This window comes from Pseudocercospora fijiensis (genome assembly GCF_000340215.1).
Source record: "Pseudocercospora fijiensis CIRAD86 unplaced genomic scaffold MYCFIscaffold_2, whole genome shotgun sequence".
Lineage (NCBI taxonomy): Eukaryota > Fungi > Ascomycota > Dothideomycetes > Mycosphaerellales > Mycosphaerellaceae > Pseudocercospora > Pseudocercospora fijiensis.
This window is the reverse complement of record NW_006921533.1, coordinates 2375858-2509117: the sequence shown is the minus strand read 5'-3', so window position 1 is coordinate 2509117 and position 133260 is coordinate 2375858. Positions and strand designations below refer to the sequence as shown.

The 133260-nt window shown below is 49.5% G+C and overlaps 38 protein-coding genes across 38 annotated transcripts; 21 read left to right on the top strand and 17 right to left on the bottom strand.

Moving 5' to 3' along the window:
• Window positions 1-20251: 20251 nt before the first annotated feature.
• Window positions 20252-22819, top strand: MYCFIDRAFT_186276 (glycoside hydrolase family 78 protein; the record flags this gene model as incomplete). Its single annotated transcript, XM_007925103.1, has 3 exons — window positions 20252-20270; window positions 20493-22428; window positions 22558-22819. 3 exons carry the CDS (start codon window positions 20252-20254, stop codon window positions 22817-22819), a joined length of 2217 nt encoding a protein of 738 aa, XP_007923294.1.
• On the bottom strand, window positions 22778-32515 carry MYCFIDRAFT_206620 (uncharacterized protein; the record flags this gene model as incomplete). Its single annotated transcript, XM_007925102.1, has 14 exons — window positions 22778-26971; window positions 26998-27043; window positions 27071-27151; window positions 27184-27283; window positions 27325-27440; window positions 27466-27490; window positions 27519-27685; window positions 27711-27887; window positions 27952-27972; window positions 28004-28129; window positions 28164-28238; window positions 28285-28379; window positions 28432-28454; window positions 32494-32515. The coding sequence occupies 14 exons, from the start codon at window positions 32513-32515 to the stop codon at window positions 22871-22873; spliced, it is 5175 nt and encodes a 1724-aa protein (XP_007923293.1). The 3' UTR covers window positions 22778-22870.
• A 224-nt stretch (window positions 32516-32739) lies between these two features.
• Window positions 32740-34483, top strand: MYCFIDRAFT_88443 (uncharacterized protein). The gene is made up of 3 exons (XM_007925101.1): window positions 32740-33423; window positions 33477-33992; window positions 34045-34483. The coding sequence occupies exons 1-3, from the start codon at window positions 33243-33245 to the stop codon at window positions 34263-34265; spliced, it is 918 nt and encodes a 305-aa protein (XP_007923292.1). The 5' UTR covers window positions 32740-33242; the 3' UTR covers window positions 34266-34483.
• Window positions 34484-38766: 4283 nt separating this feature from the next.
• MYCFIDRAFT_131195 (uncharacterized protein) lies at window positions 38767-39433 on the top strand (the record flags this gene model as incomplete). The annotated part of the gene is made up of 3 exons (XM_007925100.1): window positions 38767-39098; window positions 39156-39337; window positions 39405-39433. 3 exons carry the CDS (start codon window positions 38767-38769, stop codon window positions 39431-39433), a joined length of 543 nt encoding a protein of 180 aa, XP_007923291.1.
• A 515-nt stretch (window positions 39434-39948) lies between these two features.
• Window positions 39949-40605, bottom strand: MYCFIDRAFT_88444 (uncharacterized protein). Its single transcript, XM_007925099.1, has 4 exons — window positions 40523-40605; window positions 40397-40468; window positions 40286-40339; window positions 39949-40235 (listed from the first exon to the last, which is right to left on the bottom strand). The coding sequence occupies exons 1-4, from the start codon at window positions 40588-40590 to the stop codon at window positions 40079-40081; spliced, it is 351 nt and encodes a 116-aa protein (XP_007923290.1). The 5' UTR covers window positions 40591-40605; the 3' UTR covers window positions 39949-40078.
• Window positions 40606-40981: 376 nt separating this feature from the next.
• On the top strand, window positions 40982-45127 carry MYCFIDRAFT_104391 (uncharacterized protein; the record flags this gene model as incomplete). Its single annotated transcript, XM_007925098.1, has 3 exons — window positions 40982-41419; window positions 41465-42637; window positions 42698-45127. Coding segments are annotated over 3 exons (4041 nt in total), but the record flags the coding sequence as incomplete, so codon positions are not given.
• A 728-nt stretch (window positions 45128-45855) lies between these two features.
• Window positions 45856-47365, top strand: MYCFIDRAFT_161434 (uncharacterized protein; the record flags this gene model as incomplete). Its single annotated transcript, XM_007925097.1, has 4 exons — window positions 45856-45883; window positions 45923-45929; window positions 45989-47209; window positions 47264-47365. Coding segments are annotated over exons 3-4 (1323 nt in total), but the record flags the coding sequence as incomplete, so codon positions are not given.
• A 1250-nt stretch (window positions 47366-48615) lies between these two features.
• On the top strand, window positions 48616-50798 carry MYCFIDRAFT_41272 (uncharacterized protein; the record flags this gene model as incomplete). Its single annotated transcript, XM_007924279.1, has 2 exons — window positions 48616-50630; window positions 50696-50798. The coding sequence occupies 2 exons, from the start codon at window positions 48616-48618 to the stop codon at window positions 50796-50798; spliced, it is 2118 nt and encodes a 705-aa protein (XP_007922470.1).
• A 1229-nt stretch (window positions 50799-52027) lies between these two features.
• Window positions 52028-52470, top strand: MYCFIDRAFT_194016 (uncharacterized protein; the record flags this gene model as incomplete). The annotated part of the gene is made up of 2 exons (XM_007925096.1): window positions 52028-52118; window positions 52175-52470. 2 exons carry the CDS (start codon window positions 52028-52030, stop codon window positions 52468-52470), a joined length of 387 nt encoding a protein of 128 aa, XP_007923287.1.
• Window positions 52471-53051: 581 nt separating this feature from the next.
• On the bottom strand, window positions 53052-56964 carry MYCFIDRAFT_202265 (uncharacterized protein). The gene is made up of 3 exons (XM_007925094.1): window positions 56816-56964; window positions 55641-56758; window positions 53052-54955 (listed from the first exon to the last, which is right to left on the bottom strand). Exons 1-3 carry the CDS (start codon window positions 56927-56929, stop codon window positions 54886-54888), a joined length of 1302 nt encoding a protein of 433 aa, XP_007923285.1. The 5' UTR covers window positions 56930-56964; the 3' UTR covers window positions 53052-54885.
• Window positions 53054-55214, top strand: MYCFIDRAFT_181778 (uncharacterized protein). Its single transcript, XM_007925095.1, has one exon. The coding sequence runs from the start codon at window positions 53270-53272 to the stop codon at window positions 54416-54418; it is 1149 nt and encodes a 382-aa protein (XP_007923286.1). The 5' UTR covers window positions 53054-53269; the 3' UTR covers window positions 54419-55214.
• A 199-nt stretch (window positions 56965-57163) lies between the features above and the next one.
• On the top strand, window positions 57164-58062 carry MYCFIDRAFT_41214 (ABC transporter domain-containing protein; the record flags this gene model as incomplete). The annotated part of the gene is made up of 2 exons (XM_007924277.1): window positions 57164-57290; window positions 57341-58062. 2 exons carry the CDS (start codon window positions 57164-57166, stop codon window positions 58060-58062), a joined length of 849 nt encoding a protein of 282 aa, XP_007922468.1.
• Window positions 58063-58800: 738 nt separating this feature from the next.
• MYCFIDRAFT_150832 (glycoside hydrolase family 1 protein) lies at window positions 58801-60979 on the bottom strand (the record flags this gene model as incomplete). Its single annotated transcript, XM_007925093.1, has 1 exon — window positions 58801-60979. Exon 1 carries the CDS (start codon window positions 60700-60702, stop codon window positions 58801-58803), a length of 1902 nt encoding a protein of 633 aa, XP_007923284.1. The 5' UTR covers window positions 60703-60979.
• Window positions 60980-65126: 4147 nt separating this feature from the next.
• Window positions 65127-66128, bottom strand: MYCFIDRAFT_210323 (uncharacterized protein). The gene has a single exon (XM_007925092.1). The coding sequence runs from the start codon at window positions 66035-66037 to the stop codon at window positions 65393-65395; it is 645 nt and encodes a 214-aa protein (XP_007923283.1). The 5' UTR covers window positions 66038-66128; the 3' UTR covers window positions 65127-65392.
• A 1565-nt stretch (window positions 66129-67693) lies between these two features.
• MYCFIDRAFT_88450 (uncharacterized protein) lies at window positions 67694-70175 on the top strand. Its single transcript, XM_007925091.1, has 4 exons — window positions 67694-68215; window positions 68521-68584; window positions 68715-68831; window positions 68888-70175. The coding sequence occupies exons 1-4, from the start codon at window positions 68132-68134 to the stop codon at window positions 69853-69855; spliced, it is 1233 nt and encodes a 410-aa protein (XP_007923282.1). The 5' UTR covers window positions 67694-68131; the 3' UTR covers window positions 69856-70175.
• MYCFIDRAFT_171666 (uncharacterized protein) lies at window positions 70167-71624 on the bottom strand (the record flags this gene model as incomplete). The annotated part of the gene is made up of 4 exons (XM_007925090.1): window positions 70167-70352; window positions 70388-70540; window positions 70595-71586; window positions 71615-71624. 4 exons carry the CDS (start codon window positions 71622-71624, stop codon window positions 70167-70169), a joined length of 1341 nt encoding a protein of 446 aa, XP_007923281.1.
• Window positions 71625-71657: 33 nt separating this feature from the next.
• On the top strand, window positions 71658-73751 carry MYCFIDRAFT_202262 (uncharacterized protein; the record flags this gene model as incomplete). The annotated part of the gene is made up of 1 exon (XM_007925089.1): window positions 71658-73751. The coding sequence occupies one exon, from the start codon at window positions 71658-71660 to the stop codon at window positions 73614-73616; it is 1959 nt and encodes a 652-aa protein (XP_007923280.1). The 3' UTR covers window positions 73617-73751.
• A 36-nt stretch (window positions 73752-73787) lies between these two features.
• On the bottom strand, window positions 73788-74957 carry MYCFIDRAFT_118885 (uncharacterized protein; the record flags this gene model as incomplete). The annotated part of the gene is made up of 3 exons (XM_007925088.1): window positions 73788-73896; window positions 73945-74492; window positions 74562-74957. Coding segments are annotated over 3 exons (1053 nt in total), but the record flags the coding sequence as incomplete, so codon positions are not given.
• A 963-nt stretch (window positions 74958-75920) lies between these two features.
• Window positions 75921-76348, top strand: MYCFIDRAFT_112751 (uncharacterized protein; the record flags this gene model as incomplete). The annotated part of the gene is made up of 2 exons (XM_007925087.1): window positions 75921-76107; window positions 76158-76348. Coding segments are annotated over 2 exons (378 nt in total), but the record flags the coding sequence as incomplete, so codon positions are not given.
• A 647-nt stretch (window positions 76349-76995) lies between these two features.
• On the bottom strand, window positions 76996-78526 carry MYCFIDRAFT_171661 (uncharacterized protein; the record flags this gene model as incomplete). Its single annotated transcript, XM_007925086.1, has 10 exons — window positions 76996-77140; window positions 77183-77224; window positions 77250-77468; window positions 77509-77656; window positions 77682-77789; window positions 77842-77910; window positions 77940-78144; window positions 78172-78215; window positions 78247-78437; window positions 78483-78526. The coding sequence occupies 10 exons, from the start codon at window positions 78524-78526 to the stop codon at window positions 76996-76998; spliced, it is 1215 nt and encodes a 404-aa protein (XP_007923277.1).
• A 60-nt stretch (window positions 78527-78586) lies between these two features.
• MYCFIDRAFT_41044 (uncharacterized protein) lies at window positions 78587-80662 on the top strand (the record flags this gene model as incomplete). The annotated part of the gene is made up of 3 exons (XM_007924266.1): window positions 78587-78940; window positions 79265-80089; window positions 80147-80662. 3 exons carry the CDS (start codon window positions 78587-78589, stop codon window positions 80660-80662), a joined length of 1695 nt encoding a protein of 564 aa, XP_007922457.1.
• Window positions 80663-81089: 427 nt separating this feature from the next.
• MYCFIDRAFT_82493 (uncharacterized protein) lies at window positions 81090-81520 on the top strand (the record flags this gene model as incomplete). The annotated part of the gene is made up of 2 exons (XM_007924656.1): window positions 81090-81119; window positions 81173-81520. The coding sequence occupies 2 exons, from the start codon at window positions 81090-81092 to the stop codon at window positions 81518-81520; spliced, it is 378 nt and encodes a 125-aa protein (XP_007922847.1).
• A 441-nt stretch (window positions 81521-81961) lies between these two features.
• Window positions 81962-82452, bottom strand: MYCFIDRAFT_171659 (uncharacterized protein; the record flags this gene model as incomplete). Its single annotated transcript, XM_007925085.1, has 4 exons — window positions 81962-81970; window positions 82009-82059; window positions 82087-82126; window positions 82178-82452. The coding sequence occupies 4 exons, from the start codon at window positions 82450-82452 to the stop codon at window positions 81962-81964; spliced, it is 375 nt and encodes a 124-aa protein (XP_007923276.1).
• A 23-nt stretch (window positions 82453-82475) lies between these two features.
• Window positions 82476-82757, top strand: MYCFIDRAFT_171658 (uncharacterized protein; the record flags this gene model as incomplete). The annotated part of the gene is made up of 4 exons (XM_007925084.1): window positions 82476-82494; window positions 82531-82545; window positions 82571-82725; window positions 82746-82757. 4 exons carry the CDS (start codon window positions 82476-82478, stop codon window positions 82755-82757), a joined length of 201 nt encoding a protein of 66 aa, XP_007923275.1.
• A 182-nt stretch (window positions 82758-82939) lies between these two features.
• SAP (SAP peptidase) lies at window positions 82940-84367 on the bottom strand (the record flags this gene model as incomplete). The annotated part of the gene is made up of 1 exon (XM_007925977.1): window positions 82940-84367. The coding sequence occupies one exon, from the start codon at window positions 84365-84367 to the stop codon at window positions 82940-82942; it is 1428 nt and encodes a 475-aa protein (XP_007924168.1).
• A 1336-nt stretch (window positions 84368-85703) lies between these two features.
• On the bottom strand, window positions 85704-87497 carry MYCFIDRAFT_40680 (glycoside hydrolase family 47 protein; the record flags this gene model as incomplete). The annotated part of the gene is made up of 1 exon (XM_007924246.1): window positions 85704-87497. One exon carries the CDS (start codon window positions 87495-87497, stop codon window positions 85704-85706), a length of 1794 nt encoding a protein of 597 aa, XP_007922437.1.
• Window positions 87498-87827: 330 nt separating this feature from the next.
• MYCFIDRAFT_41166 (uncharacterized protein) lies at window positions 87828-88948 on the top strand (the record flags this gene model as incomplete). Its single annotated transcript, XM_007924272.1, has 2 exons — window positions 87828-88663; window positions 88723-88948. The coding sequence occupies 2 exons, from the start codon at window positions 87828-87830 to the stop codon at window positions 88946-88948; spliced, it is 1062 nt and encodes a 353-aa protein (XP_007922463.1).
• An 89-nt stretch (window positions 88949-89037) lies between these two features.
• Window positions 89038-90873, bottom strand: MYCFIDRAFT_150826 (uncharacterized protein). The gene has a single exon (XM_007925083.1). The coding sequence runs from the start codon at window positions 90770-90772 to the stop codon at window positions 89327-89329; it is 1446 nt and encodes a 481-aa protein (XP_007923274.1). The 5' UTR covers window positions 90773-90873; the 3' UTR covers window positions 89038-89326.
• A 275-nt stretch (window positions 90874-91148) lies between these two features.
• Window positions 91149-91595, top strand: MYCFIDRAFT_90435 (uncharacterized protein; the record flags this gene model as incomplete). Its single annotated transcript, XM_007925082.1, has 3 exons — window positions 91149-91409; window positions 91460-91512; window positions 91565-91595. 3 exons carry the CDS (start codon window positions 91149-91151, stop codon window positions 91593-91595), a joined length of 345 nt encoding a protein of 114 aa, XP_007923273.1.
• Window positions 91596-91696: 101 nt separating this feature from the next.
• Window positions 91697-93320, bottom strand: MYCFIDRAFT_88452 (uncharacterized protein). Its single transcript, XM_007925081.1, has 2 exons — window positions 92832-93320; window positions 91697-92747 (listed from the first exon to the last, which is right to left on the bottom strand). Exons 1-2 carry the CDS (start codon window positions 92917-92919, stop codon window positions 91735-91737), a joined length of 1101 nt encoding a protein of 366 aa, XP_007923272.1. The 5' UTR covers window positions 92920-93320; the 3' UTR covers window positions 91697-91734.
• Window positions 93321-94218: 898 nt separating this feature from the next.
• MYCFIDRAFT_82500 (uncharacterized protein) lies at window positions 94219-96614 on the top strand (the record flags this gene model as incomplete). The annotated part of the gene is made up of 4 exons (XM_007924657.1): window positions 94219-94264; window positions 94397-94901; window positions 95472-96417; window positions 96498-96614. 4 exons carry the CDS (start codon window positions 94219-94221, stop codon window positions 96612-96614), a joined length of 1614 nt encoding a protein of 537 aa, XP_007922848.1.
• Window positions 96615-97565: 951 nt separating this feature from the next.
• Window positions 97566-99771, bottom strand: MYCFIDRAFT_150821 (uncharacterized protein; the record flags this gene model as incomplete). The annotated part of the gene is made up of 1 exon (XM_007925080.1): window positions 97566-99771. One exon carries the CDS (start codon window positions 99769-99771, stop codon window positions 97771-97773), a length of 2001 nt encoding a protein of 666 aa, XP_007923271.1. The 3' UTR covers window positions 97566-97770.
• A 1107-nt stretch (window positions 99772-100878) lies between these two features.
• On the top strand, window positions 100879-102035 carry MYCFIDRAFT_193997 (uncharacterized protein; the record flags this gene model as incomplete). The annotated part of the gene is made up of 3 exons (XM_007925079.1): window positions 100879-101316; window positions 101373-101852; window positions 101997-102035. 3 exons carry the CDS (start codon window positions 100879-100881, stop codon window positions 102033-102035), a joined length of 957 nt encoding a protein of 318 aa, XP_007923270.1.
• A 1826-nt stretch (window positions 102036-103861) lies between these two features.
• MYCFIDRAFT_150818 (uncharacterized protein) lies at window positions 103862-105662 on the bottom strand (the record flags this gene model as incomplete). The annotated part of the gene is made up of 1 exon (XM_007925078.1): window positions 103862-105662. The coding sequence occupies one exon, from the start codon at window positions 105660-105662 to the stop codon at window positions 104103-104105; it is 1560 nt and encodes a 519-aa protein (XP_007923269.1). The 3' UTR covers window positions 103862-104102.
• Window positions 105663-109602: 3940 nt separating this feature from the next.
• Window positions 109603-113057, top strand: MYCFIDRAFT_40745 (uncharacterized protein; the record flags this gene model as incomplete). The annotated part of the gene is made up of 2 exons (XM_007924252.1): window positions 109603-111679; window positions 111736-113057. Coding segments are annotated over 2 exons (3399 nt in total), but the record flags the coding sequence as incomplete, so codon positions are not given.
• An 809-nt stretch (window positions 113058-113866) lies between these two features.
• Window positions 113867-114181, bottom strand: MYCFIDRAFT_131639 (uncharacterized protein; the record flags this gene model as incomplete). The annotated part of the gene is made up of 1 exon (XM_007925077.1): window positions 113867-114181. The coding sequence occupies one exon, from the start codon at window positions 114179-114181 to the stop codon at window positions 113867-113869; it is 315 nt and encodes a 104-aa protein (XP_007923268.1).
• Window positions 114182-116534: 2353 nt separating this feature from the next.
• MYCFIDRAFT_213986 (uncharacterized protein) lies at window positions 116535-118455 on the bottom strand (the record flags this gene model as incomplete). The annotated part of the gene is made up of 1 exon (XM_007925076.1): window positions 116535-118455. The coding sequence occupies one exon, from the start codon at window positions 118453-118455 to the stop codon at window positions 116620-116622; it is 1836 nt and encodes a 611-aa protein (XP_007923267.1). The 3' UTR covers window positions 116535-116619.
• A 550-nt stretch (window positions 118456-119005) lies between these two features.
• On the top strand, window positions 119006-126640 carry MYCFIDRAFT_171648 (uncharacterized protein; the record flags this gene model as incomplete). The annotated part of the gene is made up of 9 exons (XM_007925075.1): window positions 119006-119067; window positions 119109-119158; window positions 119202-119257; window positions 119289-119393; window positions 119422-122201; window positions 122227-122277; window positions 122301-122308; window positions 122346-122441; window positions 126630-126640. The coding sequence occupies 9 exons, from the start codon at window positions 119006-119008 to the stop codon at window positions 126638-126640; spliced, it is 3219 nt and encodes a 1072-aa protein (XP_007923266.1).
• Between the last annotated feature and the right edge of the window lie 6620 nt (window positions 126641-133260).

Genomic DNA, 133260 nt, shown 5'->3' with positions numbered 1-133260 from the left:
ACGGCTAAGCGTGTCTTCCGTCGCTATAAGCTTAGCGAAGCCAATCCCGAGACCTTTAGGAAGTATAAAGAGGTTCTAGAGGCTATTAAGGACGACATTAACAGCTCCGCCGATACGAAGAAGTTCATTTACGGCGAGGACAGGAATAACCTAGCTTAGGTAAAGAGCGACGCCTCGGGAAGCAGAGGACCTAAGTTCCTTCCTAAGTCGCAGAGCGGTCCTAAGACTGTAACTCCTACTATTACTAAGCACTCTTAGGACGTTGCGGACCTAGCTAAGTCCCTAGCCTAGCTCAACCTTAATACGAAAGCACTATAGCGAGTTAGGGAGGTTATTAATGCTAGTATACTAAAGGATGTGCTACCGGTCTACTAGATTTCCGATCCCAACTACCCTAAGGCCCCTTTAGTTAACGTCTACGCTATACGAAAGATCTATTCTAACTTGGATAGCAAGTGCTAGATATGCGGCGGTTTTAAACATGTTTAATTAAACTGCCCTATCTAGAAAGAGCTTCTTAAGAGGAAGCTCGTTATATAAGTAAATAGTCGGTTCTACTATACCGACACTAGCGATAAGATTAACTTCGAGTAGGATCGCAGAGCTCCGAAGCTGCCTTAACTTAGGAGTCTTCTAGAGAAGAAGTATAGTAGCAAGATCGAGTTTAAGGACACTAGGAACAGTACCCTCGCCGCTATTACTAAACGAGAAACTTAGAAGGTTAGGGCAAAACAGGTTAAGGAGCGGAGTAGTAATAGTACTACTAAGCCTATTAAAGTTAACTTTGTGTCTTAGGACCCGGACGCAGTTACTAATGTTTACGCGGTTACTAAGAATAGTATAGATGTCTACGCTACTATAAGGTCCTAAACTTAGTCGTCCTAAACCTAGTCCTAGGGCAAGGGCAAGAGCCCGTAGAACCCTACCCGCCCTAGTACGGCAGCCCCTACTAGGATACTTAAGAAGCAGGCAGCTAACAAGGCTAAGAAACAGCGAGAATTAGTCGCTAAGACTAAGACACTCTAGACAGCTAAAGACCGTGCAACCTAAGCTAGTATAGCTACTCTAGAGGTACTAGAGACTCCCGATATCGATATAGAGGATATTGCTACCGACATTAGTAGTACCCTAGGCCTAGCTAACCCGCCGGCCTATAAACGAAAGTTAGCCGACCTAAAGAGCTTTCGCTTTAATAGGTATATAAAGAAGTATAGTACCGGGCCTACTAACTCTTACGATATAAAGGCAAATGCTCTCTTCTAGGCTTTATAGTTCCTAGACCTTAAGTCTAACGTGTCTATAGGAGAGCTTCTAGCATACGGTTTGCCTACTAACCTATTCTAGAGCTGGATTCCTAACGATGCTACCTTTATAAAAGACCTTATAGCCCTCTAACGCAAACAGGGGCGAGAGGACTATATCGACGTCTCTTCCCTACAGTTCCTTCCTAAATTTTTAGAGGCTTAGGAGTTAGCAGAAGGCGAATTAGTAACCTACGAGAGCTAGGAGACTATCGATAATGCTAACGAAGAGGGGATTAAGGAGATAGGCTAAGGGGATAATAATAATGCCGACTCTGCTTCGGTTTCGGTTTCTATTAAGGCTGTCCGATTTACTAGCTAACAAATCGGTCGAGTAGGACCTCCTCGACCTAAGGAACTTTACTCTATCCCTAATAATATAGACCTTTCCGTAGTTACCCGTTCCTTTACCGTCGTTCCCGCTATCTATATTTAAGTTACTATCGGAAGCTATAGTTAGTAGTTGCTAGCAATGCTTAATAATAGTTTAGAGTCACTTATTATAAGTAAGCGCTAGGCTAAACAGCTCCGACTGCTAATAAATAGAGATATTTCCCTTAGCATATAGAGAGTAAATAGGGAGGTTGCGCTAGTAGGTGCCTACTATAATATTATAGTAGACGCTTTCGGCATATACTTTTCCTTTACCTTCTAGATTGCCGCTAACCCGAACACGCTAATTATTCTAGGTCGTCTATAGTCTTATATAACCCGGGGTATCTAGCGCAACTGCGACGATAGCTCCTAGGAAGGAACTATCGCTAACTAGAAGGGCAACCGAGTCGTGTTTACTAGTTATGTCGGAAACACTAGCTATAAGTCCTACGAGGATATCCTTACTGCTTCTAAGCGCTCTTCGGGAAACGCTATAGCGCGGTTGTAAGACCGGCAATCTACGCTATAAGTTAATATAGCTTAAATAGGTTATATCTAGAGGTGCGCCGCTCCGTACGATAAGGCTAGTTTCTAGGCTCTATACTAAGGAGACGAATGCTCGAAGCGATAGCGAGTATAATAGTGCAACGACTACCTAGTATACGAATCTCGGTAATAATGCTATCGTAGGTATCGCCGCCGGAAACAGATCTACCCGAGCCCGAATCCGAACTAACTAATTAGAGCGCCGAGCTAATGCTACCCTAGGGGTGTTATTAGGAATCTAACGTTTTCGCCGGAATTATGAATTAGGATTACTAGCTACATACCTACCGACTTAAGGAGACTTCTAATAAAGTTTACGCACTATTCTATTGCGCTAATCTCCGGGCCTAACGTTAAAGAGAGAGGGCTCGGGTATTACGAGCGGTTAGCGTATATACCCTATATAAGAGGGTAGCTAATAAGATCAAGCCCGTAAAAGGCAGCGTACATATAACTAATAGGTCTAATCCTAGCGGAAATCCTAACTAGCGACAAAAGTGCCTTAACCGCGAAGCGATATTAACACCTAGGGATAGTTTATACGATTAGAGGTATATTACTAAAAAGTTCTCCGCTATTCCTAGGGGATCGAGGCTAACGCCGGAGAGACTAGCGAACATTAAACCTAGCATCGAGCTTTCGGATCTTAAACTGGATTTGCTATACGAGCTTCTATACAACCGCGAAGCCGTGTTAGTATATAACTTTACGTATCTAGGCAGGATCAACCCGGAAGTTGCCTCTCTATAGAGGATCCGAACGATCGAGTATAAGCCTTAGGCTTACCTAGGGTTTAAGCTAAACCCAAGCCTAAGAGGTATAGTTAAGGACATAATACGGCAGCGTATAAAGGCTAGCACCTTAGAGCCTTCCTATGCCTCGTATCGTAACCTATACTTCCTAGTTTAGAAGAAAACAGCTCCTAGGGAACTAAAGAAGTACCGTCTAATTAACGCTATACAAAAGTTTAACGCAGTTACAATTAGAGATGCTAACCTCCCTCTAGAGACTAATAGGTTCTCGGAAGCTTTTGCTAACTGTGTTGTAGCCTTACTAGTTAATGTTTTCTCGGGCTACGACTAGATCCCTCTCTATCCTAATAGCCGCGACCTTACTAGTTTCGAGACACCTCTTAGGCTATATAGACAAACTACCCTTCTATAAGGGGCAACTAACTCCGTAGCCTAGTTCGTTCGCATTATAAACTAAGTCCTTACGGCCTATATCTCCTATATAGCGATGCCTTTCCTTAACGATATCGGCATTAAGGGCCCTAAAACTAGGTACGATAATAAAGAAGTAGAGCCTAGCATCCGTAGGTTCTTTCTCGAATACATTTAGAACCTCGATAGTGTCCTCTGCGACCTAGAGCGAGCTAACCTAACGGTGTATAGGGAGAAGCTTTAGCTCCTATACAAACGAATAAACATTGTCGGGTTTGTAACTAATAAGAACGGCCGCTATCCTAATAATACACGGGTCCTAAAGATTGTGTCCTAGCCCGACCCTACCTATTAGAAAGATGTCCGGATCTAGCTTAGAGTAGTCTCCTACTTCCGTATCTAGGTCAAAAACTTTGCGTTAGTATATAAGCCTCTATACGCCTTACTTAAGAAAGATATAGAGTTTAAATAGACCTCCGTTTACTAAGCCGCTAAGGACAAGGTTACTAAGGCACTTGTTAGCGCGCCTACGCTTACCTCTATTAACTACTCGGAAGGCGTAGGTCTGCTAATTGTTACTATCGACTCGAGCGGGGAAGGCTACGGCGAGATACTAATATAGTGTAATCGTAAGGAGCCCTCCTTACGTTACCCTATCCGGTACGAGTCCGGTCTATAGAAGCCTATCGAGGCCCGATACGATACTAGCAAGCGAGAGTGCCTTAGTATCTATAAGGCTCTTAAGAAGTTCCGACCTTAGCTCTTTAGAGTATTCTTTCGCCTAGAAGTCGACGCTTAGACGCTAGTCTATTAACTTAACCGTATAGCCTCCGACCTGCCTAACTCTACGATAGCTTAGTAGGTTGCCTAGATCTATTTGTTTGATTTCGACGTCTTCTATGTTCCTAGCAAGAAGTATACTAGACCGGATAGCCTTTCTAGAAGGCCTACTATAGAAGAAGACATCGCCGAGATAATAGAAGAAGAAGATATCGACGCGGTTATTAACCGCACCTTCTTTACTACCTTCTATATTAACGCTATACCGGTAATTACTAGGTCTACTACCGATAACTAACCTAGTAACTAGCCTAACGAAGACCCTGCTACTAACGGCGAGGACTAGGACGATACTAGGGCGGGCGAACTAGGTAGGGGTAATATCCTTAATAGGGTCTACTCCGACGACTCCTATAATATCGCCTACTTCCTTATCTATACGAAGAGAGCTCCCGGTCTATTAAAGAGTTAATACCGTCGTATTATTCGCTATTCTCGGAGGTTCCTTATTAAGGATCGCATTCTTTAGCGACAGGCTATAGTTAATATACCGCTCTAGCGTATTATTAACGATCTAGTAGCCCGATAAGAAATCCTTTGTTCTGTTTACGATAAGCTCGGTTACCGGGCGGCGGAGGGCACCTTCGATATCCTTCGTCGTCGCTACTAGTAGGACGGCGTATAGGCTAATATCTCCCGCTACTATAAGAGCTGTCCTAAGTGCAACTTTAGGAACAGCTACCGACGACTAGGAGAGCTGCGTATCCCTACTACCTAGTTAGTTAGGGAGCGGTAGTATAGCGATAGGGTCTATCTTAGCCGTAATAATAGCCTATATATTATTCGAGAGGGTCTTTCTCGATAGCCGGAGGCCTATTATTTCTACAAAGGTTGCGGTGCTATTAATGCCCGTAATATAGCTACCTTCCTATTTAAGGATCTGTTTTGCCGCTAGGGAACACCTTACGAGGTTATCTTAGATAACGCTACGAACAATATAGCTAAGGAGGTTTAAGCGCTACTTGTTTCGTACGGGGCTAAGAACGTTCGCATCTCCCTGTACTATCCCTAGTCGAATACTATTATTAAGCGCGGCTATCGGTCGTTAATTAATGCCCTATCTAAGATAACTAATAGTAGCGATAGATTAGTTCCTATTTCTACCCGCGTCCTAGCCCTTCTCTAGGCGGACCGAACTACTATTATCGATACGACTAGACTTATACTAGCGGAGCTTATAATTAGGAGGGACGCCGTTCTTCCTATTAAGTTGTCCTATCGCACGTACGGCGTTTACGATTAGGGGTCTGTTCGTACTAGGGCAGACCTTCTTACCCTACGGGCTAAGGCTCTTAAGGATATAACTACGACTTCTTAAGAGGGTCTTACTCGACAACGTCGGCTTCGGGAAGAGGCTAAGCAGTATTTTAATAACTATAATGCTGTTAATTAGGAGCCTCTAAAGGTTAGCAATATAGTCCTTCTATACCGGTCCGAACTAGAGTATAGTTACTCCTATAAGCTAGCCTTTAAGTAGAAGGGTCCTTATAGAGTAAAGGAGGTCCTTTACTCGGGTTCCGTATACCTTCTTTAGGAGCTAGATAGTGCTACCTTAAAGCACTCTTACCCTCGGGCTAATCTAAAGAAGATCGTTAAGTTACGCGAACCTACCCGCCCTCCGCCGACCGAGGAGGAAGTTAGTGCCTCTATAGACCCTCTACCGTCCTTAGATGCCTATCGGGAGGAGGATCCTGCCGCTATTATAGATCCTGTTCTGCCTAATAACTATACCTATCCCTAGATTCGTCTTAGTAAGCTATTAGGAATAACTTAAGAACAAAGGGAGGGTTATATACGGATTAACTATATATAGAGCGTTTCCGATATTAATTCCGATTCTAATAGTAAACTGGACTTCTAGCTATCTAACTCTAACTCCGAGGAACCTAACTAGTCTAGCGATGAAGACCGCCTAGAATTGTAGCTAGACGACCCCGAGACTAAATAATTGCTTACTCTTCCTTGCCTCTATCTGCCTCTACTACGTTGCTTCCTTGCTCTTGTTAATCGTTCTCCGCGCTATTAATATAGTACCGCCCTATACCTTTAGTCCTTACCTGCTATCCGTTCCTACTAATGTTTATGCTCTCGTTTATTACTTTTAGATTATCTTATTATTGTCCTTTGCTTTGCCTTTGCTTTCGATTAATATTGCTATAACTTTATTCCTTCGCTCTTGTTTCCTTAGAAAGAACTATACGAGGCGTGTTTTCCTAATAATATCCCGGGGGTAGCATTAGGAAGATAGCCGAACCTAACCCCTCTACCCTTCTAGGACTACTTCCCTCTAGATTCCTAGACTCTAGCAACCTTCCTTAAGTAACAACGACAATAAGATACTCTGCTAGAGGATGTTCCTACCCTAATTAGCACTAGCTACGTAGGACACTAAGAAAGGGAGGATCCCTCTCCCTTCCTAGCTCTTAGATAGATATAGCAACCTAGGCCTATAGCCTCTAAGAATAGGGACCTTAGGCCGCTAAGCTTAGTGTCTAGAAGAAAGAAGAACGCACGGGCTATGTTTATATACCTGCTACTATAAAAGGTGATGCTATATCTATAACGATAGTGCTATAGGCTAATATAAGCTACGCTAGGCCTAGGCGATTTGCTCCTAGTTGCTAAGCATCTCTAAAGAAGAGCTAATGCTACCCCGGGGGTATTATTAGTCCCGCTAGCCTTACTACTATAGATTACTACTAGGTACTCGAACTAACTAGTTACATTTCGAGTGCGCGGGAATCTACTAAAGCTAGAGGTTAATAAAGGCGCGTAGTCGCTACTAGCAATTAGCTAGATCGATTGTCAAACTTTAGCCTGCCCTACTAATAAAGGAGTCTCGCATATAGCTTCACTTTTTTAGGGTCTATATATAATCGTTATCCGTTTGCTTTACCGGAATACACGGACTACGCTACCTTCGTACCCTATTTAAGGCGAGCCTTCTAAGTTCTTTCTTCTACTCGAACACTAACTAACTTACTACCGCCTACCCCTCCCCCTCTTCTATCTAAACCCTTTAATTATTATTAACAAGCTACGAACGTTTTTGCAAGCTCGTTACTAACTCCTTTCTACTCCGGTCGACTAAGATGTCTTCTAGTGCCCTAAATCCGCTAGGCGCTAGTAGTAGCAGCAACCTACTAGCCCTAAACCTAGGCGTACTAGTCCCGATCGAAGCCCTATTTGATAGCGCCTTAGCTACTACAACTAGCCTCGAGTACTGCTTCTAGATCGTTACCGCCCTTAAAGACCCTTAAGAGAAGATCTAGAACGCTCGCACCCTGCTACGCGTTATTAATAGGAACATTAAGAAGGCTACTATCTTAGTTGTATACGGCATAAATAACTTGCGTTAGTCTATCGGTAAGCGTATCTTCAAGCGCGAGGTTCTTAACGATATAGATATTAAACAAGCCTTTCCTATCGTCTATAGCCTCGAGACTGCCGGCACCTAGATTCGTTTGCGCTTTAAGACCCTCGACTAGGCCTTCGAACATTAGGGAGGACTAAGCAGTCTTCCTAAGAGCCTTATTAACTTCGCCTACGGTAGATAAGAGCGTACTAAGCAGGTCTCTTCGTTCGTTAACAAGTACAAGGTCCGTCGTTAAGGCGCCAAGTACCTTTCCTATACTATAATCTATCGTATATCTACCGCTAGCAAGAAGGTAGGCAAGTAGTTACTTAACTTGTCCTTTACGCTTAACGACTTTACGATAGCCTACTAGAAGAAGTACTACGATACGATTGTCTAGGTCGATCTTAACGTATAGACAACTAAGGATCTACTAAAAGAGAAGGGCTATTGCATTAATAGTATAGGTTTCATTATTAAAGATTAAGAGGCTCCTATCGATAATGTCCTTAAACGTAAGGCTCTTCGCCTAGAAATAGAGGCCGATACGGCTACTAGTCTCGCGCTCGCTGCGGAGATGTAGGCTTAAGACCGTCGCTCGACCCGTAACCGTAAGGTCTCTTAGAAAGTTAAGGACAAGCGCGCTAAGGCCGAAGCAGCGCGCAAGAAGGCATTGTATACTCGCTAGGCCCTCCGCAAGGCTACTAAGAAGTATAGCGCCCCTTCTAGTACTAACTATAGTAACTCGGATATTAATATACTAGATATACTACTAGAAGATATCTCCTCCGAAGGCTCCTTTAGCGAGCGTAGAGATAGAGGGCTCTCGCCGATCCTATTAACTAAGAATATCTATAGTTCTTATAAGGGCGACTCTATTACGCACCTTATTACTAAGATCGATATAGTTCCTAAAGCCGCAATAGGCAAAGCTCCTACCGCCCTCTCTATCTATTAATAGCTCGACGACCTTAGTAAGCTAGGAGAAGAGCCGTTCTCTATATATACTAACTATATTAAGAAGGCCGCTAAGGTCTATAGTCTCTATGCTAGTGCTAAGGCAAGTGTCCTCGTCGGTCGCCTATTAAAGATTAGTCGCAAGGTTCCTAATTAAGACGCCTTCGCTGCCCTTAAGGCTAATTAGGCCTATGCTAACTAGTTTCCTAGACGCCCTATTGCCGCCCCGACATCTCTAGGACTCTACGCGTTTAACCCTACTAGTACTATTACTCGCGCCCTTACGCTAACGGATCGCTAGAGCAAGTTCGTTACCGGTATCCTTAGCTAAGGCACTTCCTTCGACCGCTTTCGCTAGACTAGCAATGCTATCTTCCCTTAAGTCTTTAGCTAGTTATAAGAGCCTCGTAGAGTATATCTTCCTTTCCTTATCGACCTAATATAGGAGGAGTTTGAAATATACCTTTAGTATATACGTGCGATGCCTAAGTCTAAGTAGGAAGGCCGCAATGCCCTTTAAACTTATAGTATAAGCAACTAAATCGTCCGCTAGCACCCTACCCTATAGCTCTTAGCTATCGCCCTTCGACCTAATTATATATACGAGCTTATCTCCGTCCCTAAGCCTACTAAGTTCTTTAAGGTTAGCAGTACTTACGAAAACTGTCCTTCTAAGGAGTCTGCTCGTCTCGGACAAGATATAGTTAAGCTCGTAGCTAGCGAGGGTGCTAGTTATCTACGTATTAAGGTCTGCCTTATATCTAAGGATAAGACTAGCTACTCTACTATTATCGAAGGTATATATTAGCCCGAGGTCTTTACGAACTAGGTTGAGAAGCTTAAGGCTCGTAGCCTAGTCCTACTAAGCAAGATTAGTAAGCTTACTAATAAGCACCTTACCGACGACGACCTCGACTATATGTTCGATAGTTAGCCTAATAGTAAGGGGCGCAAAGCGGAGTAGATCCTTAACCCTCTAAAGGAGTGCGAGGTCTCTATTTAGATACTATACCTACTATATAGTAATCTAAAGACTAAGAGCAACCGTATATTAATTAACCTAGGCTACTCTCGCGTTATTAACGGCACTAAGGTTAAGGGCTACGAGAACTTAATAGTCTCTTAGGTTACTAAAGCGCACCGCAATCTAACCGCCCTCCTAGCCTCTAACTCCTTCGTACTATTCGCTTTCCCTATAGCTATCTTAGTCGAAGGCCTCGGCTACATCTCCGACGCTCTAGTTAGTAGAATTCCTTAGTTAAGTTACGTTGTTTAGAACGAAGTTAAACAGATCCTCTAGCTTAATAACGAAGGACTTAAGGAATATCTATACGATTAGGAGAAAGCTACGACGGAAAAGGCTACTAACCTCCTCGTTAATTAAGCTTTCTACGAGGGACAGTACTTCGGTACTAATAGCTTTAACGCATGCGGAGGAGATTTCGAGAACCGACTAGCAGATAAGGTTATTGCTAGTAAGGATTACGGCGCGTTGAAGCAATAGTAAGTCTATATAGTATTGCTTAGGAAGTTGTTTTTATATAATTATAGCATCTAGGGTTAATGCTACCCCGGGGGTGTTATTACGGAGTTCTAAGAATAGCCTTAGCTGAGAGCGCTAAGGATACATATATGTTTGTTTTAAGCGCGCATAATGTAAAACGTGTCTAGTTAGATACGAAGAAAGGGAGGGATATTAGCTAGTAACCGGCCCTATACCTATAGGCTAGTTTTAAGCCTATATAAGAGGCCTCCTTCTATAGAGTAGACAGATTATCAACCTCGTATAGCACATTGTTTATATCACACTTCTACAATGCCTATATTATAGGGCTCTAGTTATTAGCCTAAGCGACAGTCTCGTTATCCTATCTTGCTAAACATAGCTGCCTATATTGCTATAGGTTATATTACCCTCGGTAGCCTATACTATTGCTACGAGTAGTAGTAGTAGTATTAGTTTCCGTCCTTTAATAGAGTATAGCTCTACTACTATTCGGTAGCCTTCTCTACCCGAGTCCTTTCGTTATATTATATTAAACTATTCGCGTCGTACTATATTCTTACTATAGCAGTTCCGTACTATATAGCCTTCCTTACTATACGTATAGCAAGTTAATCTTTCTGCTTTCTTAGGCGAACTCTTGCCTTTTCTTCCTTTAATTGCTCGACCCTTCTAGGTAGCGTCTAGCTCTATTAGTTGCGCACCGTAGTAGTTGTTCCCCTTTAGTTTATCGTAGGTACTATAGTTTCGTCTATTATCGTATCTAGGAGTATAACTAGCTTTTCTAGAAGTCTTAGAATCGTAACGTCGTTCTAAAGCTCGTTCGTAGAGCCTATCGTCGAGATCGATCGTAACCTTAACTAATATTCCTATATTATCTATTTTTCTACTATCGCGTATAAGCTTATCTTTAACGTTATCCTTAAGACCTCGCCGATACATTGTTATAAGAGCTTCGTCGTCCTAATCCGTAAGTTAGGCGTATTCCTAAAATTTAGCGGCGTAATCGGCATATAACCCCTTCTAAGTTAAATGTTAGATAACCCTAACTGCGGTAGCAACTTCGTTAGAAGATCTAAAGACCTTCTTTATCGCACGCTTAAGATTTTCGTAGCTTGCGAAGATTCTATCCGAATTATCGGTCCCGTTACTATCTAGATAGGTCCTAAGAAATAGTTTAACCTAATGCTAAGCCCTGCCTCGTATAAACGTCGTTACGAAGACTAGCTTTAAGTTATTTTAAACCTAGTTAAACATAAAATACATATCTATCTAGCTAACCTAGGTATCGAACTTGTCTCGGTCGCTATAATAAAAGTCTAGCTTTCCGATCTTAAGAGAATCGTTTCCGGCATAGGTTCCTAGTACATTGCTAGCACTAGAGGTAGTACGTCGAGTACTGCCTGTCTCGCTAGGGGCGGGAGTTCCCCTTCCGACTTGTAATAAGGCACTTATCCTAAGGGCGTTCAAAGTGTTACAGTTACTCGCGATAGATCGTTAAGTGACTTCTTATTACGTGTAAGCCGAGGCTTCTTTAGAGAGGCTAACACAAGCGGGAGGCAGAGATAGAATAATTAGTATAAAGGTAATTCTAATTAGTAAGTAGGTAATATAAGTTAAACGCCTCGAGCTATAAGGATATTCCGGCGTTCCTAAATACAAAGGAGATATCTTGTCTGTAGTCGTAAGCGACGTAAGCGACGCTATCGCTCTCGACCGCTCCTATCGCTCCTAGTAAGATAGAGCGACAGCTTAGCCTACTAGTCTTAGCGTCGCTCTAAGATTATATAAGGACTCTAACTAATTAGATCTGTAACACTTTTTCTAACTGCGAAACCGATATTACTAGATAGATACGCATTAATAGCGGCAACTCGAGATAGTAGGCTAGTCGTCCGACCTTCTCGAGAACTATAAAAGGCTCTTTAAAATAGTAGCTAAACTTATACGACTAACCTAGCACTTCGTAACTATAGTATAGGCGAAGTATAATACAGTCGCCTAGCTTAAGGAACAAGGGCTTATACTTGCTATTATACCGTTTTTTTATTTTTACGTTCGCCTAAGCAATTGCATCCTAGACTTCCTTCTAGATACGACTACGCGCTACCGCCCTATTATATAGATAGTTATATAGTATATCGAGCGAGTCGAGATTCGTCCTTACGCCTATAGCAACCTCGTTCGGCGACTAACCGGTAGTCGCATTGCGGGAGTTATTAAGCGTAGCCTATAGCTATAGAATAAACGTCGTCTAATCCTCGCTAGGATAATCCGCTAACTAGTAACGAATTGCCGTCTCGACCGTTTAGTTAGTCCGCTCGGATTAACTATCGGTTTAAGGGTAGTAGGCCGTAGACGTAGCTAGCTTCGTACGTAGGCGCGAGAAAACGCCCTTAAAGAAGTCGCTTAGCTAGCGAGGATTACGATTAGCGATAAGCACTACCGGTATACTTATATCTATTAAGCAAAGCCTATCGATTAGAGCGATGCCCTAGTCGTAGGCCTTCTAGTCCTCTTTACCTAGGACGACTGCTACCCGCTTAGACGTCTTATAAGTAATCGTATATAGTGCATTAAAACTATCGGTTGTAACCGGTAAGGCGGTTACGAGATCTATCGTTATAGTATAGTATAGGCTCTCTGTATTCTAGATCGGGTAAAGTTCGCCGTAAGGAGCGTATTAGGGGGTACGTAAAAGGAGATACTAGTAATAATAATCTAAATAAAGGCGAAGGTAGCGAGCGAGTCGATATATAAAGAAGGAAGCCTAAATGCGGTCGAAGACGCGCTAAAAGCCTTAGTAGTAACGGTCGTCGTAAGCCTACTCGAAGATCTCGCCTATTAAGGCCTAAGGGATATAGAGTCGCTCGCGCCCTAAAGATTAGTTACGGAAATATAAGAGGCCGTCTCTCTCGAAGAATCGAATGCCTAGTAGACTATTAAACTTATTACCTACGAATAGGTCCGGATTTTTGCTACCCTTATACTAAACTAGCGTTTTCGTTATCGAAGGTATATTAGCTCCCTCCGAATAGAGACGCTCTAAAGCATTCCGCGCCTACGCTTATCGAACTAGTCGCAAAACCCTAGACTAATGTTCGTCGTTATCGTATGCTCGGTTTAACCGACGTCGAAAATCCGGATCTAGCTCTACTAATATCGTATAGAAGTAGGCTACTTCCTTTAGATCGGCCGAAGAGGGTATAACGTCGGTATAGCAAGAGAGCGGATCTAAGTTCTCCTCGTCCGGTATTAACTTAGGCGACTCCGTATCCCCTAGAAGTCGACTAAGGGCGTCTAGAACTAGGTATATCCGCCCTAGACGGTAAACTATATTAACTCGATATTAGGAAAGGAACATCGATACTCTTACTAATTTTAGGTTCTACTTGCCTATATCGGTAGTCGTAGTTATCGATACCGAGTTAGTAAGACCGACTACGGTATAGTAGTCTATAAAGATAGTTGTCGGCCTCGATAAAGTATATATTAAATAGCCTACCTTCTTTACTATCTATACGATTCCCGAGTATTCGAGCTCTATTAGCTAATATCGTATCTCTGCCTAAGTTAGGCCTCGGCTTAAGAACAAAATAGGCTAAACCTTATAGTAAGGAAACAACTGCGCCTTTCCCTTAGACAGAATAGGGTCTAGGTCCCTATCGATATAGTAGAGTACCGCGCTATAGCCAAACTCTTTTAAGAAATCTATATTAGCGTATAAGCGACGGTTAGGGTCGAAATAGTATAGGAAGGAGGGCTCGTAGAATATCGATTACAATAAGCGAAACGCTTTTACTAGCTCGTTACGGTACTAATTGTTCTTACCTAGCGTCGTAACGGCGACGTACCGGCAACGACTATTGCCGGTAACTAGCGCCTCTTTTAATAAGCGTGTCTTTTCCGCCTATAGAGGCGCCGCTATCTGCGCGTAGTATAGGATGTGTTACCGTAACTAATTAGTTAGACCGAGATAATGCTCTAGCTTCTATACGTTCTCTAGGAACTAAAGTAAGGTAATCGCTGCGATTTTCTTTTTACTCGTAGCTAGACTAAGGCCGCTAACGTACTAACCTAAAAGGGTCGTAGAGGGGAAGCCTAAGAAAGTCTTCTTCGGACTAATGCTAATCCTTACGGCGTCTAATCTCTAGAAGACCGCTTCTAGATAATCGAGATGCTTAGGTAACATCTTCGAAAACACTACGATATCGTCGATATAAGCTCGCGCAAAGCTACGACAGTCGCGAAGGATCTAATCTAGCTTCCGCTATACGAATTAGATACTATTCGAATATCCTATAATAGCGACCTTATACTATTCCTAGCTACGATAAGTATTAATCGTTAATTTGTAACGATCCTCCGGCTTTACGCCCTATTAGTAGAAGAAGGTTAGACAGTCTATAGTACTAATATACTAGCACTCTACTAACTATATAAAGAGGTCCGCCTAGAGCGGTATCTAATAGCTATCGGGGATCGTTACCTTATTTAAGGCGCGTATATCGACTACCGCCCGCGGCTTATTAATTATGCTACCTTTACCGTTAGTAACGCGCTTCTATACGACAAATACTAGAAAGCCGAAGGGCGTAGGCTCGGTTATATACTACATCTTCCCCTAGCGGTATAGGTCGTTATATATCTTGTCTACTACTTTACGATCCCTCTTATCTAGGTTAATTATACGAGGGGGTAGTAACAGATCTAGGTAATTTAGTACGGTTAGGATAGGTATGTAATCGTGCTTAGGAATATTAACGACTGTCTAGCGATTAGTAAAGAGCTCTAGGTACCGCTCGACTGCTATAGTAATTTAGTCTACTTAGTTATCGTTACCGTAGATCGTTACGCCTAACGCGTACTAGTATTCCCGCTATATATTTAGTATATCCCGCGTAGCCGTAAAAGCGTTAGGACTTAATCCTGCTAGTCTATAGTCGGCTACGTCGATATAGTAGGCCCTAGCAATAGTCCTATTACCTAACGAACCGAGCAGCTATCTAGCTCGAATCGTTACTAGAGTAGTCGCATCGTTACGAATATATATATAAGAAAAATTAGCGTCTACGACCTAATTATACGCCGTTACTAAAGGCGGAGCTTGTAACGACAATCCCTATATATTACTAGTTAGCTAGACTAAGAAACCGGCGTCTAGAATAAAATCCCGGCCCTTAGGGAGGTTACCGCTATACTTAACTAGCGCGAGGGCGACCGTACGCGGCGCTAATGTTACGTCCTTCGCTAGCCTTACGAGGCGCTAAACCGACTTCCCTTTCTTACGCTTAACGGCTACTTTAAAGCGGGCGTTGTCCTAACTAGCTATAGTAACCGTCCGTATAGGAATATCGATCTTTATTCCCTCTAGAGCAATCGTATCTATATCGACTAGGATTTTTGCCTTTAGTTTAGGAACTAGGTAAACCTTACAAGTTATTCGTACTAGGGAGACTGCACCGTCCGTCTTCGCTACTAGGACAAACATGTCTAATACGACGTATTCCCCGGAGCGATATACGCCGGCGATGCCGCCGATTTCGATCGGTTCGCGTAGCTTACGTACCTCTACGTCCGGGCAATAGCTTAAAACGAAGTCTTTTTCCGTAATAGTAAGCGTATAGCTAGTATCTAGGCAGACCTAGACAGATATACCGGATAGTAATAACCGAAGGGGGAAAGTTATATATTGCTAATTCTAGAATACGTAACCTTACTAAGCTAACGGAGGCGCCTTCGACTAAATTACTTCCGGGTTTGCCGATATGCGTTCGATAATAGTAGAAGGCGTCGTCGCCTCTATATACTTATTACAAACATACTAGTATAGAAGGTTACCTAACTTAAATCGCCGCCTCTAGACCTTATAAGCGTGCTTCGTAGAGGCAAATAGTTAGATCGCCGCTAGTAGGGACGCTTTAGCCTATAGTACCGAGTTTAACGCTAATAGCGAGCGATTGCCTACGCTTATAAAGTAAGCTCCTAAGCCCGGATCGGAGTCGTAAGAGTCGGTAAAGTAGTCGGCGTCTTCTCTAGCGTTACTAAAATAGCTATAATTATCTGCGTCGGTTCTCCTATTATTCTCCTAACTATCCTCCTAATAGCCGTCGTCGGCTTAGTTAGTATTATTTATAGTATCGCCTACTCTCTTACTATTATCGGCAAAGTTAGCCTACTTACGAGCTCGATCGTTGCGCTTTCTATCCTATCGATTAAATAGGCGCGAATCGACTCGCTTTAGGTCTTTTAGGAGGAAGGTAGGGCTACTATCCTTCGACAGTTCTTTACTATTTCCTACTAGTAGTAGGCGATTCTACTAAGGGGCGTTAGGTAGGCGATTCTGCTAATAGGCGTTAGTAAGGCGTAGTAGGTTTAGTCGGTCGATATCGCGGTTCTAGTAGTTAGAGGACGCTCTTACTAGAGCGAAGCTCGCTAGGGTATAAGAGGCGTTCCCTTCGTATCGGTTCTACTAGGTAGCCTTACTAGCGCGGCTATTGTTCCTAGTCGTAGCGTCTAGGCGACGATTAGACGAGGACGAAAGTATATACTCCTAGATTAATACCTGCTTCTCGTAGTATATAACCTACTTATCGACCTTTATACGACGATTTAGCTTGTCTATGTTTAATTAGAGGCGCGGATCTATTCGACGATAAGCTTCTAAGAGCCGGTTCGATTTCTATATACTAGTATCCTTAGCGAGTCATACCGTCTTAATAATAAAATCCGTTACTAAACGCCCTAAAGCGATATCCTACTAGTCGTAGCGTTACTTATTAAGGAGATCTATCGCCTTTATCGGAGGGACCTTCTATTTCTTACTAAGACAACGTTCCTAGCGCTTTAGACCGTATCCGCTACGGAGCTTTACTCGGTTATAGCTAGAAAGGTAACTATAATACTAACTAAGCGCTACCTTTTAAAAGCAAAGAGAGAGGTTAAGACGAACTGTCTCTCGCCCTACGATATAAGTATAATCCTTAGCCGCTTCGATAAAAGCGTATACCGAACGGTATATTATCTTGTTCCCGACTAAGGCGTAGTCTCCCTCGCTATAATCCGTAACGCTAAGTAGAGGATCGAAGAACCTAAGATACGCCGGATCGAACTATAGTTACTAGAGGCAGGCGTAATACCCCTAGATATAACTCGCTTTAGAAACAGGCGATTCCGCGACGTAGTCCTAATAATACTAACGGTATCTACGACGGCGGACGTGTCTATAATAACTAGCGTCTAAGGAGCTATCGTTATCCGACGAGGATTAATCGGAGTCGTCCGAATCCTTACTATCTAATAAGGATCTATCCTTACTCGGATTATCTCTATACTAACGGTACTTCTAGCGTTACTTCTTACCTTCCCGTAGCAGACTCTATAAGTCTAATAGCGGAAAAGGCAAAGGCTAATCCTACGCCGGCTCGCAAGAGGGATCGCCCGGATCGAAGTTACTAGCTAGTAGTAGTAGTAAATAGGCCGACGAATTGCTAGGAGGGTTACCGGTAGGGTTGCTAGGAGGATTACTAGGTAGATTACTAGGCGGATCGCCTAGCGTAAAGCCGCCCCGACGTAAGCAGCTATGCCTATAGGCATTTATATATACGTCTACTCTCTACTAGTAATCGTATTAGCCTAGGTTCGGCTAGGGCGGACTTAGCTTACGCGTAGCTAATAGCGGTAAAATCGCCTATTCTATTAGAAAGTCTAATACGACTTCGTTAAGATAGACTCCTCTCCGTCTAGCTAATTCGCGAAGATAATTACGACGCTAACGGTTTTATTATATAGCGATATTCGCCCTATCGATCTCCTCAGTTATCTATAAGGCATCTACTAGGGTACGATATTAGAAACGACTACGCGGCTCGTTAGCCTATAGGTCGGCGAGGCCGTCGTTTATTAGAGGCAATTAGCTGCGACCGATGTCCTAAAACAGCGACGTCGATAGATCGGAAGGCCTAGTTAACGGTTCCTTAGAGGAAGTCTTAGGTAGAGGCCCTCTTAGCTTCTAAGAATTCTCGTCCGCTAGGTATCGTAGCTTAAGTAGCCTCTATAGGAAAACCGATTTAAGCGAGCTATTAGGCGAACCGGGACGCTATTCCGGCGGTACGGTTGTTTCTACCGTAGTAATAGGCGAAATCGTAGGCTACGGTAGAACTTAAGCTAGTCGGGCTAGTAGGCGCTACTCTACTACAGGTAGTAGATAGATATCCGAATAGGATTAACGGTAATAGCGTAAATCGCGCACTATTAGGAGCGCGGCTTTAAGCTCCTTAACCGATTTAGTTAGAATTCCTTTATCTACTACCTACTACTCTAAGAAGTTGTAACCGTTAAGGGCGTTTAGGTAGAGTTCCTCGATTTTAGCTTATAGAGGCGGCGGATTTCTTACGAGCGGGTAATAGTGCAGAACGTATAAGGCAAGCAAGTCGATTCGGCCGTGCTTTGCCCTAAGCTAGGTCGCGAAGTTCTCGCTATAATCGACGTAGTTCTAAATATAGGAACAGATACGTAGGATATAGGGCTCTATATCTAGCAATCCGAGATTATAGTACTAGGGCAGCGGTTGAACCGCTAGCTTAGCTAATTTCGAGGCTTCTACCGGAGTTAGAAGCGAGTCCGAAGGAGCTACGGTAAGCGGGTAAACTATTAGTAAGAGGGTAGAGGCGAGATAGTCTCCTAATAGAGGACAATAACGGAGAACCGACTAAAGGCGGAGGAGCGTAGCTTATCGGGGTAGGTCCTCCTAGGGAAAGCGGCTACCCCTAGGCCTAGGTATAATAGGCAATTGCTACTAAAGGTAGAAACTACTACTACTATCTCCTCGGAGTACTAATAGGATCGCCGATAAAGCGCTCGCGCGTCGGTAGAGTATAGTACGGAAGGGTAGTAAATCGAATAGGTACCGTCGTAATAGGTAGGAGTTAAATCGTAGTAATCGGCAGAAGATCGGTAGGACTTGTAGCTAATCGCGTCGATTCTCGTCGTAGCTATAACGACTAGGGTCGATTCGGGTAGAGGACTAGTAGTTAGTATAGAAGCTAACTAAGTATTAAGCGAAGCTACTAAGTTACTAGGCATACGGTTATAGTACGAAGGTATTATAACGGTTATACGGTATAAAAGTTAATATATTCTCTAAGGTACTACGAGGCAAGCTATCTATATAATAGTCCTACTATTAGTAGTAATAGCGACTATAGCGGTCGATAGTAACCGCTACCTACTATCGTATATATAATAGTGTTATATCGTAATAAAAGAACTCGAAAGAAAGGGACTAAATAAAGAGTTTTTATAGTACGCTAAGCCTTACGAATCGGATATAGGGCGCTATTAAGAAGGTTACGAATTAGCTACGAATTAGGGTTCCCTAATAGTATCCCCCCTCCCCTAGTATTATAGAGATAGGTATAGGTATAGGCTTAGCCTCTTAGGCTCCTACTATAGCTATAATACTAAATATACGACGTTATTCTTACTCGAAGTAACGTAATAGATAACCTCGCTAAGTATAGGAATTTACTCGTCGCCTAATATACTATTATCTAGTATAACTAATCTAAATATATTAAAGCCTTAAAAGCAATTAGAAATAAATAGTAATAGAATAGAAAAGAGACTTACTAGTTGTTTCGTATTCTTACTTATAGTATATAGTAGAACCGAGTTTAAATAGACTAGGATTAGATTCTAAATAGGCTAACGTTAGTAGAAGCTACTATAGTAGGGGAAGGGGATAGGGGTTGCTTTCGGGAAGTCGAGCTTGTTTAAGCCTAAGCGCGCGCACTAACCTCCGCACGGACCACCACGGCTCTATCCGATTGGTCAGATCGGTAGTCAGGCCGGTTATTTCGGTGGTTGGGATTGCTGTATCCCTGCGTGGCCGCACTGAGGCCTCGGGACATCTTGGGCCGAACGGCTACTGTGCTGCACGTACAGCGTCTTACCACTTTCACTCCGATGTTTTAGATGCCGGATGAGAACAGCCCTGGACGGCTTGTCGCTGCATATGATGCACTGGTCTGCGGAGTGCAGTCGTCGTGCCCACATCTAAAGACCACGGGATGATGCACGGTGCCTTACATGTGTAGCGTGGCGATGTCCGGGATTATTGAGGTTCGGCATTGTAGAATAGTTCGAGCACAGCAAGAGGATTCCAGTCTGACTACATACAAAGTAACACCACCGAAGAATTTTGCACATTATGGCCGGCATCATACTGAGTCTGCTAATACCTGCACTTGCTTCTGGGTATGCCATCTCCAGTTCACGCTCACCACTGCCTCATGCTGATAGAAAGCTTAGATTCGTCGATTACGGCGATGTGCTTCCAGCATCTTACAGCTTGGGCGCTGCCTATAGCCTCGACACCCCTTTGCAATATGGCCGGCACCCAATAACGCTCAACAACTCGTCCCCAACCCTGACGATCGACTACGGTTCAGAAGTGGCTGGCTTTCCGTTCTTTGACGTCGAGGACATCTCAGCATCGACGCAAATCGAGGTGAAGTATGCCGAGGACTTCACAGCGTTCGACAATGCGTATAGCGACGGTCCATGGACGTTCAGCAATGGCCTATCGAGCTCGTTCCGTACCGAGACATTCAATCTTACTGAGCCAGGTCGCTTTGAGTGGCCTCTGATCCAAGGAGGCCAAAGATGGCAGACTGTCGAGCTTCTAACGAACACCACAATTACCTTCCGAACGCTTGGCCTTAAGTTGACTTCTGAGAACATTCCTCCTGCTCATGTGGCCGGACAGCTGCAGACCTCAAACTCAATATACAACAAGATATGGGATCTCGGAGCCAGAGTCGTACAGGCTGCTTGTGTCGATGCCGGAAATGCGCCCTCGACTTGGCAGATTACAACCGATGGTGCCTACGTGCTCGGTCAACAAACAGCCCAGTCGGGCAAAGGCACTACTTTCGGAAACTACACGCTATCGTTCTCAACCAAGATCGTCAGAGGTGGCACAGGGTGGCGAGTAGCCAGCAGCATAGCGCCATATGGCTCGCTATTTTATCTCACATCGAATTACCCAGACGATGCTGTCTTCATAAACACGGACAGCACGCTGCTCCCGCCCAACACGTTGGTCTACAACTACGGATATTCGATCGTCAATCAGTCTACACTCGAGACCGGAGGGAATCATTACTTCCCGATCAGTACCACCATGGTTGAAGATACATGGTACAACATCAGCACTACCATAACGTCTGATGGCTTTTCGGTGGCGATTGATGGCGTATCTGTGGCATTTGTGGCAAACTCTGAAGCAAAGATACTGAGTGCCTCATCTCTCCTCGCGCCTACTCGAGTCACTGATGGCACTTGGGGTTTCGGGCCATGGAATGGACAAGCTGCATACTTCAAAGATGTGATCGTCACTGCTGAAAATGGTACGAATCTATACAACAACCCAATGACTGACGAGTCTGTTCTCGCGGAGTATGGTGTGGCCGCGCTAGACTCCTCAGTGTGTCTTGACGGAGCAAAGCGAGACCGCCTCGTCTGGGCTGGTGACTTTTACCACACGACTCGCGTCCTTGGCTCATCAACTGCAAGATGGGACTACGTCTTGGGTAGCATCGATTTTGTGATGAGCTTTCAGCGTAAAGAATCTCCCTACAAAGGCTTCGTGCCAATAAGTGCCGGCATGGGCTCACGACCAGAGTACTCAAACGCATTCATCTACCAGTACGCAGGCCTAATCGACTACCAAGACCTTTTCCTTGCTGCAATCGGACACTACTTCTGGAGCACAGGTGACAGCCAAGGCCTTTCAAAGCATTGGAACGGTATCAAAGACCTATTCAACGCTCGACTCGCATACATCGATCCATACTCCGGCCTCATGGCCGGTGAGAACGCCTACTACTTCCTAGGTCCAGTCAACGGCAGCGCAGTAACAGGTCTCGCAGCCTATGCATACAAATCTCTAATCCCTCTCGCTGAAGCCTACAACGACACATCAGCTGCGCTCCTCTTATCCCAAGTCTCCAAAAATTTAACCCAAGCCCTCAATTCACACCTGTGGAACCCAGATCTCGAAGTCTACTCCCTCGACATCTCATCACCAACAAACTTCTCCCAAGCCGGAATCGCCTGGTCCATCCTTTCCGGCGCAGCGAACGACACCCAAGCTACATCTTCCCTTTCGCATCTCTCTTCTTTACGTCTAGACTGCGGCTATAAGTCCTCCTCTTCCGATGCAGATTCGCCTACCACCCAGCTCTCACCAAACATAGGAGGATTCACACTCGAAGCCCTTCTCAAAACCAAGTCCTCAAATCACACCATCGCAAAATCTTTCTTAGACGACTTCTGGTCTAAAATGGTCACACAGCCCGAATACAACTCGGGAGCGAGCTGGGAGTATCTATTTCCTGATGGAAAACCTGGCATCAACCTCACCACTTCTCTGGCACATCCTTGGGGCGCGGGACCGACGTATGTGTTGCCAGAATATGTTCTCGGTGTGCAGGCTATGAGTCCTGGATTCAGGACGTGGAAATTCGAACCGATGTTGGGTGTGCTGGGGTTGACGGAGGTGAATGGGACTGTTGTGACGCCGTATGGGAAGATAGAAGCGAAGTGGGAGATTGATGGGGAGTGTGCGATTGTGTCAGTTTCTGTGCCGAAAAATGGGACGTATGGGGTTTTGGTATTACCAGATGGGGCTTATGTAGAGCATGATGGGAAGAGTGGGAAGATTGAGCTACATGATCGTGAAACACAACTCAGAATACGTGGCTGGCGCACGTAGGCGCAGAGTACCTTCTGTACAGCTTTCTGATGCAGGTGATCTAATAGTGATTTACGCCTTCCCGGCTTCAATCTCCTTCTTTCTGTCCTCTGCTTCTTTCTCAGCCTGTCGTCGCTTCTCCTCTCGCTCAAGCTGATCTGGTCTTCGAACGGCGATGTCCTTGGCCTTGATGTCACTAAACAACGCTTTGAGGACTTTCTCCACAGTCCAGCATCCAATGTAGTCAACAATCATGACAGATACCATTTGCACCTTGAATTCCAGGGTGAAAGGTGTCAGCTTCAGCTTCTCGTTGATCTCAGGTACGAATTCTGTCGCGCAGGAGAACGCGACAGCAGAAACAAGGACGATGCCCCAGTACATGCCCTTGTTCTCCTTGATCGACTCTCGGAACGGACGGCCTTGGTAGTTGATGGCGAATGTGGAGATCTGTTGGATGAGCTGAAGGAGGTAGATGGCAGAGTTGAGGAGAGACGGTTCGAAGTCGCCCTCGAGATCGACCTGACTGCGATCCTTCTTCGGCTCGAAGCGGTGCACGACGTTAGAGATGTAGACCAGCGTCACAATGTGTACTGCGAACTGCGCGAGCACGGATGGAATGATGTACCAGTTCCAGATGTTGCTCTGCGGTCGCTCTTTTGAAAGCTGCTCGACAGACTTGGCGCGTGAGATGCTCAAGAAGCACACGCTCATGAGCATACCACTGATGGTGACTTGACCATCTCCGAACTTAATGCCGTCGAGATAGAGCACGGACAAGCTGTAAGCACTGATCAAACAGTTCAGGGCCAAGATCTTGTACATCTGGATAGTCGCCACGAGTGTGCAGCGGCCTTGTCGGATGATATTGGGAATAGCAACGACATTGGCGAGTTTGCTGGTGAATGGCGCGGCGACGGAGGCGTCACCGAGCTTGATGGTAGGTGGCTCGTCGGCGTTCAGCTCGTCCTCAAGCATCGACATAGACAACTTCTCTGCCATCTGGCTGGCAGCATTCTGTGCGCGCTCCTTCTTCTGTTCTTGCGGTGATTTTGGTCCGTTAGATCGTGCAATTTCTTGCACGGCTTGTGGAGGTGGAGTGTACTTGCCGACATCGCCATTGGCAGACCCGTCTTCAGCTGCTGCCTTTTGAGCTTCAAGCTGCGCCTTTGCAGAATTCTCGCGTTCCATTGCCTTCTCATAGTGAGGATTCTTTGGTCCGGGAGGATAGAGATGAGCAATGGCTGGCGGCACAGGTGGGTCGGGCTGGTTGAAGCGATTCATCATGGCTTTCTGCTTCTCATATAGCTCCTTCATCTTAGTCTCGCGGAAGTTCTTGGCGATTTTGTCCATGTCCTCCTTGCTGCCGTTCAGAAGAGCCACACCAACGTGCGCTTGCTTGAGAGCACCAACATCATTCGTGCCATCTCCTGCCATGAGCGTGGTGTAACCTTGGTCCTTGAGTCCCAAAAGAATCTCTTCCTTCTGCTTCGGCGAGACACGAGCATACACCCATGTATAACGAAGCAGTGAAGGTAGAGCTGCAGAGTCCTTGAACTTGGACAGGCCGTAGCCGGTCACGCAAAGATCCTTGTTCTTGATGATCTCTGGGTCGAGAGGCTTGCTCGTATCGACAGGAATGTTAACTTTATCATCAACGCTCCTCCACACAAGCTTCTCCCCACTGTCGTCGTTCTCAGGAGCGTCCAAAATCAAGACATCGCGGTCGACGATTTCCACCTGGCGTGCAACGTGTACAGCAGTCAGAGGATTATCTCCAGTGATCATGACCACGCGATGACTGCTCTCATTGAGCATGCGCACAGCTTTGATTGCATCTTCCTTGAGCGGGCACTGAAGCACCAAAAAGCCTGAGAAATGCAACTCGCTTTCCACCTCTTCTCGCTTCAGGTCGTTGACTCTCTTTTGCGGAATCTCGTCAGTCGTGGAAATCCACTTGTAGCCGAGAGCGAGAACACGTGCGCCATTTCTACTGAAGTACTTGAAAGTCTCCTCGTACTTGGGCGGCACATCAACAAGCATTTTACGAATTGTTTCTGGGGCGCCTTTGACACCAACGAATGTGCCTTTCTTCTTTTGACCGGTCTGGCGATCGGTCGTGATAGCAGTGGCGACGGTGCTCTGCCTCTTCAAAGCAGACGAGAATTGGAATCGGCGACGGATTTGAACAATGTCTGATGCAGAAGCACCTCTCTTGTGTGTGCCAACTTTTGCAGCGAGAGTATCGTTCTTGCCAAGAGTCCAGCCAAGAGACTGGAGTGTGGCCTTCTCCATGGGTTCTCCTACAACATCGCCCTCTTCCAGCTTCACAAGCGCATGAGCGGTGGCCAATGTCAAGGTAGTCTCCAAAGCCGTGTCAGTGATCTTCGTGAGCTGGCTGTGCGCACCATCTGCTTCTGTCTTAACCCTGGCATCTTTCTCTCGAAGAAAGAGGCCGGCGATACCCTCGACAACCAAGTCCTCGCCTGTAAGAGTGCCCGTCTTGTCAAAACAAGCTACGTCCACGCGGCCAGCAAAAGGTATCCGGAATGGTTCGGTGCAAAAGATGGCGTACTTGCTCAATGCTGCCAGACTAGTGTTTACAGCCAGACTCAGCTCCATGGGCAGCTCCGGAGGGACGACAGACGTGATGATGAGTACACAATCCAGGAGGAGTTTTGATCTCTTGCGATCTTGCTTGACACCTTCTTCCCAGACATACCACGATGCGACAATGGCGAAGACAGTCAAGAATAAGATGAATAGTAGGGCCTCGACATTATTGGCGCTGACACGCTCAGTGGAGTATATCATGGTACGGACGAGGGCACCTTGGTTGGTCTCGAATCCAGTCTTGATAACGATGGCCAACGCGCCTTTGTCTGGAGCTGGAGGTATTCCAGAAAGAACCTGGGGCACGGTCTCTAGTGCATCTGATGAAGCGGTGCCGTGTTGGACTTGCAGAACCTTTGTACCACCCCAAAGGAAGGCATTCTTGTCCAGGCCTTCAGGTTCTAATCTGGCATCCGAAGGCCGGAGCTGAATTGAGTCCTTCAAAACAGGTGTACTCTCGCCCGAAAGCATGGCTTCGTTGACAATCGCGCTGCCCTCGACGAGGAGCATATCGCAAGCAACACCGCTGTCCTCTTTTGTCCGGCTTACAGACACCAGGTCACCCGGGAGCAATTCGTCGCTCTTGGCTTCAATCCATTTCTTTTGCCTGTACACCCAAACATCGTATGGCTTAATGCTCATGCCACGAAATTCGGTCAAAGTCCGCTGCCGTTGCCAGACCACAGTGCTTTCGAAGACCACCAGCATGAAAAGCGTGAACAAGCTGTAGTACCAGTACTCGTCCAGCATCCACAACCCCACACAGAATATCTGGAAGACGAAGAAGGGCGCAACGGCATGCTCTTTGAAGAGTTCGGTGAATGTTGGCACTGGGATATCGAAGACGTTCTTGCCGTAGTACTGTTGCAATCTTTCGATTTCGTCGGCCTTCTCGAGGCCTTTTGATTGCTGATATGTGCCGATCGTTGGCTTCGGGTCTTGATCGATACCATATGACAGCGGCGCGAAAGTTCCCTTCTGTTCATCGTATAGGAATCGTCTCTTCTGGAACAAAAAGCTGATATTCTCCCTGCCTGAGACTCGCTCCTTCTCAATCGTACAAATCTCACTGGCACCAGCATTTTCCTCGGGTATGACCTTGATCAAGCCAGCGTCTCGCACGCTCTTTGCAGAAGTCGCAGTGAACCAGGCGCGAATGTTGACGTTCCAGAATGTCATCAACCATATCAGCGACTGCAGGCAGAAAATACTACCCGAGAAGACGAATGTCCATTCTTGACCCTGAATATACTGATCGTAGCTCTCTTGAGAGAGATAGAAGCTGAAGAAAATGGGCCAGAGGATGGCGAAAGGCCAGATGTAAGCGTGGAAGAAGAAGGGTATGGGATTATGTAGTGACGCCGATTTGATCGTCGGGTTATCGACGAGCGCTTTCGCCCTGCGTGCCATAGTCAGCGCTATATTTCTGCAGTTACCGAGTCGCGCTGGCAGCATACATGATGGCGGTCGAGAAGCGGAAGAGGAAGGAGGAAGGCGAATCCAAAAAGTCCCACGTATCTTCAGCGCTACATCACCGCGCGGCGAACGTCTACGCCGACCCTGCCAAGCCATGTCAATCACATCACGTGTGTCTTCTCTTCCTCCTCTCGACTCTCACTTCCAAATTCCATACTCATCGCTCGCTGCGGTCAGGCACACTGATGCTCCGTACTGATTTGGACTCGATGCCGTCGAAGCCACAGCACATACCGCGACCACGCCAAAACCCTGTATTGCATGCTCGAGCGCAAAGATGACAGCATTGCTCTCACGAGTTTGTCACCACAAGATGGAAGACAAGGCGAGGCGAGTGACAACACAGGTCCTGATACCGGGCGCACTGTACCAGCACTTCATGGATACGATTCCCCTCTTCAAGGCAGTAGTCCGACTCGGTCTAGTCTCCCCTGCACTGTAGACTCTTCGCGCACCCAGAATCGATGGCTCAGAACGTGTCTCGATGATTCCCGCGAGCGGGAGAACATCCTTCTCCAGGCCTGAACACCTGTTCCTCTCGAACGCTGAAGGCCTGGACAACGATGGCCATCAATCACTCCACCTTTCGTACACGAATTGCAGCTTCAACATCGCATTGGCTGCATACCACTTGCCGACTGCTTCAGCCTGCTGCGAATTCTGGACACTCGGCTACCGAGTAGTGATGGCCTGGCCAGAGACGTCCCAAGTCGCGAGATGCAGGAGCTATATGACGAAAATCTATCATATGATGCTCTGGCCCATGGCGGATGAGCGACCAAGGGATTCTGGACCACCCTCAAGATCATTGTTTGTTCTGCACTTCGTGATGCGAACCCTCTGTAGACTTCTTACATGTATGAAGCCACTGCTTACACTTCCCACATACGTTAGCGCCGATAAGAAGGGCTTTCTGCGGGACCGTTCGACTCTGTGACGATCAGGGTTCCACCGAGTCAGGACAGCTATCACCATCATATTTCCTGCAAATTGGCTTCTTCTGTCAAAATCACAAAACAGATTGCGTTATCGATCGACCAAGTCAGTCTATAGCCCGAATTGACAATCGACGTGGCACTGACATTCTTTGGTCATGCAAGGCGGCTCTAATGCCACTCGAAAATCATACGCACCTGGCTTCCGAGGATGCCCAGAGATGTCGGGTGAACGATGTCGCTGTGCCCACATTTCAGGAACTCTGTGCCTGGCGTTCCGTCTGAGCATGAGGTGACGGTCCGGGATCTTGTCACAAGATTTGTGTGGTCGGGCTCGGCACGCATTATTTAGACTCGACTCAACCATGGGTATGCCAGGCCTCTCTCTCTCTCCGTGCAGCCACCAAAATATCGTCCTTGATGATGGCCAGATGATCCGTATACCGACCGCGTCGTCGTCACATCATCACTTGAACAATGAATGGCAGCAGAATGCAGCCTCCAGGGTAGGTAGCAGCAGAATCTTTCCCGTTCGATGCAGCTTGCCGCCCTTGCTTCTAGTAGGCACCTTGCGCAGTAGGTTTAGAAGGGCAGTTGCGCTCCGTGCACGCGGCAGTGGCACCCCTTAGCGCCTCAACATGTGAATAAGCTCCGTGCAGTTATCCGTACGTAAAGGATTAAGTGAATAAAAGCACGGGTAACTGCACGAGCTCGTATAGTCAACCGTATACCCTTATATAAAGGAAAATACGCTAATTAGACCCTGCGCTAGGCCGTTAGTAGTTAAGTAAAGGAGTGTGCTAAATCCTTAGCTAAATAGCTTAAACCCTGTCTCCGCCTTCTATTAAATTTAGTTTTCTAGTATAGTAGCTATTACCTACTAGCTACTATATACTCCTTATATATATATATAAAGACGGTAAGTCTAGTAAGAGGTAGATAAAGGTCGCTAGGCGGCTGCTAAGGGTTATATAGGTCTAGTAGCCTATATACAATTACTCTAAGAGCTGTTATAGGAACAGCTACGGAGACCTCGGTAGAGAGTAATTATAATTAGAACTAGTCCGTACCTCGAGAGAGGTATATATTAGGCTTCTAAGAGCACTATAGATGCCTAGACTACCGTGTTTGTTAGCAAACTAGCCCTTCTAAGCATTATAGCGGCTCTAGTAACCCTAACACACACCCTGCCTAGTATTACTACCCTCCTTAATCTAGGTTTCGACTTCTCGCGGAGCGATCTATACCCTCGCTTAGGTCTATATATACTACTTGCTACCTTCCGTAACTATTATAGTTAACTAGTACTATACAGTCTAACCTATTACTTAGCAGCTAGTCTAGTTAATAGGCCTATTTCTATACTAATTAAGTCTGTTTCTACGCTATCTTAAGGGCCTGTTTTAACGCTAATCTAGCTAGTTTCTACGCTAATCTAGCTAGTTTCTACGCTAGTTACGGCGTCTGTTTCTACGCTAATTCTAGCGCTAGTTACTATACTAATTAGCGCTCTATCCGACAGTCAAACTAATAGCTAAACCTTAGTTAACTCTAGACCTTCTTAAGACGAGATTATTGCTACTTCTGTCGCTAAGGAGTATAGCAATATCCGAGTTAATAGCAATAGCTATGTCTCTTCGGACGGCGAGCTTACCCTTACTAAGGTTAGTGCTATAACAGCCTATAAACGAGTAACTAGCAAGGTGCGTAAGTAGAATAATAGCTTTAAGGCTATTATTCTTGCTAGTTAGCCGACAAGTAAGCTAACACTCGGTAATCTAGTAAGGGCTTATCGGGCTATAATTAAGCGCCGAGTTGTTGCTAGAAGACCGTTAGAAGCGGCTTCCGGTATAGTTGTTGCAGAGACTCTTTAAGACTAGCTTCTTAACTAGGCTATAGAGACACTATTTCGACTAGATAAGATATAGCGTAAGAAGGTATTAAATACTAAGGAATTAAGGGCATTTAACTACCCTACTAAGAATATACGTAACGCTATGCTATCGACGCTGTCTTAGCGCAATAACTAGACTCTAGCAGCGGCTCTAGCGGCGGCTCTAGCAGCGGCTCTAGCGGTAGCTCTAATAACGCCTATCTAGAGAGTAGAAGTTATCGACTTATCTACGCTAAGTACGGCCGATAGTAATACTGCTTAGCTTACTAAGCGTCGTCGCTTAGACTTCGAGTCTAAACAGCTTTAGAGAGGGTCGTAGGCTTAAGGAGCTATACTTAAAGAGGTACTATCGCCTATGTTTAATATACTAAGGATACTAGCTAAAGGCTGTAGCTTAAGACGTAGAATTAGATCGCTATTCGAGTCTTTAAGTGTCTCTATTATTAGCGCCGCTAGCGAGGCGCCGAATATACTAAGTCCTACTAGATTTGTAAGCGCCGGAGGCGACTTAAGCGCCGTAATAGGCGCGGCGGTAAAAGAGGTTAAATTAAAGATAGTATATTAACTTAATACTATCTAATCTAGTATTTAAGCCCTATAGGCGACGATAACTGCTTCGTTGCTATTAAGGCCGTTTCTATTGTCTTAAATAGAGCTTCCTTCTAATAATATTATTATAGGCAGTTAAACGGACTCGATAGATAACGACGATAATAGCGACGGCTTCGTAGACCTTAATACCCTCGACGATAAGGTATTCTCGTAGATAATTTAATATATTAGGTTAGTATTAGTATTAGGGTAAAGCAACTACAGTCTATCTTGTTATCGTATGTTGTAATTACTTAGTTAGTATCCTTCTTTTATAGCTACCTCTTCGAAATCGCAGTCTCGTTTAGTACGAGAGTGCTAAGACTGTTGTTTTCTATACAAATCGCAGGGTTTAAACTCGGTCGTAGAACGCGCTTTCGATCGCTAAGAGGGTAGCGTGAAATATAGTATATATCGTAGTATATAGCTCGAAGTGAGGCGGAAAGCCGACCTTTACTCGCTTAGTAAGCGGGCTTTAATCTTCTACGATTTACTACGCGACAACGTATAGGTCGTTTTCGTTCTTTTTTGGATTATTTAACGCACCGCATACTAAAGATTATAGGGCTAGTAATAGGTTAGAAAAATAGTAATGTTATTATTATATTTAAGGTCGTAAAGCATTATTTGCGGTATACTACGCGCTAGTACGGGTATACCCGTTTTCAACAGTTCTACTATCTTCTATTATTATTTAATCTATATCTATTATATTAACAACCTTAATCTTATTAGTCTTATGCTCTAGTACGACCGTACGACTATATCTAAACGAAACACCGCTATCGAGCGCCTCTTTACCTATATAGAAACCCGCTCTAAAATCCCTACTATAGCGTAGAAGGTTACCGTCGGCTAGTTAAGCTACTAGAGGTAGTAGTAGCGGCGGTAGATTAGCGAGGTACTTATACACACTCGGCGGCCTAGTTTTATATAGGCGGCTAATCTTGTTTCTACGATAACAAGTTAGGCAATTAGTAAGCAGTATTACGACTAAATATATAGCTCCGACCGGCATTAACTCGACTCGTAGGCTATAGAAGTACTTTATTAACTCGAAGTTATTAACTACCTTAGCAAACCCCTATTCTACCGACTGCTATATAGCACTTATTTCCTTAGCCGCCGTAGCCTCGCTAGTATTACGAAACTCGCTATTTACGGTCTTCTAGCTTCCTATAACGCTATCGACTACATTATATACCTAGTTACTATATAAGAATACCTGTTCTTCGAAGGGTCGTTATAGCTGTCTAGGTACCTCGAAATACGACTTCTATACCTCGTTAAATTTGCTCTCTATTATTAACGTTATATTACCGTAGGAGCTAGGTACTAGACTATATAGCAATATTATGCTATCTAGAAGAACAATGCCTTAATATTTAAGGCTATAGAAGTGCTTGTGTCTATTATAGAACGGCCGCTAGTTATAAGTCGGCCTATAGCACTTCCGTAAGGTGCTATCGATATAACTAAAGACACCCTTTATATTAATTAGTCTAGCTACCGCAACGGCTATCCGCTATAAGTATTCTTTACTTAGCCGGTTAAAGTCCTATACTAATCGCTCCTTCTATCTCCTTACTATTTAAGTATAGGCGGCATTAAATACACGACTAATCCAACCCTTACTACGACTAAAGGTCTAGCTTAGGTTCCTTTAATAACCCGGATTGCTAAGCCTTCTATATATAATATATAGTATTATTATAGGGTCGCAACGTATACGGTAAGGCAATATAATAGACCTAATATCTAGCAAATCGGCCAATTCTAATACCTATTGCTTAGTAAAGCGGAAGTTACCTTAGAAGTTAGCTTTAGGGTATGTTTCTAGTAACTATTCCTTGTCCTTTAGATATTCTCGTAGCGCTTTATATAGCCTATTGTTACGAGCCTGTCTATGCTAGTATTTACGCTTAGTCTTACCGTCTCGGCGTACCGCTAGATCTAGTAGATTATAGTCTACTTCGGAGGCTAATATAGCCGCAGTTGTTACTAGTATTCTACTATAGATAGCGACAATATCCTTGTTAGTTAAGAAGCCGTCCGAGTCGTATTCTTCTATAGTATAGCGTAGTAATTAACATCTAACCTATAGCACTAATTATAGTAAGGTCTACGACCCTAGCTGCCTCTTAGCACCGAGGTTGCTTACTAAGTAGTCTACTATAAAACGCTACCAAATTGCCTGCGTAACCTCATATAGACCGTTATCTATATTATTCACTTTCCGGCGCTAAAACGGCGCTATTCGCGGCTTCTTACATATGCTAAACGGCCGGAAACCTACTGCGCAAGGTGCCTAGTGCCGCGATTGGCTGCAGGTTGCGTTTCATATTTCACGCCCAATGTCCCTGCCACCTGCCAGCCAGCGCTCCAGTTGAAGTATCGACGTTTGACAGCCGCACAATTCGCTGCTGATTCGAGTGTCGATTCCTCCATCTTTCGCCCAAGTGCACAAACGGCCTTGAATGCTCCCTCGTCCACACTGCAAGGCATATAACCTCAGCGTACCTGGCAACTACCTGCTATAGCTTGCCGCAGCGCAGTGGGGTCAAATTTAGAACAACGCACGTTCTGCCGCACGCCCCAGTCGCTATTCTAATCCTCTGTTGATCTTGGGCAAACCGGTTTCAATCCACGACGCAGGACACTTCATCGACTTTGCTCGACCTTCCGTCGTTCCTGCCTGCAAATCTTGGGCAGCAGCAGCGTGTACATGCACCGCTTCTGCATTGCGAATTCGTCGCCAATCTTCGATACTAAAATAGCCTCGGAGGAGAGCAAGCACGACCCACGTCGCGACCAGCCTCGAGCCCGCCTTTCACGCAGCCTTTCGACTGTCGACATATCACCACACAGCCCACACCAGCGCGCGCTGTAGCGCCTTCTCCGCCGATTGAGCTGCGATCACGTAGCAGCCGGCTCGATGGGTGACTACGGGAAATGGCACAACTTTTGTCGCGACAGCGGTAGCGGGTATGCGACAATTCCAGTATGCAATCTGTTTCTGGAGTCGCGAGCAAGAGGAGGACAACCGCCGTACTTCGATGGATGTCAGCTCACCGGCATTAGCTTGAGCGGAGACGACAGACACCTTGCGAATTTGGGTAAGAGGAGACGTCACAACGTGCAATGGCACGGAGGATTAACATATGCCTAGGCTCGATACTGCTCTGCTTTATTGCGATACTGGCTTCGCTATTCCTGCTATGGCGGTCCGAACGGAAGAAGGCGGCGGTCGGCAGAAGAGAAATGCAATTCTTCCTCATGGGCTTCATCATAATCGAGATCTGCGAAATATTCACCGTCGGAGGATTTCCGCTTAATGGCGCAACACGAAGAGGCTTTTCCGCTGTCCACATCGCAGCGGTTGTGGCTACGACCTGGATTCTCTTGATGAATGGTGCAGTCGGATATCAGGTCATAGATGATGGAACTCCACTCTCACTGGCGCTCATTTTTGGATCTGCTGCTGCACTATTCATTGGCACTGGCTACATTGCACTCGATACAGGCTTCAGTTGGACGGGCTACTTTGACGACACACTGCGCGACCCGAACCAAGCCTACGCATTGTACACACTGTATCAACTGGTGCCGCTGGTGTTCCTGGTCGTATTCTTCGTGCTCGAAGCAGTTCTGGTTCTGAAGGTTTTGGGCGAGATCAGGCCTATGTGTAAGTCACAGACACTGTGTAGCATTCCCGAGCTTCCGCTGACTTGGACCAGACTTCCTTATTGGAGCTGCTCTGCTTTTCGCGATCGGCCAGATCTTCCAGTACGTGATCAGCGTGCATATATGCAACGGTACAGATGGCAAAATCAATGGTGGCTTGTTTGAGACACTCTTCACATTGCTTGCTGTCGTGACGATATGGGTCTTCTGGTCAAGTATAACGGAAGACGACTGGCCAATGCCTGCGACCGGAGCCGGCAGTACATATAACTAGGCGCCTTTTGGGTAATACGGGATAATGCTTCGTGTTTTAGCAAAGTCAGATCAGGCAGCTGGCAGTCCACAGCGCCGCTGTCATGCGTAGCTCATGGTCTTGATGACTGTTCGAGCGAGTTGAGCGTGCTTGTTGGACTCGCTGACGAGTCTACGAATCATGTTGTGCATAGCGTGTATGAGATACCTCCGAACGTTCCTATAATCTTTTCGACCGAATAATTTCGTTCCGTAAGATTCGATACATCCTCCACTGTTCTCGAACCAGCCAGCGTTTCCTGAGGCTCTGCTCTTGTGATCAAGCCCGCTGTTGATCTTGGCCCCGCTTTTCGTGACTTCAGGTTCGCTTCAACCTCGAATTCGACTTCTTTCCACTCGCATCGACATTCGTTCAGCGACCCTGCAGCAAAACAAGTGTTTCGGCAATCAATTCGCAGTCGGAGCTGATATCAAACATAGGAGCGTTCATATAGCGCTCTGATGAACTAGAACGTGGCGGCAAACGCGAGCCGGCGCGTTGTAGCTGCCGTCGAGATCACAGCATGGGGGCACTTTTCGAAGGCGAGTCAGACACTGACTCTGTCAACACCACTTCTACAGCCCTTAGTGAGGAGCATGATGTGTACGAGGTTGAGCACGTTCTTGCCGAAGAGCGCTCCATCGATGATGGTGAGACTCTCAGCCTGATGGAGTATGTACACTTCGACATGCTAACATACAAACTAGGCGTAATGAGATATCTGATTAAATGGGCTGGCTACCCGCTCTCGCAGGCAACATGGGAACCCATTGACCATATTCAAGGCGAAGAAATTATGGAAGAGTGGACTCAGCGTAAACAATTAGTGAGGGAAGGCAAAGCCAAGCCTTTCAATGTAGATGACTATGTTGCTGCTGTCGAAGAGGACATGGCTATAAAAGATGAGAAGAGCAGACGTCGCAAAGCTAAAAAGCGGAAGAAAGGCATCCAAGTCTCTTCCGACGACGAAGATGAGGGAGATGTCGGCGTTACTGGGCAATCCACGCCACTGCAAGAAAGACCCGCCAAGCGCTTGAAGGCCTCGTCACCTATCAGACGGAAAGGCGTCGCTCAAAAATTGGAAAGGAGTCGTGCTCAGCGATGGCATTCAGTATCTTCGAGCGAGGAGAGTTGTGACGAGGCCGAAAGCTCGGGAGGCGACTCGTTAGCTGAAGAGCTGGCATCCAGATCCGAAAACAGTCGCATGAAGCAGAGATCTCCAATAAAAGGTTCAGCATCGGCGACAGCATCTGTGCCAATTCCGGCTCGAACGATCAAGAGGCCAGCATCTGTTGCAAACCCGACACCAGCACCACAAGCCACGATGCCGATTTCGAGACCAGCAGAGAATACGAAGACGATACCAACAACGGCTAGGAAGAGCGCACCAAGCACTGTCGCCACACAGCAGTCTTTGGGAACAGCAAAGAGGACTTCTAAAAAGAACATAATGTCTAATTGGGATGCAGACGCAAAGCAGAGAAAGAGGCGAGCTGGAGGTGAGGGAGCACCGAGCGCATTCAGGAATCTAAAACACCAAAACAACTCCTTGAAATTTCGTGCAACAGAACCCGCGCCGGACATTCAGAACCTTGTCGTACTGGATCCGAAGACTGGAAAGGCCGTGGCCCCCAAACTTGCAATATCTGAAACGACTTCGCGATCAGCATCGCCGACAAAGTTGGTGACGCCGGTCGATCCGTCTGGAAATATCCAGGCGGTATATGGTCGCAGAACACCCCCTCCTGCAGCAAGACAGAGGACTGTGACACCTCCTTCTCCAGATCCAATAACCTCGACAGCGCCGCCAAACGATACTGCTGGAAGGCGCGCTTCGGCAGCTGCAGTCACCTACGGTCCGAAAACAACTTCAACTCGGCCACAGCTGCAAATTTCCCAATCCGCTTCTTCTGTGCACAATTCAAACTTGGCAGGTCCAACTGTACCACCGGCCTCTTCGACGTCCAGTGAGTTTCCCAGCGCATACTTCAGACGATCACCGGCACCAGTGTCGCAACAGCGCCCTCCTTCGTCACCTCCAGAACCAACCTTGGCACGCCCGGGGGACGACAAATGGCAGATCGAGACTTGCAGATACTGGTTGGCAGGGAACTGTCTATACGATGAAAGAAGCTGCAGATTCGCTCATTGGCACATTGCCGAGAAGCCGGTAGATTTCAGACATCTGGCCAACAAACAGAAGACTTGCTACTTCTGGAAGAGAGGCGGCTGCAACAAGCCGGAAGAACAGTGCAGCTATGCCCACCGCGATACAGGTATAGATGCTTTGCCACCGGGTCAAATGGAGTTTGCTGCGAAAGACCTTCGGCCTCATCACGACCCTGGCGAATCTAGTGAGCAATCACCTGCAAAGGTTGTGACCTGCTACTACTGGAAGTATGAGACTTGCAAGAAGCTAGACTGGGAGTGCAAATTCGCGCATCGCGACACCGGCGTTGTTGCTCCGCCGCCTGGAGGTTATAAGAATGGCACCAGGCAGAACGATGGCTTCAACGCTAATGAGATTCCTTTGGGTGTCCGCCCTACAGACGCTTTCGCGAGCGTGACGCCATATGGAAAAGCGCCGCTGCATATACCCGTTACAGACGCTGTTTCGGTTGCACAAGAACCTTCGACCGACCCAAGGCTGCGTCAGGCGAGAGTCTCAACGGACGTGCCACCATCACATCTATCGGACGCCTCACCTATGCAATACACTTTGTCACCTGTTCATATTGGTAATGACCAAGACCATGACCGTTCTCTGTCAAAAGAAAGCTCTATACGAGTCGACTCTATCCAACGTCGACCAAGGCTGCCTACAGTGACTGTAAAAGCTATGCTATCTCTTCTATTTGCACCGAACAACCATCCAATCTCTGATTACGTCAAGCTAGAGACATCAGATCCAGAGGGGTTGGCAAGGGTGGCTGGCACTGAACCGACTTTACGGGTCGAGAGCGTGGTCATGGCTGCTGATGTCGAGTACCTTCTCTGGGAAGAGAAGATACGCCCGCTTCAGCACACTTCTGGTGGCATAGCGCCTTACACATTTGGAGATGTCGATGCTCTTACGGATCTGTGCAGACTACACGCGTGTGGCTTGATTGCACGGCCTGACGGCTACAGTTCAACGATGCTCATCTATCCAAGCAACGCTGAGGACTGGAAGTTTGTTGACTACGACAGCCCCTCTGTTTCAGCCGAGTGTGTTCTTCGCTTTCGCATTTTCCAGCAGCTTTCTGCGCTCGACTTCACCTCGATCGCATCGCTGCCCGGTCTGGACTCGGAAAAGCCAAAATATGCAGCACGTGTCGGAGAAGATCTTGCAATGCTCGATCGAGAAGTCTTCCTTCACGGCGATATCAGGACGGTGTTCTTGATGATCCCACCGGGCGACGAACTTGAGGTGTACAGAGCGTTCTTTCATGATCTGGAGTGTAAAGTATATCATTCTGGAACTCAGGGCGCGTGGGAATACTTCAAAAAGAAGAACCAGAAGCTGGCGGTGTTTCTGCATGCAAGCGTGCCAGTGTGGCGAGTGCCCGATCTCCACCACTTTCTAGCGTCCAACAGCGCTACAATTTTCTCGGTTGGGCATGATCAAATTATGCCTCGCGCCGAACTGGACTCCCTCGATCGCAGCTGGACTCGGTTGTTCCCGCTCGGCAGTGTTCTGTTCATCACAGACGACATTCTCGTATGTCATCCAGAAAAGGCAACGGAGATCATCGACGCTTACAACAATGCGCATAGGCGCAAGCCGGAAGGCGGCGAGTTCTCGAAAATCGCTGCTAGACCGGGACTCAAATCCTTTTTGAGGGCTATCGCGTGGCAGACGTCAGATGCCCGCTACAATGAGCTCTACAAAGCAGTCTGTACTCTGTGTCCTCCTTCGGCCGAAGACCAAGCTGGCTCGGGCAATCCGTCATCAGAATCCAACCTGATTTCCGTCAACCCGGATCTGCTTCCGAGTTTTCAGGGCATATGGGAGAAGGATCCAAGGACAGCGACTAATTTCATGGTGGATTGGTTTGCTGGGTGGTCAGCATTGAATGCGACGAGATACAGGAAGTTTACGGTCTGCTATGAGCCGAAAGTTGGCACTGAGGAAGGCGAAGTTGTTGAGCATTCAAGCGTAGACACGGCTGGCTGGACCTCCAAGTATCAGCATCTTGGAGTCGTGACTATTCAACAGGCTATTGCGCAGTTTTCTAAGGCTCGTGATAAGAAGCGGTAGGCTCGGGAAGGATTAGCTATAGATATAGCATTGAGGTTACATCAAATAAGCAGCATTTCAGCGCCGAAAGACGAGCCGATCCGACCCTCCCAACCTCCTTCCACATGCCGTACTGGAAAGCCGTTGGTTGCCGACGTCACATCATTGAACCGGATTCTCAAAGAATTGAAGTATGTATCAATGGCACAGTCTTTCAGCACCCACAACCGATATTCCCCTTGCTCTACAGCAAAACATCTCATCATGGACCAGCAAAAATTGAAAGCATCTTTCCCACCCACCACCGCAGCATCAAGCCTTGACCTCCCCATCCCCAACTTAAATCTCGACTTTCGAATGTCTGTATCTTTGAACCCCAAAATCTCATTAGGAGACTCCGGCCCCTGGGGTGCAAGGAACTGGATCTCGTTTCATGGTGGTACTTGGTCCGCATCATGGGGTTCAGGAAGCGTGGAAGCTGGAGGTCAAGATTCTCAGATCGTGAATCCGGAAAGTCTGTACACCTACGTAGAGACGAATTATTTGCTCAAGACGAATGATGAGATTCCGGCGTATATTGCTGTGAAAACGACGGGGTAAGGAAGGAGTACTACCCCGATGGATGAGATATCATTACTTATCTTTGATGTTAGGTGGAGGACGGGGCCGAAGGGTGTGTTGGAGAGGTTGTTTGATCCGGAATTGGCGGATGCGGTTGATGCGAAGGAGTATAGTTTTAGACTTCATGTGAGGTTGGAGACTGGGGATAGTAGGTATGCGGAGAAGTTGAATACGGGGATGTGGATTGCTTCTGGGGCGAGGAGGGGGAAGGAAGGTGAGTAGTCAGTCAGGTCTGGGGGTTTGTTTCGAGGTCTCCGGGCTGATTTGAAACCTTCTGCCAGTGATATATGATGCCTATCGGGTCGTGTGAGACCAGTGCGGGAGTTTTGCATGCTGCCTCGGTCTTTGGTTGAGGACGCTTGACTGGAGCGATGGCCAGGCTTCGTGAGAAATGACGATGGCTATCGGAATTCTGGGAGCCGCTGCAGAATTGCCGGTTTGGTGACATGTACAGAGTCGTTGAACTTCGCTGAGGATGAAATGTCCGTTGCTGCTTAGAATGGCTGATGTTCGCTGAGAGTTGCCGAAAGGTCCTCAGAGATACTAAAAGACACCTAGAGTCACTCAACATGGATTCGGAGTGCGTGTCTCCAGCAGATCGTTCAATAGAAGCACGTTTATATCCCCATTTTGCGTCGAAGGGTTTGAGCGTCGATCTATACGCCGTTTAGCAGTGTCCCGGCTTTAAATGCGAACACTCGCACAAGGTAAGTCTTATGTCTTTCGCTTTACATGTTCCCTGGCACAATCTGTATGCGCATCGTCGCTTGGGCACGAGGATGGTACCCGGTACGACATCCGCGTGACGGTGTTCTTGCAAGCATGTCGGTGCACAAAAGAAAACTCTCCTGTGTGTGGATATCTTTGCTTTTTAGAGTGCAGGTACCTCGCTCTTATCTACAATTCGTGCCCATCCCATCTATGATCGCTTGAAACCCACACATCGTACTCGCATCTAGAATGGGTTGTCCTCGGGTGGAATCTCGGTCACGAAGTAGCCGCCGATGAAAGGGAGTTTGGAGAGGATGTCGTGCTTGACCTTTGGCACGGAATCGAGGAAGAAAATGGCGCCAACGCCTGCAGCAAGGCCGAGAGCACCAGCGACAGAGCCGCTGAGAAAGCATTAGAATGTGTCGGCAGTGTGGAGGCATTGGGAACGTACAGATACATGGCCTTCCTGGCATCTACGCCGTAGATGTGTTTCGCGATCTTGTACCTGCGCAAAGCGTTAATACAAAACGTACACTCTCCGGATCAGTGTTGGCAATCTTACTGAGGTCCATATTGCGACTTGAAGGTGTCGTACTTGACGGGTTTACGCCACGGGTGGGTTCCTGGGGCGCCGCTACGACACCGTCAGCATTTGCCTGCTGCCTGCGCGGCGAGTGTGCGCGCATACCTCCTCCAAAGACCAGCACCGCCCTCAAGGGAGGGGATAGTGTTTCTTAATCTCCAAGTGGCCCTCATGGTGTGCGATGCGTGGTGTCAATGGCAAAAGTGCAGAGGATCGGAAGTCGATGGAGGTGACGGAGAAGGGCAATATCCAGCCAATCACAACGCCAACGTTGTTTGCAAGGGTATTCTATCGCCTAGAGGCTAGAGCCTCGCGTGAAGCCGTGGCTGCGATTGCGCATGCTTCTTACACATAATTAAGCCTCGCTGAAAAAGCCATCCTAGCCTGCTCGCGACATACGAGATGGTTCCGGACAGGTGCTGGCGGCGAGGACATGGAACATACGTCCAACAGCTCCTCGAAAGTCACCGGTACGTGCATATGATATGCGGCCTATGCCAGGCTCCCAGCTCCCAGCATGCGAATGGGAAGCTGTACCACAAAGCGCAAAACTGAGCATCGCACACAGTCGAGTATCATGACCCTTCTGGAGTATTCCCCCTTGTCTCGCGCGATATCACGGCGCGTTTGCCTCTGCGCAACTTGAACTGGCAGTCACCGCCCCGACCGTTGCGCCAAATCAGATCGCTGCATGTAGACTTTGTGCCCGACAAGTACACGCAGAATCACCTTCGCCCGCCTGTGTCGCGCACCGATTCCGAAGATCCTCAGACCAGCCTCGATATCGTTCGAAGCGGTGCCACAAATGCAGCCAGGAAGCGCAGACACCAGATTCCTGGCTTCAGAACGACTCCCTTCTTGAAAGTTTATGTTCTACGATGCGATGATAAAGAGGCCTACAAAGACAGCGATCGCAAGAAGATCCGGGAATGGATTCGAGAAAATGCCCAGCCAGAGGGCAAGCAGAACCACGATGCATGCGAGTGGTTGATTCTCCATGTGGTCATTCCAGATACTATCGCCGCCAGCGAGCCAAGGTGGCGTGAGAGCAGCAAAGATCCTGACGATCTAAAAGAACGTAAAGGTGGCAACAAGCTCATTGGAAAGAGTACGCGCACAGTCTTCGACAGACTGCGTGCAGACTTCAACGAGTCTTCGAAATCCAGCTTCGATCGAGTAGCACAGCTTCGAATACCAAAGAAAGAGGCACCGGGAGACCTGCTACCTACGCCTGCCGTCGCGCAGACCCTTGAAGAAACGCCCCAGGAACGGGAGAACGCATGGAGTGACCTGATCTCCAAGCTGAAAGCGCTTCTCCTTGGGTCGTTCGATAAACGAGTGCGCCAATATGAAGCCGACATTGCAGAGCAAGAATCCCGGAGATCATTGCCTGGCTGGAACTTTTGTACTTTCTTCGTCCACAAAGAAGGCCTGGCCAAAGCGCTGGAGAGCATTGGCTTGGTCGAAGATGCTCTGGCTATATATGACGAGCTTGCACTCGGCTTAGAGACTATCCTTAGAGACATGGCAGCGGGACAAGCAGAAGGGACAGCAACCAGTTTTGCAGCATACACTGATGATATCAAGCAACGGATACGAGGCCCATCACACACAACTACAAATGGAAATCACAACGTCGCGAGTGACGAATCTGCTTCTGCAGCAGTGCTATTCGATAAAGATTATCGCGAGGAGATTGTGAGGAGTAACATCTCAGTATTCGACTTCTTGTGCTATATCTTTGTGCGACAAAAGACATTGATCCTGCGATTAGCGAATGCCCAGTCCGCTCGCGCGGCTCTAGGTGCACCACGCGAAGGCGGCGAAGATTTGGTTCTTACTTCTGAGCTGTGCTGGCGGGCTTCAAGCTTTCTCCATAATGCCGCGAGAACACTTCGAGAGGACCTGATTCAGGGCCTGCGGGACGAAGATGGTGAAGCCAAAACACTCGAGATCGAGAGCCTTGTAGGCTCATGGACATGGACTGTCGCCAGTCAGATACTTGCTGACACGGCAGTACCTGCGCTGATGGATCTGACGAAGTCCGGAATCCAGAGTCCATCTCAATTACCAAATGGGAACCTCAAGCGTCCTGCGCTCAGCATGGGACTGGGTGCTAACACCCACCCTCAGCGGACTTCCAGTCTCCCAGACTCGAAAGCAGCCGCAGCACTGATGCGTCCGCCGACTAGAAGTCTTGCCCTTGACGATACCGCTTCTGTGAGCAGTGACGGACATAGTGACTCCGCCAGGGTCGGCGGTCTGCCAGGCCAAGCTGAGCTTGCGACTTATCGTGCTGAACTGATTTTGATGCGGCGCAAAGTACTAGAGCAGCTAGCTTGCAGACGGGGTTGGTATGCAGGATGGGCTTTTGCCAAACACGCCAAGCAGGACACGACGAAGGAGGTTGGCCTCGATGACACCGTTCAAGAAAATCCAGATCTCGAGAAGCAGGCGCGCACAAACCAGGCCTTAGGCCCGACATTGATCAAGCCGCTGGAGTCCAAAACCACTTTCGAAGCCGAATATGAGGGCTTGACCGAATTAGCTATCAAGCACTATTTCACAGCAACGCAGGGTAATTCCGCGAGGGTGCTACTTGGAGACCTCGCTGTGCTCAAATGCCAACAGGATGACTATCTTACTGCGGCCACGTACTTTGAAAGCATACTATCGCCCTATACTGAGGAGAGCTGGAATTCGATGGAGCTTGTAACTCTGAGCACATATTCGTACTGCTTGAAGCGACTTCTTCGCAAAGACGAATTTGTTCAAACGGTGCTCGCCTTGCTAGCGAAAGTCTGCGCTAAATGCAAAGAGCACCGGTTGCCACGAAAGCACCCACGCGCGATCAGCACTTCTAGAGATGAAGGGATAGAGACTGCTGGGATGTTCGTTGAAGCTGTTGATACTTCCGAAGAGCTCCAAGAAGATGTGACGCAGCCACTGAAGAAATTCTTCAGCGACGTCAAGCTGGATCGTGAAATCAAGCATTCCGAGAGCTGTGACGCATTCAGTCTCTTCCTGGATCTGCGACAGCTCCTCGACGATGGCATGGAATTCGATGAAGCAAAAGTGCGTCTGGTCAGCGTAAGCGACTCAGCGCAAGAAGTGTGGCTCTCGAATTCTGCACCCGTTATGCTAACGCCTGGAATGAACCAACTTGAGCTTCGGGGGAGCACGGTTTCGTATGGTGCCTACCTCATCGACACGATCGTGCTTCGAGCCAAAAAAATACGTTTCGTCGAAGAAGTGCGAGCGAAGCCTGACCCTACTCCACTTGGCATCACTGTCATCGCGCCCACGACTACCATAAGGGACTCGTCTAAGGCACCGCCTTTCGTGTTTCTCTATCCAAGAGAACATGCATTTGATGCGCAGATGAGAAGATCCAGCGATATCCACATCGAAAAAGCGCGCCACTTTGAGGTTGTACTAAGCGCAGGACAGAACGAGATTAACAGCATCTCGATTCGACTCAAGCCTGCCTCTGCGGGGCTTCGCTTACATCTTGCTGACGCAAAAGCCGACGGAATTGCCATTCAAGCAGGAGAGAACAAGCCTGGGATGATTGGGCTTGCGGCATTGCCTGCTGGTCAGCAAGGGACGATCACCGTACCTTATACGACTGAGCATCCTGTCAAGGATATCATGGTACGGCTTGAGGTTGAATACACAACGAGTGATGGGACCTTCACCTTCCTGCAATCCGGGAAACTGCCCAATGAGCTACCTCTCGATGTTGATGTCAACGACATCTTCCAGCTGGACACGCTGTTCTCGAGTTTCACTGTCCGTACAACTGGTCAAACGCCATTCATTGTGCTGGACGCCCAACTAGATGCGTCTCCATTATACGCGGTCGAAGCGCCACCAGCGCTCCCTTTGCCACTTCCAGTGTTTCAGTCGCAACCGATGGATCTAGTTTACAAGATCACGCGCGCTACATCCGAGGACAAAGAGGTTCTGAAGCGAGACGCTGCGCTAGCACTTGGCGTACGTTATCTTCCGCTCGACGAGCTATGCCTGAGTTGCTTGCGGCAGTCATTCGTGAAAGATCTTCAGCAAAGTCAGTTCTCGGGCACACATCGCCTTTTGGTGCCACTCTTGCTCGAGCGTGCGCGACGATGCGTCCACGCTGCGGATCTTGAGATGGCTGCACTCATGGGAGAAGCAAAGATACCTGATTTTGACGCAATCGGCTGGAACGAGGTCATTGCAACGTTGTCTACCAAGGTTCGGCAACCTTTGGAGGATTGGTTGAGGCAATGGCATGCGAACCATACAATACTCTCCCTTGCTGATGCCGATGGCACCGTGGCACAGCGGATCACCATCTCAGTTGACGTGCCGAACGTCGACATGGTGTTTAGCACCGCACTCGACCTTGCAGAGCCTCCTCTGTCACGCGTCCACGATCCGCGTATCTTGACGCTTGGAAGTGCGGTCAAGGCATGTGTGAGAGTGAAGCAAACCGGCGATTGGAGTGCCAAAAGCGTCTTTCCGAGTGTGCCCACCTTCAAGATGGAAGGAGAAGTCGAATGTCCGTCGGGTTTTGTCATCGATGTCGGGACGGAGGCGGACACTTGGTTGGTTGGAGGGCAGCGCCGTTGTCACTTGGTTCCAGGAGATGGTTCGGACTACACATTCGACGTGCTACTGGTGCCACTGAGGCCGGGACTTCAGCCGCTGCCAATAATTGAAGTACAGCAGGAGTCGACAGACTTGGAGTTTGCTGGGCATACGGCCGAGTGTGCAGGACCATCTTGCGAGAGTCACTGCGAGACTGCTGGAAAAGTTGTTCGGGTGGTTCGCGATGCCAGGAGTGCAAGAGTGCATATCATGGAGTCATGGTCAGCAGGGAGCCAGTTGCCGTCGTCAAGGCCAGGCACGGCAACGTCGAAGGGCGCGCAGTGAGCAGTGAAGACGATACAAACGGGTATGATTCCAGAAAGGAAGTGACCGATGGATGATTCAGCGAGCATTGACAGGACAGGTGGGCGGAGTCAGGTCTCCGAGCTTAGTAAGAGATAGCCCAATGCATGCCGTTCCTCGTACAGCTCAAGGCAAGGACGTGCGTCTCAATGCGTTCGCTCGGTCTCGCGAGCGCAAAAAGAAAGTCGAAGTCGTCAGAACAGGGCGGCCTGACGGAATGCGTCGGGCACAGCGTCAATTGGGGAGAGAGTCGGTCGTCGTGCGCTGTCTGCCTTTGTCTTCTGCGAAGGATAGCAATGGCGTGCTTAGGACTAGCCAGGCTCACAGGCTTGGATTGGCTGACGCGTGAAGCCGTTCGAGCTTGCACTTTTCAATTCGCGTCCGAGGCGGGGTCGATCACGAAATATTGTAGCCATTAAACTGTTTCCACCATACAGCAGTCCACCGTCTGGCAACCTCAATTCCGCAACTGCTGCTATCCATACGCTGCGGGAAAAGAAGTTGAAGCAGCCCAACCCTTTGACAGCACATGCGAGCAAAATCTCGTCTGCAACAGCTCTCAGAACACATTGGCAAAGTGAGCAGCCTGCACAGTAGTGACCATGACCCGGTGAGCTTGCTAACATTCGCGCGTAGATGGCAGGCCAGGACCTCGCACCGAAATTCGAGACTCTCCAGCTCCATGCTGGCCAAGATCCAGATCCAACCACGAAATCACGAGCCGTACCAATCTATGCAACCACTTCATACACCTTCAATGACTCGGCACACGGAGCCAGGCTTTTCGGCCTGAAAGAGTTTGGCAACATCTACTCGCGCATCATGAATCCAACGGTCGATGTTTTCGAAAAGCGCATTGCTGCTCTCGAAGGCGGCGTGGCTGCTCTTGCTGCATCTTCTGGCCAAGCCGCTCAGTTCATGACTATTGCCGCCCTTGCACACGCCGGAGACAACATCATCTCCACCTCCAACCTCTACGGAGGCACCTATAACCAGTTCAAGGTCTTCATGCCAAGGCTCGGGATTCACACCAAGTTCGTCAACGGAGACGATCCAGCTGGCTTCAAAGAGCTCATCGATGACAAGACGAAGGCCATCTATGTGGAATCCATTGGCAACCCAAAATACAACATCCCAGACTTGGAAGAAATTGTCAAGGTCGCACATGACGCAGGCATTCCCGTCGTAGTAGACAACACATTTGGTGCTGGTGGCTACTTCATTCGTCCAATCGACCATGGTGCAGACATTGTTGTTCACAGCGCGACCAAGTGGATTGGCGGCCACGGAACCACAATTGGTGGCGTGGTGGTTGACGCAGGCAAGTTTGATTGGGGTACTCCACAGGCACGAAAGCGCTTCCCACAGATGAGCGAGCCTTCTGATGGATACCACGGACTCAGGTTCTGGGATACATTTGGTCCAATCACTTTCATCATCCGCCTTCGAGTCGAGATTCTCCGTGATCTTGGCTCGTCATTGAATCCATTCGCTGCTCAGCAACTCCTCCTTGGTATCGAGACTCTCAGCTTGCGTGCAGAGAGGCATGCGGAGAATGCGCTCAAGCTTGCCAAATGGCTGGAGAGCAACGAGAACGTTGCGTGGGTCAGCTATCCAGGGCTCGAGAGCCACAAGAGCCATCAGCTTGCTAAGAAGTATCTTCCAAGAGGCTTCGGCGGTGTTCTGTCTTTCGGCGTCAAGGGCGGTGGCGTTGCTGGTAGCCAAGTCGTCGATGGCTTCAAGCTGATCTCCAATCTGGCAAACGTTGGAGACTCCAAGACTCTTGCCATTCACCCATGGACTACGACCCACGAGCAGCTCAGTGACGACGAGAAGATTAGCAGCGGTGTGACTGAGGTCAGGTTGTTCGATATTATTCAGGTCAGGGTTCAGCGCTAACATGCACTGCAGGATCTCATCCGTATCTCAGTCGGAACCGAGCACATCGACGACATCATTGCCGACTTCACGCAGTCCTTCGCGAATGCCGCGACAAAGCCAGAAGAGAAGGGCGGAGACGCAGCAGTGACGGGTGATGCGAATGCCCCCACGAAGATCGTCGTCTAGTAGTTATTAATGACTGCCATCAGGTCAAGGTCAGCAACGTTGATACCCCAAAATTAGAACGAATTGCATGCATTGAGAGCACATTCTTCTGCCGTTCTTTCATCGACCATCCTCTCCGCTCGGAGCCGAAGATGAAGCTTTTGAGTGCGCAGGGCTGATTCCCTGTGAGACAATCGGTGTGGCTAAAGAAGGTGCAAGTGCAACATTCGATCAGATCTTGCACCAACAACACGAAGTCGCAATGCCGACAAGATGGTGCCTGCCCGTCGCAAGACACTACTGTCGATGCAAAGGACCATCGATCTGCCGTTCTGTAGTAGCAGCAGTGAAAAAGAATGATTTGCCTACGCTCTCCACATGATGGAACTAGCCAGGGTTCTCGACCCTAGAATACAAAGCGGCAGGACGCCGTGACTTTTCTCGTTCATGCACTCCTTTCGCACTCAATAAAGCAGTCTTTGAACGTTTAATGAGACTTGTAGAATGGGAGTGCACACAGAGGAGGAGAGGAGAGACAAAAAAGAATGCTCCTCAGTCGTCGTAAAGACAGGGGCCGTGGTTGGCCACCCAGCCACTGTTCTACTAACACGTGCGATCGAATATGGGAATAATGATTAGGTGCGCGGGTCGGTGGGACTACTGCTTTGGGTGAGGACCGTGAGGCTTTCGCAAGGTACCGAGGCGAAATGCATCGTGAGAAGCAACCAAAGCCAAGCCAAGAGCAGGAGCGAGGAGGTATCGTCACCGTCACAAGAGATCAAGTGATGCTCTTTCCCACATCTCTCCTCTTCCCTCCCTATTCTTCCTATCAAACTTCCGTTGCACTCCTGTTCTTCCTATCAAACTTCTGTTGCACTCCTGTTGGCAAGTGCTTTGAGCCGCAGGCATCCTAGAACGACAACATATTTCTCCACAATAATGTACGTACGTCCGCTCCTCCAACAAGCATCGTCGGTGACGCCGATGCTAGCTATCTTGGCTATGGCTGACACTCTCTCTTCTCCGCAGAGAAGCACCATACTCTGCATACGGGCCATCTGCGCAATTGTTCATTGAAGTGCGACTTCTCACAACAGCTCCTACGAAAGCTGGAATCTTGACCATTCCCGTGGCACGGCACCGCACTCGGCATCGGCATCCTCGTTGCCTGCAGCTGTCCGCCCGGAGCTAGACACCACAGTCCCGCCGCAGCAAACATGGCTCCAAGCTTGCTGGCGCTCGACAATGCTGCCAAACAAATCCCTCCTCCTCCGCCAGGAGCTCCATACTCGGTTTCAGTGCCAGGCAGCAAGCAAGACGGCCGCAGCGCCGTATACAGACATTGGAGACAAAAAGATGGCATCATGTACTCCCTCGACCCGTCCATCACGACCGCGCATGAAATGTTTGAACAGTCTGCAAAACGCGTCCCAACAAACAAGTGTTTAGGACATCGACCTTACGATCCTGCCACCAAGACTTGGGGCAATTATGTGTGGGAGAACTATGCGCAGATTCAAGAGCGGAGAAAGAACTTTGGTGTGGGTTTAGTTGCTTTGCATGAGCAGGTGGGCAAGCAAGGGAGACAATATGGTGTGGGTTTGTGGTGCCAAAATAGACCTGAGTGGCAGATCACGGATCTTGCGTGCATGTCCCAGAGCCTTTTCAGTGTTTCGCTATACGACACGCTGGGCCCGGATGCTTGCGAATACATCATCAACCATGCCGGTCTGACTGCTGTATGCTCGTCTGTGAGCCATATTCCAACTCTGATCAAGCTTGCTCCGAGATGTCCGTCTCTCAAGCTGATCATCTCCCTGGACCCGCTTTCTATCGAGGGAGAGCTTCCAGGTACATCGAAGAAGGATCTTTTGAATACCATGGCAGCGCAGCATGGCATTCAGATCCATGAGATTAAAGAGGTGGAAGCAATTGGTGTCAAGTCTCCACGACCATACCACCCACCTCGACCAGAGGACACTGTCACGATCAACTACACTTCCGGTACGACGGGAAATCCCAAAGGTGTCATTCTGACCCACGCGAACGCTGTATCTGCAGCATCAGCATCCCTTTGCATTTGCAAGCAACAAACCAACGACTCCATCTGCTCTTATCTCCCGTTAGCGCATATTTTCCAGCGAGTTACCGAGCACTCATCACTTTGGGCGGGTGTCGCCATTGGCTATTTCCATGGAAACATTCTGGAGCTTGTGGACGACTTCAAGCTTGTTCGACCAACTGCATTCACCTCTGTACCACGTTTGTACAACCGATTTGGAGGGGCGATCAAGACCCAGACTATCGAAGCTCCTGGAATTCGAGGTGCCATGTCCAGACATATCGTCAACACCAAGCTTGCGAATCTGACGGAAGCGGCCCCAGGCAAGGCCACAAACCAGCATTTCCTTTACGACCGCATTTGGGCGAGAAAGGTCTCGGCTGCTCTTGGTCTTGATCGCGCGAGGACGATGGTCTCTGGTTCAGCTCCCATCGATCCATCTCTGCACCAATTCTTACGTGTGGTTTTCGCAAACAACTTTTACCAAGGTTATGGTCTGACTGAGACGTACGCCATCGCTCTCGCGCAGCTGGAAGGTGACTTCAGTGCCGGCAATTGCGGTGCTGTCACACCAACGACCGAGCTCTGCCTCCTGGATGTTCCCGACATGGATTACTTATCGACCGATAAACCAAATCCTCGTGGTGAGCTGCTCGTGCGTGGACCAACCGTCTTCAAAGAATATTTCAAGAACCCAGAAGAGACCCAGAAGGCCTTCACTGAAGATGGTTGGTTCAAGACGGGCGATATCTGTGAAGTCGACGAAATGGGCCGCTTCAGGATCATTGATCGGAGAAAGAACGTCCTGAAGCTTGCGCAGGGAGAATACATCTCCCCCGAGCGCATCGAGAACGTATACCTCGGCAACCTCCCATATCTGGCACAAGGCTACGTTCACGGCGACAGCTCACAAGCGAACCTCGTTGCGATCTTCGGTGTTCAGCCGGACATCTTCGCTCCATGGGTTGGTAAGGTCATCGGCAAGAATGTCGATGCGACGGATCTCAAGGCCGTTGAGGCTGCGGCCGCGGACAAGAAGGTCCGAAAGGCTGTGCTGAAAGAGCTTCAACGCGTGGGTAAAAAAGCTAAATTCAACAGCTATGAGCACGTCAGAGCTGTGAGATTGATGCTCGAGCCGTTCACGATTGACAATGAGCTTTTGACTCCAACGTAAGTTGTTCTTATCCTGCACGTTCGAAGCACACGTTTGTTTGCTGACATTTTTTCCCGCGCAGTCTGAAACTCAAACGTCCTCAAACAGCGAAGCTGTATCGTTCGACCATCGACGAAATGTATTCTGAGATCGAAGCTGAGAGCAAACCCAAGGCACGACTATAAATTCTCTGGGTGCCTGTCGATCTTCGACCGATTTTTGTTCCATGTATAGTAGTGGTGTTGTTGAAAAGTGCGAAGTATGGATTGAACAGAGTCAAATTTGTATGAAAGAATGCGCCGTACAGATAGGCAAAGGCAAAGATAGATGTATATATACTTGGAGATTTATTACTTGTGAGACAGTACCTAGAGAGGAGGAGGAGGAGTACATCGCGTTCTCCTCTGGCCGCATTATACGAGCATGCAAGTCCACTTACTTGCTGGCCAACATGCTGGCTGCCTAAGATGGTAGCCAATCTTTGCCCGAAGAATTGCTCGTCGAAGGCATGCATAGCAATTGTATGGTCTCGGGCGTGGGACTCCGTGAACGATGTGACCAAGACCAAGTCACCAAGACCAAGCAAGTCGTGGCGCTCCACGGATGCCAAAGCCGAGCATGTAGGCCGCGTCGCTTTGCATGGCTGAGATCATGTTCGCAGGAAATCTTGTCGAGAACATGTTCTTGCGCCAGCGAGGGTGGCACGCACAACGCAACGCGTGGCGTGGGGTCGTTCAGCTATACAGGGTGTGGTGTGGTGCTGCGCAGTGTACTGTACATGTCAAGGATGACGGCATGGCGCTTTTGAAGAGGAGTTCTTTGTGCGATGGTTGTTGTTGCGCCAGTCGGATGGGAAATGCTATGGCGGATGTCAAGGTATTCATCAGAAAAAGTCTTCTTCACGACTCGTCTGAAGAGTTGAAATGTCCGTCTAAACGATTCGCAGAGGATCAATAATGGCAGGAGAACTCCAAGCGTTTGATGATGAAACACACGATCTCCACCTCCACCTCAGTTTTCACAGGCGGCTGCGGCCAAGGTGCAGACGTCAGCGCCACAACCGGTTTTGTCCTTTCATTGTTCCGCGTACTGCAAGAGACATGAATGGGACGGGACGACATGATGGTCACGCACGCGTCATGTCTCGACCAGGTGCGAAGATGATATGTGATATGTAGTATACGTGAATCGTTCCTTGTTTTGATGCGTCGTGTCTCATTATTCACGCTTCTGTGTTTAGCACATTCCTGAGTGTGCCTCTTTCTTCATACCATACCATACATACCTTCCCACGCCACGCGCACATTCATCACGAGTGCGTGCTTGTAGATACCTTATATTAGACACTTGAACGCATACCTGCGACGCTCGCTCGAACATAACCGATCTGCTACTTCCCCCGCAACCATACACGATGCGCGATTTCGATTCAAGACTCGTAGTCCTCGGGCTCCGCGTAGCACAAGCAGTGTTTGCGATCATCGTGCTCGGACTCACAGCATACGGTAGGTTCATTGTTACTCTCACTTCCACCCGCTCCTTACTGATCTGATGTTCACAGTCGCAAACTGGTGGTCCGGCTACTGGCATTCCTCCTCGCCCTCACAAATCAACTACCTCGTCTTCTGCTCCGTATGGACAATCCTCGCCCTCTTATACCTCATCGTCGTCCCATGGCGCTTCTCAGAAACAGGCGCGCATCACAAATTCGCGATTCTGGCGGTTGAGAGTGTGACGATGATATTTTGGTTTGCCGGGTTCATTGCCTTGGCGGTGTTTTTGAGTGATCGAGTGTGTTTCGGACATGTGTGTTCGGCGGCTAAGGCAGCTTGTGTCTTTGCGGCTTTTGCTTGGTGAGTTATAATGCGCGCTTGGGATGGGATGTGGGTGGTGAGGAGCTAATGGGTGTGAGCAGGGCTACGTTTGCTGCGACGACTGCCATGGCTGTTCTTCATGTGTTTAAGACGAGGAATCGGAGCGATCGAGGCAAAGCTGATTCGAATCTGAACATGCGTGAGGGTGTTTAGGATGGATTTGAATAATGTGGGGATTGAAAGATGATGAACGGGTTTGTCGGAAGCAAGGATGGAGGATAAGACGTGGTTGGTTGTGATACGTTTGAGATACCATTTCGCGATGTCTATGATGTCTATGCTGGCGTTTGCTTGCTTCGAGGAGCTGGTATAGTTGAGCAAAAATTGAGGAACTTCACTCGCTTCTCGTCAATGCTTTCTGAACTCCGATAGAATATATAGCCTCGGCGTGTATAAAGCAGGTTTGTCAATCACGATAGCCGTGGTGACACTCGCACGGAAGGGAAGGAAAGTTTAATAATCAGGCCGCGAGGCCACTGACCACTGACGTCGGTTTGTAATCAACGGCGTTTCAGTGACCACGGAGGCGCCTTCCGATCTAGAATCCTCTCTCTCTCTCTCTCACGGCAATTGTCATTATTATCAAAGCTATTCTTTGCGAATTCGCCATGCACATACATATGTATCTTCTAGTAGTCTAACAGACAGGTATAAAGCCTCTTCTTACCATTCGCCACATCGCTCGATCGACTTGCCCCCGTCTATCAACGACGTCAACATTCACTACACCACCCAAACACAAACGCATGCGCTGCCCGGAGGCCAGAAAGTGTTTAAGGACCATGTCGAGCGACGACATCCGGCCCTGCACTTTTCCCACAGAGTCGCAAAAGGATGTGGACGATACAGCGTCTTCGTCGACGAGTGCGAGTGCGTCGCATTTGAGCGAATGTCAGAATGCTTCGGAGATCGAGGACGAGGTGACACCTGAGCCGCTATACAGCCTCACCGTACAGCTACATGGCAAGCCGGCCTCTATCCCCGTCTATGCCGACGATGCGACAATACAAGATCTTTCAGACCAGATTGCCGAAGACCTAAGCATACCACCAGCTCATCAGAAGCTCCTCATCACACCCAAGACAGGACTGCTCAAGCCGCCTTTCAAGGATCCCGGTCTCCTCATTTCTTCCATCAAGAACAAGAAGATCGTGCTGATGGGCGCGACTACGGCAGAGGTGCAAGAGCTGGAAAGCGATATCGCAGAGCGCAAGGCGAGGATGGGCCGAAGAAAAGCAGCACTACAAGCCGCTCGCAAAGTCAAGGCCAACAGGAGTCGTGATTGGAAGAAGGTCCAGGATGATGCGCGATATACTTTTCACATGATCAAGCCTCTTGACTACCTTCCGAATCCTGAGAAGAGTCAGCGGTTTCTGGAGCGATTGGCAGACGATGCTGGCATAAAGGCAGCTATGCGCAATCACGGCTTCTCGGTCGGACTATTGACGGAGATGAATCCTGCTGAACACACCACTCATGAATCGCGAACCCTCGGTCTCAATCGCAATCGTGGCGAGGTTATCGAATTACGACTGCGAACGGATGCCTACGATGGCTATCGCGACTACAAGGTCATTCGAAAGACACTCTGCCACGAACTGACACACAATGTCTGGGGCGACCACGATCAACGCTTTTGGAAGCTCTGTCGTGAAATCGAAGCCGAAGTCGAAAAGAACGATTGGCGACGCGGTGGACATTCAATCGGTGGCGAAGAGTTCTTTAACCCCGAAGATGACGGTGAAGACGAAGAAGCAGATCATGGTGGCTGGGAAGGTGGCGAGTATGTTCTCGGGGCATCGGCTTCGAGCAGTACTGCGGGCCCTTCTGCCGAGCCTCTCAGCAGAAGAGAGATCATCGCACGAGCAGCAGAAGAGAGGATGAAGAGACAGCGAGAAGCAAAAGATGCGAAAGATGCTTCGGCGAAGTGATGAGGCTGATGACCGCGGAGCGAGCGAGCGAGTGATTTTACATATTTCGACCATTGCCGAAGTTTTGCATATGAGATACCCAGACGTTCCTCTTTGGAAAAAGAAATGAAGGGACACGAGAGAGCATGGGAAGGAGTCAAATCGACACTTTGTACATAAAAGAGCATGAGTGCATCAACTATACTAAAATTCGAAACTGATGGTTATTTCCAAAAGAAAATTCACCCACATCTCGCTATTTTTTGACCAAAAAGAAACTCTTGCACAAATGCGAAGATAGAGTGAACTCCACCAACAAGTACAGGCACTTCTTGATACCTTATGGTTTTAGAAGTCTGTATTTTTTCCTGCAATTTCTCACTCGATTTCTCATCCATTGTAATCACGTCGTGAGGTCTAGAAGCCTTTGTTTTATTGAATGCATCCATTGAGCTAGCTAGCTAGCTAGACAGAGCTGAGAATGGTGTTCATGCGTTCTTGCTCTTTCCGGCGGGCATCCATGGGCAATGGAGCATATTGGCGGCATAAGAAGAGCGACTGAAGGCCGTTATAGCAAGGCACCTTGAAGACCTGACAGCGCAATACATCGAGGCCACGAACAAGTGTGACAAGGACCATATCATCTAGGGTATGATAGCCAGAGCCATGAGAACAACCACCGAACAACGCGGCCTCCAGAGTCGTATCGTTGGACCAGAAACACACTTGGAAATCGTCAACCAATTTTTCGACGATGACTCAACCACTGAGATTTCTCCGGTCACTATCCGTGCCACGGTACATGGTCCGGCTGTTGCGCCAGACTGCATCGGGCGATGCAGGGCGAGCAGAGCCAACTTTCGCTGAAGTCTGGCTTCTGCTCAGAGCCTCTGGTGTCCATCCTGGCATCAGCAGAGAGCACGTCACAGCGCAATAAACTGGAGCAGGGCCAGAAACAATCCGAGAAGTCCGGTAAGCAACCTATTGCAGTCCACTCCTGCTCTTGTCCAGGCCTTCGCTGACAGGTATTGGTGCTGGTGGTTGATGACAGGCTACGATGCGTTGCATGGCAGAGCTGCCTGCTCATGAGGCTAGTCTGCAGAGCCGGCAAATTCATGGGCTGCTCGACTTGGTCTGATTGCGCTGTCGCTGCTTGCTGGCACGCTTTTTATGACCATTGCTGGTAACATGTTGCTGCCACTGAGTCGGAGTGACACTTGTCACATCGCATATCGAGCAATACTGCTTTGCCCATTCCTCAGGCTTCGATGCCAGATCGTCGCGTTTCGGCTGAAGCTGTTCGGCAGCAACAGCAGACAGCAAGGCAGGCGCAGGCATGTCCTCGGCGCGCAAAAATTGACCTGTGAGACCCAAGGCCGGCTGGACCACAGTGTCTTCAAACCTGCTCACGTCTGAGCCATCTAGGAGATACAGATTCTCGATCGCGTGAACATCCGCAAGCGCGTTCACCAATTTGATCCTGATCCATCGAACTTGACGTTTCGAGTACTGCCGCGTAGCTGCTTTCGTTTGCTCAAGACACGCGGCATGTAGCTTGAGCAAATCATGCGCATCCGCTTCTGCGTTGCGTCGTGCGTGCACGTAGTCGATGAATTCCTTGTAGCCGATGCTGACCCATATGCCCTTGGTTTTGTCGATAGACATGCCTTTGACCCTCTCTCCCTTGGCGACAGTATCGAGGGTCTCCACTTCATCAAGGAGACCCTGGGCCAGCATTTTGTCGACTCGTGCATCGAGGCGAGTTCGAAGAATCTGCTGTTCAGCATGCACCCAGTACAGCAAAGTGGGAAACCGCATCTCCGATCGTTCCATAGCCTGCTCGGATCGCTGTTCAGCGTAAATGTCCGAAGCTCTCTGCCCAGTCTGCATGTAGATTTCGAGACTTCGCTGAATCTTCCGCCTATCATTTGGATGCCACCTGTCGGCCATGATAGGATCGATTTTCTTCAGCTTCTCCAGCAAGACTTCCGTTGACTCCTTCAACATTGGCCACTTATCCGACGTGTCCGCGACGAACTCGCGCTCCTCTTGCGCTTTATCGCTTTCAGCCAAACGGTCTTTGAAGAGCAAGCTCTGGGTATAGTAATGTGTCCCTCCAACTAGAATAGGTAGTCTCCCTCGCGACCTGATCTCCGCGATAACTTCGAGGGCCTTGCGCACGAAGGTGCCCACGACCCACGTCTGCTCTTGCAATCCTATGCATCCCAGCAAGTGGTGTGGTATTCCTTCTTGTTCTTGAAGCGTGATCTTGTTCGTGATTATGGGGAGACCCTCATAGAGTTGCATCGCATCGCCATTGATGATTTCGCCATTGTAGCGCTTTGCAATCTCAACTGCCAACTGCCTGCGGTGATCAGATTCGTACTGTGAAATCACCTACCTTGAGCCACGACCTACTTGCGATTTTCCTGTGCCCGTTGCGCCGATAATGGCGATTAGCGGATTACGCGGCGGTATTCGCGTCATTTTCGACCTCGTGCTCAGGAGTCTGCCCAGCCGAAAAATGAGCATCGCATATTCGGTGTTGTCGCGAACGCGAAGCTGTTGCTTGGAGGGAAGCTAGGAAGCTAGAATTGTAGTTCTAAGGTGCGGTGAAAAGTCGGCTTCGGACGGCGCTAACACATCGAGTGGCCGTCATGCACTCGATGTTTTATTTCGAACACCACCCAACCTCACGACTAGAAATACATCTCTCACGATTCGTTGCAGAGTGAAAGCCTTGAGCCTATACTAGAAGAACTGAAAATGCCAGACCAAAAGCCCCCAAGCATCAAGACCAGCAACCTTTCCTACGCCTTCCCAGATGGCAGCGAAGGTCTCCAAAATGTCAACCTAGACCTGCCAGCAGGTGCCCGATGCCTGCTAATTGGCGGTAAGCTACCTTCTCGTCAAATCCTTACCGCGAGTGCTAAATCCTCAGAGCAAATGGTGCGGGCAAGACCACACTGCTCCGCCTTCTCTCCGGGAAACGCATGGCCCCAGCAGGAACCGTGAGCGTAGCAGAAATCGACCCATTTGCTACAGGCCTGGAAGGCGTGACCTATCTCGGACTGGAATGGGTGTTGAACCCGATCGTGAGAAGCGATATAGCTGTTCCGGAACTGCTCAAGTCGGTGGGCGGAGACCATTATCCCCAGCGTCGCGACGAACTCGTCAAGATTCTGGATGTAGATCTCTCGTGGCATCTTCATGCCGTATCAGATGGCGAGAGAAGACGAGTGCAGCTCTGTATGGGACTTCTGAGACCATGGACGGTCTTGCTACTCGATGAGATCACTGTGGATCTGGATCTTCTGTCTCGACACAACTTCTTGCAGTTTCTGAAGAAGGAAACTGAGACGAGGAGTTGCACGATCGTGTACGCTACCCACATTCTCGATAATTTGGCAGAGTGGCCTACTCATCTAGTGCATATGGCATTGGGCAAGGTCAAGAAATGGGGACCTTTGGATTCATTTGAGATTCCCAAGACCGATGGTGGAGCGGAGGGGAATAGCCGCCTGGGCCAACTGGTGATGGTGTGGTTGAAGGAGGATCTGGAGGAGCGTGGTCCGCGGAATGCACGTGGTGCTGAGGGGCTTTCCTACATCAACCATACGGTAAACAAAGGAGGGTATGGACAGGAGAAGAGGCCCGAGAAGTGAGGCAGACGGTTTTGTAAGTAAGGCTGAACTGCGTTCCACCGCAGTCTAGACCTTTGACGGGGAGCTCGCGATCTCCACGGCGGTATTAGCGCGGCGTTCAACATGAGGCGGTAGAACGAGTTATGCAGAAAGGTATACACCCTCTTTCAAGAACCGAGGGAACACAGGGTTCCTAAAGTTTAAACTGATCAATCGAGTGATAGATTGTGAGTCGTTACAAGCATTCGACAGGCCGACTAACCAACGACACTGCTCGTTTCTGGTGACTCGGTGGTGACTCGGGCGCAAGACAAGCTCGAAAAGCTAGAAAAGCGTTCCCAGAAAGCCTGCAAGAGGGTGTGTGTATTGTGATGGATTTAATTGGTCGCTTGATCACAATGTCCTAATCTGGTATTTGCATATGCGTGCATTCGAGATGTGTATCTCTCTCGTAACTCGTTCATCGGCGAGATCATCGCCAGGTACGATCAATAAGATTGATTTCGTGATGAGGCTTGCACGGACATGCATTCTCCTCAAGGGTGAACCATGATTGACGCATGTGCCTGCAGCGGATGGCATGGACATGGGAGCAAGTCTTTCGTGGCTTGGTTGGAGGAGGCGGCCACGAGATGCGACGGAATCACATCCCGTATGATCCTGAGAGCTGAGGGGAAAAGAAAGTGGTCGTAGCGCTTCTAGGGCTGCGTCTTGAATTCATTCATGCCTAGCAGACTTAGCCCACGATGGGTGTGGGGGCTATGCGGCCTGTCTACGGCTTTCCACGAAGTCGACAAAGTCAAAGAAGCTCTTCTTGTACCTCCTCACCTGTGTTGTACGGTTGACAGTCTGGATGCCGAAGTGTGCATCGTAGTCACCGAACTCCCAGTTGTCAGCAAAGCTCCAAGCAAATGCACCTATCCATTCGACGCCATCCTCCCATATTGCCTTCAAGCCCTCATTGAGGTACGATACATAGTACCAGCTTCTTGGACTATCAAATTCCTGATGGTCTTGACTCAAGTTTGCCTCGCCGGCTACTGGAAAGCCAAACTCTGTCACAGCGACAGGATGTCGGAATGTGTTCCAGAGGTAATTGAGATATGTACGAAAGTACGTGGGCGTGATGTAGACGTATGATTGTGAGCCATAGCCAATGTTCCATCCCGTCGTCGTATTCGTATACTGTTTGACGCAGTATGGGCGAAGTGGATGGCTAATGTTTGCAGCACAGGCAGCAATCGTGTCATCTGGAGGCGATACCACCGTTGCTGTGTATGGCTGGATGGAGAAGAAATCTGCAGTACCGTTGATATACGCCAAGTCTTCCTCAGTCAAGGGAACATAGTCAGCGACACTGGAAGTGTACGAAGAAGGGTAATCTTTGCCAAGAAAAATGGGATTTGCAAAGGTCGCCAGCTGAAATGAGTTGAAGTGATTCGCAGCATCAACGTCGGCAGCGTCTTGAGGATTCCGCGGCACCCCAAAATTGTCGTTAAAGGTCAAAGATACCTTGCCAGTGCCTTTGATCTCCTCGTGATAGTAGTGATAAAGACGAGCATGCGCTTTGATGACGGCATTAATGGACTTGCCGTTTCGTGCACCAAGTAAAGGCTCATTGAAAGTCCACCAGATAGGCACCCGGTCTGCGAAGTGTGCCATCACAATCTTGCCATAGTTGACGAAGGCATCCTCAAAGGAGATATTGTGGTAAGACCTCTGGTATCCTGAGTCGGTGTAGCCGATGCCCCCAGTCCCTGGAAGGATTGAGACCTCGGATATATTTGAGTAGAACTGGAAAGGAGTGTCCGTATGGTGCAACACGATAGCAGGGTGCATTCCTTTCTCAAGTACGAAGTCGATGAGATCCTCGTAATGAGCGATTCCTTGCTGGTTGACTGGAGTGTCAGGCAGAACGAAAGGCAATATTCTTGCCCATGGAATGGAAAATCTATAGTATTTTATTCCCATAGAAGCTATGCGCTCGATGTCCTGCTTGTACAGGTAGTAATTCTCGTTTGCGATGTAATCGTCCGCAGCTCCAGGTGTCAGCACAGGAACTGCGTCAATGTGAACCGGAACCCGGCCTTCATCTGCAACTGCTCCTTCGATCTGAACAGCAGACGCCGCCACTCCTAACAGGAAATCGGCTGGGAATCGATAGCATTCCTGTGGTCCAAATGGCTCAGGCGGCGGAAGGACGAGTTCTGAAGAAGGAACTGGGGTAGGCTCTATTGTCGTGGAGTAGATTCCGCGTGAGAAATTCGCAGTGGGGAAGGTGTTCCAGAAGGCACTCCACGAAGCATTGCCATATGGACTACCAAGATCTGTTGCGCTGGCGTTTGAATCTGGATCCCAATTGCCCCATCGAGTAGTACTGAGCCCTGGCACTAGGCTGCTGAGAGACGCGTAAGGAGGGGCAAATGTGGTGGTCGTTATTGGTGCCGGGACGGAAGTCGCTGTTCGAACCGTCTCGGTCTGCGTGAAGCTGAACTCGTGGAATGTATACGAAGGCAGTGCCGTGGCATACGAGTCGTTCACGGAGCATGGAAGCTTGGAGGGCCCCTGGACTGGAACATAGACCTGCTGAGCGAGTGCCTCGCTGAGACCAGCTATCAGTACGCATCGCTTCATTGTCACGATCCTGCTATGATCAGCCATTCTCTGGTGGGATTGATTTGACCTTTACATCCCCATTCCGCTGCTTTAGCACCGGTCTTCTTGGCCGTTGTCACACTGCATTACGCTCCATCAAAAGGCCCGAAGATGCTGCGATCCTCCACCGTACGAAGTCGGTACGTGCTCTCGTCGTTACCGTAGAAACTGGTGAAGAAGCCCAGGGCGGCAACGTAGCCCACCCCTGCAGATAGGCCCACCTAATAATTTGGTGTGTATGTATCCGAGGTCTTGGGTAGTCAAGAAGCCCACCTAATAATAGCATATTCGAGGCCGTAGAAAGCGTGGTTTTTATGGAAACGGCTCTCTCCGGAGGCTATTTCTGTGTTCAAACTAGGGTCGTTCTTAGCCTTGTTCTATCTCTTATATAGTCGACTAATCGATATAGTATAGCGGATAATACGGCGCGAATAGACGTAGGTAAAGGCTCGGTAAGGTGTCGGAAGCCTACTAATACTATTAGTTTGAATATACGCCTTCTAAGCCGTCTAAAGGCATCAAAATCGAGCTATTGTCGTCGCTACCGGCCGGCTCGGAAACCTCGAGTTTAAAGACTCCGTAGAGGCCGTTTACTTAGTAAATGTAGCTAGAGGTAGACCAAATAGAGGCTCGTAAGGAATACTAGCGTAGATTAGTAAGGGAGGGTCTAGAAGTGCCGTTCTACGCCTATCGCGACACTCTATTACCGCCGTCGCTTTAGCGCGATAGAAATGCGTAAATATAGGCGGAATTAACCTAGATTAAGGAGGAATTAGCGTCGCTAAAGGCCGCCGTACGCGATATGCTTACTATGTATTAGCATATAATAAAGATTAAGGCATAGAGGTTATTGTTAGTGGTTTAGTTGTCTTAGAAGTAATGGAATATATAATAGGGGGCTTTGTTAGTACCTAAGGTATACGGGGTCTTAGCGGCTTTCTAAAATCTTAGATTCTACACTAATACCTAGTATTACTACGTAATTACTCGCTCGATCTGTTATATTTTTCTTTATTATACGCGCTTTTATATAAAAAAAGAACGAAGTAAATCGGTTAAGTAATAGTTAAGAAACCGGCGGTAAACTAGTAGAATCTCGGATTCTCGAAATTCTATAGAATTAGCGGGGAAGAAGCTCGGCCGACTTTAACCGAAGCTTTACTCTACGATTATTATAAACCTTTACTAATACATTCTATATGCTACAATAGTCTAAATAAGACAAACAGTAGCGGCGCCGCTTCGTATAAATGTATACTACAATCCTATCTAACATTATAAGATATAAAAGTCAAAGGGTAGTATAGTATAGAAGCTAATCGATAGAAGCTAATCTTAGCTTCAAGCTCGTAAAGAAGCCACTTTTAGTCTTTAACGTCCGACTTATGTTCTGCGTCCTTATTTAACTTAAACTAGTCCCTTATACGGCCCTCGTTATTACTGTCGGCGGTAAGGTTAACGTGTATATTATTAAGCTGTTCTTAAAGCTCTACTAGTAGCTAGAATGCTAGTATGTAGTCTAGGGGACCGAGTTCTATACCTTCCTCTTCTTTAATTAGTTAGTCGGGTATTTGAGGGTTGAATATAGTCTCGTAAGTAACCTCTAAGACTTCCGCGTCGACCGTAGCGATATTCTTACGCCTATAGTTACCAATTTTAATGTTAGGTAGATCCTTAATCTAGATCTTGTTGTCTTCTAAGCTATTAGTCGGAAGAGTGAGACCTAGGTTACTAAAGGTCTTAATAATAAGGTCCTTCTTCTTAACGTAGATCCGCCTCTAGGCTATTGCTACCTATTTAGTTATAAAAACACGCCGCTCGTATATAGGCTAGTTAATCTTCTTAGGGTAATAGAAGATATAGTCGTCGTAGGCTTCTTTAATATACAATTTAAGAAGCTTGTTAATAGATACGTCGAGTGCCTAGATATAGCCTATATAGCTACTAGGAATAAAGGAAGTAACTATATTTAGCTTACGGAAGCGGTTCAAGACTCGTTTAGTCTTCTATACCGAGTAGACGTCTAATATAAGCAAACGAGGCATATCTTTAGTCTCTCCGAGGCTAGGTATATATAAGAACTTCTATAACTTCTTAATCTACTTAAGTATTATATCCTCGTCTACCTAGGCCTTCTCTTAGAATAGCACATAAACGCTAGTATCGTAGAACTTCTTCTCGTACTTACCGTATAGTAAATCGAGATACTTTAGACTACTACGGAAAACAATAAGCGGCTTGCCTCGTTGTATACTATTACTATAGACCTCGCCTTAGAAAGTCGCTTGTCTCTTATCCTATCTAGACTTTCTAACCTTTACTCGTACCGTCTTAGCGCCTTTGTTATCGTACGTCTTATTAGCGCGGAAGTCGAAGGGTAATAGCGATTAATCTATATTACTAATCTGTCTAGGGGAATAGCGACCCTTCGTAACTAGATTAGGTGTCTTACTAGGTCGATAAATACTATTTCGACGGTTGAATTAGAGCTACGAGATTATAAACAGTACAAGCTCTTTAGGCGCCTTCTAAGCCGTCTTTGTCTTCCGCCGAAGACTAATATTCTAACGTCGCTTATAGCCGGAGAACTAGCCCTTAGAGAACTTGAAATCGACGTATTCTAGGCGACTATTAAGCTTGTAAACCTTCTCTAGATATAGCGTAGCATATATCTTCTAAGCGGCTCTTAGAATCTAGGCCTTGTTTACTCTAATGCCCTACTTACGTGCCTAGGTTATGCCCTTATAAAGGGCGGCCTCGAGTTGTAGATAGAGGGCTAATCTCTTACTATTGCTAGTCTAACGACTATCCTTCCTTAAGGCTCGAATCTTGTCCTTATTAGCACACTATTCTCGCACCTGTTTGCGGTCTATTTTAAACTTCCGAGCAGTCTTGTTAATAGATACAGGCCCGACCTTAACCTTGCCTCCTTTAAGTCGATATAGCGCCTTCTTAGACCTCCTATAACTAACAACGTATAGCTTAAATTCTCGGACGTAGGACCTCCGCCGTATACTAACCTTCGTCTCGGCTATAGTAACTCTTCTACCTTTATTAATATCGCTTCCGTTAGTAAGCTCGTTATACGCGTTAATCGGCGCCTCTAGGTTAGGCTCCTTATCTTTAGACTTATTAAGCTCGCTAGCGGCGACCTACTTTATTATTTCCTTTACTATCGAATCTTCTATTGTTACCTAGTATAGGCGACTGCCGAGCGAGTCCGTATCGCTATTAGGAGCGCGCGCCTTGTTAGTCTCTAGCACCTTTAACCTCCGGCGCTTAGCCTAAGAATACGAGTAAGCCTACGACTTCAATTTAGGTCTAGTTCTAATAGCCGCTTTGCTAGGTAAAACGACCTTCTTACTACCCTTAATATGCCTTAGAATCGCCTCTAAATCTACTACCGGCTTCTTCGAGAACGACTCGCTCGCGCCTGCTTATAATAGGTTATAACCGAAGATCTCTTACTGCTTTAATCGTAGTATAAATAGCTTCTTCGTAGCCTTAGAAGAGCTCGCTTTTAGGGTAGACCGATTAGACTAGGTAGACCTCGCTACCTTCTATAGATTACTAGGCGCTATTGAGATAATAACAACTACTATAACAACACCTTCAAGGCTGCTATACTATAGATATATCGTCGACCTATAATAGCACTAAATTCGAGGTCTATAGGCACGAGAGCGCGACGCGACAAGGTTTTCACTGGTTACTAAGCCCACCTTGGCAGGTAGGCCCACCTAATAATATCGGTGGTCTAATACAATACAGTAATAAGCCCATGGGCGCAATAACCAGTTTCTACGGTATCCGAGGAATAATGCGGGGGCGCAAGGCAGAAGGACGAAGTGCTGGACATTGACAGTGGACATCATGGAGATTCATTCTGGCTGACCTCATTGGGCTTCGTGTCCATCGTGTAGATATGCATTTCAGTTGGTGATGGTTCTCATGCCGAGGCCGGTGCAAAGCCAGTGACAATGCATTGCCACCAGACTCTTGTAGGCACACGGCTCTTGTTGTGCTGGGTGTCGTGAAGTTTGCCTGGTAGCCGCTGTCGGCACAATGCAGTCCGAATCGAAGAACCGAGTCCGAGTGGTTCTCGCATCGGGACGCATCATTACGCACGAACCCAATTGCCTGTTGACTCTCATCTACCGCCGTCGGCCGATCAGCATATGAACCATGACTCGAACCCTTGAGGGCTTGACTCCTTGAAAGCATGGTGATTGTGACGTGCATCGATGGATACATACACGGGTACGAGCAATTATTATCGAGGATTGGATCGAATGGGACGTGCAGATAAGCAGCTATTCTACCCTAGGGCAGTTCAATCAAATCGAGGTCTTGCCAATGCTTTAATTGCTGCGACGTCAGCAGAGAGTTTGGAAAGATGATGCTGGAGAAGTATGCGGCAGTAGGCATGTGAAGTGTATCTCAAGAATACATGCGATTATGCTGGAGAAGTATATCAATTTGTCATTCTCTGGTCCGATTCTTCTCTGCTAATTGCTAGGTAGTGTCGTGTTTCATTTTAACGATCTCAGACCCCCCGAACGCCTCGCATAGAAGAAACAATGCTTTGATGAAACCCGTCTAATGAACAGCCCCAAGATGTGGCCTGAGGGAAAGGCCATAGTTTATGTCCAGCGAGTAATTTGCGCTGCCTTGAACCTACGGAGAATGGAGACGCTCAGTATCGGTTGTGTGGCTTGTTGTGGCTCTCCTTCCACTTGTCCTCGCCCTTGCTGCCGAGAAAGGCGCCAGCGAGAGCACCAAGGATTCCATGTCCGGCTTTGTGGCCTAGGAACCCACCACCAAGTCCCCCTGCAACAGCTCCCATGAAGCCTCGCTCGCCTTCTTGCGGGTTATTTGGATCGGCTGGATCTCGAGTATATCCGTATGGATTCATGGGATCGCTTGGGTTCGAGGGAGGATGTTGTTGCAGATACTGCTGTTGGTTGTCGTTGAAAGCATAGCCTTGTGGAGGGGGAGCAACTCCGCCCGGTGTCTGGCCGTAGGACTGATTGTGAGGCTGCCCGTAAGACTGATTATTGTGAGACTGGCCGTTGTTGTAGCCACCATAGTGGGGCGCGCCGCTCTGTTGGCCTTGATGATATTGACCTCCAGCGTAGTCTGGAGCGGGAGGAGCGCTGTATTGTTGCTGCTGTCCTCCATATTGTTGCTGTGCGCCGTAAGGCGGGTATGAGCCTTGCTGAGGCTGGCCCTGGTAGCCGGCGCCGTTCTGTGGATAGTTCGGATCGTAGCTTTGATAAGCCTGGTTATAATTTCCTTGGCTGTAGCCGTAGCCGCCTTGATTATCGTAGGGCCCGGACATGGTTATGCTGTGATTGTGATGGAGACGGTCGATTTGTGTGGGAGGTATGGCGCTTTGCCGCTGATGAGAGGAGTGTGTGTGTGATTCAGGATCAGAATGGAGAGTGGAGAGCAAGACAGGCGCAGTGCTTGACTTATATCGAGCTCGGTCAACGCGATGAGGGGCTGAGTGATCAGTCGTCCATTCGCACAGCCCGAACGAATGACGCAGCTGCAGCTGCCGGCTGGGCAGTGGAGCACATGTAAGTGTATGCAGCGCCACAATGGAAGAGCTGAACCTGAACCTGTACAGCCAGCGTCTACTGTACCATACTCCCTTCCATTCGGCATTTGACGCCTGAGACGCGGTTCTTCACATCATGATCGGGATTGTTCTTTGCGATGAGCTGCTGTGCTGTGCTGTGAATCCGGTCCGTGTGGCTTCATCACTTGACGCCACACCGCCAAGGCTTGGCTAGCCGAGTGCCTGAGGTCGTTCTCGCTATTATCTTTTCTTCTCTTTTCTTTTCTTTCCTTTTCTTTTCCGCTGGTTGTTCATCTTCGCGCCAGCGTCAGCGCTTCAGCACCACGTGCAGTTGACGTGCAGACGACATGTGCGACGGATTCTCGTTAGTGCTCCAGAGTCGACTGTTCCTGTCGACCTGCAGAACCGCCACCAATTTTGCCTTTGCCCCAGTTCGTAGTGGCCCTGCGTCGATATCCCTGCATGGCTGGCAGAAATGGTTGGCGACAGGATGCTTCTGAACGACCACACTTGGCCCTTCAGAACTTCGGTACAGCCATCTGTTTGGGAGCATAGTCGGCGCTGTTCGAGAAACGTCCAACGAGCGAGGATACCACTACGCATACTTGATGAACTTCGTGCCAAGCGATTGTCTTTCGAAGCCTCGATACTTATCGTGCCTGACATAACTCTAATAAGCGGCCACGGCGACTCATGCTAGCTATCGGCCCGCCCTCACCCTCCTGAGCTTCCATCACCCGACATTTCTATAGCATCGGATTGGCTGGATGATCAATACGTTCGAGCACATGGAGGGAAAAGTCAGGCTACAAGAAGCGAGGCATCGTCTTTTGGACGGGGAGCTCATCGTACGCTGGTCTTCTGCTTCTACTGCATAAGATCACTGTATGTAGATCTCTCCACCCTATGAAACGTACTTGATGAGAGCCTGCTTTCACTCCCTGACGTAGCAGCTTAGATTGATCCCAATTCTCTGCAAAATGACGATGTGACAGTCGTTGGCCCTTCTTCATTGAACCGCGTCCCGAGCTCTCTCAGGCATACCTTCCGATATGACAGTCAAGTATACGGGGCTAACCGGTTTGCTGCTGGGTTCGCCCTGAACATTGGGAGCTCAGTTGTTTCAGACAGATGAAACCCCAAGGAAGGTCTAACTCCACTTTGCTGTCGGGAGTTATGTGCCGAACTATTACTTCGCTCTCTTGGTCTGTGCAGCCTGGAAGCAATTTGTGTACCTCATCCTTGCGCTACTCAGTCTGTGCTGCAAGCAGAGACCCTTGGCTGGTCCCGATCAAACCATATATTAAATGCTTGAAGCCCAGATCAGCCAGGATATGCTGGCGAACCGCAATGCAGCCAGGCTGATGATGTAGTTCGACCGCATCATCGAAAGCCTGTCTTGCTATGCGGCATCTTGTTTCGACCCTGATGAAGAAGGACGCATCACTGCAAGCTCTCAGCATGTTACAATGCCAGCACGAGCTATGTTGACTTTAAGATCGCTGGAAGGGTATTGGATCTGCTTGTCGATTCTCCCATGCAGAGCAACCGAACGCCTCTCTTCCAAACCTTCTCTCTTGGCCACCACTTTCATGATCACGCACACTTTCCCACCATACTAGAAGTGCAGCTCCCCACAACTGACTTTCTGGAGGATTTCGCTTTACGGTCAGAGGTATCTCCCTGGTCGAGGGCTTTACTATCGCGTACGCCTCCCTTCGCCATACTACTCAATGGAGCGGCGACAAAACAATCAAGACCGACAGTCCAGCGGCTCGTCCAACGGCCAAAGTAATCAGTCACAGCAATGGTCTTCGAACCAGAGAGACTCGACTAATAACAACGGTCAGAATGGTTCTCAGCAGAGTCAATCCGGTCAATCTGGTCAATCCGGTCAATCTGGTCAATCTGGCAACAATGTTGGGACCCAGCAGGGTCAGTCACAGACGAACACCGGTCAACAAGGCCAGCAGACATCGGGAACATCACAGCAGGGACAGCAGGGACAGCAGAATTCCAACAATCAGCAGAACTCGGGCTCGAATGGTCCATCGTCTTCTCTCGGGCAACAGGGCTCAAATAACAACTTTGGAGGAACGCCGACAGTTGGATCGGCCCCTACACAGACACTTGTCCTTTTAGTCCAGACTCAAAGCTCAACTAATGGCAATCAAGGCTCAAATACAGGAGGGCCGTTTGGCGGTGGTATTGCAATAGTTAGCCCTATGCCAACGGGACAGTCGAATGGGCAGCGGGGAGGAAACGATCAGAACAACCAACAAGGTGACCAAGGCTCACGGGGAGGTAACAACGACAATAACTCAAACCGGGGAAATAATGGGTCGAATAACGACTACAATGGAAATGGTAGGGGTAGGCACTCAAGCTGACCGACCACACGCGACAAAGTATCTAATACGATATTTCTTTCTAGGGAACAACGACAACAACCGTAATCAGCGATATGACAACAATAGGGATCAAAACCAACAGGGCGGAGGGGGGATATCAGATGGTACCGTCAAGGGAATCGCTATTGGAGCGAGTGTCGGTATGATGCATCAACGACTTTTTTTTTCATATGCGAGATACTGACATGAGCCACAGGAGGCGTGTTGATTCTCGCCGTTATCATTTACATCCTGTGGAGAAGACGCAAGCGCGCTTCCTCCGCGCGCTCCAAGTCGCCATCCAACAGCACGATTCTCCACCCTCCGGCAGGTAACGACAACATGGCAACTCTACCGATATACCGCAGTGACCGCTTCTCTGTACGATCAGCTGGCCACGACTCCGTAACTAACATGGCGAACCAAGCAGCCAGAGATCCTCCTCATGCTGCCCAAAGGAGCCCGCTGAGCGCACCTGAAGCTTGGAAGTCCTTACATCCCCCGAAAGTCGGGTCACCCGAAGCACTACAAGCATCCACTCAACTCTCGCCTCCTCTATCGCAGCCACCTCAGGCTCACATGGCACCTCAAGAAAGGTCAAGCGCAACCATGCTGGATCTCCCGGTCATGAAAGAATCCAACGCACACAACCCCGGCCTCGGTCTCTTCACTCGCCGCTCAACAGACTTATCCGGAGCCAGTGACAACGAATGGCCCCTCAAAGGCGAAGGAGACTCACCCGAAGAAACCCAAAACCCAGATCGTTGGAGCTGGTCAAACTCCAACGCTCCCCCCACACCACGCATAGTCCCATCCAACGCTCGAGCATCTCTTCAAAGCTACCCGGGAGGCGCAAGTCTCGCAGCGTGGTTACGTAACCAACGAGAAGATCCTGCAGAGTCTGCTGGTGGCCATAAACCTCTCCTGAAGAACCAGGCTACGACGCCTGTTCTGACCTCCGATGCTGCTGTGCCTGCGAGAAAGGCTTCGAAGCCACGTGAGGGGAAGAAAGGAAATCACGGACATGGTCATGCTCTGTCCGGCATGTTCAAACCGAATAATTCGAAACCCCAGCCGTCGAAAATGGAGACTTGGACGCCGCCGAAAGGGGCGAATTCTCTGCGGCCGAGCACGAATATCAATGGCACTGACGTCACTGCCATTGAGATGAAGGAGAAGATTTGAGAAACATTTTCTCGCCACCAACGACAACAAGATGACAACGTACATTTTGTATGATACGTGGGTCCTTAAGTGCTGGACACATCATATTCATCTCCGCGGAGATCGAGGTGGATTTTTGAGAATCCATCTTTGCTTTACGACACGATACCCTTTGAAAGCGTTATGAGACAGAAAGGAGCAAAATAACAAAACATTCTTTGAAAAGAAAGGGGGCGAGCACAGAACATCTAGAAAGACAAACAACTCGACTTCTGTATCTGATACGACCGCTATCCATGCAGCATCTTATAGTGTACGCAATATACCAACCGCTATGCAAGAGCTTGTCTTCCCTGCCGTCCATTGAGAATTTGATGCAAAAACAATGATGTGTCGTTAAGATTTCGGCTCTCTATGAACTTCAGGTATTGGAAAGCACGTCCGTTTGTGGGCGCGGAGATGGCAGAATCATATGTTTGTGCGACTGCAGGTACTCCGGTGTGGGTATTGGTGTTTCCCTTGATATCTCGTGTGGCGCTACGAAGGCAACCACGAATGAATCTTGCCCTGAGTGCTCGGATCCAAATTTCCAGTATAGAGCGCCGGTATGCCCCTCCATCAATCCTCTCGACAAGACTACCAAGTCCGGTCGGTCCAATACACGTCGCAGCTCGTCCAGGTCCGCACACCAGCCATAGGGCGACCTCTAATCAGGCTTGAAGACCCCAGGTATGGTCAGGTTGCTTACTCCTCGCGTCACTCCAGGAATATAAATATCAATCCTCTGCCAGTCGTCGGGGCCGCCACTATGCAGGGTTGAATTTCTCAGTTCCGTCAAGATATCCCTGGCTCTAATACCATGGGCTCGCTTCAAGATCAAGTTGAAAGTGGCATTCGTCTTGTGCGTTCTCCGCGAGACGTTGAACAGGATCTTGCGGTAGGACTTCCGAGTTGAGGTGTAGTACAGGGTCACATGGACGCAGTTTGTCGGAGGCTGGGTGAGATACATATCAAACCAGGACTGACAGGTTTCCAGAGATGTTCGGAATTGGTCTGGTCGCAGACGAATCACGCTGTGTATCGATGGGAAGATTGGGTTGAAGCATACCGCGAGCTTTGTTCCGGTGGCATTTTCGGTTGTGGCCAGAGAAGTACTTCCCTCGATTGCACTCGGATTCGGATGGATGGGATGCGGTAGTGATATAGGACCTTGCCATGGAGCAAAATTGCTGTAAACGTATCTCGACAGATGACCAGTTTCAGGCACGAAGCCAAGGAAGGCGAATCTCAGCAGTCGAGGTGAGGCTCGGAAGACACGCCGCCAGCGCTTACAGACTCTCTCAGCGCGCAAAAGGTCGGGTATGAGCAATTGTAGAAGGATGGCCTCCAGCAGCTCGACACAAGCAAAGACTTCTGTTGATGCGGAATTGGATTTGGCGCAGGAGTCCGACTTGGGATCCTCGATTGACATAGCTGGGTCGTAGGGGAGAGGCAGGCGTCTTGTGTCTGCCAGACTGCAGGGAGTCCGGTAATGCTGCCATCTTGACTGCTTGTGTGATGAGGTCACTGCATGCCGCAGGAAGGCGCACTCGAGTAAACAAGGATGAACCTTTGATTCGACGATTTCTGTGAAGAAGACAAACCAGTCGTTCTTACCTGGAGTGGCCCGCGCTGGGATGGGATGGTATAGCACCGCGCTATGGAGCCGGCCATTCAGGCGAGCAGGCCAAGTCAACAAACCCACAGACCCTGCTTCCACACCTTCCACACCAACGTAGACGTTTTTGCATGTACAAGTCAGTCATTCCCGAGCTCTGAGCAACATGTTCAAGAAGAAGCCAACCATCAAGCCGCTGGCTCCAGTACGAAGCTCGGATCGACGCAAGCTCGCAGACCAGATCATCAGCGAATATGGCCTTGAAAAAGTTACCGGCCCAGAAAACAGCGAACAGACTCCAGAACAGAAGGCTGAAGCTGCCGCGACGCGAACCAGCTTACGAAACTCCTTGCTACCCGACAATGCTCAATCAGCGCGATTCACTACGACTTACGGTCCTGAATTGAAACAGGCTTCGGGAACAGTCTACTTAGGCTCACAAGACGGAGAAGAGCCCAGGATATTGTGGTTCGACATTGACAAGCGTATACTGCCGTCGGTCTACACGCTATGGCGGAATCCCGACATTGTCCCATTGCTGCACACACCGGACATCGTCATAAAGAAGATGCAAGGAGGCGCAGACCTGATGACTCCCGGACTTGCTGCTGGCCCTCCATTTCCATCGCGGGCGAAGAAAGGAGCTATTGTTGCAATAGCCGGGATAGATCGACCCTCAGTGCCAATCGCTGTAGGTATTTGCGAGATCGATGTTGGTGCACTCGAGCAGGTGCGAGGAGCAAAAGGACACGCGGTCGAAAACATGCACTGGCAAGGAGACGAGCTTTGGAACTACAGCACAGCTACCAAGCCTGGACAGCAGCCGCCGCAAGAGATTGAGGGATGGTCAAAAGTGCTAGAAGAGCGAGGACTGATAGACAAAGTGCAAAATCTTGCACTTGAAGAGCAGGAAGATGGAGGTGGGGTTTCGCTAGGGAAAAATGGTGGTGGAGGAGCTGTTACGGGCGAGGTGCAAGCTGAAGCCAACAAACCAACTGAGAATATGAATGCGCTGGTAGAGACTGTTGAGGCCAAAGAGCTCACTCCGAAGGAGATCGACGATGCATTCCGAAATGCATTCCTGTATGGTGTACACCACTTCAAGACCACCAACCCCGACGCCAAGAACCACGGACTAGTATTTCCTCTACAGCAGTCATCAGTGATGGCAACTTTGGTCCAGCCATTTCTACCCGCATACTCGCCCGAACAAGCGCAGCAATTACAGATCAAGAAGACCTCGTGGAAAAACATCAAAAAGTTCGTCAAGAGTCTCGACAAGGAGAAGATCATCAAAACCAAAGATCGAGACGGAAATGAAGTTGTCGTACAAGACATTGATTTCGACGATGCTGCCATCATCAACTTCAAGCCTTACCGCCTGCCAAAGAAAGAAACAGCAGGCGGCACCTCTACAGGACGAGGCGACCTCGCCACCGAGAAGATTGACACTGGTGACGAATCAGTCGGCCAAAAGCTCCAAGTCATAACATCCTACCGACCAACCTCCAAACTCCAGCCCGTCTTCGACGCAGCAAAAGGCATCAAGACCCTTTACGCCCCACTCGAAGTCCGCGAACTCATAACAGCCTACATCGAAAGCGAAAACCTCATCTCAGAAACCAACAAACGCCTGATAAAACTCAACCCTATCCTCGCCAACTCCGTCTTCGACGGCTCCGGGCCCCTCGATAAAGAAGTCCTAGCCAAAGGCTCCGTGCCTCGAGACGCCCTAATCGACCGCATCCTCCATAGCATGTCAACATCCTATTCCATAATCCGCAACAACGCCGACCCATCCACCATAAAACCTAAATCCGGCACGCCTCCAAAGATCCACATTACCCTCGAAACCAGAAGTGGGAATAAAACGGTGACAAAAGTGTCTGGGTTGGAAAACTATTATGTTCAGCCGAAAGTTTTGGCGGATGAGTTGAAGAAAGTTTGTGCGGGAAGTACGTCTGTGGAGGCTCTTGCGGGCGCGGCGAAGAAGAATGAGAGGGAGGTTATGGAGGTTATGATCCAGGGGCCGCAGAAGGATGCGGTTGTTAAGGCTTTGGAGAAGAGAGGGGTTGATAGGAGGTGGGTTGAGGTGGTGGATAAGACGAAGGGGAAGAAGAAGTGATGATGCTGATGATCACAGTGTTTTGGGAGCATGATATTAGCCCTTTCGAGCCGGTGGTAGTTCACACCACTGGAAGTAAGCGATATCAAGAACCTGAAGCCCTTCTTCACAGTTCATGAATTCCTACTCTTCCTCATCAAGACTAACCTCAGCTCCAAGTTCCTTCGCAGTCCTAGCCCCAGCCGTAGCAAGCTCATCAGCAGCATTATTCCCCTCATCCTTCGCATGACCTTTGACCCACTCGAACCGAACACCACCCGGACCATGATCCCAATAAGATCTCTTGTCTCTCGTCGTAGGATCATCATGATCATCTTCCAGCCGATACGCATTCAAACGAAGCCGCTCGCCCAGCATATCAAGAATCTTCTGAATGAGGTCCTTATTTTCTACAGGCTTCCGCGAAGAATTGACCCAGCCGTTTCGTTGCCAGTTGGGGAACCATTCTGTCACGCAATCAATGGCGTACTTGCTGTCACTCACAATCACGATCCTCCGGTCTTTCGGGGCGACTTCGAGCGCTCGGACTATGGCGGTGAGTTCTGCGCGTTGATTGGTTTGTTTTGTTCCTTGGAGGGGTTCGCTGATGTTGCGTTGATCGGCAGGACCGAAGTAGACGCCTACGCCTCCCCAGGCATTTTTAGAGCCGTTGGCGAGGGAGCTACCGTCGGTGTAGATTCGTATTGCCGAGTCTTTGACGGGGCGTACGGCTTGGTATTTTACGCGTTCTCGTTCTTCTCGGGTTTTGTAGCGCGCTCCGTTTGTGGTCGGGTCGAGCACGATGTCTCTGTCGAAAGCGTCTTCTGCGTCTTCTGGGAGAGGTGCTTCTCCAGGTTCATATTCGCCTTGTTCGCCTGGAGGTGAACTGCCTTCTTGCTTGATTCCATTGCTCTTCTTGGATTTGCTGGTCTTCAGCTTCTTCTGGTCAGGCTCACTAGGCTCAACACTGTCCATTGGCACGTCGGCGTTCGCGAATCGCTGTTGGCCCTCTGCAACGTACTGCTCCGCCTCTGTCCTCGTCTTGAAACCCTTATGCTTGGGGCCTTTCCAGCCCGTGATTTGCTCCAGCACGTCTTGCCAATTGGTGTACACTCCAGGGTTCCGACCTGCCTGCACACCATACCACTTCGTCACCTTCTGCTCTCCCATTGATGTGCCCTCGTTGTTCACAAAAGCTTCGGCTTCGCTGAGAGATATAAAGGATTTGAACATGGCTTTGGGGAATCCTCTCACTTGATCTAGACATTCGGCCCAAGAGTGGTATATGCCAGGCTCTTTTCCCACACGTACAGCATAGAACTTCAATTGGGCTTTCGTATCTCGTTTCCTCTTGGTTCCAGCTGTTTGCGCGGGTTGTGTTGCGGTTGTTGGTGTGGGGTTGACCGCGGTGAAGCCGTTGCCATTGCCATTGCTGCCCTCGACGTGCGCCATCTTGGACGTCGCCAGCAGCAATGTCGATTTCGGTAGGTCGTGAGATATTCTAGGCGTATGATCGCCCGTGCCTACGCAATGAGTGCTTTTACTATGCCGAGTCGCGCATCGGTGCGCACGTATGTGCCGCGCGATGAAGAGCTTCCAATGTCTAGGGAAGCTGCGGACAAGGCGAGGCACCCCCACCGCGTGAAGTGTGGTCGGCAGAAATGTACAGCGGAAAAGGACGGCGCTTGGGAGAGACTGTGGTGGAGCGATGGAAGAGGCGCGGAAGGAAAGGCAGCTAGCATTCATCACGCAGGTGGAGGGAGGAGGTGAGAGGGTACAGCCAACAGCCTACAGCCTACCAGGTCGCGGGTCGCAGGTAGGGATGGTAGAGCCCCACGCAAGAAGCTGGCATGATTTACATTCCCAGCCGGCCGCAAAGCCCTCCTCCCCTTCCTCCTCCCGGCTCATGCACTGTGAAAGACGTGGGAGTAGTGCAGCTGCGCGCGAGGGTGTATCTACCACCTGTCTGCCGCGCTGCTGCTTGGCGTGAGCTGAGCTGAGCTGTGAGCTTGGGCAAGACGACGTCGCTGCACACCGCAGCGCCTCACCATTCCTCATCGTTGCAAGGCAGTCCATCGTCTGCAGCCTCCCAACAACCCACATCCTCCTTCACCAGGTCTACCGCGGACCGCATCTCCAGTCAAAGACCATGTCCCGATAGCGCACCATGTTCGAAGTAGGTGATATCGACACCCTTCACACGCACCCTCCCTTCATCAAATCTCCGCTCCCAGCCCCTTACTCAACCATGGGAATATCCTTGAAGAGGCCGCGCCTACCATTCGTCACATCGAGGCCTTTCTCTGATAGACTGCATAGACTCGCCATGCATCAGACCGCTACCGCTTGCGCCTCCATCGAGCTCGGTCGGTAATTCTCACGCCTCAAGAACTGGTCGAGATTCGAGCTGCGCAGAGGACGTTTGAGGGCGCGTATATTCGTACGAGTCTCAGTCAGTTCAGTTTTGCGCTTGTGGTCTTGAAGATCTTTACGAGTGAGTTTTATAGTATTGGTGAGTTCTTTAATGCCTCGATGGCAGATATGAGTCTAACGCCGCGGCAGGAGCGCTATTTGCTGTGTATGGTGCCGGGGTCCTGGGTGTTAGTGCTTTCAGGCGTATGCAAGGCAATCGTCAGTTCTTCAGCGAGGTCGGTGAGGATGGCTTAAGCAGAAGACGCTTCAGAACAAGTGGTAATGTGGTGGTCGTGCTGACCAGCCTGAGTGTGGCAGCATATGTCACTCTGCTTGTATTGACACTGAAGCTAGGAGGAGATTCTCCGCAATGAATACTCAACTCATTATTTACGCCTGTTGCTTCAAGCAGAAGCTGCTATCGTCTGCCCTGATTCCTCAGAGCTCAGTCACAAGTGCTATGCAATGGACACCCGTCGCGCATCGAAGCCATCCCGCTCGGTTCCTCTTGTCATGGAAAGCTGAATTTGAGCGCCTACAACCATGGGCCACTCGTAGCCTTGAGTAAAGGACCATTTTCGGCACTACCTCCATTGCAAGAGACCGTCTCGTAGCATGTCCTTGTCTGAGGTCAGAGTCCGTCCTGCTCGTGTGCCATCTGGCCTAAAGACATCACCCCCAATCCGAATGTCGATGAGGTCGAAACAAGCCCTGTGATCTTGCCGGTTGGTGCCAGTGGTGCGGTTGCCTTTGACAAAACTCTTGTGCAGGTCACGTGTTCTTGCCTCTCGTTCTCTGTAAGATGACTTGCAGCCTGCGAAATGGCGCCTCCATAGCGTAGCTAGCGAGATATGACCCTGTTCCGAGTCGTACTTGAAATGATGAAGACTTAGGTTTTAATGGACGGATCCGTGTGTGAACAACATGTTCGCAGCTGGTTAGGGCACCTGAAAGGTTTGAAGCCTTTCTTGTGCTTTGGAAACTAGTGTCAGCTCGTCTCTTCTTTCATAGCATCATTGCTTACTATGAGCGCTGCTGCGAAAGTGTTGCAGTGTAGCGATTCGTCGTATGGCCCTGTTCCCATGCTTGACAGTTGAGCCTGCTTGGAGATAGCGTTTCTGTTCGAAGCACTGCTATTGCCAGAACATGGTCGCCCCTACCGATCGATTCCCCACTGCTGTGATGAAGGTTCCGTTGACACACGCGTCCAGTGATGGCTCCCACGCACCGCAGCCTGTTCACTTGCTGCAAGCTGTTGGACTTTCCTTGGTCACCACTTCTGGCATTTCCAAACACCAGTAGGATATGTCGGACACGAGGGTATGGGACAGAGCTCTAGCAAAGGCCTCTTGATTGTAAAAGTCTTCTATGAGGTGGATCGTTGTCTCCGCAGGCTTGCTTGTGGAACTTCGGTCGCCGTTGAAGGGGGTAATGGACATGGCTTGGACGGAGTATTCTAGGCTTGGCAAAAAAACACAAAGGCAAATACTGTAGGCATCACTCGCGTCTTCTTATCCTTCCTTTCACGATGACGAGACTCCTGCTTGGCGGAGTTGGCGGAGACTTGTTCGTGGGCGTTGAGAGAGGTGCAACGGTGGTCCTGGGCGGAAGCTGTGCACCGAGATATCCTTGGCAGCGGTATGTGGCAGCTGAGCAGGCGCGTGTCTCGCTCACATCGTCCATCTCGTGCAAATTCCATTTGTTGTTGATGGGTCAGATTGGCAGTGGCGCTCAGCCTCAGGCGAAAAGGACAGCACCAGTAAGTTTCGCGGCGGACTGGCGCTCAGCGGCCCAGGAAGGGGGCCCGTATAAGACAGATACCGAAGGCTGCCACCTGCCAGGCCAGGCCAGGTCAGGGCTCGGGCTGTATGTAAGAAAAGCCAAAGCGATATATATTCTACCGCTCGGCGCGGAACCTCACCAACGCTGCACTTTGAACCACAGCGCACTGCCAGCTTTTGATCCAGTTTTCGCAGGCTCTGCAGAAGACATCCCGATTTTCTGCCCATTTTCCGAAAATCACCAGCACCAGCACCAGCTCCAGCCGACCAAGCACGTGTGCGTCATCCTGCGACGGCGCTGCGCCCGGCCAAAATCTATTCTTGCCGGCTGCACGACGTTGATTCACGTTCCTGAGCTGACATCCCGGAATGCCGCACTTCACGGCAGCAGATAAAGATGACAGCTTCCTCCATAACGCGCACAACGCTGGCGCATGCAGTTGCGTAGCAGAAGACACCTCTGACCTGGGCCGATATCGCAGGCGCCAGTCGCAGCAGTCCAAACTCGCCCAAGCTACCATGATCTCCAACGGGAACCACACCAGCCAGACTCTTGATCAGCGCCGATGGAGCAACGAAGTAGCGCCGGCCGACGACAAACAAGTGGACCAGTTGCGAAATCATCTTGACAAGACCCTCAAGCCCACCACTATTGCCTCAAATGCCATCTCTACAGTCCATTTCGATGTCTCACACGAACACCTCCAACTCCCTCACAAGCAGCCGCCATACCAGCATAGAAGCGCCTCACTTGCTGCAGCCATGAGCGCCTCCCTCCCAGACCCGCACAGCGCCACTATGGCTCTGAACGATACCCCTGCGACGACAGCGCCCAGCAGCCCGCGCTTGGCCGGCAACACATCTGCCCCGAGCAGTCATGGCAGCGACAGTCCTGGTAACACCGGTCGCATGATATTGCCTCCGCAGCGACAGAACTCGGGCACATCAACACCACGAATACGGCCTACTACGCTGGACATTCCTGGGTTGACAAAGAGTAAAGTGTCTCCAGACGGTCGAATCGCGCAAAGGGATGTCGGCTCCAAATTGGTCATCGTCATGGTTGGCCTGCCTGCGCGCGGTAAAAGCTACATCACAAAGAAGCTTGCAAGATACCTCAACTGGCTACAGCATGACACGAAAATCTTCAATGTCGGAGAAAGGCGACGGGTGGTTGCCGGAGGACCTAATGCGTTGGAGAAGACCAGAAGTCAGCAGATACGCGACGAGAGGCACGATTCGATGCGAGAGAGCATGGCTGCGATCACCACTCCAAGCATCATCGATCAGCAGGAACCGTTGGCGAGAAACCCTACCAACACCGCAGACGAACACAAGCATTCCGGTGCACAGATCATCCTTAATGGCGAGACAAAGCTGGAGGCACCAGCAACACCTGCCAAGGAGAAGCAGGACTCGATTGCGAACGTGAATGGCAACACAAACCATGATAGAGAAGAGCCACAGCGCAGGCAGAGCCTGGCCACCCTCGTGATGGCGCGCGATGCGCCGGAGATCAAAGAAGACAAGATAGAGAAAGAGAAAGAAGAAGCAAACATCGAGCAGAACTCGGCCTTCTTCGACCCACAGAACAAGAAAGCCTCTATGATCCGCGAGCAAGTCGCCAAGCAAACACTGGACGACCTCCTAGATTATATCTTGGACCAGAACGGCAGCGTGGGCATTTTGGATGCCACAAATAGCACGCTGCAGCGTCGAAAGATGATCATGGATCACATCCGAGAGAGAGCCGGACCTCAGCTGAACGTGCTCTTCCTCGAGTCGAGCTGTGTAGACCAAGATCTTTTGGAGGCAAACATGCGCCTCAAGCTCAACGGTCCGGACTACAAAGAAATGGACCCAGTGATTGCCCTCGAGGATTTCAGAAAGCGCGTGCAAGAGTACGAGAAGGCCTACGTCCCATTGGGCGAATATGAGGAGAAGCACAATATGCCATACATTCAAATGGTCGATGTCGGACGCAAGGTCATCAGTCACCAGATCAAGGGCTTTCTCATGGCACAAGCAAACTACTATCTCCTCAACTTCAACCTTGCACCCCGACAAATCTGGATCACACGACATGGTCTCAGCATGGACAACGTGTCTGGCAAGATCGGCGGTGACAGCGACCTGGCTCCTGAAGGACATCTATATGCCAAGTCTCTAGCGCGCTTTATGGATGAGAAGCGTAGAGAGTGGGATTTGAAGCAAATGGAGAACATCAAGAAGACGCACTTTCCGCCTCAGCCTGGTGATGTTACTCCACCTAACCCGTACTACCAGCCGCAGTCGCCCACTGTCAACGACAACGATTCGATCATCACTGAAGCATCTGCCCTGGGCTACGAATTGAAGCCTTTCTGCGTATGGACATCAATGTTGAAGCGCAGCATTCAGACTGCGCAGTACTTCAACGAGGAGGACTACGATACCAAGCAGATGCGCATGCTGGACGAGCTCAACGCAGGTGTCATGGAAGGGTTGACGTACAACTGCATCTCTACCCAGTTTCCCGACGAGTATCGCAGCCGCAGAGCCGACAAGCTGCATTACAGATACCCTGGCCCGGGCGGAGAAGGCTATCTCGATATCATCAATCGTCTTCGACCTGTCATTGTTGAACTCGAGAGGATGACGGACCACGTCCTGCTCGTTGGGCACCGCAGTGTTGCGCGAGTGCTTCTGGCCTATTTCAGAGGTCTGAAGCGCGAGGAGGTCGCCGATCTGGACGTCCCACTTGGCATGCTCTACTGCCTAGAGCCAAAGCCATACGGTGTCGACTTCAAGGCGTACAAATGGGATAAGAACCAAGAGTGGTTCTTCGAATGCCCAGACTTCGAACTAAAGCGCGCGGAAGACGACATGCAGTAGAATTCATGTCAACTAACGCTGAGCCCTTCCGAATTTGAGCTCTCGAAGCTACCGAAGAAGTATCGTGTACGAATGACATTCACGGAACCTCAGGACGAATGAATGATCTTACGCATTGGATGGAGAGAGGCGGCATCATCATTGCATTACTTGCCTTGTACACTTAGAGAGATGGTTTGATCTTAGCGAGGAGTTTAGAAAGGACAACAGAACTCTTGGATCCAATAGATCAGAGTCACGGCTGTATTCAAATGTAGAACTCTTTCATCAATCAGTGTGAACAATATGTCGCCTCTCTTACGGAGTTCGGGTAAAGCTCGCCACGTGATGCTCAATCCTAGCTTCAAATGGTCAGGTCATCATTGACTTGGACTTGCATTGCGACCACTTCTTTTCAACCCGCATCAACACTTTCGTCGCAACCAAGATGGGAGGCCCAAATCTCGAAGTCTTCAAAGTGCGCAGTTCCTTCACCCTCACAAAACCCTACCCTACTAATCCAGCTTCCAGTTCGGCATGTACATAATGTTCCCAATCGGCTTCATGTACTACTTCGGCATCAACCTCGACTCACGGTTTTCAGTCCCCGATTTCTGGCCCAAAAGAGGACAAACGCATGAGATACCTTTTGAAAGAGATGAGATTCGGGAGGAGATTGAAAGACTAAAGCAGAGGAGATTGGCGGCTAGGGCCAGGAGGTTGGCGATGGAGGAAAAGGAAGGAGGGCGTGCCATGAATCAAGAACATGAAAGGGAGGTTGAGGTGCAGCCGAAGGAGTATTTGAAGAATACGCATGTTGTGAGTCCGCCGAGTGAGGAGGATGCGAAGAGGACCGGGTGGTTTGGGTGGGGAAAGTGAAGAGATGGTTTTGCTCCGTGAACGGATATGATGATATGGGGCATGGGTATTGCTTGGTGTGCGAGCGCAGAACGGCGCGCGAGAGGCCAGTCAGCGCTTCTCGAGCAGAGCGTCCGCGCAAGTCTGAGCTTACGATTCTCACTTCGCCAAAACTCCTCCGGACAAGTACCTATGAGATCCTGCGAGGAATGGCAGACGCATTGTGCCTTCGCGCACACCCTAAGACACGCCCCATGCGACGGACCACAAGACTACGCCTGCAGACAAGCAAGATTGCACGAGCTACCAGCGCCCAAGCTGATCTACCAACCACGAGACATTCTCCCCAACAGCTCCACGACCTCAGCCTTACAAAAACCCTCACCACTCCACTTCCGAACCTGAGAAGGTATCGAAGATCGGCCTCGAGAAGTGCATGTAGCGAAACCGAAAGAATCGAAATCATCCATACTCTCGAACACCCGCACGCTCTTCTTCTTCTTCTTCACCTCACCATGCCTCTCCATACACTCAAAACCCCCCTCACCCTTTCCTGTAATCTCAAACAAAACCCAATGACACCTCACCGGAGGCCTCACACAAAATTCCGCCCATCCATAACACGGCCTCATCAAACAAATCGATCTTAAAGCCGTGAAAACTTCCCCGCCTACACACCCAATATCCTGCTCGATATCGATCAGAAGTTTTTCACCCCGTGCGTACCACATCGACAAAACCTCTCTCCTCAGCTTTCGACATGTCTGAGCGAGTGTGGGTTGCTTTGTCAAAGCTTGTCGCAATGGGATACATTCTCCTCCTTCCACTCCTTCTCCAAGCTTTAGACTTGCGAGGATGATTGAATCATAGATTACGTTGCGGATTTCGGCCGGGAGATTGAGAAGATGTGGTGGTGGTGGTGGTGGTGGTGGTGGTGGTTGTGGCGCCACCATGATCGGGTACAGTGGGCGGATGGATGGATGGGACGCGTATGCGTGGTGCTTGGTAACTTACGGAGTGTTCCGGGCGAGTGCTCGTTGACGTACGTGCATTATGCTGTTTGTCGTGTAGCGCGAAAATATCGCTCATCAATGTTGCTGTCTTATGGCGAAGGTCTTGTGATACATGGCAGCAAACTTGTGGCAAGAGCGATCGATCATTCGTGGTTGCCAATTCTGTCTGTGCTCAATGCTGTGAACTCAAACAGGACTGATTCTTCAATTTCTGTTGCACTGCACGTATATAGCCTGGCTTCTGACAGAATCGCAGTTCCGAAAGTCCTCTACTGCTCGAAAACAAGAAGCGCTATGCTATTTATTCATCGTCATCATGTCCGTATGCTGTGATCTCCATCCATGCTATGCCCAAACGCCCACCCTCTATGCAATGGGGGAAAAAGATTCGGGGTATCAGGTTTTTTCCTTTCCTTCTTTTCTTCGACTACAAAGCAAACATCGCACCAGCCATAGCCACACCTCCAATTGCAGCCAAATTCCAACTCGGAGCCACTGTCGGCGCAGCAGCAGCACCCAACGTTATCGTACCGCTTGTGCCACTACCAATTCTGGCACCACCCGAATGCACGGCAACACTAGTGACTGCGTTCTGGACAGGGGTAGCATCAGGAACACCCGTAGATTTCGTGATTTCCAGGATATTGTTCGAGGTGGAATTGAAGTTGGTTTGTGCGAGGGAGATTTCGTTGGCTGCCAGATCGTAGACAACGTATGCTGATCTCAAGAACGTGTCTCCAAGAACTGGTGTGCTACTTCCTGCTGGTCCAATTCCCAGAATGCAGATTTCTTGCCCTCTGTCGACGCCTGCGACGATGACGAGTTCGTTTAAAGCGACTTTGATAGTGGGCGAGGAAAAGGTGAAATCGATCGTTTCGTCCGAATCTCCTGCGCTGCAGTCGATGAATGCGATACCTTCCTGCGAGTCGTAGGATGCGCCGGTAGCTTTGTATATCGAGTGCGTGATGTTGTTTGGTAGGTACATCAATGAGCTTCCGGAATCGAGCAAAGCTGGAATGGCCTGGTTGCTGGCGATAGATCCTTGCTTGCCATTGTGGCCGACTGCGGTCAGAGCGATGATGAACTCTGCATACACGCCCTGCTCTTTGACGATTGGGACTGTTTCCAGGGATCCGGTATACTTAGCCGAGTTCACACCACCGAACAAGATCGACCCAGTCGAAGCATCGAGATCGTTGAGCCACAAACTGTAAGCATTAGTGTTGATGTAGCCGTTGTTTAACAACGACTGTGGCACGTTGGGGTACGTTTTGCCGTTATTGTACTGCACTGCAACTTCGTTGATGGGATAACCAAGGCCCAGAATTCCCTCCGCCGAACTCGATTCATATCCAATTCCGAATTGCTGGTTTTCGATAGTGGCGCTGCCGAATGATACAGTGTCGGAAGCATAGTCTCCTGAGCATCCAGAACCGTCAACGTAGGAGATGTTGAAATCGCTGTTGATGAACTGGTATGTTGACGAGTCGTTGGCGCTGTAGGTTCCAGATACTGAGCACTGATTGCTGGGATGCGAGCACAATGAGCTGTCGGCGACATTCACCCATAAATCACTGCTTCCAGTGTCAAGATGTAATCGCAATTTTTGCTGGGGAGTTCCAATAGTCGCATTCATAAAGTACAGCGTCTCCTCATTATCCAGAATGACCGAGAGCGTTCCATCACGCTTTCTCATTCGATTCCTGTCATGTTGTACTGGATTTCTGATATGCCTTCGTTGTATTGTATGCTCGACGACGCGCGGAGGGTATCCATCGTCTCGCTTAACCAAGTTGATCGCGTTTGCTCCTCCAAATATGCCAGCGGCGATGGCGTAAGTCGTAAAAGACTTCATCGTAAATGCAAACGAAAGGAAAAGCGAAAAAGCCACAGGTGGATGGAACAGGTTGTCCAGAAGAGTCAAGGATTCAAGAGCCTTTCAGGCAGGGGAAGGACTTGCGATGGCCATACGCAATCCCCGAGTATGACGCGGCCGTGATACCCACAGAGAAGGCGTAGGCGTCACGCTCACGGTGGCGGTGTTGTCAAGGATGCGGCGGCCGAGCCCGGGCAGCAGCGGCGGCAGCGACGCTCTGACAGAGACGTTATCCAAGAATGCACTCCGTCGAGCCCGGGGTCGAAGCGGATCCGTAGGTGTTGTTGTGAAGGAGAAATGTGTCTGTCCTGGAGCAATATCATCGATCGGAATACTGCTCTGACGAGGTCCGAGAGTACGCGTTGCAGATGCGGTCGCTTACGTAGTTTTGGCTTCTTCCCGCACCTGCCAATCGGCAATTAAGCTTCGCAAGACCGATTGGGATGCGCAGATCCGAAAGTCAAGTACCGCGTGGCTGTGCAGCATAGCAAGGAAGAAGAGATTTGGAAGGAATGACAAGACATCTGGCCTGCTTTTTGATTCACCGCTGTTCAAACATCCTTTGATTGCTCGTGTTCGTTTGCGCAGCAGCATTGAATCTCGTTGCAGTGCTCTTTCGGGAAGAAATTGTGAGCTGCGCTGCATCCCGCAGGCACAGTCAGTATGCATGTCAGCCCGTTGGACGACTGACACAGCGTCCTCAAAGGAGTCGGAAGGATGTACGGCTCTCCAGCTTATTTCTGGCCTGGGCAAGCCAGCAAGGCTTGTTGCAATTCCTGTGCCGTGCTGTGTTGCTGTCTCCGCCCTCGCCCTGTCTGCCTAAGCTTCACCTCTCGGCATCACAGCAGCATCCATACGCTGGTCTTGGTCCGGCTTCATGAATCGCGACGCGTTTCACAACTGTATGTCCATTGAAATCCGAGATGGGACTGCTCTTGCACTGTTTCAGCTGTGCGAATGCCGATCGGCTTGATTTTGCGCGTCCCTTGCGGCGAGGTAAAAGATACTTGGTACTTGCTGCGAACTCCTCACGTTACTGGAAGTCCCCGTGTCGCCGTAGGATCGCATTCTCCGAAGGTGCGTTGCACAGGCACGTGAAAGCTGGCTTTCCAACACGAGCATCAAGCAGCCAAGACTTGAGCCTCTGTGGAGAGCCCTTGGCTCCCCGCCTGGGCGATGTTTCGGTAGTGAATCGATGTATGTAGTACCAAGAAGATGACTGTGGACACGTTGCGATCAACACGGGTGTCTGCATTCCGAGTTGCCACTATACAGAGACCTATCAATAATCGATTTGTTTTCGTCGACGGACCAACTAGGTCGGCAAGGCCCTCTTTAATGGGTGCGCTTCAGTATTAAATACCCACTCGTCCAGATTGATCGTCGATGGCTCGGAAAAGAGCAGATAAAAGTATTTGAGCGTCTCCGCCAACCAGAAACTCTCCATGCTATCCATCTTGACAGAAGCTCCTGCTGCTGCGAGCTGTTCTGGTGGCCACGTTACGTCTGCCAATGCTGCATTGGCGATGGCTGTCTCTGTAGCATTGATAATACTCGTGAACATATCCCATCCTCGATGGAAATATGTCTCGTCTCCTGTAGCTCGATAAAGGATGAAGACGCTTTCAATTGCCTCGGGTCTCAAGATGTATCTTGTGTCGTGAATGTCGCTGAATCCTTTGGGTAATCGCTTATCTTTCATGATCTGATCAAAGTCTTGTACCTCCTCGGGTGAGTGGCGGAGAACTTCATCCTTCCACTTTTGTTCGTTCCATTGACATTCGCCTGTGCGAGATGGACACGGTATCATTTCGAATGTCTCTGGCATGACACCCATGGGAAACGCTCGATACGTCCATATGCATCCGTCAGTGAGCTTCCTGCCAATCTTGACGTGAGCTTCTTCGCTCATAAGCCTGCCGCCAAGAGCAAACATGCCACCAGCAAAGCAGACCAGATGCTGGCCCTGTGGCTCTAGTCTAGGCAGAGCACCCATTTCAGCTCTCACGTTTCCAGAGAGAAGGATGTCCGCATCTTCCGGCGTCATCGGCTTCCAGAGGTTGTACTTGATGGCGGTCTGCATACTTCTCAAGTACATCTTCTGATATATCGGTTCCGTACCTCCAAGCAATGCGTGCATCTTTGGCAAGTATTCGTACAAGGAGTCAGACATCGCAGAAAGCGTGAAGTATGTATCCTGAGTGAAGTCGGCCTCTTCTCCATTCACTACGACCGGCCACATGCCTGGCAGATGCGTATCCTCTTGCTGTTGCGCAAACAATTTCATCACTCGATCGACAGCATCATACCATCGCATGTCGCCAGTGACCATGGACAATCTTGTAAACTCCATAGTAAGAGATCCAATCTCAGCGACCAGGACTACCGGATCCGCTGTCTGTGGGATTTTGAGTGCCTCTTGCGGTTTCCATCGAGTGATTGGCATGTGGTTGGGAGTATCGAACGCTTTCAGAAGCATTTCTCCAAACTCTTTTGCCTTCTCCAGAAGTCGTTTGTCACCACTCAAATCGTAGGCAGAGAGAAGGCCTCCAAGATGGCGAATAGTGGTTTCAAAAACGTTGACGGTGTCTTGAGTCGCCTTCCCAAGGTCGATCGTCATGGTAGCTTTGACTGCTTCTTCGAAATCGTCTCTGAGCCCCATGATCCAAAGCGTGTCGAGACTGTCAACAAGAGTCGCCGCCCACCCACCAAAGCCATTACTCATTTGGCCACTGATTGGCTTCACTTCGTCCGCCATCCAGGCGAATTGTTTGTATGCATTCCAACATCGCTCGAAGGCTGCTTTCACAACAGCTTGCCTCTCCTTGCGAGTCTGGGCGTGTTCTGGGGTCTCCTTCGGAAAGTCGAACTGCACCTGAGGCAGCTTGTGGGGCTTCGCACTGGGTAGCGCGGTGAGGCTCTTTGGTGCATAGTGGACTGGCACCTGACTCCAGTCGAAGCGGCCATTGGATTGCGTCTTAGCACTTGGAAAGAAAGCCGCATAATGTATTCTTGCTTGCGACGCTATGCCATCGTGGAATCGTGTCACGGTAATAATTGCTAAAATAGCAATGACAGCATATAGAGCGTAGCGCTGAAGGCTGATCATGGTCGAAATCCTGCTATATCATGTCGTCGTTATCACAAAGTCGGACGTGTTGGGGGAAGTCCTGGATCCAATTGGGAACAGCTAGTCATACAGCATCGAATGGAAAACTACTTCAGAAGGAGGAAGAAAACATTATAACAGTGATGGCGGCAAAGCAAGGTGAGTGCACTTTTCAAGCAGGTGGAATGCAGTGACCCAGGTTATCTCGCGAAGCACGGACCCACTCCAATTTGACTTCGCGTCGCGGGAAACGCGTCTCCCAGTGGGCACATCTGCCTCTGCCATTCAGAACATCTTCACCACCTCCTCCACCTCTCCCCATCAACAACAATGGCCCGCGCAGAATCCTCCAAAGACGCCTCAACGAACGGCACAAAAGGCCACAACACCCATGGCACCTCCACCACCTACGAACTCCCCTGGGTAGAAAAATACCGCCCAGTTTTCCTCGACGACATCGTCGGCAACACCGAAACAATCGAGCGCCTGAAAATCATAGCAAAAGACGGAAACATGCCGCACGTCATCATAAGTGGAATGCCAGGAATCGGAAAAACAACCTCAGTCCTCTGTCTCGCACGGCAGCTCTTAGGCGACGCATATAAAGAAGCCGTGCTCGAACTCAACGCATCAGACGAGCGAGGAATCGACGTAGTACGAAATCGAATCAAAGGCTTTGCGCAAAAGAAAGTCACATTACCTGCTGGCCGCCAGAAAATTGTGATTCTCGACGAAGCGGATTCCATGACTTCAGGCGCCCAACAAGCCTTGCGACGAACGATGGAGATTTATTCCGGAACCACGAGATTCGCGTTCGCGTGTAACTTGAGTAACAAAATCATCGAACCTCTGCAGTCGCGTTGCGCGATCCTGAGATATTCGCGCTTGACGGATGCGCAAGTGGTCAAGAGGTTGTATCAGATTTGTGAGGCGGAAAAGGTGGAGTATAGTGATGATGGGATTGCGGCGCTGGTGTTTAGTGCGGAGGGGGATATGAGGCAGGCAATCAATAATTTGCAGAGTACGCATGCGGGATTTGGGTTTGTGAATGGGGATAATGTTTTTCGGGTTGTGGATAGTCCGCATCCGATTAAGGTGCAGGCCATGATTAAGAGTTGTCAGGAGGGGAAGATTGATGAGGCGTTGGATGATTTGAAGGAGTTGTGGTGGGTCTTTATACACGATCCGAGCTGCTGTGGGTGTTGTGCTGACTTTCTTGCGCCAGGAATTTGGGATACTCTTCTCACGATATTATCAGTACCATGTTCAAGGTGACAAAGACGATTCCCTCATTGTCGGAGCATACGAAGCTAGAATTCATTCGGGAGATTGGGTTTACACACATGCGCATCTTGGAAGGCGTGCAGACGTATCTGCAGCTCGCTGGCTGCGTCGCTAAGCTCTGCAAGCTGAACATGAAACCGCAGCTCTTCGAAGTGCCGAGAGACTAGCATGTGAATGGGACAGAAATCAACGAGCATTGTCATAATTAGCGCGGCGTTTTGGGAGTCAGCAATATGGTATGATGAGCTATGCAAGTGCACAGAACAGATCCTGTATATTCAAACCCAAGCTGTATGGTATGCTACCAGTACTCTCCAAGGTTTCAACCCGCCACCCAACCTACATGCTTGCTTGCTTACTCCACATCCTCGTAGCTCATGATATGCATCAAGCAAACTCGAGCGCACATGCCTTCAGTCTGGATTGGCGCCTTGAAACGCCGTGCATAGAGACAACCAACCACCCCCGGACGCTATGCAAATCATTGCTCAAAGCCTCCCAAAACGAAGTGAAGATCCTAGCTTTGCTTTAGATTTCGGCGTGTCCTACAGTCCCATCATCTGCATCATGCTGTTATTAGCGTACGCCATGGGCTTGATGTCTGGATGCGGCACGGCATCGAACTGGTTGTATTGCAGCTTATAGTCGCTCTCGATATTGATGTAAGCACCCTTGTTCTCTGTTGAGTCGCAGTATTTCGGCGCAGAGAACACTGTGATGCATCGTCCATCGTGCTCGACTTCGTAGCCATCCATGCGCACTTCGTGACTTCGGATGACAGCTTCGAGGCCGTTCTTTTCGCAGAAGCGCTTGGTGACATCTGGGCCGAATTGAAGACCAACGCCACGTTTTGATGGACCACGTCCAGGTGCTGGCTGTGGATCGGTCCAGAGCATTTCCATCATGAGTCCGGACTGGCCTGGCTGCCTCTGGCCGTGTCTGTTGAGCTTACGAATATCGTCGAGGCTGATGCCGTCGTCGGAGAAGAGGCCGCCATGGAGCACGAGGTATTTATTGCCAATCAGAGTTGCCAGTGGAAGAGCGGAGAATGATTCTGAGAAGAGTTTGAATACGCGTTCGTTATACTTGGCTTTGCATTCGCCCTCAAACCCATACATGCGGTTCATATCGTCGGTTTCGTGGTTTCCGCGGTTCAGGAAGAATGAGTTCGGGTGGAGCCACTTGTAAGCGTATAGAAGCAACGCAATCTCCGTCGACCAAGAACCACGATCAACAAAGTCTCCGTTGAAGAGGTAGTGATGCTTGTCGGTAGGGAACCCATTGAGCCTGAAAATCTCTAGAAGGTCGAAGTACTGGCCGTGTGTGTCTCCGCAAACCGTGAGTTTGGTACCCGCTTCCACCATAGTCTCCACCATCGTTGGCTCATTGTATACGATGTCCTTCACAGCAAGAATGATCTGGTAAACATATTTCTTGTGTATCTTTTTCCCGTTTTTGAAGCGATCAATCATGTCGTCTATGAATTCCTGCGTCATTTCGTCCTTTAATCGCACGCCATCGTACTCTTCTTCCACGATCATGTTGTCCAAGTCCAAGCCCTGCGCCGCCGACGGCGCATCTGCAATCTCGATTGCCTTGAGGAAAGCATCACGCTTCACCATCTTCTGACACGCCTCATATTGTGCTTTTGCAACCTTGTCCGTTGGATTTTTCCGTACCACCACTTTCCAATCATGGATAGCATCGCTATGCTTCAGAATTGCGGTATTGGCGACAGCTCTTCGGTAATATGCCTTTACAAAGTCTGGGTTGATCTCAAGCGCTTTTGTCGCATCTGCGATGGCGTAACCATATGCTTCGAGCTTGATGTTGGCTTGTGCTCGGTTGGTGTAGAATGAAGGCTCTTTGTCATTGGCCTCTATCGCTTTCGTGTAGTATTCGATGGCGGTCGGCCAGTCTTTTGCCTTGAAGGCCTCATTGCCCTTATTCTTCAAAGCAACAGCGTCCTGTATCGTCTCGTCTGCCGCCATGTTGGGCGAACGAAATGTGTGGTCTGTCCCGGACTATGAGGCGTGTGCAGCTCCGGAAAAGTAGCTGTAAATTTGCTCTCCGCCGAGTAACGCTGATCTGGCTATTCCTACAGAGAAAAGTGAGTCCGAGAAAATGTCGAGAAGGTTGTGGAAGAAGGTCGAGAGGGTCGATTCGATTTCTCGAGTGAGCGAATCACAGCCACAGTTCGAGGCGGAGAGAGGTCCGCGCTGGAGACAGGGATCTGAAAGGGCACGCGACGACACATGCATCTTTCGGCAACAAAGCACCTGCGCCTTTACCAAACCCATCTCCAATCCTGAACACTGCCCGAAGACCACATCTACTTCAAAATATCACCACTCGGACTCCATCACTATGGCTTCAGTACCCAGACAGCTCCGCGCCTGCTTGGTCTGCTCGTTCACGCAACAGGCCTCCAAATTCCAAAAGAGCGGCTGTCCCAACTGCGAAGGATTCCTCGAAATGCGCAATAACACCGACGCAGTAGCTGACTGTACGAGTGAGGTATTTGAAGGCCTGGTCACAGTTAACGACACCAACACCAGCTGGGTCGCGAAGTGGCTACGGATTCAAGGCTACGTCGCTGGCATCTACGCAGTGAAAGTGAACGGCTTGGTGAGTGACATGATGCCCAATCAAGAACGATCTGGACTGACGTATGCCAGCTGGCGGAGGAGTACACCGCTGCAGCAGAGAATGCTGGGATCAGATACATTCCGTGAGTGTATGCGCTTGGAAGTCTTTGCTATATATATACTGACAGCTACTAGGCGAGATGGAAGCGCTAGTCACGACGAGTAATCGTTGGATTGAGTCTACTGAGATTTTTGATGAAGCGTTCGAGCGGGAGTGGGTAGCGTTGGGCACTGGCATAGAGAGAAATTCTGGTCGCAGCCTGGAATCAAGAAAGAAATGGCGCATGGCTTGCTTTGTATTCATGCTATGGCCTCCCAAAACCTGCTAAGGCATTAGTGCTTTCAGTCATCGGCCAAAGTAGCCGGTAGAAGCCATAAACACCGCTCGGCAGCAGGATATAATATACAATTGTCCACTGTATGCCAAGGTCCTTCGCTGTCGGATTATGCAGCTCTCGACCTTTCATGCTTGCAAGACCATCATCGCGCTTCCCTTGTGCCACGTCAGGAGTCATCTCATACAGCTTATCGTCTTCGTGCTGCCCAAGTCTGCCATACACACGTGGCAAGCTCATGACGTTGCAAAAGCTGTGAGCAAGGACAACCGCGAAGAGGTTTCCAGTTCGCAAATACACAAAAGCTGTAAAGAAGCCAAACAAGCTCGTGTAAGTGAATTGGAACAAGCTTTGCAGGATGCCTCGGATCCAGACGCTCAAAGGCGGTAGAAGTCGGCCGGCAGGAGTGTGGGTCCGAAGAAGCTCGACTAGATGATGGATGTGAGCTGCTCCAAATATGAGTGGCGAGGTGAAGACAATACGGCCCGCAGGAACTTTGGCGAGGAGGTAGAGCGACACGACCAAAGATCGAAAGACCCACTCCTCAGCCAAAGGAGCGATGACGTTGTTGCGTAGTCCTGGCAACGAGTCGAAGAACCTTTCCTTGACAGCTCTCGGCCGCCACTCGCGCCAACCTCTGTCGACGATGACGGTTTCGTAGAGCGGTGCAACGAAGAGAACGGCGACAAGAGCAAGGACTCTAAGACAGTCAACAAGGTTGACGGGCCAGACGGCGAGTAAGCGGAAGACATCTCGTGCCGTCGCATGGCCATAGACGACGAGAACGTAGACGGCGACAAGGGTGGAAGCAAGGCAACTGAGAGCGACGGCTCGAATTCTTGCTTTGATTACCGTTGGAGCATCGCGTGACTGAAGACTGCTGGTCCTCAAGGTCGGCGACAGGTAGAAGGGCGCTATGAAAATCAAGGTGAATAGCAGTCCAAACAGGACGGCCGTCGTCTCTGAGATCAAGGGTGATCCTTCTGTAGAACGTTGGTGTAAGCGCTGCTGCTGCCAATGTGGTGTATGGTCGAGGCCAAGATGACGAGTTGGCGACAGCAGCTCACCTTTCTTTCCGAAATAGTAGTCTCTCAGGCGTCCGAAGAGCTGGCTACTTCCCTGCCAGACCTTATCCATTCTCCCGGGCGGCGCCATCGTTTCGAGCTTCAATCTTGATCCAATTTCTATTTTCTGCGCGTGACGGCGTGCAGGAGATCAGGCTCCGTCGACGATTATGCTACTGTTGCGCTCGCAATGTAGGAAGAGATCAACGGCTTCATCTCTCTGCAGGCCAGAACTGGGCAGTGTGGAATGGTGTTGCTGGTATGCACAACTGTCGGCGACGAGAGTGTGGTAGCGGGAGATGCAAATGGCTTGAGTTTGTGGTCGTCAGGGATGCTTGGTATTGCGGATAATTTAGGCTTCAGTGCGTGCAGTAGCGGCTCGCTCCAGACGCGTTCGTGGGTGGTGAAATTCTTGTCGAAAAGGGAGATGGCTGATAGGTGTTGACAGCCGGCTGCACTGTCAAACAATGCATGCAGGCGCGCGAGTTGTCGATGCCGTTTGCTGTTCCATGGTCGATGTGTCAGGGACCGAAGGCTACGTCGACGACATGGTATTGTTCTTTGCTGTCCGCCAGACGTCATTTCATTTCCCGCGTGCAGACACTGCACCCGGACTCGACCAGCTGTCAACTGCTGCTGAACACTGAAATGATGAGTGAGAGTGTTTCAAGGCAAAGGAGAAACGGCGTCGACCGCTCTGTCCCTCTCGGCGATGCCGTGTGCACCAAGCATTACGCCATTATCGACACGTCCAACTGTCGAAATCTGCTTGGCCCAGAATCATTGTCGAGCGCTTCGTGCGAGCTGTGCCATTGGCTGGCGGCGAATGGAGGCGCGCCGCTAGCGTGTCATTTCCGCGTCCTGCAAAGACGCAGGTGTCTGCCCATGCCTATCGATTAACGATGGCGATAGTGACCACTGACCTGCTAGGAGTACGCACTACTACGCTCGGGCGGCCGTTCAGCAGGCTCAGTACCAGCAATGCATCTCCTCAGCGACCCTCCTGCCTCCTGCCTCCTGATTCTTGTCCGTCTCCCAGCCACCACCCACGACCCACGACCTGTGCCTACACTACACTACCAGCATACGAATACCGTTTGCCCACCCATCCTACCCCAGCAAAGCCGCCTTGTACCACCCTGCAGCGTGCAGTCGCTCTGTGCGCACGACTGCATGGCCCGCGAACCCACCACCCGCCGATTCTACCGAGCGACTCCTGAAGCTGTATATACATCATCTACCGCCGAGGCCACTCTTCGCGCGACCGCGCTTCTATTGCGCAGAGAGCGTTGTGCTCTCGTGCTTGTCACTCTTTTGATATTATGCTTCACCACATGCACTGTCTTTACCAGCCTTCCATTCTACCCCTCCTAATACGAAGTCCTTCCCTATGTTTCTCGAACCCGATCCGAGACGAACCAAGAACACCGGCCAGAGTATGTCCGGATTCTTTTCATCGCAGAGGCCGATAGAATCTCCAAGAGAGCGCCAGCAGAGAAGATCGCAAGGCAGAAAGGCGCTTCATGAACGTTCGCAATCACAAAACAACCAGAGCTACCCGAAAGTAGCTTGGAACCCTACCGCAGCTCTGAGTCAACCCACCGTCCGCTTAGTCAAGCCTTCACTTTCGGATCCAACGCTTCCTGCAGACATCCGCGACGACAGCAGCGCCAGTGAGCTTGACGATGGAAAAGAGAACTGGAACAAGACGGTGAAGGATGCGGCCGCAATTCCTCCCTTACCCCAGTCCGCTAAAGCCTCAGAACCAGGATTTCCGGCCTCAAGCCGGGACTTTGGTGTTTCAGAAGCAGGTCTGCCAACGAATGAGGCGCCCAGCCTGGATCTTGCAGAGCCTCGAGCACCCAGTGCAACCTTGCTTCCGAACAGCTCGCGGGAGACGGTGACTGCGCCTTACCAGACGGTGCCCGAACTAGCATGGCTTCGAAGAAACACTTCGTCGGGCTACTACTCGCAATGTTCCACTTTGCACGCCAGCGAGATTACGCTGGCTCCGAAAGGTGCACGGAGTCAGAGGGCTAGTCAAGCAACAACTTTGCGCACGACGCCCACGCCGTACGAGCAAGAAAATCGTGCTCGAGCAGACGCCGACGAAGATATTTCCAGGTTGTTGGGCCCTGCGCATGCACTCGAGACACTGCAGGAAGCCTCTCCAGAGAGATTGGTGACAATCAGACCAGTCTCGCATTCTGATACATCCTCGCCGGACGAGCCGCGACCAGGGTCACAACCATCAGAAGGCACCTCTTCAAGACCACATAGTGCACCTGCTACTGAGTCGCCCACAGACTCGGAGCCACATCCCACGTTACGACGAAGCCCTCGAAGGGTACATTCGACAGGGTCTATTCAAACTCTGTCGAGTATACCTAATCTTCGGGAAGTCGGTTCATCTCCCATTGTAGAGACCTACGACTACGAGTCAGCCACGATCTCAAGGGCTGCTCAACTCACGTTGTCATCGCCTAATTTCATTGCATACAGCCCAAGCGCAGAATCACTGAGATCTCGTTCGCGGCTTAGGCCTCTACGTGTCGAGACCTCCTTCGACTCTATCAATTCCAGGTTACAACGGCACAGCTCAGTCACCAGGCCAGAAACTGGCCGCAGCTTAACCACTCACAGCTCTTGGGCGAGCTTAGAGCCGAACGACACCCTCCCTCCACTACTGCAGATCCCAAAGAAGCGATTGCGACACAAGCCAGCATCTGCATCACTCAACTCCCAAGCCAGTTCAAGAGTACGGGGGACTGCCGGGACTCAGACCGATGACACCATGACTTCCGAGGACATCGATACGTTACCGTATCCTCGACGCCCTTTCAGTGGCCACTTGAGCACAATCGCTAGCGAGAGTGATGGAAGAACCGAATCGCAACACTTCAGCCACTGGTCGTATGGGAGTGGTGTCCTGACTGGCGATGAGCTCAGCAGCGCACCACTTTCGCCCGTCAACGACAGCTACAGGCGGCGAGACAGCGCCCCGGTTGAGTCGATGGTGTCTAGTTTAGCACCTGAAATTCAACCAACTTCAGGAACGCAGAGGACGAGTATCGAGTCGCCTGGCGACATGACGTTAGGAATATTTCGAGAAGAGTCTGCCGTGCCTCAGCCATTATTCCGACCGCACGCTGGCCCTAGCACAGTGAACCAAAGCAAGAAGAAGTACGACGGACCTCTGCCTCCCATTCCTCCGATCCCAAAGAACCGAGACGACGACGAACGAGCCGACACAGTGTCTGAAATGACGCGACATTCTCTACATCAAAAGCGATCAGGCTATTCATTGCGATCGAAGACCTCCAACACACCAGGTCACTCGCGACAGTTGAGCGAGATCAGTTACGCTGACAGCGAAGCTCGATTCAGCACGGTCAGCAACAGCACCAGTATTTTCCCGACTTGGGCCAAACGCTTCTACAGCGGCACTGCACACTTGCCCAGCAAGCTCTCATTACATAGCAACTCGACAGATGGAAACGCACCAGTACGGCATCAAAGAGGCGAAAGCTCGTGGACAGACCACAGCATCACGAGCCGACTCGGACACACCTATAGCAATGCTGAATCGGTCAGTCCGGTCAGCAGTCACTTCCTGCCTGCCATTTTCCGGCCGAGAACGCGAAAGAAGAGCTCAGATAACAGTCGTAGGAATTCGAAATTGCGCAAGAGTCAGAAGAGCAAAAAGTCGAGCAGGTCAAGACCTTCGCAGGACACACAGCCGGATTCGATGGGCATATCCCCAGATCCTTTACCGCAACATCCTGAAGGCGATGAGATCGAGACACTTCCCTCTGGACAACCTAGATGGGGCACTTTACAAGGTGAAGACGGCCCTCCAGCAGGAAAACGACCACTTCGGAAATATAGCAAACAAGGACAGTGGGATAACATGGAATTTCCACGACCAATGACCAAAGACCGGTTAAGCGAATTTGGTGCGCATGAGCCTCGTCTACTCCCATCAAAACGATCCTCCCAACACCGCTTATCGATATGGAAAGCACCAAGCTTTGTCGAAAGTTTGGACACTTTGGTCAAATGCCGATGTAATCGTCAGATCTTACTTTTCGTCCTGGGCTTCATTATTCCTTTTTTCTGGATGCTAGGCGCTGTACTGCCTCTGCCGAAACAACCTCCTAGCAATGGCGACCTCGAAAAACAAATTGCTGGTAGCGAGGATGATGTTCAAGCTGCCATGATGGCTCACGAAGCTGGTGATGCCGAGCATCGCTGGAGAGAAGAGAGAAAATACTTGAAAGCTAGATGGTGGCGGATGCTGAATAGGATCATGAGCGTGATTGGTTTGCTCGTGATCGGTGCAGTTGTGGGTATCAATCATTCAATCTACACGACTAATGCTAATATGTACGCAGATCGCCCTCGTCGTTGTTGCCCTCACATGACATTCTCATCACCGAACACCATCGCACGAGCCGATCGGCAGGCTCTCTCATATGTCGACAATCTTTGCTGCGTCAACGCGTTTTTAGCGACTTCATTCTGGAACAGGCCATTTGCACGGCAAACACTCAATCTTATTGGATTTCTCTCTTGGATGATGATACCCATGTCAATAACATAGTGGCACGCATAATGTCGAATCGAAAATAGTTTCTAATTACAGTTACAGTTGCATACAGGGTCAGTCCATGGAAGACTTGGACCCTAGGTTTTGAATTACGGGAAGGAAATTTTTGGCATACAGACTAGAAGGATGACATGAGAACGATTCTTGATCTTCTGCGTACAACAAAGCACAGAATCGCATTACATAGCGCCTTTTTATTATTAACGACGGCGATCTTGGACGCTGTAATCTCTCCTTCATTCGTTCTTCTTCACCTTCTATCTGATCTTGCGCATAAAACATCTAGAGGATCCCATCTAAACGCCACACGGTCCTTTTTCATCATAGTCACAATCACATCAACACCAATCCCAATCCAACCATTCCCGCAACAACCAACGCCACCCCCACACTCCGCAAAGGTCCACTGGCATCATTGAAATAATACACAGCTCCCAGATAACTACAAGTCAAACCACTTGTACTCCTCTTCCCATAACTAACCTCCAACCCTCTCCCAGGATACGGACAAGCAAACTGAATACTCGCCGGACAAGATTGCATCAAACTATAACACAAATCTTCACACGGCAAGACCTCCTTGTACGGTCCCGGTCGTATGACTTCATCAATCATTTGATTCCTCGAACGATTGGTCGCGAAAGACCAATTGTAGGTTTGTTGGTAGGCAATACTGCCTTCGAGCGTTGGGGCCTTGGTCATGGGAACGTAATTTGACAGGAGGAAGTCGGAGTCGAGCATGGAGTCGTTGTTGTAGAATTTCTGGCCCACGTTTCGGGGTTGAAGGTAGGGCGCTTGGTTGGAGAAGTCTTCGCAGCGGGGAATGGAGACGGCGCAGAGCCATTCTTTGTACGCTGCTGCGCATTCTGTGCAGTTTCTTGCTAGAGAGTATTGGGCGTCTGAGGTTGTGTTGCATGCGACTTGGGCGAGGGTTCGGTTGAATGGTGCGTACCACCTGGTGGTATAGTCCTCGTAGAAGTTTTGAAGGGCCTCGAAACTTGAGACTTCCTCGTTGCTTGGGTTGGCTGGGACTGCATATGCGACTTCGTCGCAAAATGTGAGATTGAAGAGCAGCTGGCAGTTTCCGTCTGATTTGGTGGAGAAAGGGACAGGTGCCCAAACCTTGCCGCCTCCGCCAACCACGCCATCTCCAGTAGCTGTTGAATTGCCATCCATGGCGAGGAAGGCGTGGTAAGAGCTTGATGAGTTGAGAGCATTGACTAAGAACTGCTCTTTTGGCTTGTGACCGAGGCCACGAGTGATCATGCCCATCTGAACATTCGTTGTGTTGCCTCCCATATCATCTTGCTTCGCTTGTATCTGGTGGTTGTCCGAAGCGAAGGTCTGCAGGCCACAGAATGAGCTTTCCAGGCCCATCATTCCACTGAGATTGTTGTTTACTGCGAACATGATGAACGGCGCGCCCAAGTCCATCCATTCAGTGTATAAAGGATCTGAGGCGTCGGCCTGTGTCAGGTTGTCTGTGACCAGTAATGCGGAGTCGGAATCGGTGTCGACTTGGAAAAGAAATGGATCACCCATCTCCGCGGCGTAGAAGTAGTCATCGATAGATACAGCAAGCCTGTACGTCCAAGATCCTGAGAATCCGTCTGGCAGAGACGGCCCTGAAACGGCCATGTACCAGTCTCCGCTGGCATTATCGACTGAAGCATTGACGAAGCCATTGACGAATGGATAGACGCTTTGCGATTCGTTGCCAGCGTTTGGTCCAAGATCGGTATTGCCTGAACTCGTGGAAACATACAAGGTCAATTGTGGTGGTGCTTCGGTTTGTGGCTCACTTCCATTCCATACAGGTTGCGTGCAAGTATTAGCCGATATGTATATGGTCCTATCGCTGTCACTATCCTGCCTCTTGCGAAGTTCAGAATGCTTCACCTTAGTGGCACGCTTGCTTTTCTCAATGTCGCTGGGTAGGCCTTTGCCCTTCGCAGTATGGTTTCCAGTAAGGTATCGATTCGGATACATCAACAACGTCTGATTGCCTGCGCTCACGGTGTATGGGCTGGCAATATTGTTCCCTTGAATTTGCGAATCTGCCTCAGCCCTCTTACGTGGCTTCTTCTCTTGCTCTGCATGCCCATTATCCAGCGCATCAAGCTCCACGTTCAGCGCAAGAGCTTCCTCTATCCGATGCCAGTTGTGGTCTCCCCCATCTCTTACACCTCCACTGCCATCCGCAGGCAGTTCGGCCGCGTATGCAAAGTGCGGGTTCGAGAGCGACCAGAATATGAGTCCAAGGAGAGCCAGCGCTGCAGCCGATGCCAGCAGCCTGGTCTGTATTGGCGTGAGCTTAGGACATTGGAACAGCATCTTGAGCGCTGGCGCGCAAGCAGCGCATTTTGGCGCTTGTCGTCTGTCAGCGAGTGGGTCTCGCCGCTTGGCCGTGATTGTCAAGTGAATGTTCTCGAGACAATCGCGTTATCACATGCACAGATGCTCGAGCTGACGAGGCGAGGCGTTGGATCGATGGAGCTGGCTGGCCTCAAGTCGTGGCAGACCAGCCTGCTGTCACTGACTCTGCTCGCTTGCTGACTTGGCCAAGACCAATAATACACACCACGAAGAACTGCTGCGCTTCCTCAACCACCTCCTCCAAGACCTATTTTTGCTAATACCGTCTCTCGGCTGCAACAATAGTTCTCGTCCCACGCAAGCAGTCAAGACAGCAATCTCCGCCAACGACGAGCATGTCTCAGGTCTTGCTTCAAGAGAAGACAACTTGAACGTGACCAGGCCCTCCTCAAAGATCATGGCATGAGGCATCTCACGATCAGCTACGGAGTGGCATAGAGAAGCAAGCTCGGCAATGCAGAGTACTGTATGTACAGTGCTATATGCAGCTGGCCGATGGAATGCTCAGACGCCATGCTGCCAGCCTTACCCGGCTCAGCACAACACATCCACACAAAGGCCAGGCTTGGCTACTGGAGCCAGGTCGCTGCAGTCGATCCAACACCATGCTGTGCTTTCCCTTCGTCCTTGTGTGAGCGATACAGGCACACGAGCACGGCGACAGACGTGCAGGTGAACGACCATTGATTAGAGCGTATCCGGTCGTGAACATTGAACGATACAGAGAACCAACAAGCTTGTTGATCCTCGAGTGCATCTCATGCGGGTCATCAACGAGCAGGATCGTCGACTGCGCGATGTGATGTGTGCAGGAGATTGTGGCTTGAGACCTATTCCAGTCGCACGCGCTGTTACCCGCACCTCTTTCGCTCAAGTGTGCATCGGCGCAAGTAGTAGCAGGGCTTCCTGTGGGCTGGTCTGGATCTCCTTTCTGATCTGTTTGGCACTTCTCACTGTATCTCTCCCTAGTATTGTTACCCAGCGATCGATTTGCCATTCTTTCCCACTGCCGCCACATCGGATCCAAGGCTAACATTGAAAGACTGCGCAACCTCAAGTACAATGATGGCCCGCAAGGCTCTCTTCGGGCTCCTGTACGCGATCAGTCTGGCTGTCAATGCGAGTGCTCAGTGGGACAATCCAGATGGCGAAAGCGGCGCCGAGAACTCAACCACACCGACGTCGATGGAGGGGGAGATCACGATACATACTATCAATGTCGGATCCGACACCTTCTATCCCAACAGCATAATCGCGAATCCGGAAGATAAGGTCATGTTCGTATTCCACGACGGCAACCACTCTGTCATACAAAGCCTCTACGGATGGCCGTGTCAACCACAAGCAGCAGTCACTGGACAGGAAGGCTTTCATTCGGGATTCTTTCCAATCACCGATCATGATGCCGCGCTCTCGACCTGGAACCTGACTGTGACAAACAATACCGATCCTATCTTCTTCTACTGCGGAGCACCTGGGAGCTGTTATGGAAAAGGCATGCTGGTATGAGGGTACAAGGCTGGATGCAACGCCGCTTCCGAGACTAACGATCTAACTAGGGCGTCATCAATGCCAACAGCGAAACAAATGTAACCAAGCAGATCGAACTGGCCAAAGCATCTAGATATGGTCTAGAATTCGGAGACACGATGGCACCGGCAGCATCAGCTAGCATGACAGCACTTGCTGCGGAAGTCCTGGCCGACGACAAAGAACACCCACATAGCTTGTCAACAGGTGCCATCGTTGGCATTGCCGTAGGCGGAGCAGCAGGCGTTGCGCTTCTTGGAGCACTCTTGTTCTTCCTGCGACGCAATCGAAAATTGAAGAAGCAGCTCCGAGCAAGCCAAACTGTACCAGCAGCTGGGATGCCGCCACCGTCCGATACCATGCAACAGCATCACGGCCACACTTCATACCTCCCACTCGAGGATCCACGAATGATGAACAAGCACTCGAGCCCAGCGCCACCATATCAAGCATACAATCCCACGCAAGAGCAGGTCAAAGCGCCAGAAGCATCACCGTATGTCCGTTCCGTGAGTGAATTCTCATATCACACGCCGGGATGGAGTTCGTTTAGTCCACCTCCTCAACATCAGAATTCCAGGTAAAATAACAAAAACTTCAGACAATAACCCTGACAGATTAATGATGAGATCATAGACTTTCCAATACTTCAGAACTGGGAGGCTCAGAACCAGCACTGCGGCACGAACTAGCAGCAGCGCCACGATCACCAGATAGACCTCCAACAGGACTGGGCATAAACGAGCATGAACGGAGACGAATAATATGAAGAAGCGAATCTTGTAACATATCGCATCTTTACGATTTATTCATTCCACGATGATCACGATTCATGCATGACAAGTGCCACTCGTTCATCTCCCCATTCCCATCATGAAAGTTTGTTTGCTATCACCACATCTGGCCAGCAGTACAGTACGTACATATTGCGCATCCCAACCCAACCCAACCCATCCTCTCTTCCTCTCCTCATCCACGACAATGTGCAAATACCGCCACCGCATCTTCTCCTGCGGCCACCGCGAAGAATTCCTCACACGCCGATGCAGCTACGCCTCCATCGACTCCCACCATCCAATCCGAAAAGACATGTCGGCGCACGACATCCACTCTCCCGTCCCCTGTCCTCGCTGCCGCCACCATCGACATCGACACCCAGAACAAACCACCGACCCACCCCTACACCACCAAATCCTATCTCTAAGCCTCGGAATTCTAGGCCAGTGGAAATAAGGTGGTTATCTTCATCTTCTATTGACCCTGTACCATAAATCCTCACAAGAAGTTTTCAAGCGTTGGAGATGGCGCGCGCAAACTCGGTTTCGGACGTTGTCTTCCAAAATTTCGAATTTTCCGCAGCGTGAGGCGCACCAGAGGAGTTGGCGTGCGGATCGGGGGCAGCCGCAGCCTGAGTAGTGGGTCGGGGGTTGGAAGCACATGGGAGGGAGCGCTACGGCCGCGACAATGGTGGGGTGTGTCGGTGGATTGGATCGTATGATGTTGCTGGCTTGATTAAGAGGAATATTGAGCTGACTTTGGCTCCATGCGTGGTGAAGGTTGTTGTAGTAGTAGTAGTAGAAGAAGAATGTGATGTTCCAATGGCCTCGAATCTTTTGCGTGCATGCCAAAGATGTGAGGCATAAACACTGTTGCTGTTGTTTGCAAAGTCCTGGCTCTTTCCGAATCTCACTCACGTTCTCTTGCCGACTGTCGCAGCCCGCGCGGCTGTGTCAGATGATGGCAGGTACAGCTCGAGCCTGATCTGTCGGTCGCTGCCTTGCTCGAAAGGGGATGTACATATGCTGGCTGTTCGGCAGTGAAGCGCAGACGGACGAGATATTTTGAGCCTTCTACGTCAGCGTTCTGACACGTGCAAGGTGGAATGTGGTGGAAGGCTGGAAGCAAGGAGGAGGAGCTCACCATTGTCCGATAAATCTTGGGTCGCGTTGCAAGCTTCTGCATTCCTTTGTTCGGAAGTAGTACCTGCAGCGGCAGCGACACGGCAGCGACAACGGCAACGGCGAGCACAAGATCAGGAGAACGCGGGGAGGCATTGTCATGGCACATGTTCGTATTGGTAGCACTATCATACAAGCCAGGTTCAAGCCATCTTAATGCCCATTTGTGAGATTAGAATGCAAAATCGCTTCTGCAATCCAACTTGAAGAGATATCCAACCCCCTCACCCAAACTTATCTGGCTTCTTTCCGGCTATGCAAAACTTTTTCTTTTCTTCTTGGTAGTACAAGATCAATGGGTCTCGTGTCGTTATCGTGCCATGTAAGTAGTTTCTTCGTGTGAGATTTACCCTCCTTTCACCATAAGCAAAGTGTCGTAAAGCCGAGAACAAATGGAAAGTTTCAAAAAAGTCGAAATGGTGCTAAGTCAAAAAGGTGTGTCCAAAGGATACGCCGACGATGATGCAGGTGGTCGGTGGTGGTACAGGATCATCCAAGAGGTAAGAGATGTCCACGAGTCGCCGGTTTTAATGCAAGATGTCGGTGGTGAAAATGCTGTAGTCTGCAAGTACACTGGCTGCCGCGCCGGGTATGCCAGATCTGTCGAAGTAAAGTGCCACGCGTCTATTCGCGTCAAAATACAGTTCGGCCGTGTCAGGAGTGTCGTAGCTCATACTGAAGAGAGACTGAGCGCCGTGATGCTGTGAACAGTCGAAGTAACAACTGCCAAACGCCAGAGGCGAGCCGAGATACTGTTACAGCAGAGGCGAAAGTCGAATGCAGATAGACGTAGACGATTGCTCAAAAGTGACCGCCATACGCCTGAGCGCCAGGACCAGAGAAGCCAGGAGCGCCATAACCGTTGTGGTATGGTTGCTGAGCACCATTGAACATGAATGAGTTCTGGTTGCCACGCTGTGGAGATGGGGAGGTGATGCTGTCGCCGCCGTAAATGTTGCCGCCATAGCCTGGAGCATCGAAGGCGCCGGTACCAAAGCCATTACCGTTGGATGCCCACTGGGTAGGGGCGCCAACCATGCCGTGGCGGTTGGCACGAGAAGGAGTCTGAAGTGGTGGTGCAGAGAATGGCGCACCTGGTGGATTGCCGGCCGACTCCATTGGAGAGAGGATGGAGGTACCCTGAGTGACGTTGCGGTTGTCGTATTCCGCGAGCTTGCTCTGGATGCGGCGACCGTGAGGAGTGTTGCGGATGCCTGGAAGGATAGAGCGGACGTTCTCGAACATGAGAGCCTTGAGCTCGTCATCGGCGAAGTCCATAGCAGTCTGCACGACGTAGTTGGCGAAGCCGTCGCGAAGAAGCTTCTCAAGTGTCTGCGGTGGCATGATCTCGCGGACAATCTCGCGCCGAGTCTCGACGCTAGCGCATCGGATGCACTTCTCGATGACGTTGGAGCTGAACTTCTGTCGTGAAAGAGCTGGGATCTCGCCATAGAAAGCGCGGCAGAGAGGCTCGGTGAAGCATGGCTCGGACAGATCGAGAATGTACTGCACGACGTAGTTGCCAAAGGGATCCTGAACCAGAGAGTAAGCGTTGGCGATGACGTGATCAACCATCTCGCCCTTCTGCAAACCATCGGCGTGATCGATGCAGCGTTGGAGGACGCAGCAGCCGTGACGGTGAGTGCCGACGGTGATGCAGTTGTTGCCGACAGCCTCGAAGATGAAGGTGGCATCGATGGAGGAAAGGTGGTTGAGGCACTTCTGGATGACGTGGTTGCCGTTGAGGTCCTGGATCAGCAGCACGACATCGTTGCGGAGAGCCTTGATGATCTCCTGGGTCTGCTCTGGAGTAGTAATGTACTCAATCATCTTCTGGAGGGCGCGAGTGCCGTGTTGGTTGAGTGCAATCTTGTTCATGGCAGGAGCGGCGTTGACGATCAAGGCAGTGCGCTGCTCATCGTTGACGCTCTCGAGAAGCTTCTGGCAGAGATAGTTGCCGAATGGGTCGACCATGAGCTCAATCATGTGGTCCTTGACCTCCTCGAAGATAGTCTTGACAGTCTGCTCGTTGCGCTCCTCAAGCTTGCGCTGCAAAAAGCGGCAACCATGCTGGTCCTTGCACAAGCCGTAGATCTCGCCAACGAGCTGCTCAACCTTGATCGAGTTGAACTTGGCTTGAGCATCCTCGGCAGCCTGGCGACGCTGCTGTGCGCTGACACGCTGACCATCGTATCGACCAGCACCTGGTCCAGCCTGGCCATTCTGAGAGAACTGTTGATGCTGCTGCTGAAAACCACTATAGCCGGCTTGAGCGAATGGACCGCCGACCTGAGATGGCCACTGACCTTGACCATGGCCTTGAGCGTGAGCATTGAAGCCGTTGGCACCGCCGAGGTTCATGTTGTTGAAGCCGTTGGCGATCATGTTCATGCCGTAGCCGCCGTAGTAAGCAGCAGCAGCAGCAGGCTGAGCAAATGGAGTCATGTTTGGACTGCCGAATCCTTGAGCTGGACCGTTGTCGTGACCTGGACCGAACGGAGCGGCGTTGGCGTGCAGACCAGTATGAGATTGGTCGTAAGCGTCTTGAAGATCGTCTTGCTTGGTGGCAGAGTACTCCTGGCTTTGACGGTGGTTGTTGGAGGTAGAGGAAAGGCGGTGGAGGGCAGCGTTGCGGTTCTGCTCTGGAGAAGTGGTGTTGGAGAGGGCAGCGTGGTGGTTTGGAGGAGACACGAGGGAAACGCCACCTTCTTGAGCTTCGCCGTTGATGCTCTTAAGTGTTGGGATGTCGTTGGTAGAGTAGGAAGACTGAGGCATCTGAGAGCCGTTTGCAAGTGCACGAGGCGGTGAGGCCAGCGTTGGACGCTTGGTCTCGGCAGTGAACTTGACCTCCATTGAGCGACGGCTGTTTGCAGCTGATCGGTTCTCGTTTGAGTTCGCAAGAATGCTGTTTAGTGGAGCGATGTTGACTGTGCTGCTCAGAGCACTTGGTGGCAAAGAGATGCGGTGACGGTTAGCCGATGCACGTTCGGGTACGTGCTGTAGATCCGAATCTGGAGATGAGGAAGCAAGGTCAAGAGCTGCTGAGACGGCGGAGACCGACAGATCACCGTTCTCTTCGCGCCTGATGAGCTTAGGGAAGCCGTCCGCAGTGTGCTGTACCTGCAGATAGGTCTTGGTGTCGGGTGGTGACGTCTGATTAGACTTTGGTATGGTAGAGGACCTCTCGTCGTCGTCGAAGAGGAAGCCTGTGGTGTTCACGTGACCAAAGACTAGGTCGGTAGTGTTTCGTTTGCTTCTGTCGTATGAGGTGATTGGCATAGAATTTCGGTTCGGACTGATGCAGTGCTGGTTAGCTGCTGTGGGCTCTGGCCGGGGGCGGGCGAGCTTTATATACAAACTCGCGGTGCTGGCGCTATTGTTGTTGAAGCGACAATGGGGAATGAAGTTGCTATTGTTACAGAAGATATTGAGGTGGTCGGGGTTGAAGGTGTTGTCGGACAATAGGATGAAGTTTTGACAATTGCAAAGTGAGTGAAGCAGACCGCAAAGTGGCACGTGGTCTCTCTCATGCCAAGAATTATGCAAGTGAACGGTGCAGAAAGCGGTGAGTGGAACTGAAGAAATGACGAAAAGACTCACTTTGCACCTGCACGACGAAGCGCATTTTCATAACCGTAAATGAAGTCATCGTCCTCTTCCTCGTCGTCAGATTGGCGTCGCGAGCCAGGAACTGATTGAGATGGGAGGTTGGAATTGCTTGGGCCGGCGTAGGATGCTCGAGCATATGCCATGGGTGGAGAGGTAAGCTGAGTGCTAGAGCGATTTGGTCGGTTTGCGATGCCTGGCGGAGACGTGAGACTCGCAGCAGAGTATCGGTTCGGCCTCGTGAAATTGTTTGGAGCCAGGACGCTATGATACTCTGGCGGTGTGGTCGGCTCACTTTGAGCAAAGAGCTGCGTGACCGCTTGTTCGTGGCGCAAATTTTCGTCGACTTCGCGGCGTGTATCTGCGTCGACTTTTGCCAATTCTTCTTCGATCTTGCGCTGAGCTTGAAGAAGGGTTTCGTAGTGACGGGCTGCTCGTTCAGACTGAAAGATGTCAGAACGAAATTCGAAGGAAGATGCCTAACAGAAGTCTCTGCTCTCGTCAGGCTGCAATGCCAACCGGCAGCATGCATTTTGCTGAAAAAAAAATAAGGTGTATCCCAGGCAACCGAGCCGAACAGACGCAGCTTTCACGGCAGCCCAATGCTTCTAGACAGCTTTCTCAAGAATCTGCTTACCGGAGTGATTCTGTTCTGCGTATTTGTCTGCTCAGGCATCAAGTCAGCCACACTCTGCCGCACGCACGACGCCCGAGGTTCAGTAGGCAATAAGTCTACATATCTTGCTCAAGGCGGAGAAATGTGTGTCGCTATATCACGGCTTGGTCATGCATCGCGTCCTGCTGAGATGAGAGCTGGAGTCCTGCAGGCGTCATTCTGCAGACAGGCGCATTCACAAGCAACCACGACATCTCCAAGGCTCAAATATTCCATTCTTACACCAAATCGAAGACATATGCCCTCCTCTTCGTCTATTGTATGGCGGTGCGAGGTGGAGAGGACTTACGGCTTGCATGTCGCCGGCGGCTTGTAACCTCTGCTGGCCGATAGGCGACAGGGTGGGGACGGTATTGGTGGTGAACCTCCGCGTCAAGACGCCCCTAGCATCGTTGGTGGCAGCCATGCTCGCACTCCATCTGTTCGGGTTTCGCTGTGGAGGGCTCAGAGAGTTGAATTGCTCGTCTCGGGGCGACTGGGGTCCGCGGTAGTATGCCATCTTCAGAATGACAGAGTGTCAGCGTGCATCGCAAAGTCTCAGCCGTGCCAGCGGGAGGCTGATGGAGGGGAGTGGAAGCGTGCATGGGAGCAGACGTACCTTGGAAGACGGGACAAATCGCAGGCCCGGGTGGAGGGTGGTGTAGCAGCGTTGCCGTTGCGATATGCAGGCACCAAGGCCAGATGCGATGGGATGGTTCAAGGGGACAGAGTATGCGGGCGACGAATAGAGGGTAGCAGAACTATACCATAAAGACAGACAACGAAATGTGCACGCGGGAAAGGAGAAGGGTGGTAGTAGTAGTAGTAGTAGTCGTAGTAGTAGTAGTAGCAGTAGTAGTAGTCAGGTCGCGTCAGAGGTAAGCCTGGTAAGGGTCCAGAGGAGCAGTAGGGTGCTAGGTGTACGTTACTACGGAGTACTGGGTGAGAGTGGGAAGGGTGTGGAGTGGAGACGGATTCAACATGGGCCAAGCCAAGCAGCGCAGCGCAGCGCAGCATTTTAATTTTTGGGGCAGAAGAGGCTGGCTCGAGCTTTGCTTTGCTCTGATTAGTTTTGGTCTGAAACGAAGCATGCCTCCCTGCCGAGATGTCATGTCCGCACCGTTATCCTATGCTGCCTTGCAAATGCCATTATGCCTCTGCGTGCGGAGGAGCATGGCTGCTGATTAGTCAGGTTAGAATAGAATAGTGGGCGAAAATGGGTTGGGCTTCAAGGCTTCCGCTCCGCTTCGCTTCGCTTCGTCACAGGCACTCGCTGCCAAATGGCGGTCTGCTGCTTCGAGTCATCATCGGCGCAAGACTGATGAGCATTATTATTGCGCAGCCTCGCTACCGCCACCGCTACCGCCACCGCCACCGCTACCGCCACCGCCACCGCTACCGCTACCACCGTCGGCACGCCACGATAACAACAAACGCCCATGCACCACTGTCGGCCGCCCGTCTGCCCGTCTGCCCGTCTGCCCGTCTGCCCGTTGTCGACGCGGCGGACAATATTCCTCGTGGGCAGCCCTCGCCCCTCCGTTCCGTTCCTGCCAACCCGCGAGTGACGCACGGACGCCGCTGCAGGGTTCTCAAACTCTACGCACGCACACCACACATGCGGCAAAGGTGCCTGCCCTGTCCACGTCCACGACCACATTATTGCATTATTGCAGCGATTGAGCGTGCGCTGGACGTGATCGGTGCCACACCCGATAGCCTCAATGCCGCCGCGCGCGAAGAAAGCCGCTGGCCCTACAGAGGTGACGATCAGCAGCGGCAGCAGTAGCTCGTCCAAGGTATGCCGTGGCAAGGATCAGAAAATGAGGTGAGTCGCAACTGACTGTAGCCACATGATTGAAGCCTGCCGCACCCAAAGCTGCCGCGGCCAAAAGAAGAAGCACCACAACTGCCGCCAAGACGAAAGAAACGGAAGACGCTGCAGCCAAAGCCGCAGCCAAAGCTGCCTCTGCCTCTGCCGCGCGAGATGAAAATGCTGCAACGCACAAAGCAGCGGCCAAGAAGAATCGCGTGGCCGCCGATGACCTGGACGCACTTCTACGCCCGTGGTACTACTCCAAGAGCCTGACCGATCCCATCAACACTGCCGCCGATAAATGGAATCTTCTACCCGCCTTCCTGAGAGTCAAGGGCTTGATCAAGCAGCACACGGACTCCTTTGATTACTTCGTCGACATCGAGCTGAAGAAGATTCTGAAGGCCAACGAGTTCATCTTCACCGACGACAAGCGGAAGTGGATCAAATTCGTTGACATTCGAGTTGGGAAGCCGTGTCGGATCGAGGATGCCCGCGCCGGATATGTCCAGACCGAAGTCACTCCCAACGAGTGTCGTCTTCGCGACATGACCTATGCTGCTCCCATATATCTTGACTTCATCTATCCTCGACAAGCAGGCAATGTGCGAAAGACGAATGTCCTGATTGGTCGACTCCCCATGATGCTTCGCAGCTCGAAATGTGTGCTCAAGGGTCGCTCCGAGTCAGAAATGGCTTGCCTGAACGAGTGCGCCGTCGATCCAGGTGGCTACTTCATCGTCCGCGGTCAGGAAAAGGTCATTCTGGTCCAGGAGCAACTGAGCAAGAATCGTGTCATCGTGGAGTCCTTCAAAGGCGTCATCCAGGCCTCCGTCACCAGTCATACAGCAAATGTCAAGACAAAGACCTACGTTTTGCTGAAAAAGGGTCACATCTACTTGAAGCACAATTCTCTCAGCGAAGACATTCCCGTCGCCGTCATGCTGCGTGCGATGGGTGTTCAGTCAGATCATGAGATTCTGCTGCTCGCCGCTGGTAACGATGCTCAATATCAAGACGAATTTGCACCGAATCTGGAGTTGGCTGCATTGGAAGGCGTCTTCACTCAAGAGCAAGCTCTGGATTTCATTGCGACGCGCTTGAAGCCAGACCGATTTGCTAGCCGGAGACAAGAGCGCACACCGAAACAGCAAGCTCTCGAGAAGCTCGCTGGCACCATCATTCCACACGTCGAAGTGGAAGGCATGAACTTTCGACCGAAAGCCCTCTACGTAGCCTTCATGACACGAAGAGTGCTGATGGCCATGAACGACCCAAAGTTGGTCGACGATCGTGACTACGTTGGAAACAAGCGTCTCGAATTGGCAGGTCAGATGCTTTCACTCCTATTCGAAGACCTGTTCAAGGATTGCGTGAGGCAGATCAAAGGAAACATGGACAAGATACTCAAGAAGGCAAATCCTACACAGGAATTTGATCCTCTGAGACTTGTTGAGCAGATCGAGTCACGCATCACCAGCGGCATGGAGCGTGCCATCTCTACTGGTAATTGGACTTTGAAGCGTTTTCGTATGGACAGAGCAGGTGTGACGCACGTGCTGAGCAGACTGAGTTATATCAGTGCTCTCGGCATGATGACAAGAATCACCAGTCAGTTCGAAAAGACTCGCAAAGTCTCTGGACCTCGTGCTCTGCAGCCATCACAGTTTGGCATGCTTTGCACCTCAGACACTCCGGAAGGCGAAGCCTGTGGTTTGGTCAAGAACTTGGCTCTTATGACCCATATCACGACAGCAGACGACGAGGCACCGGTGCGAAAGATCATCTACATCCTTGGAGCAGAAGACGTGACGTCTGTTTCGGGGACTGAAATCTATGGCAACGGTGCTTATATCGTTTTCATCAATGGTACTCCTGCGGCGCTCACACGACAACCAAAGCAATTCTTGCTCGGATTTCGCAAGTTCAGACGAATGGGCCGGATATCGGAGTTCGTGAGCATCTTCATCAACCATCATCACAATGGTGTCCACATTGCCACCGACGAAGGACGAGTATGCCGTCCCCTCATCGTGGTCGAGAAAGGAAAATCGAAAGTGACAGCACGCTTCCTGGAATCGCTCCGAAAAGGCGCCATGGACTTCGATGACGCCCTGTCAAGAGGTCTTGTGGAGTATCTTGATGTCAATGAAGAGAACGACTCCAACATCGCCGTTTATGAGAAAGACATCAATGAGCACACAACACATCTGGAGATCGAGCCATTTACCATCCTAGGCGCTGTCGCAGGGCTGATTCCATACCCACACCACAATCAATCGCCAAGAAATACCTACCAATGTACGCAAGTTATCGTCGCCCTGAAATCTGATACTTCATATACTGACTTCATTTAGGTGCCATGGGTAAGCAAGCTATCGGCGCCATCGCCTACAATCAGTTCACTCGCATCGACACCCTCCTCTACCTTATGGTATATCCTCAGAAGCCCATGGTCACTACAAGAACAATCGAGCTTGTCAAATATGACAAGCTCCCAGCTGGCCAGAACGCTGTTGTCGCAGTCATGTCGTACTCCGGATACGACATCGAAGATGCTTTAGTCCTCAATAAGGCATCATGTGACCGTGGCTTCGGTCGCTGCCAGATCTTCAAAAAGATCAGCATGCCGTTGAAAGCATATGGCAACGGCTACACCGACCGACTCGATGACAGGGATCCAAGCAATACTCGACATCGCAAAATCGGCAAAGACGGACTCGTGGAAGTTGGCTCTGAGCTGGAAAACGGCGACATGTATATGCTCAAAGCATCGCCCATAAACCAATCTCAAGCGATCCCTCAAAAAGACCAAAAGTGGTCCCCTATGCACATGTCCTACAAACTCCCCGACCCATCCTATGCCGACAAAGTCATGATCACCGCCAACGAAGCCAACACCACGATCCTCAAAATCCAAACCCGCCAAACCCGCCGCCCAGAAATCGGCGACAAATTCTCCTCCCGTCACGGCCAAAAAGGTGTTGTCGGCCTCCTCGCCGAGCAAGCCGACATGCCCTTCTCCGACTCCGGCGTGGTCCCCGACATAATCATGAACCCACACGGTTTCCCATCCCGAATGACAGTCGGCAAAATGTTGGAACTCGTCTCGGGCAAAGCCGGCGTTTTGACCGGGAAACAAGAATACGGTACCCCATTCGGCGGTTCCAAAGTCGAAGATATGGGTTCCATACTCGTAAAACACGGCTTCTCATACTCCGGCAAAGATCACCTGACATCAGGCATCACGGGAGAATCCCTGCCTTTCTACGTTTTCTTCGGACCAATCTACTATCAAAAACTCAAACACATGGTTCAAGACAAAATGCATTCTCGAAGCACCGGTCCTCGCGCCATCTTGACCCGTCAGCCTACCGAAGGTCGCTCAAGACAAGGAGGTTTACGTCTCGGAGAAATGGAACGTGATTGTTTGATCGCGTACGGTGCGAGCCAGTTATTGCTGGAGAGATTGATGATTTCTTCTGACGCTCATGATGTGGATGTTTGTCAGGGGTGTGGCATGATGGGGTACAACGGTTGGTGTCAGAGTTGTGGAAGTTCCCGGGGGGTCACGAAGATGACTATGCCTTATGCTGCGAAACTTCTGATTCAGGAGTTGATGAGTATGAATGTTAAGGCTAGTTTGCAGTTGGCTGATGAGTTCCCTCGGGAGGAATGAGGACATGAGGGTTAGGCGGGAATGGGGATGAGAGATGGGGTGATTTGTCGCATAGCGAGTGGCGTCCGGACATCAAGGGAAGCAAATGGGTGAAATGCCTCACGGCAAAAAGATGATTGTGTATAACATTGTGAGATGAGAACTCGATCAAAAGCGTGAGTTCTGGCCTTTCATGCGTCATCATCATCATCATCATCATCATCCACCAGACAAATTCAAGGCTACGAGATCCTCGTCAGCGTCTACATCATCTCATCTCATCGAATTGTCTCTCTTGGACTTCCACGCTGAATCACATGTACCCTACAAAAGCTTTCTTTCACCATGACACTGAACAGCATATAGATATAATTCGAATGTTGCTTGCTTGCATTCGAAAGTCATTCAATGGCTCGGCTCAGCCCAGTCAGTAAGTCGTCCTACTCATGAGAACGCTTGACATGCAACTTTGACCAGCTATGGACTCGAAACGACAATAACTACGGCGTTTTCGCCAGTCCAGACGAGTGCTGGAATGCCCGTGAGCCGTGTAGGGCGGATTGTTTTGCCAGAGGAGATTTTTTTTTGTAAGAGATGAGACTATCGTGATTGCGACGGATGGTCGAATGGTTACTGTGAGGTTCTTGACGGGAGTATGATAGGTATGATTCGATAAGTAGTGCCTGCTAGCTTGACCAGACAGCAAAGGTCCTAGGTATCCAAAGCAACCCAGCAGGCTAATTACAATACGAACAACACCCATCCAGCCCCATATGTTCCGCTCCAATACCTTCCGATCACTGTGAGTACGACAATCTGACGACGTCCTACTAGAAAGCCGCCATATGCTCGGCCTCGCCATTGATCGAACGTAGAGCTTCCTCCGCCAATTCGCTCCTCAAAGCCGCAGCCTCAGTCTCACGGCTCATCCGCTCCCACTCACGCAAACTCCTTCGCTTCTTGGTCTCCTTGTCTTCAATCTGCTTCCTCAATCTTTCAGCTTCATCCTCAAGCTTGTTGAGCTTGCTGCGATCGACGACTGGTTCCATCTTCTGTCCACCTTCAACGATCTTCGGTAACTCAGCGAGCGCAGGATGCACACGAGAAGCAGAAGAATTACCAGACGGTCCAGTTGGTACGGTCATCGAGTTGATGCTGTGTTCGGTTGGACGACGACCAGCTCTTGGCCCGGTCGGCGCATCTGGCATAGCTGCAGTTGTGCCATTAGTGGGCTCGAATCGCTGTGAGCGTGGTCCGGTGGGTGCGGTACTACTGCTTGACTGGCGGGAGAAGGAAGCTGGGCCCAGAGGTGGTGACGCCTGCGAAAAGGAACTCCTAGGTCCTGAAGGCGGCTGACCACCGGGCCCGGATGGAGGGTTGAAGGTCTCGCTCACGCTTCTATTGCCTGCGAATCCAGAAGGTCCTGCTGGCGGCGCGCCTCCTCTGCCTCCGCGGAAAGAGCTGAATCCACCTCGGCCTCGAGGAGCAAAATCTGCACCAAATCCACCACGACCACGTGAAGAGAAGTCGCCTCTACCAGACATGGCACCGCGAGGCCCGCTAGGAGGACCGCCTGCTCTTGGGCCTTGAGATGTAGCTGCGGGGCCAGTAGGAGGTACCATGGACATTGCTGGTCCACGCTGACTGCTAGGGCCTGTAGGAGGAGCTCTTGCAGCCGGAACTGGCGCATCGTCTTCACGCCTCGGTTCGCGAGGAGGAGGAACTTCTCGCTCTCGGCCATTGGAGTAGCCACGATCATCGTACGCGTCCCGCTGTGACCGGCGTCTCGTACTCGCGAATCTCCCTATCTTCCTGATCTCCCGCACGGTAAGGCTCACGATCGTCGTATGGATCTCGCGGAGAAGCTCTGATAGGCATTCGCTCTTCTGCAGGAAGGTGCGACATTCTGCTAGGATGCACAGGCGGCGATGTGTGTCGGGAGGTCACCGCAGAATTGACAGCTGATTCCTCACGGCTGAGGTAGTCCTGTCTGGTATCGCGCACAGGCGATCGTGGTCTTCTCCAGTCGTCAACGTTTCTTGGATCGATTCTTTCGTTTCTAGTCAAGGGCGACCTGGAGCGCAACCTATACCCTCTAGTAGCACCTCTTGTGGTCGGTGAATATGCTTCCCGCTCTCTCGGTCGCTCTGGCGAGTAGCGCCTCCGAGGCGGGCTGACACCTCTGCTTGGAGGATAGTCATCGTATGTGCGGCGTGGTGGGCTTGCCAGTCGCTCGCGCTTGGCAGCAGGTGGTGTCCTCCGGCCTCTGCTTGAGATGGGTGATGGCTCGCGAACTCTCTTCAGTGCGACGGCACTACGATCACGATAGCGAGCAGCAGCAGACGGCGCAGGCGAGCGGGCGACAGGCGCATAGCTTCTGTCCCGATCGTCTCTGTAGTCTCTGGTATCGCGGTAGTCTCGCTCGTCTCTTACTGGCTCTCTCCTGAACAAATCATCGCGCGGAAGATCTTCTCTTCTCGGCGGGGGAGATCGCGGGCGACCTCTGTAGCTATCTCCGCCTCTTGGTATGCCTTGTCTCTCATCGCGAAATCGTGGTGCTGAAGGCGAGCGTCGGCGAAAGTCGTCACGTCGAGGTGGCAGGCGATCGTCATCGCGGCGCGGTGGGAGACGGTCGTCGTCTCTGCGGAGTGGCAGTGGCAGTGGTGCGCGATCGTCATCTCGTCTCAGCGGCAGTCGATCGTCGTCTCTGCGCGCGGGACTCCTGCTCCTGCCTCGAGGCGCGCGATATGTGTCGGCCTCCAGGTAATTCGGTCTTCGCGGTGGCGATCGGGCGCGATAGCTGTCGCCGCCCAGCCTCGGTGGTGATCGATCGCGTTCTCGGTCGCGTGGTGCATGATTGCCTGGTCGATAACTCTGTCCACGCCCACCCATATACTGATCTTCTGGCGGAAAATCGCGCTCGCGCTCGCGTCTTTGCACATACAGTCAGTTTCTCCTCTCCAGGTCATAGCGCCATCTCCCATCGTCCGTCGACCCATTTCAATGTGTCCAGTGCGTGCCCATCTATTTCGTAACATCTTCGACAGCAGTCCTCCTCAGGAGTCGCGGCCGTACCAGCTTGCAGAGACAGGGCAAATTTTGGCTTTCCCGTGAGATGTGCTGTACGATGACTTACCTGCGATCGCGGTCCATGGTTGCAGCAATACAATGCACTGCTACAGCTGCTTGTAGCAATGCGTGTGGTAGTGGTGCTGTGCGAACGTCGACTGTGGACCAAGCTTTCGAAGTAAGCTCTTCGCTCTGCCAGCTTGGGACTGGGCCGGGCCAAAATACCGCGAATCATATGCACGTGACACTTCTTCCCAAATTCCCAAATGTTCAACGGATGGTCTGTGGTCAGGATATCTCGCTCTGCCTGTCTCCTCCTGTCGAAGCCGTTTCATTCCATCATAGTATGATTATCATGCCGCCTCGCCTCGCGGTGCGCTATTCAAGCTTTCGAGTTCAGCGTCGGTCCATCGATAGGATTTCGCAATTACACGGCACGGCATACTGGGAATCTGCTCCTAGCCATCTCTATACACTGCCCTCTGCCCTTTCTCTTCTCCGCCGCTCATTCACATCACCGTCTCCCTCTCAGTGCCCGCTCTCTGTCCCTCTTTTGCCGCTTAGCACTCTCCTCTGCCACCATACCACTCAGATCCTCCTGGTCAACGCCTGATCCTTGGAAGCCCCGATTCTCTGCTGCTCTCTGCCGTTCATACACTCTCTGCAGGTCCTCTTTACTCATCTTTCCGTCTCGTACCAAAGCCTCCACGTCCATAGATACATCGACATCGCCCGCTTTCCTCTTCCTGCTACCATCTTCCTGGCCAAGCACAGGCACCTTGCTGTTACCGCTGAGATCGTATGCGCGCTCGCCGCCAAAGAATCCCTCAGCCCGGATGTTGCGCTCATTGAGCACAGTTCCTGCGCTTCGAGGCTGATTCGATGCCTCCGTTTCGGTACCGTATCGCTGCTTTCGTAAGTTGACGTCGTCAGGCATACCACGTCCTCCTGGAAAGTCGGTCGGTATTGTACTCATGATTCCTCCAGGAGTTTCGGTACCGCCGTAAGGAGTCTCTAGACCAGTCCTCCTGCCAGACTCGTCATCTTCTTCCTCGTCATCTTCTTCGTCTTCATCCTCCTCCTCCTCGTCAGACTCATCCTGTGGTGGCTGCAGCTCGCCCCACAAGCTCTTGTCTACCACCTCTACTCCTGCGTCTTTCTGATTTGAATCGTCTTTCAAGTCTGCCAGTCCGAAGACATCTCCGCCAAAGAGCGGTCGATTTTGATCGTCGACCGGTGGCTTACCATATCCACCAGGATGGAAACCCCACTGTGCTCCAGGTGGAGGCGGCGCATTGAGCCCAGGAATCTTCAGGGCGGGATAAGAAGGCGGAGGGCCGACTTTCTGCTGGTTAATGAGCCATGGAGGAGGCGCACCTGGGGGCATGTTCAAAGCTTCCTTGAGTTCCTCACTAAGTTCTCCGGGTCGAAGATGCCGCAGGTTCGTCTCGAATTCCTTTCCTTCATAGTAGACTTCGCCGTATCTCGTCAACGTCGGCTTCGTTTGTCGTCGGAAGAACGCCTCGTAGAGTTTTTGGTAGTCGATATCTAGCTTGCCAGTCTTTCCCTGCACCCTCTCACGCTGTCTCTGCTTCAAGCTTGCTTCCGCCTGCTTTTCCAAGACCGCGTCACGCATTTCTGCAATGCCTGTCTCTGCGATAAACTTAGGTAAAGCAAATCCGGGCTTCTCGATACCGCGCTTGCTGCTCAAATATTCGCGCTTCAGACTCCAGTGAGTTGGAACAGGGACCACATTTCGCGCGCTCTTAATGTTGACCAATAATCGCGGATCCTGCGCGGACGTGTCGGTCCACTCCACAATCTCCGGCTTTCGCACAATGGCTTTCAATTCTGCGATGCTGAGCTTGTTGGCAGCTTTGCGAGCCTTCTTTGACAATCGCTTCTTCGTCTCCTCTTCCTCATCTTCATCTTGAATGTTGTCATCGTCATCGTAGAATACCTCAGGCTTCTCAGGCGCCGTTAGCGCAGCTTCTTGCTTCTCCTCTTCCTGGAACTTGGCGAAGATGTCTGTGAATTGAGAGTAGAGCGGATCATCTGGTGACAGATCGTCTGGTATTGAAACGGCCGGAACATCTTGGATCGGATCGCTGGGTGCTGGCTCTGCTGGCTGCGCGACTTCTGTGGTTTCCGAGCGGCCGAGGGTTTCTGTCTCTGAAGGCGCAACAGATGTCTGCAAATCCGTCAATCCCCGATCGCGGGTTCTAGATATGGCAGCAGATACCTCGCGCTGCTTCAGCTGCTTCTTCTTGGCACGACGCTGCTCATTCTTGGTTGGCTTGCGCGCCTTCACATTTGCTGCAGGTTGGCTCTCGGCAATGACGCCGGGCATATTGAAGGTCTCCTACCTTGACGTCTCCGTTTCCGATCTGGCCCCTGCTTCAAAGTGGCCCTTTGCAGATTGCGAATATCCCGGTGTTAAGTGCAAGGGAGTGCGCACGAACAGCAGGCAGTGAGGGTGGCAGTGGCAGTGGCAGAAGCGCGGCAGACGTTTGCGACTTGAGGGGAGCGCGATGAGATGAGCTTCGAGAAGTTCTTGGCTTGGCGCGATGGCAAAACTGGTGGCACACTTTGTATTCTAGACCTCACATGCACCACAGAACGCTCTTGCTCTCGCCCTGACAACACCTCCACTCCGTAGGGCACTTGTATGCCACCTTACGAATGCGAACTGTGACCATCTGTGCTATTTACAAAGTGATGGTGTTGAGTACGGTGCGCACGAAATGCGCGACACTCTGTTGAGCCACCTCCCATAAAAGCGTAGTGAGGATCTACCAATTGAAGGAACATGTAGCGGTCCCATGGCCTCTCCATTTCCTTGTCAAGGGTCCAAGTCATTGCCTTTACTTGATTATGGACTGCTGATAGATACTAGCTACATGTGTCTGAATGCTAGGTGCCGGACACTCCAGACGCTATGGCGTTGTATGCTGGATGGCCTGTGATTCGATCCTTCACCTACCTGTTCTGATCACATGGAAGCAGGTCAGTTGCGAATGGCGTGACTTGGAAGACCTCACTCCTTGCAGAAAGTGAGGCTATTTCAGCCTACTTATTCTGCGGCATTTCTCAGAGTCGCTATCTACTTCCATCAACTGATCAACAATCTACCAACAACAGCAAGCATCTTGGTGGCTTCAAAGACACACTATGGCATCGGAGCCAGGCACAAAGCGTCGCAGCGATAGCCTCTTTGTTGGAGCCGACGAAGACTTCGATGATTATGACACTACCAGTAAGCCAGGGCCTCAATTCATGCTTGATCAAGTATCACTGACATTGCACAGGCACCAAGCGCGCTAAGGCCAATGACGGCGCTTTGACACAGCATAGCCGCACCAATGCTGAACTCATAGCCAGTGCTGGCGTTCCCACTACAAGCATCACTCGCAGAGACTTCCCCAACCTCGCGGTATACCTTCCGGCATTTGGACAAGCAGAGCAGTTGATCGCACAGATCGTGGATGGTCTTCTGGATAACATCGCCAAAGTCAAGAAAGAAGAAGGCTACGAGAACGAGGAGCTCGACAATGCTTGCGGGACAGCAGGCGATGGTCTCGAATCATGCCGAAACCCATCAGATCGATATCCATCAGTCGGTCCCACAGCCTGTGTTGGTGCAACTGGCAAGGGCAAATCTTCGACCATTAACTCCGTCACTGAGCAGAGAAAAGCAGCGTATGAGCACACGGGTGGCAAGCGGGGCACTTACATGCCTCACGAATTCGCTCCACCTTTGATCACACAGACTGCCGACTACAACCTTGAAGTTGTGTACTGTGATGAGACCACTATTGTGAACCTCGTCAAGCGCTTTGTGATATCCATTTTCGAGCATAAGGAACTCGAGGAGGAGGGAGAAGAAGATGAGGAAGACGAGAAAGATGACGACGAAAAGGAGATGATCGAGATGAAGAAGAACACTGCGGTTGAATGCTTAACGGATACGCTCTGTGGCCTTCCGAAATTTCGAACATCGCAGAAGACGGAGGACTATATCAAGAAGTGCCTGAGGCAAGGGCCCAAGGACATCATCAACGAGCTCACTGATCTGGTGAAGGATGCAATTCGTCAGGATGATCGGGCGCTCCCACAAGTCCGACGCTACAACTTGACCAGTGTGGCCTCTCTGCAGTCTACTCTGAAGCTAATCGGCCGTCCCAGCTACAAGGGTACCCAGCGGAGTGCTCCTTCCAACTGGCCGTTTTTGAGAGTCATTCGCATCCGGGCCAAGACTGATGTACTTAGAGCTGGTCTCGTTGTTGCAGACACTCCCGGCGTTGGTGACAAGAACGCTCACGTTGTGGCACAAGCAGAGTTCTACATGAAGTATGCTGGGCCCATCATGATCGTCAACGAGTACGATCGCAGTGCTGATGGCACGAACATCCAGGACCTGCTGCGGAGGATTATACGACTTGGCAAGATGCATGATGTCCTCCTTGTGGTTCCGAAAATTGACCAGCAGCCTGACTACGCGGAAGAGGACATGGAGGAGCTCGAGGAAGACCAAATTCAGCGACTTAAGCAAGCAGATGCAACCATTGAGGAAGTCTCTCGCGCAATGGCCGCTACCGATGAAGAGCTGCACAGCACCACAGATGTTCAAGATGTTCAGAGACTCCATCAAGCAGTCCGAAAGCTCCAGAAAGATCTCGATGAAGCAAAGCGTGCGCGACGTCAGGCTCATGTGCTAGTCCGATGCGAATATATCAAAGCCGAAATGGCAGGACTCATGAAGACGGTTGACAAGTCGAAGTCTATACCAGATTTGGAGGTCTTCCCAATCTCGAATCCGCATTACCAAGCTCATCTCGCCAATATGAAGGATCCGAACTCGGAGCTGCCATTTCTCGATCTAGAAGCCACCGGCATACCAGTTCTCCGTCGGCGCTTGCTCGAGCTTTCAGCAGGTGGCAAGCACAAGGCATTGCAGCATATCGGCAGAGAGCTGCTCCCTTGGACATTGAACGGCATCAATGGCATTCTCACACGCCCTGCTTTCGAGCGAAAGAAGGACCTAAGAAAAGTGATTGAGGCTTTCGTGCACAAGAACAGCTCTCTGCTCCGAGACCTGCAGACTGACCTGTTGGCGGCCTATGATGTTACGATCACGAAAGCGATCAGTGAGAATCAAGACCGTTGGGTCACTGAAGCATCCCATGTTGCCGACGACTGGGCTGCAATCGGTGGGCCCACTACGAAGGCGATTTGCAGCAAGAAGGGTGAACATAAGAAGAAGTCCAAAGGCAGCCGAGAAGTTATCAGATACAACTGGAACGAGGAGCTTCTAGAAGTTTGCAAGGAAGATCTCGACTCAGCCTATGCCAAGTTCAAAGAACATGCACAGGATGTGGTGAGAGATTTTGTCTTGCACACCACGGACGAGCTCAAGCGCTTGAGGGATGCAGTGAAGACATCTGAACACTCCAAAGGCATGAACATGCAGCAATTTGATGAATTTGTCCGCCAAACAGGACTGATCATCGCCAACGATATGGAGAACCAATCCAGTCGCATCGACGAGATTGTCACCGAGGTCCGTACTGCAGCTACTATGGTTCCTCCAGACGGCTTTGGCGACTTCTACGTCCGTGAAGCAATGAAAGACATCTACATGGCATGCAAAGTCATTTCCGCCCACTCCATCAAGGTAACAACCAACAACGCCGCCACTGGCAAGAAGAAGGATAAGACTCGGGCCGCGGGAGTCAAGACGACTGTCACTACTGCACGCATTGCCCTCATCAAGGCCAAATTGAAGGGCACCGGAGGCCAAACTGGTCTCTATCGATCTGTCGGCCGCATCGGCAGATTCAAGCTTGAGAACGGTCTCGAAGCTTGGGCCAATGGCGAGGAAATTGAGCAGGAGGACGGATCGAAGACTCGTGTCGAGGGCCTTGGTAAGTCTGTAGTGCTCGATCGCTTCGAGCTGGTGCTCAAAGACTTTGATCGTCGCTTTAAGGACTCTGAAGTGAAGAAGGAAGAAAATCCGCGTGCTGTGATGAGGCTTCAGGAGGCGCTCCAGCAAGCGAACCAGGCTATCGAGGGCCCTTTGGTGGCCTTGCTTGATGAGTGCGCTGCTTACGAGAAGAGTCAGTCCTGAGGAATCAGGACACGGGCTGCGAAAGAAGATTAAACGCATAGCTATGTAGAGATTGAGATGGTTGCGAGAAGAATCAGTCCCTAAGAGAAGCGAGGATGCTTGCGGTGCCAAAGAGGATGAGAAAAATAGTCATACAGGCCAAGAGCCGCGCAACTATTCTCTAAAATTGCAATCGCAGATTCCGCCTCACTGCTATCCCGACCGCAATAGTGCTACCACCGCTCTAACCTGCGCTATCCTCTTCAATAACAACTTCTTAAAATACGCCCCGACTAAATTCTCAAACGCCGCCGCATTATTAACCCTTAGAAAAGGTTTATTACTAGGGACCTCAACCCTCTAAAACTTATACAAAGGCTTATACCCCTCCCTAAAATCTAAAACTAGCAATTGCCCCTTCGGCGTAACCTACCCTACTATAGGCTACCTAATTCCTACCTACTAGGGCCGCCTAGCTAATTAGGGGTATATTTAGCCCTATAACCCTCTCTATCGATACTATCCCTAATTACTTCTTATTTAAGTAACCGGCTAGCGGAGCTATAATAATACTTATAATCCGATATTACTTAGAGCTAGGCCTAGCTAGCCCCTACCTAGGCTTAAATAAGCTTAGGATAGGTATATCTTCTAGCCTCTTTTATCTCTTTTATAAGAAGGGTTGTATTAGTAGGTAGATAGGGTAGTAGTAGGTTAGTATAGTATTCGATAGAGATCTAGGAGGAGAGGGAGGAAGGTAGGCTAGTTAGCCTAACGCTAAGCGCTAAGCCCTACCTAAGGCACTAAGACCCTAGCTTTACTCGGCCTAGTTATATACTAATTACGTATAGCCTCCTTAGCCCTAATATCTTTTCGGAAAGAGTAGCCCCTAAATACCTTAGATATATACTTCTTACTAAGTAATCGCTATAATCGTATAATAAGAAAGCCGGGATATTCTAAGTAATTAGTAACTTATAGTATACTATCTAAAAAGCGTTAAATATCGAGATCTATTATATAAAATCTAATATTACTTATTCGGGACTTGCCTATATCTAGGTTTAACTATATAGTATCTAGCTAGTTCCGAGGGTAGAGTTTTAAGTAAGCCGATTCCTAAGTTTTCAATTATTAAGGAATATTAGACTTATAGTTAGTAAAGGACGGAAACCAATACTACTACTACTACTTGTAGCAATAGTATAGGCTACCGAGGGTAACATAACCTATAGCAATATAGGCAGCTATGTTTAGCAAGATAGGATGACGAGACTGTCGCTTAGGCTAATAACTAGAGCCCTATAATATAGGCATTGTAGAAGTGTGACATAAACAATATGCTATACGAGGTTGATGCCCTATCTATAATATAGAAGGAGGCCTCTTATATAGGCTTAAAACTAGCCTATAGGTATAGGGCCGGTTACTAGCTAATATCCCTCCCTTTCTTCGTATCTAACTAGATACGCTTTACATTACGCGCTCAAAACAAACATATATACATCCTTAGCGTTCTTAGCTAAAGCTATTTTCAGAACTCCGCAATAACACCCCCGGGGTAGTATTAATCCTAGATACTATAATTATGCAAAAACAACTTCCTAAGTAACACTATATAGACCTACTATTGCTTTAACGCGCCGTAATCCTTACTAGCAATAACCTTATCTGCTAGTCGGTTCTCGAAATCTCCTCCGCATACGTTAAAGCTATTAGCACCGAAGTACTATCCCTCGTAGAAAGCTTAATTAACGAGGAGGTTAGTAGCCTTTTCCTTCGTAGCATTCTCCTAATCGTATAGATATTCCTTAAGTCCCTCGTTATTAAGCTAGAGGATCTGTTTAACTTCGTTCTAAACAACGTAACTTAACTAAGGAATCCTACTAACTAGGGCGTCGGAGATGCAACTAAGGCCTTCGACTAAGATAGCGGTAGGGAAGGGGAACGGTACGAAGGTGTTCGAACCTAGAAGGGCAGTTAGATTGCGGTACGCCTTAGCAACCTCGGCGACGGTTAAGTTGTCGTAACCCTTAATCTTAGTGCCGTCGATAACGCGAGAGTAGCCTAGGTTAATTAATATGCGGTTGCTCTTAGTCTTTAGATTACTATATAGTAGGTATAGCATCTAAATAGAGACTTCGCACTCCTTTAGAGGGTTAAGGATCTACTCCGCCTTACGCCCCTTACTATTAGGCTAACTATCGAATATATAGTCGAGGTCGTCGTCGGTAAGATGCTTGTTAGTAAGCTTGCCGATCTTGCTTAGTAGGACTAGACTACGAGCCTTAAGCTTCTCAACCTAGTTCGTAAAGACCTTAGGCTAATATATGCCTTCGACAATAGTAGAGCAACTAGTCTTATCCTTAGATATAAGACAGACCTTAATGCGTAGGTAACTAGTACCCTCGCTAGCTGCGAGCTTAACTATATCTTGTTTAAGACGAGTAGACTCCTTAGAAGGATAGTTGTTATAAGTACCGCTAACCTTAAAGAACTTAGTAGGCTTAGGGATAGAGATAAGCTCGTATACGTAATTAGGTCGAAGGGCGACAGCTAAGAGCTATAGGGTAGGGTACTAGCGGACGATTTAGTTGCTTATACTATAAGTTTAAAGGGCATTGCGGCCTTCCTACTTAGACTTAGGCATCGTACGTATATACTAAAGGTATATTTTAAACTCCTCCTATATTAGGTCGATAAGGAAAGGAAGATATACTCTACGAGGCTCTTATAACTAGCTAAAGACTTAAGGGAAGATAGCATTGCTAGTCTAGCGAAAGCGGTCGAAGGAAGTGCCTTAGCTAAGGATGCCGGTAACGAACTTGCTCTAGCGATCTGTTAGCGTAAGGGCGCGAGTAATAGTACTAGTAGGGTTGAACGCGTAGAGTCCTAGAGATATCGGGGCGGTAATAGGGCGTCTAGGAAACTAGTCCGCATAGGCCTAATTAGCCTTAAGGGCAGCGAAGGCGTCTTAATTAGGAACCTCGCGACTAATCTTTAATAGGCGGCCGACGAGGATAATCGCCTTAGCACTAGTATAGAGACTATAGACCTTAGCGGCCTTCTTAATATAGTTAGTATATATAGAGAACGGCTCTTCTCCTAGCTTGCTAAGGTCGTCGAGCTATTAATAGATAGATAGGGCGGTAGGAGCTTCGCCTATATCGGCTTTAGGAACTATATCGATCTTAGTAATAAGGTACGTAATAGAGTCGCCCTTGCAAGAACTATAGATATTCTTAGTTAATAGGATCGGCGAGAGCCCTCTATCTCTACGCTCGCTAAAGGAGCCTTCGGAGGAGACATCTTCTAGTAGTATATCTAGTATATTAACATCCGAGTTACTATAGTTAGTACTATAGTTAGCCCTAGAAGGGGCGCTGTACTTCTTAGTAGCCTTGCGGAGGGCCTAGCGAGTATATAATACCTTCTTACGCGCTACTTCGGCCTTAGCGCGCTCGTCCTTAACTTCTTAAGGGACCTTACGGTTGCGGGTCGAGCGACGGTCTTAAGCCTACATCTCCGTAGCGAGCGCGAGACTAGTAGCCGTATTAGCCTCTATTTCTAGGCGAAGAGCCTTACGTTTAAGGACATTAACGATAGGAGCCTCTTAACCTTTAACAATAAAACCTATACTATTAATGCGATAGCCCTTCTCTTTTAGTAGATCCTTAGTTGTCTATATATTAAGATCGATCTAGACAATTGCATTATAGTACCGCTTCTAGTAGGATATTATAAAGTCGTTAAGCGTAAAGAACAAGTTAAGTAACTGCTTGCCTACCTTCTTGCTAGCGGTAGACATACGATAGATTATAGTATAGGAAAGGTACTTAGCGCCTTAACGACGGACCTTGTACTTATTAACGAACGAAGAGACCTGCTTTATACGCTCTTATCTACCGTAGGCGAAGTTAATAAGGCTCTTAGGAAGACTGCTTAGTCCTCCCTAATATTCGAAGGCCTAGTCGAGGGTCTTAAAGCGTAAGCGAATCTAGGTGCCGGCTATCTCGAGGCTATAGACGATAGGAAAGGCTTATTCGATATCTATATCGTTAAGGACCTCGCGCTTAAAGATACGCTTACCGATAGACTAACGTAAGTTATTTATACTGTACGTAACTAAGACAGCAGCCTTCTTAATGTTCCTATTAATAACGCGTAGTAGGGTACGAGCGTTCTAGATCTTCTCTTAAGGGTCTTTAAGGGCGGTAACGATCTAGAAGCAGTGCTCGAGGCTAGTTATAGCAGCTAAGGCGCTATCGGAGGGGGCTTCGATCGGGACTAGTACGCCTAGGTTTAGGGCTCGTAGGTTGCTGCTACTACTAGTACCTAGCGGATTTAGGGCGCCGGAAGACATCTTAGTCGACCGGAGCGGAAAGGAGTTAGTAACGAGCTTGCAAAAACGTTCGTAGCTTGTCAATAATAATTAAAGGGTTTAAATAGAAAGAGGGGAAGAGGTAGGCGATAGTAAGTTAGTTAGTATTCGAGTAGAAGAAAGAGCTTAGAAGGCTTGCCTTAAATAGGGTACGAAGGTAGCGTAGTCCGTATATTCCGGTAAAGCAAACGGATAACGATTATATATAGACCCTAAAAAGTAAAGCTATATACGAGACTCCTTTATTAGTAGGGCGGCTAAAGTTTAACAATCGATCTAGCTAATTGCTAGTAGCGACTACGCGCCTTTATTAACCTCTAGCTTTCGTAGATTCCCGCGCACTCGAAATGTAACTAGTTAGTTCGAGTACCTAGTAGTAATCTATAGTAGTAAGGCTAGCGGGACTAATAACACCCCCGGGGTAGTATTAGCTTTTCTTTAGAGATACTCGGCAACTAGGAGCAAATCGCCTAGGCCTAGCGTAGCTTGTATTAGCCTATAGCACTATCGTTATAGATACAGTATTACCTTTTACAGCAGTAGGCATATAAACGTAGCCCGTGCGTTCTTCTTTCTTCTAGACACTAAGCTTAGTAGCCTAAGGTCCCTATTCTTAGAGGCTATAGGCCTAGGTTACTATATCTATCTAAGAGCTAGGAAGGGAGAGGGATCCTTACTTTCTTAGTATCCTATATAGCTAGTACTAATTAGGGTAGGAACATCCTCTAGTAGAGTATCTTGTTATCGTTGTTACTTAAGGAAGGTTGCTAGAGTCTAGGAATCTAGAGGGAAGTAGTCCTAGAAGGGTAGAGGGGTTAGGTTCGGCTATCTTCCTAATGCTACCCCCGGGATATTATTAGGAAAACACGCCTCGTATAGTTCTATCTAAGGAAACAAGAGCGAAGGAATAAAGTTATAGTAATATTAATCGAAGGTAAAGGCAAAAGTAAAAGACAATAATAGGATAAACTAAAAGCAACAAACGAGAGTATAAACATTAGCAGGAATAGACAATAGGTAAGGACTAAAGGTATAGGGCGGCACTATATTAATAGCGCGGAGAACGATCGATAAGAGCAAGGAAGTAACGTAGTAGAGGCAGATAGAGGCAAGGGAGAGCAAGTAGTTATTTAGTCTCGGGATCTAGCTATAATTCTAGGCGGTCTTCGTCGCTAGACTAGTTAGGTTCCTCGGAGTTAGAGTTAGATAGCTAGAAGTCTAGTTTACTATTAGAATCGGAATTAATATCGGAAACGCTCTATATATAGTTAATCCGTATATAACCCTCCCTCTGTTCTTAAGTTATTCCTAATAGCTTACTAAGACGAACCTAGGGATAGGTATAGTTCTTAGGCAGAACAGAATCTATAATAGCGGCAGGATCCTCCTCCCGATAGGCATCTAAGGATAGTAGAGGGTCTATAGAGGCACTAACTTCCTCCTCGGTCGGCGGAGGGTAGGTAGGTTCGCGTAACTTAACGATCTTCTTTAGATTAGCCCGAGGGTAAGAGTGCTTTAAGGTAGCACTATCTAGCTCCTAAAGAAGGTATACGGAACCTAAGTAAAGGACCTCCTTTACTCTATAAGGACCCTTCTACTTAAAGGCTAGCTTATAGGAGTAACTATACTCTAGTTCGGACCGGTATAGAAGGACTATATCGCTAACCTTTAGAGGCTCCTAGTTAACAGCATTATAGTCGTCGAAATACTGCTTAGCCTCCTTACGAAGGCGACGTTGTCGAGCAAGTCCCTCCTAAGAAGTAGTAGTTATATCCTTAAGAGCCTTAGCGCGTAAGGCAAGGAGATCTACTCTAGTACGAACAGACCCCTAGTCGTAAACGCTATGCGTACGGTAGGACAACTCAATCGGAAGAACGGCGTCCCTTCTAATTATAAGCTCCGCTAGCGTAAGTCTAGTCGTATCGACAATAGTAGTTCGATCCGCCTAGAGAAGGGCTAGAACGCGGGTAGAGATAGGAACGGATCTATCGCTACTATTAGTTATCTTAGACAGGGTATTAATCAACGACCGATAGCCGCGCTTAATAATAGCATTCGACTAGGGATAGTACGGGGAGATGCGAACGTTCTTAGCCCCGTACGAAACAAGTAGCGCTTAAGGAGCCTCGAGGGCTTGTTCGTAGCGTTGTCTAGATAACCTTATAAGGTGTTCCCTAGCGGCAAAACAGATCCTTAAATAGGAAGGTAGCTATATTACGGGCATTAATAGTACCGCAACCCTTATAGAAATGATAGGCCTCCGGCTATCGAGAAAGACCCTCTCGAATAATATATAGGCTATTATTACGGCTAAGATAGACCCTATCGCTATACTACCGCTCCCTAACTAACTAGGTAGTAGGGATACGTAGCTCTCCTAGACGCCGGTAGCTATTCCTAAAGTTGCACTTAGGACAGCTCTTATAGTAGCGGAAGACATTAGCCTATACGCCGTCCTACTAGTAGCGTTAACGAAGGACATCGAAGGTACCCTCCGCCGCCCGGTAGCCGAGCTTATCGTAAACAGAGCGAAGGATTTCTTATCGGGCTACTAGATCGTTAATAATACGCTAGAGTAGTGCATTAATTATAGCCTATCGCTAAAGGATACGATCTTTAATAAGGAACCTCCGAGAATAGCGAATAATACGACGGTATTAACTCCTTAATAGACTAGGAGCTCTCTTCGTATAGGTAAGGAAGTAGGCGATATTATAGGAGTCGTCGGAGTAGACCCTATTAAGGATATTATCCCTACCTAGTTCGCCCGCCTTAGTATCGTCCTAGTCCTCGCTGTTAGTAGTAGAGTCGTCGTTAGGCTAGTTACTAGGTTAGCCGTCGGTAGTAGACCTAGTAATTACCGGTATAGCGTTAATATAGAAGGCAGTAAAGAAGGTACAGTTAATAACCGCGTTAATATCCTCTTCTTCTATTATCTCGGCGATGTCTTCCTCTATAGTAGGCCTTCTAGAAAGGCCGTCCGGTCTAGTGTGCTTCTTACTAGGAACATAGAAGACGTCGAAATTAAACAAATAGATCTAGGCAACCTACCGAGCTATCGTAGAGTTAGGTAGGTCGGAGGCTGTACGGTTAAGTTAATAGACTAGCGTCTAAGCGTCGACTTTTAGGCGAAAGAACACTCTAAAGAGCTAAGGTCGGAACTTCTTAAGAGCCTTATAGACACTAAGGCACTCTCGCTTGCTAGTATCGTATCGGGCCTCGATAGGTTTCTATAGACCGGACTTATACTAGATAGGGTAACGTAAGGAGGGCTCCTTACGATTACACTATATTAGTATCTCGCCGTAGCCTTCCCCGCTCGAGTCGATAGCAACAATTAGCAGACCTGCGCCTTCCGAGTAGTTAATAGAGGTAAGCGTAGGCGCGCTAACAAGTGCCTTAGTAACCTTGTCCTTAGCGGCTTAGTAAACGGAGGTCTATTCAAACTCTGCATCCTTCTTAAGTAAGGCATATAGAGGCTTATATACTAACGCAAAGTTTTCGACCTAGATACGGAAGTAGGAGACTATTCTAAGCCAGATCCGGATATCTTTCTAATAGGTAGGGTCGGACTAGGACACAATCTTTAGGACCTATGCATTGTTAGGATAGCGGCCGTTCTTATTAGTTACAAACCCGACAATGTTTATTCGTTTATATAGGAGCTAAAGCTTCTCCCTATACACCGTTAGGTTAGCTCGCTCTAGGTCGCAGAGGATACTATCGAGGTTCTAAATGTGTTCGAGAAAGAACCTACGGATGCTAGGCTCTACTTCTTTATTATCGTACCTAGTTTTAGGGCCCTTAATACCGATGTCGTTAAGGAAAGGCATCGCTATATAGGAGATATAGGCCGCGAGGACTTGGTTTATAATACGAACGAACTAGGCTACGGAGTTAGTTGCCCCTTATAGAAGGGTAGTTTGTCTATATAGCCTAAGAGGTATCTCGAAACTAGTAAGGTCGCGGCTATTAGGGTAGAGAGATATCTAGTCGTAGCCTAAGAACACATTAACTAGCGAGGCTACTATATAGTTAGCAAAGGCTTCTAAGAACCTATTAGTCTCCGGAGGAAGATTAGCATCTCTAATCGTAACTATATTGAACTTCTATATAGCGTTAATTAGCCGATACTTCTTTAGCTCCCTAGGAGCTGTCTTCTTCTAAACTAGGAAGTATAGATTGCGATACGAGGCATAGGAAGGCTCTAAGGTGCTAGCCTTTATACGCTGCCGTATTATATCCTTAACTATACCTCTTAGGCTTAGGTTTAGCTTGAACCCTAGGTAAGCCTAAGGCTTATACTCGATCGTTCGGATCCTCTATAGAGGGGCAACCTCCGGGTTAATCCTGCCTAGATACGTAAAGTTATATACTAATACGGCTTCGCGGTTGTATAGAAGCTCGTATAGCAAATCTAGTTCGAGATCCGAAAGCTCGATACTAGGTTTAATATTCGCTAGTCTCTCCGGCGTTAGCCTCGATCCCTTAGGAATAGCGGAGAACTTTTTAGTAATATACCTCTAGTCGTATAGACTATCCCTAGGTGTTAATATCGCTTCGCGGTTAAGGCACTTTTGTCGCTAGTTAGGATTTCCGCTAGGATTAGACCTATTAGTTATATATACGCTGCCTTTTACGGGCTTAATCTTGTTAGCTACCCTCTTATATAGGGTATATATACTAACCGCTCGTAATACCCGAGCTCTCTCTCTTTAACGTTAGGCCCGGAGATTAGCGTAATAGAATAGCGCGTAAACTTTATTAGAAGTCTCCTTAAGTCGGTAGGTATATAGCTAGTAATCCTAATTTATAATTCCGGCGAAAACGTTAGATTCCTAATAACACCCCCGGGGTAGTATTAGCTCGGCGTTCTAATTAGTTAGTTCGGATTCGGGTAGATCCGCTTCCGGCGGCGATACCTACGATAGCATTATTACCGAGATTCGTATACTAGGTAGTCGTTGTACTGTTATACTCGCTATCGCTTCGAGCATTCGTCTCCTTAGTATAGAGCCTAGAAACTAGCCTTATCGTACGGAGCGGCGCACCTCTAGATATAACCTATTTAAGCTATATTAACTTATAGCGCAGATTGCCGGTCTTATAACCGCGCTATAGCGTTTCCCGAAGAGCGCTTAGAAGCAGTAAGGATATCCTCGTAGGACTTGTAGCTAGTGTTTCCGACATAACTAGTAAATACGACTCGGTTGCCCTTCTAGTTAGCGATAGTTCCTTCCTAGGAGCTATCGTCGTAGTTGCGCTAAACACCCTAGATTATGCGAGACTATAGTCGACCTAGAATAATTAGCGTATTCGGGTTAGCGGCAATCTAGAAGGTAAAGGAAAAGTATATACCGAAAGCGTCTACTATAACATTATAGTAGGCACCTACTAGTGTAACCTCCCTATTTACTCCCTATATACTAAGGGAAATATCTCTATTTATTAGTAGTCGGAGCTGTTTAGCCTAGCGCTTACTTATAATAAGTGACTCTAAACCATTATTAAGCATTACTAGCAACTGCTAGCTATAGCTTCCGATAGTAACTTAAATATAGATAGCGGGAACGACGGCAAAGGAACGGGTAACTGCGGAAAGGTCTACATTATTAGGGATAGAGTAAAGTTCCTTAGGTCGAGGAGGTCCTACTCGACCGATTTGTTAGCTAGTAAATCGGACAGCCTTAATAGAAACTAAAACCGAAGCAGAGTCGGCATTATTATTATCCCCTCGGCCTATCTCCTTAATCCCCTCTTCGTTAGCATTATCGATAGTCTCCTAGCTCTCGTAGGTTACTAATTCGCCTTCTGCTATCTCCTAGGCCCCTAAAAATTTAGGAAGGAACTATAGGGAAGAGACGTCGATATAGTCCTCTCGCCCCTATTTACGTCGGAGGGCTACAAGGTCTTTTATAAAGGTAGTATCGTTAGGAATCCGGCTCTAGAACAGGTTAGTAGGCAAACCGTATACTAGAAGCTCTCCTATAGACACGTTAGACTTAAGGTCTAGGAACTATAAAGCCTAGAAGAGAGCATTTGCCTTTGTATCGTAAGAGTTAGTAGGCCCGGTACTATACTTCTTTATATACCTATTAAAGCGAAAGCTCTTTAGGTCGGCTAACTTTCGTTTATAGGCCGGCGGGTTAGCTAGACCTAGGGTGCTACTAATATCGGTAGCAATATCCTCTATATCGACCTCTAGAGTCTCTAGGACGACTAGGCTTTCTATAGGTAGGGTGCTAGGTGCGGTACTAGGTATAGTGCTAGATCGGGTAGTACGGTCTGTAGCTGTCTAGAGAGTCTTAGTTTTTACGGTTAACTCGCGCTATTGCTTAGCCTTGTCGGCCGCCTTGTTCTTTAGTACCCTAGTAGGGGCTGCCGCACTAGGGCGAGTAGGGTTCTAAGGGTTCTTGCCCTTGCTTTAGGACTAGGTCTAAGACCGTATAGCAGCGTAGACATCTATACTGTTCTTAGTAACCGCGTAAACATTAGTAACTGCGTCCGGATCCTAAGACACAAAGTTAACTTTAATAGGCTTAGTAGTACTATTACTGCTCCGCTCCTTAACCTATTTTGCCCTAACCTTCTAAGTTTCTCGTTTAGTAATAGCGGCGAGGGTACTGTTCCTAGTGTCCTTAAACTCGATCTTGCTACTATACTTCTTC

Excerpts from the sequence above, each read along its gene's own strand:
- MYCFIDRAFT_88443 (XM_007925101.1), top strand. The coding sequence starts at position 33,243 with ATGGGTGACTACGGGAAATGGCACAACTTTTGTCGCGACAGCGGTAGC. Across the intron at positions 33,424-33,476 it reads CAGACACCTTGCGAATTTGG|GCTCGATACTGCTCTGCTTT; the intron begins GTAAGAGGAGAC and ends ACATATGCCTAG. Across the intron at positions 33,993-34,044 it reads GGGCGAGATCAGGCCTATGT|ACTTCCTTATTGGAGCTGCT; the intron begins GTAAGTCACAGA and ends GACTTGGACCAG.
- MYCFIDRAFT_88444 (XM_007925099.1), bottom strand. The coding sequence starts at position 40,590 with ATGAGGGCCACTTGGAGATTAAGAAACACTATCCCCTCCCTTGAGGGC. Across the intron at positions 40,469-40,522 it reads GGTGCTGGTCTTTGGAGGAG|CGGCGCCCCAGGAACCCACC; the intron begins GTATGCGCGCAC and ends ACGGTGTCGTAG. Across the intron at positions 40,340-40,396 it reads AAGTCGCAATATGGACCTCA|GTACAAGATCGCGAAACACA; the intron begins GTAAGATTGCCA and ends CGCTTTGCGCAG.
- MYCFIDRAFT_181778 (XM_007925095.1), top strand. The coding sequence starts at position 53,270 with ATGTCGAGCGACGACATCCGGCCCTGCACTTTTCCCACAGAGTCGCAA.
- MYCFIDRAFT_202265 (XM_007925094.1), bottom strand. The coding sequence starts at position 56,929 with ATGCTCATTTTTCGGCTGGGCAGACTCCTGAGCACGAGGTCGAAAATG. Across the intron at positions 56,759-56,815 it reads CGGGCACAGGAAAATCGCAA|TTGGCAGTTGAGATTGCAAA; the intron begins GTAGGTCGTGGC and ends CACCGCAGGCAG. Across the intron at positions 54,956-55,640 it reads CCTGAGGAATGGGCAAAGCA|TCGCTCTTCTTATGCCGCCA; the intron begins GTATTGCTCGAT and ends AACGGCCTTCAG.
- MYCFIDRAFT_210323 (XM_007925092.1), bottom strand. The coding sequence starts at position 66,037 with ATGTCCGGGCCCTACGATAATCAAGGCGGCTACGGCTACAGCCAAGGA.
- MYCFIDRAFT_88450 (XM_007925091.1), top strand. The coding sequence starts at position 68,132 with ATGGTTCTCAGCAGAGTCAATCCGGTCAATCTGGTCAATCCGGTCAAT. Across the intron at positions 68,585-68,714 it reads TGACCAAGGCTCACGGGGAG|GGAACAACGACAACAACCGT; the intron begins GTAACAACGACA and ends ATTTCTTTCTAG. Across the intron at positions 68,832-68,887 it reads CGCTATTGGAGCGAGTGTCG|GAGGCGTGTTGATTCTCGCC; the intron begins GTATGATGCATC and ends CATGAGCCACAG.
- MYCFIDRAFT_150826 (XM_007925083.1), bottom strand. The coding sequence starts at position 90,772 with ATGGCGGCAGACGAGACGATACAGGACGCTGTTGCTTTGAAGAATAAG.
- MYCFIDRAFT_88452 (XM_007925081.1), bottom strand. The coding sequence starts at position 92,919 with ATGGCGCCGCCCGGGAGAATGGATAAGGTCTGGCAGGGAAGTAGCCAG. Across the intron at positions 92,748-92,831 it reads CTACTATTTCGGAAAGAAAG|AAGGATCACCCTTGATCTCA; the intron begins GTGAGCTGCTGT and ends AACGTTCTACAG.